The 144179-nt window shown below is 38.0% G+C and overlaps 2 protein-coding genes and 1 long non-coding RNA gene across 3 annotated transcripts; 1 reads left to right on the top strand and 2 right to left on the bottom strand.

The window, feature by feature from the left end:
- Positions 1-1008: 1008 nt before the first annotated feature.
- pim1 (Pim-1 proto-oncogene, serine/threonine kinase) lies at positions 1009-5557 on the top strand. The gene is made up of 6 exons (XM_066703609.1): positions 1009-1428; positions 1588-1694; positions 1863-1913; positions 2011-2377; positions 3355-3531; positions 3708-5557. The coding sequence occupies exons 1-6, from the start codon at positions 1353-1355 to the stop codon at positions 3878-3880; spliced, it is 951 nt and encodes a 316-aa protein (XP_066559706.1). The 5' UTR covers positions 1009-1352; the 3' UTR covers positions 3881-5557.
- A 33721-nt stretch (positions 5558-39278) lies between these two features.
- lgr6 (leucine-rich repeat containing G protein-coupled receptor 6) lies at positions 39279-131167 on the bottom strand. Its single transcript, XM_066703608.1, has 18 exons — positions 130775-131167; positions 90356-90427; positions 71820-71891; positions 67383-67454; positions 61201-61416; positions 60751-60822; positions 55909-55977; positions 55423-55494; positions 54108-54179; positions 53340-53408; positions 52184-52255; positions 50826-50891; positions 47742-47813; positions 46999-47070; positions 46538-46663; positions 45094-45266; positions 43104-43181; positions 39279-42984 (listed from the first exon to the last, which is right to left on the bottom strand). The coding sequence occupies exons 1-18, from the start codon at positions 130972-130974 to the stop codon at positions 41759-41761; spliced, it is 2871 nt and encodes a 956-aa protein (XP_066559705.1). The 5' UTR covers positions 130975-131167; the 3' UTR covers positions 39279-41758.
- A 6400-nt stretch (positions 131168-137567) lies between these two features.
- On the bottom strand, positions 137568-141170 carry LOC136750545 (uncharacterized). Its single transcript, XR_010816890.1, has 3 exons — positions 141064-141170; positions 138973-139196; positions 137568-138605 (listed from the first exon to the last, which is right to left on the bottom strand). It is a non-coding gene; the product is annotated as an uncharacterized LOC136750545 (long non-coding RNA).
- Positions 141171-144179: the final 3009 nt, after the last annotated feature.

Genomic DNA, 144179 nt, shown 5'->3' with positions numbered 1-144179 from the left:
ATTATTAATGTAACAAAACCCATATGTATTTTGAAAACCCACCTGACTCAAGCACTGCTATTCAGAAGTGCTGCAGTTCAGGTACAGCTTGAACAGGCAGACTGCGTCCTAAGCAAGGCGCTATATCACACCAGTAACACAAATACGTGGGCAGGTAAGCAAAAAAGTTGTGTCCTTAGTTTCGAGTCTGTGAACTATCTTTAACCTGAGGTCATCGGAGCAAAATGATTGGAAAATATTTAGCTACTGCAGAAAAGCGAAATACACGTGGCTGTTCCTAAGACAATGGAGCACCCCCCCCCCCCCCCCCGATCAAAAGACCTTTATCTCACTGTTTGGTGTCTCGCAATAGAATAAAAGCGTCTTGTTTGACGTGGGTGTGTTAACTTTCTCCACAAGTTGTAATACAGTTTCCAACCCAATGACAAGAACAATCATACTAATCAGACCCAGAGCATGCTACACACAGGGATCTTGCTGCAGAAACAAAAGCCCTGTCTCCTAAATCTCCCGCCAACAACGTGATCCCGTTTTAAATCAAACTCGGGTCCCATCCCGCCGCATTGCAAAGTTAACACAAGGACACCAGCAGCCAGACTGGGAGGGGGTGACTACTTTTATTCCGTATTTGCATTAAAGTCTCCCTTTCTGCAGGAGCATCCCTGCATGAGGAGTTTGTTATGGTGTGTAACAAACAGTGGCGCCTTTCAGCTAAGAGAAGTGTATAATCAAATCCGTAGTGTTGTCAACTTCAAGGTCAAAGCATATGCACGTTACGGCATTATTGTCTGGGTTTTTATATATATAATATTTTGGCGCGTTTTAATTCCCGCCACGTCGTGTCTAGCCGAGCTCATTCTCCTTTTTTTTCTCTTTATTTGTATATATGATTGATGTGGAACTTGAAAGCGAAGGACTAATCCGGATTGGCTGGGGGCGGAAAGGGGCGGCGCAATCGCAGGGAGACCGCCATAGCCTCTCCCTTTTTACTATGGGTATATTAGTGTGTTGCCAGAGCATTGCAAACAGCGGAGAAAGCCGGTGGTATCGTGATTGCAGCACGACGGCAATACACGCATTATTATTGTTCATATTGTTATTTATTTTTGATTACGCTCAAATTTATTTTCCATTGGCGTTGGACTTGTGCTACCTGACTTTCTCCCGGACCCTCCGCTGCAGGACCTCTGAAAGCAGAAAAAGCACGGATCCGCCTCGCCGCATGCCGAGGGATTTACTGTGCGTCGGCTCCGACAACGTGGATCTTCTGTAGCCGAGGCGCCCGGATCCGAGAGCGGTGTCTGTTCGGGGGGGAAGACCCATTTGGATTTAATCGGTTGGGAAGAAAAGGCATGCTGCTGTCCAAGTTCAACTCTTTCGCACACATCTCCACCGTGGATATGCCGGCTAAGATCCAGCTCCAGCAAGGTGAGCGGGCGACTGCGGGCTTTGCAGGGCGAGAGGACCAGTGCGCCGATGCAATCCTATCTGTGTGGCGGCGGGGGCGCGGAAAACACCGCACGATTTAAACGGATAAAAACATGTCTAAGGCATGCTCTAAATGGGTCTCTTTGGTTGAATTTACAGTGAAAGAGAGGGAACCCTTCGAGAAGGCGTACCAGGTCGGCTCGGTGCTGGGCAGTGGCGGCTTCGGGACGGTCTATGCCGGCTTCAGGACCGCTGACGGGGCGCCGGTAGGTTTTTCTTTTACCCCCGTTTATGAACTGCGACTTATCCTATTCTTGTCCGTTTAACTTTTCTAGTTTGTCTCAGTCAGTCTGTATGTGTGGTTCTGTCTATCTGCGTTATTTATTTTGATTTAGACCATATACTAACGGATTACATTGTGTTCACCTTCACAGGTTGCTATTAAACATGTGGCGAAGGACCGGGTCTCCGACTGGGGCGAACTGGTAAGCGAATTAAGCAATTGCAACCTAATAATTATATATTAAATGAAATGCATGCGTTCATTAACTAATGCATGTGTTTTTTTGTATGTGTGTGCAGCCTAACGGATCCCGGGTACCCATGGAAGTGGTGCTATTGAAGAAGGTGGGCACTGGGTTTCGGGGGGTCATCAAGATGCTGGACTGGTACGAGCGGACGGACAGCTTCATCATCGTGATGGAGCGGCCGGAGCACGTCAAGGACCTGTTCGACTTCATCACGGAGAAGGGCGCCCTGCCCGAGGAGCTGGCCAGGAACTTTTTCCGCCAGGTGCTGGAGGCGGTGCGGCACTGCCACAGCTGCGGCGTGGTGCACCGGGACATCAAGGACGAGAACCTGCTGATCGACCTCCGGAACGGCGAGATGAAGCTCATCGACTTCGGCTCCGGGGCGCTGCTCAAGGACACGGTGTACACGGACTTCGACGGTAAGAGCCGCTGCGGGGGTTCAAATCGGGGGATGGGTGCTGACGCGGGAATTGGCGATGCCGTTGGGTGGCGGGGGGTCGGTGTTTGGTGGTTTGTTGTGACCGGGGTCGAGTGGGTTTATCAGGGGAAGGTTACTAAGGCGGTTGTTGGGAGTGTGCGCCGCTGGGGGCGCTGCGGCGGCGGCGCGGTGTTTGTTTGAGTCGGCCGCTCGGTGCGGGTCCTGCGAGACGCGTGATCGGATGCGTAACGTCTGTTTGAAAACAAAGGAACCCCCCCTAGTAACGGACATGTGGCCGGTGCTGGGCTCGCACTGGGCCGAGGCTGATACCCGATATGGCGGTATTGTGTCTTGTCTTTTCGCTGCGGAGCACAATGGCTATTTTTAGACCCGGGGATTGAGGAAGGGGGGGAATCGGCAAACCCAGGTGCCGGATAGGATTCACCCGGATAGCGCCTGATTCCGACATGAGTGTTTTGAAATCGGAGCTGCTAGGCCGGGTCATGCGCCCAGTCTCGGGGTTTCGGGTTTCCTTTTATGCTCTGGTATCGGGTGACTCATAGTTAGCCTGTGTTTTGTTTATTTGCATTTTGTATTTACCTAATATGACTACCTATTTAAAAGTGCCGCTTTTTAACTTCTTCGTATTAGTTCTAACATTACTCTGATATACATTTGGTTTTCAAACGCGCCACACGGCTTTTCAACCCGAACAGAGAGGCCTTGTCGACGCTGTGTCCGCTGGGGCGCCGCTCGGCGGGTCGCGCCGGCTCTACAACTCTGTTTGTAAACATCGTCACATGGCAACAGAGCTGCGTGCGCCTGCGCAGGAGGAACGCGCATTCGTGTCCCGGATTTAGTAAACCGCGCGGGTTTAAAATCCTGCAGTGTGCTTTTACTATAGAACCGTTTGATTTTCTAAAGCTTTACATTCGGAGTGTTCTAGAAACTAATGACCTTTTCATTTCTTTTTATCAGGAACCCGAGTGTACAGTCCTCCGGAATGGATCAAGTACCACAGATATCACGGCAGGTCAGCGACAGTCTGGTCACTGGGGGTCCTCCTGTACGACATGGTTTGTGGAGACATCCCCTTCGAGCAGGACGAAGAGATCCTGAGGGGACAGGTCCTCTTCAGGCGGAGAATATCAACAGGTGAGCGACTCATTTTCTCCATCCCTTCTGCCTGGATAGACTAGCAACCTGTTTGGTTCATTTTTTTCCCTTGAATGAATCCATTCAATTCTTAAATGTAGACGTTATAACTAAACTACATTGCATTGTGTTGTGAAATGCCTTCGTAACCAAGCTTTGTTTTTGTGTCCCTGCAGAGTGTCAACAGCTCATCAAGCTCTGTCTGTCTCTGCGGCCCTCAGAACGGCCCTCGTTTGAGGACATTATTAACCACCCCTGGATGCAGGGGACTGCAGTGTCTACAGACTTCACAGAGATCATCCTGCACAGCCTGAGCCATGAGCCCACAGCCTTCACTGCCAGCAATTAACTAAGAAACAAAGGACTTGCATATATAGTAATAGATAACTATTTATATATTTCTATTAAACACAAACTGACAATGGAAGAGATGCTTGCCAAGGCAATACAAGCAGAACTGTGCTGACGGAGGCAGGGGGCAGGGTGTGGCCTAAAGCATGCCACCTCTCTCCTCCTCTTTTCTTTATTTATTTTTTTTCCTGTGGGAGGAGAATTAAGGAGAACCAAATCACCCAAGCCTCTATTGATGATGGAAATACGGTGAGGAGGGAGGCTAACAACTGCAGCCCTCCCCCATCCTCCCTCCTCTTTGAGTCTATGCACCGCATAGCTGTTTACTACGGCTGCTTCAGGGCTCCTGAGTACAGCTACAGGCTCCAGATGTCACAATCCTTACTGTACAACAAGGGCATACATCCTCTTAACTAAACCGCTCAACAGTGGACCAGGACTGTACGAGTAGTACTGCTGTAACGAATGCCAAACTACAGCTACGGCTGCAGCTACTACAGAATGAACCTGCACGTGAACAAACACTTGAGCACCGTGCATACAACAAAAAGCCAGACTTTCATGAATAAAATAATTTAATAAATTAGTGCCTTCTTTGCAAGTTAGATCGTCTGGGACTGTGAAAAATACTTGAAATTGTTATACCACTTTGTTCCTTAACTGGACTCTTGCTTCCGTCTCTTGCTCTTTGGCGGATCCAATCTGGTCTGCCCCTGCACTCATCATCAAATCGCAACCGGGTGACCTCATCGACCTCTGCAAACTCAACAGAAAGACTGACCTCACTTGACTCTTTACTCTACCCTTCATTCTAGCCTCCTCTAATCGCCCTGAAAGCCACGGCACGCTGGGACAAAGTCATGAATGCACAAGCAATGCAACCACAATTTTGTTATTTTTTTGTAAATGTGTGTATATATGTACATTTGTTTTGCGTTTAAATTCCGATATGGAATATTGTAAAACAGTTTATTTTAATGTATTGTTTTTTTTATTTTTCTTCCTAAACGCAACTTGTGGGATTATTTATTTATTTATAGAGAAATGTTTCCTTCCCAGCACAGCTGGTTTCATTCCACAATGTTTTTGAAGGGCCCACAATTTGTTTTAATGTTCTCTTTATTTATTATATATATTTTTTACCATATTTATGGTTTGAAATGTAAAATTCAGTTTTGAACAATTTCAATATATATTTTCTCTGTGTAAATAACCTCCTAAGCACTTCTTATTTTTCAATGCATGGTGTATTGAATGTGTACTGAAATGGTAAAAAAACAACTGTTGGGTTTTGCTTACCTTTTTGTTTTTGTTATGTCTGCCGTGCATTTGTTTGGGTTGAAAGTATCCCTTTTTTTTTTTTTTTTTTTTTTTTGGTCTATTTGGTTTTGTACATATTTTTTTTTTTTTTTCTCTAAACTAGCAGTTGCATGTATGCAGCTTGAATTTCTCATGAGTTAGAATTGTAAATTATACTAGAATAAAAATTATTTTTATACAATTTCAATAAATATTTTTTTTTTTTTTTGCCTTACATTTTGACTTGTGCATTTATTTGGTTTTGGTATTTAACCAAAACCATTCTCTTACAGGTGTTTATCATTAAAATGTGTGAATGCAAGAAGCCTTTCATAAACATTTCACCTCTATGAATAAAATATTATTCAGACCTTTATATTTATTAATTTTCTCACTTCAGAATAACAAACATAAATGCTCAGTACGTCCTGTTTTGTCGACCTTCAATACAAGCTTTATAATTTGTCTTGTGATGGGAGCACTCGCATAAACCTGAAGTGTTCATGCAAGTGTTATGTTCAGAGCACAGGGTAAGAATTAATGCAGTTTATTTAAGTAAGACCACTTGTAATGAATCACTTAATACTGTTGCTGCTTCACTTCCAGCTAGAATGCTATTAAATAGTAATTTTTGTAATAATCTCAGATGAATAGTTAGGATGAACTGTACGTGGGGGGCTGAGGGCCGTAGGGGTTAGAACAGACAATTACCATATGCCAGAGTGGAGAGGTAGACATGCCGCAGATTGAGTTGTCTGTTGTTAAATCCATTTACCAAAACTTTGATTATGTTCTTATCTGCTTATCTGGATAAACCTGTATAAGTTTAATCAAAGAAGATTAAATTGGGTGGCTTTGGTGGCTACATGGCACCGGGTGCTCTGCAATGTATAGATGTGTATCTGCAATCTTCAAATGGTGATTCACATGAATTAATAAGGAGGATAACATCACTGGAATTATTTCCTTGATTATATATATATATATATATATATATAAATCTTTGTGTATTTCATATTAACCTTATGAAAGCAAGGAAGAGACTTTGTTTTAAGATGTTGGGCAGGAGAAAGCAGGTGAGTGGCAGTTTAGACTGTGGGTAGGTTGTTAAGAGTTGTTGTAGTACACACTAGAAAGATATGGAGCCGGGGTGTTACATTCCTGTCCCAGTTATAATTAAAGCAGTTGTAAAAGCCCATTGTCATTCCTTTCTATTGTGCAACATAGGGGTCTCAAACCCAATGCCTGGAGGGCTGCAGTCTTCTAGTGTTTCTTACATAACTTTTCTCTGCATATAAATCATATTGCAGAAATTCACTGTACACCGTGCCTAACAGCATATATAAGTGTAGAATCTAATAAAAAGGTGCTTGTTGAACATTTTGCATTAGTATCTGCTTCCATCTGATTTTTTAATGGATTTACCCATACTAATTATTGCAAAAGTGCAAAGTGTTTATAGTATCCAATGGTAAGCGTATAGCATCCCCTGGAACTGTAGGGGCTTTCAAATTCAAGATCAAAGTTCAGGACATACTGGTACCCATTTGAGCCCAGGCAGCCACCATACTGGAACAGCTGTAAGTTCCAAAGAGTTAAGACTATTTTAAATGTGAGAAAGCAATCGATACTGCTTGATGATTAACATGTTGGGGTTTTGTCTACTGCTGCATGTAAACAACATTTCATATAGTCATGTACCACACAAAACAATATGATTTCCCTGTTACAGATGGATTCTAAACTGGGGTTGCTTATTTACATTCATACTGCTGAATTTCCAACTACTGCATGTGGATGTGGAGGCATCTTTTGTATTATCTCATTTCCTCACCATACATCTGGCATTGCACACCGCCCCTCCCAATTGTGACCTACATTTAAAATCAGCAAGAGGACCAACACCATGTGATCTGTTTCATCAGTTTCTTAATTCCTCATTTTTAAAAAAGAAACTAAGTTTAAAATAGCAATGGAAGGCCGGATGGAGATCTTTTGATCGAAACTTTGCTATTTTAAACCCTATTTGTTTTTAAACCATGAGGAAACATGAATTGATAAATTTAATTACATGAGGCGGAACCTTTCATTGACTGTATTAGCTAATTCACACTGGCTTGATAAGACTTCCCCATGACATTTTATTGCCTGTAATCTACTGGTCATATATCCTGGATGCTGGGCAACAGGGAAAATCCATAGACTAGGACTAAAACAGCAAGCGGCTTTGTGAATCCCATGCCCCACTGCTCTGCCAGTCTGTGCCACGGCTGGCCAGGATACACAAGAGCAGCTGGGTGTTTGTGTGTGTGCATGGGGCAGGCGTTTAGTGTTGAAGTCTCAGAAATCTTCTTCATGTGACTAGATGGAGATATGTAGCCGCTCTGGGCAAAAACAAACCAAAACAAGTCTTAGAGCTCAGCTGTCTGTGTCAGGCAGTGTTTCCTCAGAGAAACAACCTCTGTGTTTTGCCAGGTCCATGTGTATTTGTAGTGTTATCAGTGTTTTAACCCCAAGGGCCAATCCAGTCTTGTAGGTCAATCAGGTTACTGAATTCTTCCAGGTACACGTACAATTCGTCTGCGATAAACTTTCTTGATACACAAAGCACAATTTTATATGTAAACATCGCATCCAGATCTTCACCTTATTTAACCTCTTCTGGATAGGGCTCTAAATCTCAATTTCAGCCTGAAATTACATTCCCAAATCTAACTGCTTGTAGCTCAAGACCTGAAGCAAGGAGATGCATATGCTTGATACCACTTAAAAGGAAACAATCTGAACTTTGAACACTTCTATTTACTGTCAGACATGAATGTATCATTTGGTTATACCATCTATAGTTATTAATTTAGAATATATTAAACATGTTGAATGTTAAAAAAAAATGTACTTATAATCATGGTCTTTGTAGCCATTGTAGACAATTAATGCATTCCGTTAAACCCCTTCCAGTTAATTAGTTTGGCAAAATTGTTTGAAAACACGTAAGTCAAAATATTCCACGTGACAGGCTTTACATCACTTCCCCAAATTGCTACCAAAATAGAAATTTGAAAAAAAGCTTTTTTTTTTTCAACCCAACCAATATTTGCTTATTTTATCAAACTTACTTAAAACTCAAATGTTAATTAAGGGCAATGGTGAAAAGGCAAACTTAGACACAGTCCTTGTGAGAAAATAATGTTAAAGATGCCTGTATTTTAATGTATCCTGCATTCTAGCCAATACTAATACATTGCAAAGCAATATAGTTTTTATACAATGATTAACTCAAGATGATTTACCCTGTCTTCTAAACATCTCTTTATGATGTCTTACTAGTATTTTGTTTTATTGTCAGGAGGGCAGTGTAAGGCTGTTATACCAGATATTCGATCATACAAAAGGGTAGTATTTTGTGGCTGATTGCACAGATTGCTGGTCTTGAAGCCAACAGTACCTGGGTTTAAATCCAAGGGAATTTGCTGGTGATTGAGGTATGTACATTAAGGGAGTATTGTTCTAAAAGTAAGCACAGCATCAATTCAAGTCTTGTCATGGTTTCTGCTGTTTTAGTGTGAGAGAGAGCAGTGTGAGGTTCATATACAAGATATTCAAGCAAGCAAGCAAGAAAGCATCTAGTCTTATATGGCTCACTGCATGAAGTGTTGTCCTGAAACCTAGCAAGACGTCTGTTCAGATCCTGATGCGGTATCTTTCTTCCATAAGTCTGTTTTGGTACCATAGGATTCACTGTGAGGTGGAAATAGCAGATCTTTAAGCAATTGTTGTGGAGATTCTTGTGGAGATTCTTGTGGCTCACCATGCAGAGTGCTAAATGACAAGTCTTGAGTTCAAGTCCTAATAGAGCCCATATATTCTTAATATATATTGGTTCTCTTCAGTTTTTGTCCCAAATGGATAGTGTAAAGTTGATATGCCAGAACGATGATAAATTTATAGGAGAGTCTTTGTGGCTTACTGCATGGAGTGCTGGTTTAAAACCTTGCAGGACGTGGGTTCAAATCCTGTTGCAATGTACCCCTTTGGTAAATCTTTTAGATATGCTGTGTTTTGGTGCCAGAGGAGGCACAGTACAGTGGATATACCAAATCTCCAAACACCAACCTACAGTTATTTATCGCTCACCATACAGAGTGCTAGTCTAAAAGCTTGAAAATCCTGAATTCAAATCCTGTTTAAATCCCTTTCTTCCGCAAATGTATTGGTTATCTTCAGTTATTGTGCCAGAGGGGGACGAGTAAGGTTGATATAGAAACTTTGAAACATAAGAAACATAAGAAGAAACACAAGAAAGTTTACAAACAAGAGGAGGCCATTTGACCCATCATGCTCGTTTTGGTGTCCTATCCAGTCTGATTTTAAATGTTCACAAATTTTCAGCTTTCATGATTTTGAAGACTTGAATCAAGTCCCCCCGTAGTCTCCTCTGTTCCAGGGTGAAAAGGTTCAGTTCCTCAGTCTCTCAGTAGGACATTCCCTTCAGACCTGGAATAAGTCTGGTTGCTCTCCTCTGAACTGCCTCTAGAGCAGCGATATCTTTCTTGAAGTGTGGAGGCCAGAACTGTCCACAGTATCCAGATGAGCTCTAACTAGTGCATTGCACAGTCTGAACATTACTGCCCTTGTTCTCAATTCTACACTTTTGACAATATACCCTAGCATCCTGTTTGCCTTTTTTATTGCTTCCCCACCATATTTGGCTGGAGAAAGTGAGGAGTCCACATAGACTCCTAGATCTTTCTCATGCGTTACTTCATCTAGATCTGTTCCTCCCATAGTGTAATTATAGTGGACATTTTTCTTACCTGCATGTATTACCTTGCACTTGTCCACATTGAATTTCATCTGCCAGGTGTCGGCCCACAACTGAATATTATCTAAGTCCTTTTGAATAATCTGTGCTGCCGAGATTGTATCTGCTGAGCCACCTATTTTAGTATCATCTGCAAATTTGACAAGTTTGCTAACTATCCCGGAGTCCAGATCATGAATATAGATTAGAAAAAGCAAAGGCCCTAGTACTGATCCCTGTGGAACTCCACTAACAACCTCACTCCAGTTAGAAGCAACTCCTCTAATCGACACCCTCTGTTTCCTATATATCAACCAGTTCATAATCCATCTACTTACATTACCCTGAATGCCTACAGCTTCCAACTTGAGGATCAGTCTTTGGTGTAGAACCTTATCAAAAGCTTTTTGAAAATCTAAGTATATCATATCATATGCTTTCACGTGATCTACAGCTGCAGTTGCATGTTCACAAAATTCGAATACATTAGTAAGACATGATCTGCCTCATCTAAACCCATGCTGACTATCTCCAAGAATATGGTTTTCATTAAGATGCTCCTCTACTTTCTGTCTAATACTTTTTTTCCCAACATTTTACAGATGGTGCAGGTGAGACTGATTGGTCTGTAATTTCCTGGCTCAGTTTTGTCTGCTTTCTTGTGGATTGGCATGACATTTGCCGTCTTCCGGTCAGTTGGCACATCCCCTGACTGGAAGACAGCAAAGACGCCTTACAGCTCACTGCATTGAGTGCCTGCCTTAAGCTTACAAGGACTTGGGTTCAAAGTCTGGTGTAGTATCTTCCTCCCCCTGTCAGATGATTCACTGTGGGGTGAATTTAGCAGACTTTTGAACAAATGCTTGGAAGTCCCTTGTGGCTCACCATGCAGCGAGCTAGACTTAAAGCTGGCAAATCCTGAGTTCAAATCCTCGTAAAGCCCCAGTCTTCTGAAAATGAATTGTTTGTGCTGTATTTCAGTGTCAGTGTCTTGAACTGAATGCATGCTGGTATAGGGAGTGGAGCAGTGGAGTAGTGTGCCCGAATCGGGGCAGAGAGACACTGGATGAGCTGGAGCGGCAGGTAGTAGTTGCAGGCAGGCCGGCCAGGAGGGAGTTGCAGTAGGCCAGGCAGGAGAGGACCAGCGACTGGACAAGCAGCTGAGTCGAGCAGTCGGTGAGGAAGGGATGGATTCGGTGTATGTTGCTCAGGAAGAATCTACATTTGTGTGTCAGTGTGATGATGTGCTGGGGGTAGGAGAGCACAGGATCGAGGGTGACTGATTTTTAGTGGAAGAAAGAGAGAGTGTTGTGGATTCCAAGGGGATCGAGATGGGGAGGTCAACAGAAGGTGAGGAAGAGTGGGGGAAAAACAGGATATCCGATTTGGAGAGGTTGAGCTTAAGGTGGTGTGAGTGCATCCAGGCGGAGATAGCAGGCAAGCAGACAAGCAGGAAGAGATGCGAGAGGGGATGAGAGGGTTCGGAAGAGGGACCCTATATCCTATACCCTATACCCTATATCAACCTCACACTGCCCTCCTGACACTAAAACAAAGTACTAGCTCTTGATCAAGTGATTTTCAAAAGACAGGTGTTCCACCAGGATTTGAAACCAGTTCCTGGTAGCTTTTACACAAACATAAAGTGAAATTGTCGCATTAAACTAAACACAATCAGGTTTTCAGTGAGTCTTGTAGTTTTGCTGGGTTTCCCCTATAATTCTTAAATAGTGAAATATCTTTAAAAACTTGTTATTTTGAAATACTAATCGCTTATTTGGTCATTTGGACTGAACCTGCAGCTAAGATGGGTTGCGTAGTTCCACTGAATCTGGGCCAGCTTCACTTAATATGTGTGATTGCTACATGGACTTGCCAGCTGCAAAATTAGTCTGGGCCGGAGTCCATCTGTTATATAGGTTACTATATCAGATATAGTTATATAATTAACTTCATTCTAAACTGACTGATGCCTTCTTTAAAGTGAAAAAACCCAGCAAAAGTTATAAGGATCTAAAGGCTTCATCTGTCAATGTCTTTACTGATATTATTTAAAGTTTAATATATTTTATTAATTCTTAGATACTGCAATATTAACTTTATTATTTATCTTTATTCCCTCAAGAAAATACTTGGTTCCTGGAGAGCAATTTTGTACACATTATCGTACTTACCCCTATACACCAGAACATATCTTTATACATCTGCAGTGATATGATGTTATGAATGCTTAATTCTCTCTCCCAAAAATAAAATTGAAAGTCCTTCTAAGACAAAACACATCAGCCCGTAATGTTTGTGTGATGGTAACACTGTGTTGTTATCAAGCAGATAACACTAGCGCTCCAACTTTATCATCCAACCAGCGTGAAATAATCTTCCTTTCATAATTTTTACACACGTATTTTACACATGCACATTCTAGGGTGTAAATTGACAGTGTGCGACTATTGTTAGCAAAAAATGTTATTATTATTAACAAAGTTTTTTAAGGTACATTGACTTTATTCCATGTGCCTTTCCTTTATATGGATCTCAATTTTAGATTGAATTCAATCTTAATTGAGTGTTAAATCAATTTGGCGTGGAAAATGATCATTTTTGTCCTCAAAGCTAATTAAAGCAGGATTATCAAGGTGAAAATAATAAATATATTCAGATTTTCAAATATATATTCTGAGCTGATTGATCCATGCGTATTTATGTGACATTGCTGAAATGTTATGTCTACCAACAACAAACCATAACCTTAAAGTAACTTCCTGTAATTTAAGAACCAAATTGTGTGAGCTGAGTCAGATAGCAGATGAGAGTCAGGATTCATTCCGTATTCTGTATTTTCTACTTGTAATTCAAGCAAAGTTAACACCACAGAGCAAATTTCAGTGCCCTTTGACTTTGCTGTGTTATATGTAACAGGGCTCAGTTGACTTAAAGGACATGCAAATTGTAGTATCTAGTAATAGATGTCATGTGGAGGCCAAATGACATTTCCTGGTATTCAGATACTGATACTTGGAATGGGAGGAAAGATTTCAAATATGATTTGAATACTCTGTAGCTTTTCCATGTGGATGGCCAAGCTATCGTTCTAGGTTTCAGAGCACTCTTTCATTTATTATTAATCTACAACCCTTATCTCTTCTGTATCATTCTATAATTGCATTGGTGGGGTCTTAAAATACAACCCTGGGCTAATTCAAATTTTTTCTTCAGAATTCATTTGCCTGTTGGGTTGTCAATACAACCTAGTTTCTGAGCATTGATAATAAAGGAATGCTCTGTAAGGGTAATATAATTAAACAGTTCCACAGCAGGACCCAGAATGCATCAGTTTTTTAGTATCCTGTTCTAGTAGTATGCTTTTCAAAAGTTATGCTATCCCTCTCTCAGTCAGGACTGACTCTGGTCATCCCTGTAGAATCAGATGGTCCCATTCTCTGACAGCAGTTCTGACATACTAGTCAAGAAACTTGCATTTCCTTTGTCCATTTCCTTTTGCAATTTTACTAATTCGATTAAAACCACCTCTCTGTGCAAATTCTATTCCTTCCAAGGTCATTGCCCTCTAGGTTAAGTTTGCCTTGCTTGCAATGCCGTTTTTACCAGGCTTTGAAGAACTTAATTATCTCTGACTAACCTCCGTAGTATTTTATTCTGCAGGTATGCTCTTTGGGTAGGTCTGGTACAAGTACAAATTAGATACCTGCAAAGAGCCAGAACATTAGATTTTTCACCAAATTACAAAAATAAAACTATCAAGACATGTACAGTATTGTCTAGACAGTTTATAGAGAAAACACATCTTATTAAAGCTTACATTTATTATGTTCTGAGGAGGAGGTTTATTCTGCAGAACCCACTCACTAGGGTTCTGGGAAGTGCGTACATAGAAGAATTTCTCCAGTCTATCAGCCAGCTTTATTGCATGACACACAAGGCCAAGCTCCATTTTCTTCCTAGTACTGTGCTGGATACGTACCATCAGTGCTGTGTGTTTAATTATACCTCATTGTGGTTTTGAAATAAAGCAAGAGGAGAATTTCCATAGGGGCCACATTTAGAACCTCTCCAAATAACCCACGACTGCATAGTTATACTGCATCAATGCCTCCTCTACTGCCAGGTCTATTATCTCATTTCCTGTATTTTAAAAGTTGTTATCAGCTTCAGCCAATGAGTCACAGATTAAAAGTATGCAAACAAATTTTTAAGTAAGAGTCAAATTGGGGCTCATGGATTTGCATGGCTGGTCATTGGTTCTCATTTAAGGAATGTCTAATTTGAATGGCGATACATAACGACAGCCTGTCAGTGGACATTTCAGAATACTCTCATTTGAAAACAAGCACAACATTTAAAAAGAAGAATAATGGAAGGTTTGCTTTCAACTATTTCAACTATATAGCCCCACATCTGACACTTAACGTGTGAATGAATGCATGCAATGAATCTCTATTATTGTCAATAATAATAATAATAATAATAATAATAATAATAATAATAATAATAATAATAATAATAATAATAATAATAATAATAATAATACAATGAATCAATGAGAGTTAGTCCAAAAATAGAGTATTCTACCCTATGCAAGAATTCTGAGCTTTGCACAAACCAACAGTATCTGGATCAACATGAACTGAATTGGAAATAATATAAATAATTGATGGTAATCTGTATGGTTGTCTTGAAATGTTCTATAAACCCTTAAATTTGAATTCCTGATGGAGATTAATTAATTCAAAAGCAGAACCATTGTCATGCACTCCTGCAATTCAAATTAGAGATTTGATCAGAAAATTGTTAAGCCTTGTAACATTCAAACCATAAATTCATTGGATTGCTAATAGTTCCCCCTAGACAATGGGAACTGCTAATCAGAATTATTATTTTTTGCGTTATGTGTAGAAATGTAGTGGATAGCAATCAGTTAAATTAAGATTTATTCACATTTAATACAGGCAGTTTCATCCTCTCTAATACAAGGGCACAGTACTTTTATGCATTGTGAAGATATTACTAATTAGATTCCATTTTTTTTTCCTTCTTTGCTCTTGGAACTTAATGTAGTCAGATAATTAAAATCACTTGATCATTTTATTCATTGTGTCATGAGAATATTCCATAATTATTCAAATTATAGCCCATTAGTGCAGGCATATGGTTAAAGGACAGTTTATTAGCATTAACTTGTGGAGTTAGTTGGATCACCACCAATTTCACACAAAAATAAGAATAATGTAATGCATATTTATGTTAGTGTATGCATTTATGCTCTTCTAAATTCTTATGAAGTCCTGGTAAAGCATAGCCTGTAGATTTATTATTGCCAGATAAGATGTAGTTTACACAATAAGTCATGTCTGCCTATGTGTTTTACTAGGGCCCGTATTTAACTATGAGACCATAGCTTTGAGAATGTATAACTCCAATTTTGCACCCCCAGTTTTCCCATAGTTCTCAACTCAAAACAGAAGGATTTCTCCATCCTGCTCTTAGAGCCCCATATGCCTGCTGGTTTTCCTTCTAACTCAGATGTTAATTATGTAGGCTTATTAAAACCTTAATTGAGCTATTTCCTTAATTCGTTTTTAACTTTCTTTTGTTTCTCCTCTCTCTGTACTTTCTAAACTTTGCTTTAAGTATATCATTGCTACAACTTTTAGTATGAAGCCATGTTTCCCAGATCTGGTCCCAAGGAACCACCGTGTCTTCAAGTCTTTATTCCACATGAGTCACTAATCTAATCAAACACTTCAATTGAACATTTAATCTCCTTAATAAGACCACTTTTAGAACTAATGCCATTTAATATGATCATTTGGCATTAGACAGCAATGTCTGTTATTTAACACTGAATCCATTTATAATGATTATTAAAGGAGCATTTGATACAATCGAATTAACAATTGTGTCTGTGCATCATTAATTGATAACCTACTGAGAATTGTTTAGGTTTTAGAGAGCAGTTAATAATTATTTTTGTAATGAAAAAAGTGGAGGTCAGAACTCAACAATAAAACCCTGAGACAACCAATGACTGAGAGCAGCAAATATATATATATATATATATATATATATATATATATATATATATATATATATACTAAAATAAATATATATAAACTAAATAATAAAATAGTGAAAAGGGGCTCTATATGTAAGCAAGAAAAGAGTTTGATTGAAACAAGAAACAGAAAAGTGCATGAAAAGGTACAGAGTAGGGAGTACTGAGGGACACCTTAGTTCATGCAGAATTAAAATGAAATGGAAATAAATGCAGATTTATACCACAGATAGAAATGTCTCAGCTATCTCTAAAGACAGGAAAAGTGAAGCCATGAAGCCAGTTAACAAGCAAGGGGCAAAGTGGGGTATGAGACCCGGGAAGGTGGGTTTTGCAGAAAGACTAAAAAGATTAGGTGGAGATTAACTTCAAAAAACCATTACATAGCAGACTGATTTATCTCAAGTAGCTTATAATACCTGTAAATGGGCCAAACTCAGTCTCATTCTGAGTCATGTTTTCAATTACTCCTTTTTTCAAACATACATTCAAACATAAATAAATAATCAGAAACAAACACACACACAAACAAATAAATAATATAAAACCATTGAACCTGCACAGATGACCTGCAATTAGCAGATGTATAATGAACTGAACAATAACTAGGCAACAAAACCCCTGAGATCAATTAGTGTGGTTTTGGCATATGTGTTTTCCTGAGGAATACATCTCTGTTCTGTTTATTTGTTGCTTTGTTTTCCTGTGTGTTTTTAAAGCTTTTGTTGAGTAGATATCACATGTGGTGCTACACATGCTAAATGATGCTCTGTAATGAAGCTGTTGTGCTGATTGCCGTTTGAAGTCGTCTTCGTCTGATGGTTGTTTTTCCATGTGTATTGTTCATTGTTTGGTCAAAACCTGAATCTTTCTTACTTACTTTTAGTATCATCTTTAATAAAGGTGTCTGCTAAATAACTTAATTGTATATTGCTTGATTCTCTGTCACAGGTTTAACATTTCCTGGTTATTTGTAATTACACAGATTCCCATTGATAACAGCTATTTAGTAATTCAATTAAAATGTTCCTTTTATGAGGAGCTAGAAAAATACTTTCCTTTAAATAATAGTTCAGTAATTCCATTTTATTCTTTCTCTCTCTCTCTCTCTCTCTCTCCACATCTCTCGTTTCTTTGCGAAAGGGTCTTGCATAACAGTGCAATTGTTGGGATACTGTTCTTCAAAGCAATAACGGAATGCAATTTCAGTCCCTCCCTATTGTTTATCATGGTGTAATCTTACTCTACTAAAATGTGTTTCATTTGCAGCAAGTCCTGAGGCAGAGGGAAGAAAGTTGAGGTGAGGTGATGAGTTGGAGAGAGACCGAAAGGTGAAATCTCGAGAAACACCACTTGATTATGAGTGTTCAGAAACACTGCAACAAAATAATAGTTTCAACAATATCAAAACACGTCTCATTATGAATCAATCAATCAATAAAATTAATAAAATGTTGCTCACAGGGCAACTGGCAGGTTTCCAACAACCCTGGCTGTGAACAAACAATAACAACAGCCGGTGATCTTTTCTATAAGAACTAGGTGTTCTCTGTGTTCTGTGCAACATGTTCTTCTAAATTAGAGCAGTGTCAAGGAGTGCACAGAGCAGACCTCCAAATAATTTAGCTCTGGGCATCAATACCTGGCATTCCTGGTGTTTGAATGGTCTGTTAACAATGCCAAACTCTGTTTTTTAACTGCTGAAGACAACATTCCCACAGCCTCACATTACCAGCTAGAACAATGCCAGCACAGAGTGAAACTCTCTTCAATGGCTTGTGGTGTATGGATTATTCTAGAATAATTAATTTTCCATGCTGGCCCATCTCGACCATTTTTTAACCTGTGAGGGGATACCTTTCACAATACCAAATAAACGCTAACTAACCAATGGTTTATATAGGTGGTTGGTGGAAATATAAAATACTATCACCTTCTTGTAAGAAGTGTAGTCCATCCATTCTCAAGAAACATAGCGGTTCATGGGTCACGGTGAGTCTGACCTTACCGGGCAGACAGGGGAGGCAAGCAGGGAACACAATGGACAGGACACTATTCCATCACAGAGCTTGGTTTAATATCTATTTTAAAAAGCATTCTGGAGCTCAGTTTTTAATAATTATTCATAAAAACATATTGTAGCTCATGCTCGGATGCAAATCAGTACCAGTACAAAATACATAATGTCCTGTACTGGAAACATTCCTTCAGAGTTGGATTTGAAGATAAGGGCATTGGCCAATACATAAATACATACAGAATTTGCCTTTTGAACCATGTTGAAAACCTTTCTGTTTTATTTATTATCATTATAATTATTTACTTTACAGTTCTTACGTTCTTTAACTGCTATTAAGTGTGTTTATTGTGTAAAATAACCATTGTTTGATTGATCAAATGTTTCAGCTCTTGGAAAGCAAATGGCTTCATGTCCTCCATCCCCACATTGTCCTTTTCATTAATTATTGATATACACCAATCAGCAATAACATTATGACCACTGACAGGTGAAGTGAATAACACCGATAATCTTGTTATCATGGCACCTGTCAGTGGGTGGGATATATTAGGCAGCAAGTGAACATTTTGTCCTCAAAGTTGATGTGTTAGAAACAGGAAAAATGGGCAAGCATAAGGATCTGAGCGACTTTGATAAGGGCCAAATTGTGATGGCTAGACGACTGGGTCAGAGCATCTCCAAACCTGCAGCTCTTGTGGGGTGTTCCCGGTCTGCAGTGGTCAGTACCTATCAAAAGTGGTCCAAGGAAAGAAAAGCGGTGAACCGGCGACAGGGTCATGGGCGGCCAAGGCTCATTGATGCACGTGGGGAGCGAAGGCTGGCCCGTGTGCTCCGATCCAACAGACGAGCTACTGTAGCTCAAATTGCTGAAAAAGTGAATGCTGCTTCTGATAGAAAGGTGTCAGAACACACAGTGCATCACAGTTTGTTGCGTATGGGGCTGCGTAGCCGCAGACCAGTCAGGGTGCCCATGCTGACCCCTGTCCACTGCCGAAAGCGCCTACAATGGGCACGTGAGCATCAGAACTGGACCATGGAGCGATGGAGGAAGGTGGCCTGGTCTGATGAATCACGACTTCAAGGTGTTGACTTGGCCTCCAAATTCCCCAGATCTCAATCCAATCGAGCATCTGTGGGATGTGCTGGACAAACAAGTCTGATCCATGGAGGCTCCACCTCACAACTTACAGGACTTAAAGGATCTGCTGCTAATGTCTTGGTGCCAGATACCACAGCACACCTTCAGAGGTCATGTGGAGTCCATGCCTCACAATATTGGGCAGGTGGTCATAATGTTATGGCTGATCGGTGTATATATATATATATATATATATATATATATATATACAGTGAGAGAAAAAAGTATTTGATCCCCTGCTGATTTTGTATGTTTGCCCACTGACAAAGAAATGATCTATAACGGTCTATAATTTTAATGGTAGGTGTATTTTAACAGTGAGAGACAGAATAACAACAAAAAAATCCAGAAAAACGCATTTCAAAAAAGTTATAAATTGATTTGCATGTTAATGAGGGAAATAAGTATTTGATCCCCTATCAATCAGCAAGATTTCTGGCTCCCAGGTGTCTTTTATACAGGTAACGAGCTGAGATTAGGGGCACTCTCTTAAAGGGACTGCTCCTAATCTCAGCTTGTTACCTGTATAAAAGACACCTGTCCACAGAAGCAATCAATCAATCAGATTCCAAACTCTCCACCATGGTCAAGACCAAAGAGCTGTCCAAGGATGTCAGGGACAAGATTGTAGACCTACACAAGGCTGGAATGGGCTACAAGACCATCGCCAGCAGCTTGGTGAGAAGGTGACAACAGTTGGTGCGATTATTCGCAAATGGAAGAAACACAAAATAACTGTCAGTCTCCCTCGGTCTGGGGCTCCATGCAAGATCTCACCTCGTGGAGTTTCAATGATCATGAGAATGGTGAGGAATCAGCCCAGAACTACACGGGAGGATCTTGTTAATGATCTCAAGGCAGTTGGGACCATAGTCAGCAAGAAAACAATTGGTAACACACTACGCCGTGAGGGACTGAAATCCTGCAGCGCCCGCAAGGTCCCCCTGCTCAAGAAAGCACATGTACAGGCCCATCTGAAGTTTGCCAATGAACATATGAATGATTCAGAGGAGAACTGGGTGAAAGTGTTGTGGTCAGATGAGACCAAAATTGAGCTCTTTAGCATCAACTCAACTCGTCGTGTTTGGAGGAGGAGGAATGACCCAAGAACACCATCCCCACCGTCAATTTATAACTTTTTTGAAATGCGTTTTTCTTAATTTTTTTGTTGTTATTCTGTCTCTCACTGTTAAAATACACCTACCATTAAAATTATAGACTGATCATTTCTTTGTCAGTGGGCAACCGTACAAAATCAGCAGAGGATCAAATACTTTTTTCCCTCACTGTGTATATATATATATATATATATATATATATATATATATACATATATATATATATATATTTTATTTTTTTTCAGTGTTTTCTCCTAACTCTTCTCTTCAGTCTCTTCCTTCTTGCACTGCACATCAGGTAATGTTGTTGAATAGCTGGCTTGTTCTTTATTATTATTCCCTGTTAGTTTATTTTTCTAACTGTTTTATTTTCTATTTTTGTATTAATTCACAGGAAAATACATATACACACACACTGACACATCTACACAGACACACATCTAGAATATGTCAAAACACGTTTTTCTATGTGTTCAATACAGTGAATGTGCCCCCACCCCTTGCTCCCCACAGACCAAAAGAGCTCTGTAAGCCTCTCCCCCCTCCCCACACCCTGTTCCTCTCACTCTGATTTGGTCAGATTTCCAGTAAATACTCACAAACTTCTTACTTCACTTTCCCGAAACCCACCACAGAGACAGAGCAGCGATAAGCGAGCTATCTTCTCAATGGAAATTTACAGCACTACCCTTTTCGTACTTCCTCTTTCTGAGAATTCGAACCTGAACTGGTTCTCTTCTTCTGAATGTCATTGTGGCTGCTCCCCCACCTCCACTCCCCCCGGCATTAGCTCTACAATATGTTTACCCAGTTAGTCAATAAATAGTTTGAATTTCATTGAGGCCTTTAAGCACTATTGCAAAGTGCTTTAAATGGAAATGTATTAAGAAATAGTTTGGAATTGACGGCCTTGTCTTGCTGTGTCTTTTGCAGTTAGACGGAATTTGGATTTGATTTAAAACATCATAGTTTTCACAATGATTCAAAATTAAAAATACATCTTTCTGAACTTGCTTCAATACTATAATTGTTTTAGATATGGTATGTATTGATCTATCACATCATGTAATGTCATAGGAGGCATCAGTGTCATGTTCTGGGGTGCATTATAGGTAAGTTTTTACACTGCACAGCAAAAAACGGTAGAGATGATTATTTCTGGGAGGATTTATGCTGTTCTCACTGATAACAGTGCAGGATCACATGGACCTAGTAAACCACAGAAGTTGCTGTTGGCAGCAAACAAAAGAAGTTGTGGCTTGTTATTAGTTTCCTCCTCGGTGAAAACATTTCCCAGCCCCTCTTCTATAATAAATCCATTTGTACTTCGCAGATACTTCTCCCTCAACTTCCATGCTATTTTGAAAAATCCCATTGCAATAGTTTTGGCCCACGTGGTGATATTTATTTTTATTTTGCTCTTTGACCCGTGTTTGAAACGCTAAGTAGTTTATTTTTTCCTCCGTCTTTTCAACCGTTTGGGCTCCCATTTTGTAGCCTTTGTCTCACTTAATTTTAGGACACATTTCTTCTGTGACTTTAAGAATACAGCTTAGAAATGTAACCTTGCATTCTGCACCTCTTCCATTTCTAATTTACCCAGATGTGTTTTTCTTAAACTCTGCCTTGATCCCATTAAGTTTGCAATTTTTTCATTTTTTTTTACTTTGTCTGCAGGGTTCTGCAGAGTATTTCAAACATAATCACAATGGGGTGACTTCTCAAAGGAATTACATGTGGGTATTTACACTACTGTAGGGGGATTTACACATTTTCTGAGCTCTTATTTGCATTCTGGAACGAGATTTGGAAAAACACCTGCTGTGACACCGGTACATTCAGGCATGTAAGGTAGAAAACGAGCACGGTTTAGCAAAATCAGTGGAAGTTCCTGCAGGTAAGCATCTGCTATTCATATTCTCAAACAACAAAAGTGGTGAGGCGGCCGCACTATAGGTGACTCAGGCCTCAGAGCAGAAGTCAGGAGCTGCGTATAGGAGCTGCAGCCTAGTTGCCATAAGTAATGATAACAACAAACAATCCAGATAACTTTAAAACATTAATTAATACAAGACACAACTAAATACAGATAAGCATTCTACTGGATCTTTGCTATGTAAAGTTAGCACATTAAAAAAGAAAACCGTGGCTCCCGTGTGGCATAATGGTGAAAACCTCTGTACAAGCCACATCCCTAAGGGCTAGAATGTGATGGCTTTGAACCTCACCTGTGCCACAGTTGGCTCCCAGAGGACAGCACACAATTGGCCGAGCCATGTTGAGGGAGGGTGAGCGAAAGCTGGCTGTGGATAACTTGGTTTTCCATATTCAAAGAACCGCTTGGGCTTTTTAGGTGCCTGCAGGTTCACTGTGGTGGCGGTTTCAACTGTTTTCTGACAGGCGTGACACATGAGCAGTAGGTGTTCTGAACTCAGTGTCACAACAGATGGGTTTGATGTAGCACAGAGATTGTAGCAGTGAGTCAAGCTGAGCAGAATTGGGGCAAAAGAAAGGGGAAATAATTGGAGATTTTGAATTAATGTGAAAAAGAAAAATATGATAATCGAGGGCCATCTCCTTCACCAAACAGCTGTATATGCCGCTATAACTGAGTACACTGCTCTGAGAGTGTATGTCAGGTGAGAATAATAATTTGTTCAATAAAAACCACACACACAGCAGGCTGCAGATTGAAACTAACAGTTAAATGACACTTTCATAGTGAAACGAAACCCATAGTGCAAGACACAAAACAAAACGAATTCTAGTTAAATCATTGCACAATAGGGTCTGGCATAGCTCTCAAGTTTTCAAAACGTCAATGTGTGAGCTTTGTCACATCAAAAATATGTTGGGGGGGGGGATGCAAACAAACTTTTTGGGCAAATGCATGACATTTTAGCAACAATGCATTAGAGCGTGAGATGCATGAAACTCATGCCCAATGAGTGAGACTCTGGCAGCACAGACTGTATTTGTAAATTAACTGTTATTATTTTGCTTTTTACATTCAACTATTCATTTCTGTTTCTCATAATATAATTTAATAAAAACAATTATGTTGTTCCAATTGCTTTACTTGAGGGCCTGGAAAAATAAAATTTTTGACGTAGAGTTTTCCAAGGAAGGTAGCAACTAGGTGGTTAATACGTTTTCAGGCTTTTGAGAAGCAAGGGTAGAGTGTGTTAAACTTCAGATTCAGCTTTATTCTAGTCAGTTAATTCTTATTCTGAATCTATATATATATATATATATATATATATATTAACTGTCCATAAAATGAAATCAGAGAAGAGAAAATCGCATCAAAATGTTGATCAGGCAGTATGTATGAAAAAGGCTGCTTAGGGCATGAATGTCTTAGGCATCGTCTGTTTTTTCTAACTGCATGCCTTTGCTCTCCTCATGCATGTGCAGAAAGGATCTCATTCAGATTTCCGTTTCATTTTAAATCACGTGAAGGGGAGCCCATGTCCTCACTGTTCTGTGCTGAAGCTCTGCCCTCTCTCCACAGCGAGTGAATAATGGCTGCAGAGGCAGAGGTCAGCCTTGTGACTGCCGGCCTGTCAGGTTTCAGAAACTGGGAGAGAATAACAGGAAGTCACTTCCACAAGATTACTGCTGTCCAATAAAACAGGAATGTTATTAAACAAATGAGAGAAACAATAATAACAATTACATCACCCTTTCCTTCTTTTTGCCTAAATTTTAAAAGCTTGAAAGAAAAATAAACTTTATTATACATTTAACCAGATAATGGATACATTTTTAACATAATTAATTAATTTATAGAATTAAAAACAGAATTCCACACCCCAGATATTAACGGTTCCAAAAAATATACTGTGCTTGATTATATTCTCCTACCTTCATTGCTTTCACTGAATTATAATTTTATACCCTGAAGGTTTTAACTGTTGAAAATTATAGCAAATAGAGGACGTACGTCCTGTGTTTTCTAAAATGTTATTTTTTTGGTTTGTGGTATTAAATTGCATTTTCCTCTTTTTAAAAAATAGATCACAATTAGAGATTTTAGTGAAGTTATTCATGTATGTTCTTACATGTTACCTTGCACGATGATTTATGGAGACATGTACGTAGCTGATCGCAATGATGTAGCCTACTTTAACAAAACAATATTGGGAGTATTCAATGTTCTCTAAAAGCATGGAAAAAAAGAGACATGACAAATATTTATAGCCGATATCGTATAGATGAAAACACATGAAAATATTATACAAACACATGCAATTGTTTTTAAAAAGGAAAAACAAACAACAACGGATTTAGATATAGTGTTCCAGGTGCATTGACTCACACTAAAAAAGGAAGCTTGTTCAATCTCAGTAATAGTGTCTTATTAATTCAAGTAGTGCTGCTCATGTTAGAGTTGCTGCTTTGGGTCATTGATTTTGGGTCATTTTGAGAAACAAAATCAGTAAGAATTAATTTCTGTTGTAGATGTGTTGCTTTGTATGCTCCAATAATCTTTTCTGACTCAATAGTGCAATATTTTTCTGGCGGTATTTTATTGTTAGAGGTTTTTTTTTCACTCCCAAGAGTTTTTAGTGTCCAACCTAAAGTTTTTTATTTTAACAACTTCCTCATTTATCCAAATTATGAAATACAAAACACTTTACAGAGGGTCCCTGAGACGAAAGCTGCCGACACGCTGGATGTCTGAGTTGTTGTTGAAGTCTAATGACCGTGTCCAGTGTTTGTTCTTTGATTCACTCTGTCAGTTCCCTATCCTGTTTGTGTTTGTCTCGACCCAGCAAGCTGCTAGATCAGCTGGAGTTATGAAGGAAAAAGGTCCTCCCATTGAAAACAAAGTTAATGTGGAAACTAGGCCCTGTTTGTCATGACAGTGAGCACAGAGTCAAAACAGCCTTTAGTATGACCTGTGATCTGTGATTTGAGGGTTTAATTTATCACCAGGGTGCAGCACTTTAGCTTCCAACACGTTGTCACTGGCTTTCTCCACTACATGGCTGCTAGGAAACCAGCCAATTCCTCTTAATCTGCACACTCTTCACTTTGTATCAGAACAGCATTTCCCAATCCTGCTCCTCGGGCCCAATATATCTTCTGTTTTTTGTTCCAGCCAAACTTTTTATTGAGTCCTCATTTGAACTATTAGTTCAAATCCTTTCACTTACTTTTTTTTTGGGTCTGTTTGCATCATCTTAGATGTTTCCATAACATTGAGCAAAAAACTATTTTTAGTCTGTACTCAACTATTTCTCTCTTTAACCTGCCTGAGCAATTGAATGAATGGTGCACAGGCACGGGTGGTATTTTACATTTTATGATACCTTCCCATAACAAGTACTATTACATTTGTAAGGCTTGTATGCTCATTCAAACATTTGATCTAAGTGAGAGAGGTTGTGAATTAAAACACTTGATACATGGTTTAATGTAATGTTTAATGCAGATATCTTATTAACTGCTGAAATTAGGTTAGAAACAGTTCTTGTCAAATAAACAATTCAATTCAAGATTTTTATTAGCAAGCAATCAAGTGCTCAAGTGGAACAAAAAACAAAATACACAGTGGGTTCTAAGTAGCAGTATCAGGAAACACTGTATAATGCCCCATTTCCACTGGCCAGGTTTAGGTGCACCTACGCCTTTACCCAAACTATTTTCGTTGTCATACAAAGCACCCAAACTGGTCTTGGCGGACATACTGTTACATATGGTTAAGTAACCAGAATTGAAATTACAATAATGTATAGTCGATTATGTATATGTCGATGTGATAGTAACTTTTCCCCAAAAATAATATGTGTGTTTACCCTGGGAATATGATGTAATTAGAGCACTTATTATGGTTGTAAAGTGCCACACAGGATCAATCGCTTGGAGCAGTAAGACATTTAAACGTTTTTGAAAAGTGTCGTGACTTGCATAGTAAGCAGCTGGTCCCGTTTTAAAATTCATAGTTTGAAATGGAAACATGCTTCAGTTAAATGCATATTTGTTTATCAATCGGGTTAGTGCATAAGGTTACATGGTCCCATTCACAATTTCACAAAGCATTTTACACTCAATGAATTCATAGTGCTGTCCACTATAGTAACTTCAGACTTTAATGAAAGCATTTTTTAATATTTATTAGAAGAGAAAATTCAATAGAAAATTTACCAGCTACACACTTAATTTTCATTGACCACAGAAGGTGTGAGCTAGTGAAATTCATCAGGTATGTCTGAGGACATGGCTAGATAGATATGACAAATATCTTCAGATATGTGAAGTTGTGTAAGCTTTTATGTAAAATGTGAAAGATATCAAAGTAAAATATATTAATCTTATAGGTGTACTTGAACTTAAACTATGATACTACTGATTGCATTATTTTACCTTTTGTTAACTGTATTAAAAGGGAGATGTGGATTGTTTGATAAGGAACACAATTTTGAAAACACACTGTGTTTCTATAAAGTGAAGGACATGAATTAATGTAAAATAAAAGAAACTCAATGGAATGCATGTCAGGTAGTTCCCATACCTCTAACATAGCATGTAACGTTAAAATGTATGTATGTTAATAAATAAACAAATAACAACATTAGTATTACTATTACTATTTATTGATATATGTATGCTAATAAATAATTAAACAGCAAAAATAACAATGATAATAATACATTGTGATATATAAGAAAACAGAGATACTGGTTGCTGTTTTGTTGGGTCTGGGGAAATGTAATCATGCGATTGGTTGACAAGGCCAGATTGCTTCACATATCTTCAGTGCATGTGTGGAATGTGACTCAGACACACCTTAATTAAGGCAACATCCCTGTCAAGAAGAGACAACACAAGTATATTACTCTAGTGAGTCTGAAAAAGGAAAAGATGGACTCATTTCCAATGCTTTAGAGTAAAAACCAAGCTAGATTAGTCTCTCTTTTGTCCACCTCTCCCCATTATTTAATAGTAATAATAAAACAGTGGAACTCTTGCTTTAAATCACATAGCAAAGTACATTTTATATATGTTTCTGTTTATATTTCTATAAGCAAATGGTACATGACTGAACTGCTCTCAGCTCTGAAAAGTTACTGTGAGACTCTCACAGACTTGCAAGACTAGCGATACTGGATATCTTGCTAAAATGTGGTACAAACAGTTTGTTCATTGATGTATATGTGAAAACAAATGTATGCTATGTAAGTTTTCACAAAGCATTTGAAAAATTTGTGTGAGACCTGGGCTGTCTTAATACATCCGACTGAATGCATTTTTTGTAAGCTTCTTTATAAACAAATTGATTAAATATTAATCTTGCTGAATTCACATGAAGTCACATGTGAGAGGTTTTAAATTAATATGGTTACCTTCTCATTCATAAACCTGAGAGTCTGACCCACTTTGCAGAAATGACCCACTTCTATACCCTACATAGACACCTTGGCTGTCTGACTCAAAGCATCAGTCTCTTGTTTACAAAACATGATAGCTTTACCTGTCATCTACCTGTCTTTTAAATATCCACCCTGACCCCTGCTGTGTCCCACCAGAACCTTTAAAATGTGCCCCACCACTGTCAACGTTTACACAACACGCATGTCCACAGACTGGTGGTCATTGGAAAGTGAGTGTTAAATTGTATTAATTTTCAATTGCAGCTGTTATTCACAGCTTGCTATTGCTGTTTTTCCACTGACATCGGAGCAAAAACATATGCGATCACAGAGTTCACTGACAGACTGCTGATATTAACTCTCCAAAATGCATCAAAACCTTTCCCCTGCTGAATCAATACAGAAGGCAGCAACATAAAGAATCAAAATTCATTTTAAAAGCAACAACGTAAACCATTCCAAAGTAAACACATTGTTCATCCCAGATAAAGTATGGCAGACCCAGTGGCCTTAAACAGCATTTCCTGTGTTAAATTGAAGTGTTGACACAGTAAATAATGAGTAAATGTTTGTATGATAAACTATTCAAGAATGTGCCATTATACTAATATAATAGTCAAACAAAAATAAACCCACTAGTTAGAAAATAAGATCTTAACATATCTATCAAGTCAAAAATAGTCACCAATGGCGGGGGTGGTCATCACGCATGTGGGAGGTACCCGAGACCTGTGTATCAGAGCTATAGCTAGGCCCCTTGGCCCCCTGTTCCGACTACTTCATTGCATCCAAGTACAAGTGTTCGTTCTGTCCGTGCCTGTGCGCTCTACTCACAGTGCACCTGTTTTCCTTGTGGTTGCTCCTATCTTCTGTGTTTTATAGGTTGCAGTGAAAGATTTGACCAAACAATGAGTGATTTTAAGTGACTATTGGTGGCCTTTCTTTCTGTCATTGCTTTCCCCTTTGTCAAGTGCCTAGCGGACCACATCACTCCTACAGACCATTTCACGAGCTGCATTTATGCAGTGCAGCACCCCATTTTTACTGTCCATGTTTCAGCACAGGGTGCCCTCTCTTAGAGTCAAACACTTGCAAAGCACAGCCGCTCTGTAGCCAGTACCCAGTGCCCCATTCATACAGTCCGGTCTACAAAAAATGAAAAGGAAAAATAATCTGTCTGACATTCTTTTCCCTTTCACACAACTGGCTCTTTTGAGTGCTGGCTGTAGAATTAATCTGCTTAGTGTTCTCCATATGGACCACACTTGGGGGGGTGGGGGGATAAAGTGGCTGTTTGAAGCACAGCCCCGACCTCACAGAGACACAGCGCTTATCAAAAGTGTACAGCACACAGTGCCCCTGCTCCGATGTCTCACAATCTCATTCTGACAGCGCTTCCATAATATCACTGACTGACACTAAACACTGACTTCTTTAGCCGCATCCCTGTTGCAGTGTGTATGGTTGAAATTAACTTCCCACAGTATACTCATCTTGGCTTGTGTTTATAAATAATTAAAGATGCAGAATCCTGAACACTGCATCATGCCATACTTTGGGTAAGCTCAGTTTATAGCCTCTTGTTACATGCATCGGTATGGCCTACTGTAACAGTATACTGTTGTGATGGCCTCTGTTGGATTGTGTACTGTCGAGCCCATTGTCCTAAGTGTTCTCAACTCGTATTATATTTATTTTATTATGAATACTTCTCTAAACACGACAAACTGCATTTCCCTGAGCAAGTCCCTCATGCTATCTGTATCAGTTACAGTTAACTTTTAAGGTATAAAGTCAGTAATTAAATAAGAAACAAAAATACACTATGTCTAGGCAGTGCTGTGGCTGGCGATTTGTTGACTGGGGAATGGCGGACTAATTACTTAATTCGTTATAGGAAGTTATAGGATATGTACGCAAGATCTTCTAAAATTACGTTGGCATATGCAAATTTCCATTTGAATTACGTGGACGTATGGCGTATGTCTGCATGTCCATTGTGTTTAGGTATGTTTCAGAAGAGGAATAGGAAAAAGAGTTTAGGACTTTGCACCATCCCAGCCATGAGCTTGAGGAAGACATTCTGGGCTCCTTCAAGAAACAGCTACATGACATTTACTGATTATTTACTGTATTGCTACATGAGATAATGGTAGTACAACAGTTGAGTATTGTGAGTGCTAACAGAAGTGTCAAGTCATATGATACTTTTGCCGACAATGTCGAAAATGTTAAAGCTGAGGTTACAAAGAGAGCCCAGCCATTGAAACTGAACATATCAACTGTAAAAGCTTTAACCCCAATTCTGAAAAAGTTGGGACAGTATGGAAAATGCTAATAAAAACAAAGAGGAGTGATTTGTAAATGTACTATGACTTATTTTGTATTTAAACAAAAAACGTATAAAGACAAGGTATTTGATGTTTTACCTAATCAACTGCATAGTTTTTTGAAGGTAAACGTTTATTTTGAAATTGATATATGCAACACATTCCAAACAAGTTGGGACAGGGGCAATTTAGGACTAATAGCGATGTGAGAAGTTGAAATAAGAAGGTGATGTGAAACAGGTGAGGCAATCATGTAATCATAGTATATAAGTAGCCTCCAAAAAAGGCCTAGTCCTTCAAGAGCAAGGATGGGTCGAGGCTCGCCAATCTGCCAACAAATGCGTCAGCGAATAATCCAACACTTTGAGAACAACATTCCCCAAAGACAAATCGGTAGGATTTTGGGCATTTCACCTTCTACAGTGTACAATATAGTTAAAAGATTCAAATCTCTGTGCGTAAAGGGCAAGGCCGAAAACCACTTCTGAATGAGCGTGATCTCCAATCCCTCAGACGTCACTGTCTTAAAAACAGTCATGAGTCTGTAATGGATATCCTGTCATGGGCTCGGAATACTTTGGTAAACCTTTGTCAGTCAACACCATTCGCTGCTGCATCCACAGATGCAAGTTAAGGCTTTACTATGCAAAGCAGAAGCCATACATCAACACTGTCCAGAAGCGCCGCCGACTTCTCTGGGCTCGGCCTCATCTGAGATGAACAGTAGCACAGTGGAATCATGTTTTGTGGTCCGACGAGTCAACATTTCAAATAGTTTTTGGACAAAACAGCCGTTGTGTTCTCCGGGCCATCCAAGCTGTTATCAGCGTCAAGTCCAAAAGCCAGCATCTGTCATGTTATGGGGGTGTGTCAGTGCCCATGGCATGGGTAACTTGCACATCTGTAAGGGCACCATTAATGCAGAAAGATATGTACACATTTTGGAGCAACATATGCTGCCATCCAGACATTGTCTTTTCCAGGGATGTCCCTGCATTTTCCAGCAGGACAACAAAGTATTGGAATTGGGGTTGTAAGTTACAGGATTAAATTGGATGTGTGTCCGGCATCCAGCAAACATAGTTGTAAAAGTGATGTGTGAAATCACAAAGCTTACGTTCAGTGAAATGACGTAATTTCCAGATAGGGAAATCTAAAGTTGTTGTTCTTTTTATGGTAACTCATCTCATGTAATCTGTCTCTATTATTCTTGGTTTCAGTTTAGTTCTTAATCAACATTGCAGTGTTCCTGAACCAAGGCAAGAATTTCTGTCAAATTATTCATCATATGTACAATTTCAGTGCAAACCATCATTGTTCCAGTAAGGTTAGAATCTGGCACAGGGCCATGCTTTCTTACGAGGGAACAGAAAAATAGCCATGCTGTCTCCTCTGCAGGGCTTCCTGACACATGTTTCTAGGATTTTCTTTAACACTTGACTCCAAACAAAACAAAGACGTTTCCGTATCAACACCGCCCCACATTCCAGTCATTCCTCTGTGTTTTGTTTCAGTTCAGACCTATCAGTGTTGTTTTCACCTTTGTTTACATGGAGTGACTTTGCTAAATGTTTCTAAGGATACAGACCATGTACAATATTGTTAGGCCAGTTGTTCTCAATGACCTCCTATGCCTAAAGACATCTGAAACTAAAATGTAAAAGCTGCATTTAAAGAAGCCCACCATCATTGTACACAGCATTGAATGTGATTGCATCTTTCCATACGCAACATTTCTTAAAGCCTTCAAATTTTATTGTGGCGTGTATCTGTTACCTCTATCATATCCTGTTACTGAAGAGCTAATTAACAAAAGAGTGCACACAATTCTAGATTTACCACTAAGCCAAAACTCGGATGTACACAAACCATGGGGATTTTCAATATCTTCAGATGTTTGTCTATTTTGAAGCCGAAAAGGGGAAAACCCAACAAGGCTGTCAGGTAGGATATATAATATCAATTGACTTAAGGGGATTTTTGGTATTATGTTTATTTGTGGCATTGATGCAGGAGGGTTTCCCACCATCTGGTTCACTGAGAGAGCATGTTTCTTATTCATCCATTCTTTTGCACTTGTTTTCATTTGATTGTTTTCCATGGAAGCATGTGATGAATGCTCTGGTTTGTTCTCTCTTGTAACATCATTATTCCGGGCAGGCTCCGCCCCACTGCCGTCGCGCTCGGGAATCTGGCCACGACTGCACTGCTGTGTTCTACTGCCCTCTAGTGAAACTCGTGAGGAATGGCACCTGTAGACGGTTGACCTTTTCCCTAATTTCCTTGCCTGCTATATCCAGAAGTGCACTCTGTACTTAAAAGCGAATATTTTAAATGTAAATATTTGTTTTTGACGATGCTATGAATTTGAAATGGTTCATTCGTTTTTTAAGCCTCAGACATAATACTGGCAATTCTGAATGTGTGGAAAAGGCATGTATAATTGTTTTCCATTAGAAACAATCATATGACATATCAGGTGGCATTCATTCATTCATTCATTCCATCCTAATTACCTATCTATGAATATATCTTTTGCCCCGTTTTCTATAGCCACTTTGACGTTCCAACTGGTCTGTCAGAGGGCCGTTTGCTCTATCATACTTGTACTGCTCCAGATAGAAATATCTTTACTATTTTATATATTTTATATAATTCATATTCCTTGGAACTGATGTATCTATTATCCATCTTCTTCTGCATGAATATTGTCTGATGTGACAACACCTGGGGCAGTTGTATACCTTATTGTAAGTACTGCTCAATGATGCAATGCCTCTTGGAAAGCCCGGAGCCATATTCTCCAGGGTTGTCACCTTCACACTCAGCCACACTGAGACTCCCTCAGCCCCAGGAGCATGTCATTCCCCAGCAACTGGCTGCTCTGATGATTGAGGAATGCTGCCATCTGTTGGTAGTATTACATCATGAGACAAAGCAATGCTGTGCACTACCATGTACACTTTGTGGACATGTATTGTGGGGCCAGACGTGAACTCTTAAATTAGATCAAGCACTAGTATTTTTTTAAGTGAAGTCCATGAGAGAGAGCCCTGTGTATCCCATCCACTGTGCGCCCTGTCACATGCCAAAGGTCTGACTTTTAGCTGTTGTGTCATTCTGTACTGTGTTTTTGCACTTTGTATTGCTCATATGTTTTGAAAGTCGCCCTGGATAAAGGCGTGTGCCAAGAAATAAATAATAATAATAATAATAATAATAATAATAATAATAATAATAATCTAGGGAAGGGATAGAGAGAGATGCAATAAATGAATCAAGCTCTATAAAATATCTATATGTGTAAATATATACAAGTTTGGTGACTTATTAACCAAAACATACCTCTAACAGGGATTTATTTAAGTATTCTAAAAGTTTGATCCGATTATATAGTGCAAATAAAGCATGGATCAAATATAGATTTGCTTGCAATTGTTTGCTTTGTCAAATTGAAGTGACCTTGCATGTGTATTTCATCTTGTCCTTACTTTCCTCTTTGCATTCTTACTAAATAAAATCACTGCTTTAAAGGGCTCAATATACAATCAGATATTTGGTACCTCTAAGTTGCTAGGTAACTGGTTTGTTTTGCAAAGCATTTAATAACTACAAATTGTTTTGGCATGAAAAATCCAATTTGTTGAGGATTACGCATATGGATTAAATCTGAAGTGGGGCAGAGAGAAGATGGAGTTTGTGTTTTGGGTATAAGATTTTGTAAAACAGATTGCAGGTCCTTAAAAGGCCTTAAAAAGTATTTGTGGCATTTATAAAGACAACAAGATCACAACTGCTTTTCCATTTATCAATGTATGTATATTTGACCTTATTATCTTCAGTTTCAAAAAGTGTTGGCACTCTTCTTCATTTGAACAAATGTATTTTGATTAATAAAGAAAATTAGTTTTTATTATTAGAAAAATAGTTTTTCTAGCAAGTTAATATATTTTGGGTGAAATATTGATTTTCAGTTTATTCATTTATATGCCAGTTTGGATAATCTGGGTGTTCTACAATGTTGCCAAAAACAAATAAGTACCCTTGTCTCTGATCCCCTACATTTACCTTCAAAACAATTCTCAGTTTGGGTACATCTTCCTTCAGTGACTTAAACAGCTCTGAGAGAACTAAGTTGAGAAAGTTGTCCGTTTTCCACATCTTTTGTTGACTATGACTCCATTTGCTCAGAATAGCTGTTTTTGGCACAAAGGAGCACTTCTGTGTGCATTCCTAGGGGCTGCAGAGAGGGGCCTGGCAAATGGAAATTAACTTTCTAACCCCTAGATAAAAAAAACATAGTTATTTGAATTCTTGACCAACCTTTACTGCAATAGCACTGGTACTGTCAGAGTTATTTATTTATTTAGATGTTTGAGTTTAAGCAATGGATGCCAGTGGAAGAGGCAGCAGAGGTTTACAATTGCCCATTTAGAAGAATTTGGAAAGACACTGGAGTCTGCCATTCGGCGCGGGATAAGCATCCTTTTGGAGACAAGAGCAAGGAAACTGGAGCACAGGCACAAAGATACCCCAAATTACATTAAAAAATGAAAGTATCAGAAATATATTCCCAAGCTTTTATGAAGATTGTGAATTATAGCACTGAATTATAACGTATAGAGTGATACAATCTGTAAGGATCTACTATTTGTCATTAAAATATAACTAATCATTCCTAGGTCTCATTTATTAATTTGATAATGACACACTATAAATCAATCTATGCCAAGTTATAATGCACAAAATATAATGTGTTTCCCAAATAAAATATAATACAAGTTATTAACCATTAGTAGATATATTATTAACAGGTTAACAACACTTTGTGTCAATTTGCATTTTTGAATTGACAAGTAACAGGAAGAACAGAACATCTTACTGATCCATGTCCTGGGTATTACTGCTGGAACTGTCTCCCCAGTATGGCACCTTTTATCTCTGCTGAAGATGCACCTCCATTGATGATGTCATACTAATCATGCAGGAACCAAGGATATACAGGTTGCCAGCATCCTTCCAAATGATTTCCTTCCTGTTAATTCTCATCTTACTTTCTGAGTAAGCTTTGCTTTTAAAGACAAATCAATGGAGAGATTTAGCGAACGTGGGGGAATAAATGGTGATTGGTGGAGATGCTGGCAGATGAAGTTGTTTATGGTCTTCACTTGCATCCCGCAGTTGTTCTCCTCTTCTTCCTAGGGAGCCTAGCATAGATTGCAAAATGGCTAACCTCCTCGACTCCTATCCTTTTCAAGATCTGTGCCACCCTTCACAGACCCCCCTTCACTACAGGAAATATATATGTATCTCCTTTCTGTTCTTTGGAAGTGCCTGACTGAATATCCACTCAGTGTTAGCAGCCGTAGCCATTCGATAAAGGCATCAGCGAAATGCCAATACAAATATGAATAGAGAGAAGTAGTGCATGATCTTGGCTCTTCCATTACACTCCTATTCAATTTAATCTATTCCAACTCATGCTCAGTTACTTCTTTGATCTTTGTAGCAGTATTGGCTGGCTAAATAAGTATGGCTCAATAAAATAAAAGGTTTTGGATCTGCAATGGAATTAAATAAACGTCCCAAGTGCAATGAAATTGGCCTACAAGAAGAGATTGTCTCCTTCTCTTAAGAGCCTTAAGATCTGTATGTCTGAAACATTGTAAAGGTAAATGGATGAAAATAAAATAAAATGTTCAGGAGTCCCTCTCTGTATAGCATGACATTTGAGCTGTGGTTGGCTCGTAACTATGGTGTTGTGTTTGCATTACTTTTTTTTCTTTCTTTAATGCTGTATTTCAATCCTCTGACCCCAAGAGACCAACATCACTTCTCATTAAGACACCTAGGGCGATCATCAACAATCATCCCATTGCCGTGCTTTAACGACCTCAATTAATCATTCTATTACTCCAGAAGTCCCCACATTAGCTCTCTGAATAATAGAACAGAGTAAATGCCTACCATTAATTACATTTAATCAAAAGTATTCATTATTATTCAGACAATTTGTAAATAATTTATTTGCCAGGAACTTATATGTATCTTGCCAACAGAAGAGATTTGATAAGGGATTTGACCTTTCAAGCACTGATCCCTGAACATTTTATATGTAAAATACTGAAAGTCATTAAAGCATATACTTATAATAGAAGATTTTATGTAAGCAGCACATAAAAGTCTAGCTCATTATATTTTATGAATACATTTAAGTATATGTAATGACTTTTTCCTACCCTGTCTTCACCATATGAAGAAACACTTTTTTCAGCATCCATATTATCATTGTATATTTTATCTTAAATGGAGGAATTACATTTTCATGAGGGATGTTAATTTCAAAATATGAGGGATTGCTTGTTTATTATTTTGTAACATTTTGTATCTTCGATTCGATTGTCATTAGCTGTTTGAGTTCTGTAAAAAAAATTGCTGTAGATTTTTTGGGATTCATGGATTTCATACCAACCAGAAGAGGGCAGTATCCATCTGCTTTACATTCTCTGGGGCCAGAATAAAGCACTGTGCCATTCAAGATTAGTATACATTGTAAATATTTATCGAAGTAGCTTTACAAATATACCCAGATCAGTCAGTGAACAATAAATTGAGATAAGATTCTGACATTTTTTTAATGCATCCTACTCTCTCCAAAAGCACCTAGTTATTGTTCTGAAAAAATATCCATCATGGTTTCATATATAATTCAGTCTAGTATTAGTTAGATGGCATGTTAACTAATATCAAATAAAAATACATTGTAGAAACAGTATTTCACATTTCTGTTATATATATATATATATTATTTATACCTTTTTTAATTACACCATAACTTTTGCATTTTTTACATATCACTTTTCTGGAGTATCCTCAAAAATAGTTTTCTACATTGAAATAAGTAAAAACAAATAATGGTGATGATTTATATACATATATGCCAAAGCACAAACTGCAAAAGACTACAGATGTGTTTGATAACTTGATTGTTCCATTTTAGTATTAGAGCATGTTGATCCAATGAGTGTTTATTGTTGAATAAAACCCTGTGTTGTTTCAATTGTGTTGTATGCTTATTTCTCAGTGTATACTTTGTACATACTTTGTGTTTGTACATTAACACTAGTCTGCTTTTTTTAATCAGGAACTTAAGGTATACCAGATTCAATCCTGGTTTGTGTTCAATGTAACATTCAATGTTTAAATGCATCACTGGATTTGATTAGAAACAGATCTAACTTCACCATTGCGAGTACCTAAGTGAATTCATATAATGATTTTGAGCAAGGAGTTCCTTTTATGGTTTCAGAACTGGACAGGTTAATGCTTTTCCTGACATGTGCCGTCAGTACTGTTGCATTGACATCTTTTCCTGGACTTTGTCTTCAGCAGGTTGTAGCAGTTTAATTTCTCTTAAGTGTTTGTCTAAACTTCCCTTTGAGTGGCACAGACCAAAAGGAGGCTTCCACACTGAGTAGCAGTTTAGGCAGGACAGGGATGAGTAGAGGACGTGTTCCTGGAGCAGAGCAGTTGACGATTATTGATTGTTAGTGTCACCATTTATTTGAGCTGAGATTTCCATTGACAAGACAAAACTGCTGTGACGTGTTGAAACAAAACTCAAAATCAACAGCAGTACCTTATAAGTATTTATAAGTATTGACAATTTTTCGTGAACTTTCCTATTTTCCCCCTTTTTGCGAGGAGAAATGTACAGGAATATAAAATTAAATGTTCAGTGCTCATGGATGCCAAGTGCCAATGCCTAATTCCACACCAGCTAACCCTGATTAAATGCTGCTATGGTTGGTACAGATATTTGTATAAGGTATTGGATTTTTTAAATACTCACTAATTAGCACAGCACAATACAAATGATTAAGCACACCATCATACAATATATATAATGCACAGAATAAAAAGTAAGTAGCACTCGCCATATTCCCTAGTATTCGAAGAATAATCCAAATGGATGAAAACAAAATTCCGCCAAATGTTTTTTTTTAACCATTTAATGGTTTAATGTTTGTACATTTTTATGTTTGTTTTTGTCATTTGTCAGTGATTTAACAAAAAAATAGATGATAATGAACCACAGCTTGCTCCGATATTAGGAACTGAGGACAGATAATGTTAGCCTCCTTTAACCTCCTCATTTGTGTCACCTTGTATACCTCAGCTTTTGGACACTTCAGTTGGTGTGTTTATGATATTGAGTTGCTTATGATATTGAGTGGTGCCGCTTTCTAATCGTAATCACATCCCCTGTTTACTCCTGTGGAATTCTGTGCCCTGTTTTCAGCCTGGCATTAAGTTGCAGAATTAAATAAGCAAATAATCACTATGTGGGGACACAGGTGAAAGCTATATTTTGGGATAGACAGCACATTCTCTCCAGGTTGTGGCAATTGAACAATTATTATTGCTTATTATTACTGCTGGTATGTTAATGACTTAGTGCCAAGGAGGTAGAATTTCAGCAGCAGTACCAGATACACTGCCTACTGTGCACAAGTCCTGGAGAGCCACAGTGTCTCTTCGGTTAATTAGTGAAGATTGTGTGCAAGGTATTCAGTGATTGATTTACTTTGATAAAGCATGCAGCATTGGTTTTCCAGGAACAGGTCTGACCACAACTGTATGATATTGTGAGGCATTCCACTGGTCAAGCCACCAAATCAATGGTAAAAGACGCTTTGAAACAGTATAGTACACGTTCAAAGCTTGGCACACTGCCTTCAGTATCAGTGGCAGTCTCTCAGGACATGCAAAAGGGAAAGCATTTGGTGAGTTCCACAGCTGCCGCCTGCTGCTATAACAGTGCAGTCCAAGCCCACCCGCCCAAAGTCACCCCCCTACTCCATCTTGCTGTTTTGACTCCAGACGACTTGTTCACTTTCGAGCTTTTTTGCGGCGAGAGCATTTTCCGAGACGGCCTGGGAATAATATAAATGACACTGTGGTGAGGCTGTAATTAATGCAATTAAACACATGTTGGGGTGTCTGGCAAGGTATGAAAACGGACAGTTAACTAGTTGCACATGAGTGCTGGAACCGATTTTATTTTTTTTAATTTTATTTTTTTGTCCTCAAGGATTTACAGTGGAGTTGTTAAAAAGTACAAGAGTTGAGAGTGCCTTTTTGTCTGGATGAACCGCATGTGTAGTATGTTAAAAAAAGGTTTAGTTCCCAAAAGACCCCCCACCCCAGCACACACACACACACACACACACACACACACACACACACATGTGCACACACACAATTGTAATTCTCAGTTCTGCTATGGATAAATCATTTTTTAGACAAGCACACCCAGAAACTTAAGTATGACCTGGAAAAAAGCATATGGACCAGATTGTTTCCAATGTTTAAATACCCCTGAATCTGACAATTTCTGACAATTTCTGACAGGTTAGATCCTCAGAATCTAAGATTTCTCAGTTATTTAAAAGGACTACGTTACTTTGTTGGAGCATGTAATCAATACATCAGTAAAAGTCCTTATATTCTTCAAATTAATTGTTATGAAGAAAGACACGCAAAAGACTGCTAATTTATATGAAACTAATACATTTTTATTATCATCATCATCATTATTATTATTATTGTTGTTGTTATTATAATAATTATTATTTTAACATACTTTCATACTAGTTTACAGAACTTTGGAAAATATTTACATCCAAAATAGTTACTGTTTTGTACAACTAAGAGCTTTATTTTTGTATTCAGTATAAAAAAAAAATCATATATATATATATAACTGAGAACATATTGGGGTATAATGGGATAATAGCATGCTAATTTAGAGGTAGTTACACTGTATATACACATCAGCTAGCCTACTGAAAAACTATATTTAAAAAAATATAATAAAGGTTTGTTGAATTTGCAATTTAATATATATTTTTGGTTCAGTGGATTTATTTTATAGAAACAAGAGGTGCATAACTGTAACATATAGCAACTGATATTTCAAATTGATGGATTTAAGTCCTGTCACTGGTTTCTATATGCTGGTTTCTATATTGGAACTAAAGGACTAGTGCTTACATGTGGGGCTAAAATGAGAGACTGAAATAATAATATTTCCCCAATTGCAAACATATATATATATATATTTTTAAATGCTGCATTGTTGGTTACATGATCATCTTAACGGTTTTGTGTTCTGTTGTAATTCTAAAACTCATTAGATTTGCACATTCCCATCTCGAAAGTGCTAATGCCATGAGCATTGCAGCATGACTTTCAAACAAAAGGCAAAGTAAGAAGTTGGTTGCAACGTCATTTCTTAAAAGAAAATCTCAAAATGTTCATGAACAGCTTGTTGTAGAATTGGTTTGATCAGCCAGAACCATCCCACGTCTCCAGACTGAATAAATGTTCCACAACCCGAAATATATTGGTGAGATATCATTAAATAACATTGTTTTGAATGTCGTGAATGTATACACTTTTTTCAGGTTTAAAATGAGAAAGCGCCTTGATTACACAAATCGAGCTTTAAACTTCCCTTGCTGATCAGCTTCTTATTTTGCCCTTTAGAAAATCAAGCTTTTAATGCTGCTTTTGTACAGGCCTAATGCAGACACAGTAACAGCTGTATTTTCACAGAAAACGGTGGACACATACTGCAGCTTTGAGCGTACTGGATGTAGCTCTCAACTCAGTACATATAGGTTTGGATTCCTGAATAGAGGAATTTCTAACAGTTTTACCCAATGACGACAGCAGATTATAACTAATCCTGGGTGTTTTGCACTAGGATTTTAATGGTCTTAACTCTTAAAAAAAAAAAAAGAAATACTTAACTCGCTTGTCTAAGGTCTCTAGACACCAACACAACAAGTGAAAACATGCAATAACAGATCAAAGGGATCAAAGAAAATAGCAAGAAGGTACAACCAGTTCTATGACTGTGCCTCTGTTCAAAGTGCATGCTCCCCGTTTTGTGATTCTGCCGCAGGAAATTGTTCTTCACATTGCTTTCAGAGATCCTCAGTCATGTATGAAGCTGATAACAGGGACTGAACACAAAATGTCGGAATAAGCCTGGGCTGATTTGAAGCAAGGCTAGTCATTGTGGCATTCAGCTATTGCTTTATTTAAAGCATTCTTTGTGAGAATTGTATCCTGCTGAAACACATATCATTCTTCTGGGATTTCAACTGAAATTCTGCTGTTGTTTTTGTTGAGACTGTCCTTTTGTCACAGTTATTGTCCATTTCAAACTGAGTGTTGAATATGTTAAAGAAAAAACAAACAAATTTTAGAAACTTAAGGTGTTCCTTCAGTTTTGAACTAAAGAGGAATTAATCACCCAAATCAGTATGCCATCTATATTCATGATCGCAAGCTAAAGCCTATTAATGTACTTCTGTATCAGCTTTATAAAAGCATAGTGATGAAAATCTCTCTATCAAAAATGTCTATTATATACATAACAGCTGACAGTAATCCAGAATTGCCACTTTACCAAATGAAATCAAGTTTGTTTCCAATCTCTTCATTACTGTACAGGTCTCACGTTTGTCTGTAACAATAGTTAGTTGCAGGTGTGGATATGGAACATTAAGTGTCATTCTGAAAGGTGGGGTTTGATATCCATCATTTTGACAATTATGCAAGTACTTGATTCCCTAAGTGGTTGTTTTGGTGAATTCCATTGAGAAATTCAACTCTTAGATTTCTGTATATTCCTTATGTATTAAATTATAAATTAGATGATAAGGGTGAGCAAGTGTAGGATCCACTTGCAATGTTACCATTATTACTGTTGACCAGGAGGTTGTCACTTTTTAAAAGTTCCTCTTTCTTGAGGCAGGGGCCTGGGCCAGAGAACGTAGTGCCCTCTTTCCTTGCTTGCTGCTGGCAGGGGATGAGAGGGACCGAAGGAGAGGTGGGGTAACGAACAGGCTCCAGCCTGGGCAGGACTGTCCCCTCAAAGAGCAGCTCCATGTCGGAGAAGGAGACCAGAGCCTGTGTGGAGTCGTAGGAACTCTTCTCCGTCTCTTCCGAAATGTACGAATCCAGGGTATCGTTCACTGAGGGCTTGGTTCTCCTCCAGAGAAGACGCAGGTCCTCTTTGAAGTGAGGGTTGAACAGGAGGTAGAGAAGGGGGTTCAGGCTGGAGGGGAGGGGCAGCAGAACCAGCAGCACGGATTTGATGACCTCCTCTCCAATGGGGAAGAGGCTGAGGAGGGAGGAGAAAGTGAGGAAGGCCACGGGGCAGTAGAGCAGGCAGTTGGTGAAGATCAGCCAAGCCACATGTTTGATCATGGCGCAGTCCCATATACTGTCAAACTCCCCCTTCATCAGGTCCCAGTACAGCTTGATGTAGGTGCCGGTGATCACCAGGAAGCAAAGGGTGTTCATCATGATCAAAGACACCATGAAGCCCAAGGTGGATGGCTGGCCTTCTGGGAGAGGAGAGGGCAGGCAAAGGGGAGAGGAGCCGTACTCCCCCACCTTGAAGAGGGGAAGTGCTGCCACTGCCAGGGAGAGTCCCACACAACATACGGCGGCTGCTTTCACACTACTGAAAGAGGGGGACTTGCCGTAGGCCCGGACGCAAGACACTGAGATGCTGCACTGAACTGCGGCCAGCGTCAGGAAGAGGATGGAAGCCTCGGAGGCAAAGACGGACAGGAAGCCACTTGCTTGGCATCCTGGGCCTGTCTCCCAGCGAGCACCATGCCGGGAGAACTCCCCGAAGGTCAGGGCATCTACAAGGGCCAGAATCCCCACACACATCCCCGTGAGCAGGTTGGCGCCCCCAATGGAACCAATGACGAACTTGACCGGGGAGAGGTAGCTGGGTGAGGCAAAGACGGTGTAGATCAGAAGGCTGTTGCCGAACAGGGAGATGAGAGCAATGGTCCACACACCCAACCGGATCACCCAACTGTCAAAGAGGTAGTCGCACGGTTTAAAAGGGCCTTCAAAAAAAAAAAAAGAATGGGGGGGTTGATAATGAAAAGACAGACACATTTGAATACACATACTGTTAGATTCTGTTCAAGGCATCTGTGTCAGAGTTGACTTCAGTTTTCCTTACCTGGGGTGGGCGTACATTGGATACTGGGCTGAAGTTTGGAATCAACTTCCAACTGGAATTCTTCCATGTCCAAGTCATCTAGAATAAAGGATTACAGTTGGAATAACTACAGGTAAGGATAGCCAGAGTGAAGATGTGAAGATACCTTTTGTTATGAAAATCTGAATGGTCTTCATTAATTCTGTCAATATACAATGCTCTTCAGAACAAAATACTGCTAAGACAAATGCACATTTACAACCTCAGAAGTACAGAATTTGTGTTGGCTTTACTAGTACAAAAGCTATGCTGTTTTACTTCCATCAGGAATATTTTTGTAAATCCGATGTTAAACTGGGTAATTCAATATCCTGCTTAGGTTTATCATATTTGAAGTTTTATATTCCTAAATGTAATACCTATGTAAACACCACAAACCACCTACTGAACCTGACACAGCTGACAATTTGATTTGACTTAAGTGGACTTAAGACCTGGAGTGAAAAATAGCATTACATAACTAACATAAAACAATTTATTCATGAGAACATGAATTCTGCTTTTTGTCAGTTTTAAAAGGTAAAAAGGCACAGTTAGGGGTGAATCAATACTAAAGTGCTGAGACTTTTGCCAGAAGCATGATTAAAACTGAATACCAACAGCTACTACCTACAGCAACGCAAGCAAGTGTCTGAAAATGTTTCTGGTTCATAGTGGTTAGGCCTTTTTGAAAATTGTTTGGACGGTCTCCTAATAGAAAATACAAAGTGATAAAAAAAATCAGCTGCTTGTAGATTGAAAACAGCTCTCTGGGAGACGCTACGCCAGCAAGCGGTATGAAGAAAGATTTCAATACATTTTAATGGAAGACACATGGACCACTGTGAATGGAGACAGAGGGTGAGCTGTTCATCTCTAGACTGTTGGAAGTTCAGAGTAAGATATTAACAGCCCAAGCATTTCATCAAACCATCGTGAAAAGTAGAACAATGAGTAATGTGAAAAATGATCTGAAAACCCGGAGCAAGTAAATTATGTAAAATGTGCTGGATAGAAAGGGTCTACATTTTGAAAATAGTAGTTTTTAGTGATTACAGAGGTCGAATAAAAGAGAAAATACCACTTAGAATAGTACAATAAATCAAACTATTTCACTTCGATAGTAGAAATTTAGCTATTGCTCCCTTTCTAATAGTAGAAGGGTATTCAAAGTCTCAACGTCTAGAAAGTATCACTGTCCCTATGATTGTACATTATATTAAAAAGTAAAATAAAGATGTGGGAAACTCACCCTTTATGTGAAGGAATTAGATAATTTTGTGATTATAAATTTGACTTGTTTGTTGTTTCATTAGTCAAGTTGCATTGTGGCAACAGTGAAGAGATCAATTTACTTTAGAGAATGGATAGCCCACCCCCATTTTTTTGCTGATTTTACCATTGTCAGAATCAAGGAATGTAATTAAGGAATGGATGTGTCTTTAGAGAAATCATTTATTGATGGGTACAGGGAATCTACTGCCCTGAATATAATCAATTTCTACGTCCAGTACAAATGCAACACATCTGCCGAATGCATCAGAGTGCGCTGGAGTGTTTCTGACCCCGATTCCTATGATTGTGCTATGACAGAAGCGCAGCTGTTTTTCATACCCCATTTTGCATCCAGATTCTAAGGCAGGAGTGGAAACGCAAGGCCTCAGTGCGTCCAAACTGGCTGCTTTATGGAGAAATTTATGGGGACAGAAAGTACAACTCTCCAAGCTGGGGATGCAAGAGCTACATAAAAGATGAACTTGCAAAAAATCTCTCATAAAACTTTACTGCCAAACATCACCGGGGGAAACGTTATGATTTATGGAGGAGCAAGTCAAAACTGGTGAAACCAAATTAGGAGTGTGTACCCTTTGATACACTTGGAGGATGCTGGGTTGCGATACCCTGCTTTACATTAGCTATAGGTCTTCCTTTGGTTTTTACAATATAGCGCTAAACTCTTCTCTCCACTTACAGTTAGTGTCACCATGGCTGGGAAAGGTGGCTAAGGTCCTCTTGGGTATGTCCTCCTCATCATTTTCTGTTTGCTCAGCTTCCCACTGGCTCCCTGGTTTGTAGACATTGTTGTTCTTGTTGTTGCAGGCTCCATACACACAACACTGATATGCGTACGGCATCTCTATCACTCTGTGGAGACAACAACGATGAGAACAAGGTAACCCTTTAGACTAGGACTGTTGGTTTGATGTTAGGGGGTGGGTCAAAGTTTTGATTTACTCCAGCCCTAGGTCACATAATTTTGCATTTATTAATTTCTTAGAATCTGAAAAAATATATGTATGTAACAGAATATTAATAGAGATTTGATTATCTAAATTCAATTGCCCTTTACTAATGATAAAGTGTATGTTATTAAGACAGTCAATTGTTCTTGTGTATAAACCTTTCCAAGTTTTGAATGTAGTGTTAATAGCTGTGTTATTACACGTGTAATAAACACCCATTGTGTACCTTAAACTAAAGTGGAACATAGATCAATAGATTGTAACATAGGACAATAATTTGACACTACATTTTGACAAAGAGCAAAGTTTTATCATTATATATGTTTCCAGTGCACTTGATATTGGTTGAATCTAGGTACATCTTATTATAATGGTCCATCATATCAGCCTTTGTACTATGGAAATACATCCTCATCAGAAGAGACTTTTATTGTGAATGTGCAACATGTGAAATCAAAGTTAAGAACAGTGATCTAGTAGAGGCAATGATGCATGAGACACAAAGAAAGAGGTGGTGGGGGAGAAGGCAAACCGCATCATAGAGCTTCTTCCATTTCATGGTTAAACGAGGGCTTTGGCTAGAGTGACTCCTAATGAATGTCTTTTGTGGCGAATCTGTTGCCCTCTGTGGGAATCCCTCTGCACCTTTAAAGCTCTCTGCCACTCATTATATAACTGTACCGGGGGAACAATACACCCATGCTTGTGAAAGAGGCCAGACTTGTGATGCAGTTATGTTTAGGTTAGTATTTAAATTGGACACAGTGGAAACAACATTTTCCCAGTTTATGGAGGAGGATTATCCATTAAAGTTAAAGAGGATGGATTGTGGAAGATCTTTTTCAATAACTAACTGGGTCAAAGATCAGATGGTTAGAGAATTTTTTACATGATCGTGTAATAACTTTGTGAAAAAAGTTTGTTTTATGCAAAGAGAAAAACGTGTTATTTATGGGCCAAAAAGTGTTGAAAGACTATTTTTTTCAGTGGCTTTGAATATGACATGAGCTGATTGGGAAAAAGGTCTGAGAGAATGGGGAAATTCAGAATGCCAGTTTGTATGTGGTTGCTATGTCGTAGGCTTTTAGAGACTCTACTTGCAACTGTAAAGCCTTACAACCTTACAAAGAACTACACACATTTCAGTCAGTTTCAGTTTGCTGCGAGTCTTACCTCATTTTGGGAAAGTCCTCTTCAGTGAAAGACTTGGACAGGTCAAGGTTTCCTTTCAATTTGAGGTGAGTAAGTCCACTAAGGCCATCCAGAGGTAGAGTGGCTAAGAGGTTATCAGTCAGATCTCTGTCAAGGCAATGGGAAGGAGTTGGGTATGTAAGAATATATCCTTTATGAGAAATCAGACGCTTAATAATATCTAATGTTAAAATGGAAGCTTATTTCAATTTTTATTGTTTTAGGATTATGTGTGTGTGTAATATATTCTACTTTAATTACTATATTATACTATAACCACAATATAATTAAGGGTTAAATGTGACATTTGTCTCCTATTTATCACATAAATTCAATTTTCTTAATATATTGACTGGATCCTATCTTGTATGCTGAGGTACTTTTGTGGAACAAATGTGAAACAAAACCTGAGATTTATTTGCTTTGGTTAACATCAGACTTACAGTTTGAGCAGGGAGTGGAGAAAAACAAAGGAATCAGGGTGAATGGTTTCAATCCTATTCCAGCTAAGGTCTCTAGAGGAGAAAGAGAAACCTTGTGATTTTCACATAATACCCATCATCTATCCATCCATCCACCCACCCACTATATTTATGTTTCTTACTAGATCTTCTTTTGTTTCTTAATACAATTTGACCACAAGGTGGGAGTGTTTTGCACTCAACCTTGATCAACTCAATTCATCTAATAAATAAGCAGCAGACTTTACCTTTATTAATTCCTGCACATAGCTTGTTAAGGATCTACCACTACTACCAATAAAACATACAATCTAACAATAAGCAGAAATCACTGCTTTCTTTAAATATATTTCCTTAATCTTATATTTTCCTCTAGAAGATATTTTGGGGGTTCATTTCAAAATCATATTGCAAGTTCATCTAATACATTCAATGCAAACAGTATTCTTAAATTATTCAATGTAATTATACCCTTGCTTACTTTTCCTGATTCCCAAATTATTAAATATGACTAAAATGTTTTCAAAAAACTGTATTCCAGAGGACAATACTGACCTCTAGCACAGACGTAACCATTTAGGATTATACAGACATTCAAGCAATGTGCGATTCTGACAAGGAAGCAATGGTATTTAATATTATATTTACAGGTGTATATGAACCCTTTAAGTGATGTGCAATGCAGAATGATCATTACTCAGGCAGGGTATAGGGAATCTACTCACAGTGAACGGAGGGATTTAAGCTGCTGGAAAGTGTTTGTTTGGACCTCTCTGATCTGATTGTGCTGAAGCCCTCTGAAATAAAATAAATCTCATGAATAAGTTATATTTCAAAATTAAATGAACACAACATGCATACAAAAAAAGACAAGAACTGTTATACTTCCTACACATATAATACATTTTGAGATGTTTAGTAAAACTGACATCTGCTTTGTTTTGCTCATATATGGCAAATTGCATGATGTATTTGCTCTATTTTTATTTTTCCTTTATATTGTATATCTAAACCATTTTATTGACTGTAGGCCACTCTGGTTGCCCAGGATAAGGGGATGTCTGCCAAGTGAATACATAACCATAATTCCCCTCACATTGCTAGTCATTTGTAGGTCAGATTGGACTGAATAAGAATTACATGGAGTCCTAATATATTTTTAGTCGTTGGATCTCATCTGTCAATTCCTGGACCTTTATCATAAATATTGTAAAAAGTACAAAGCTTAGATTATGTATTTTAATTATGCTTTAAAATCATACTTCTTTAGGTAACTTTTAATAGATCGGGAGAATTGCTTTAAGAAGTAGAAGATTCCCTGTGATTTTTCAAAGGTCAATGATCGGTCTTATTGTAATCAGTTCTAGGCACCACTGCCAGCCTAAAAATATTATTTTCATTATGAGGAAAGGAAAACCTAAAAATAAGTTTGGTAACAGTACAAAAATTATTATTGAAATGATCTGGCTCATTTCTCTCTATCAGAGCAAAATGATAGAAAGTCTTATTTATATAGACGAAATCAGATCCCTGTGTAGAGAATTGCATGTGATTTATTAAGGGATGGAAACAGTGTGTGTACAATGTTGAAACAATCTAACAAAGAATAACTATCAAAGAGCAAAGGTTATTTTATTTTATTTTATTTTTTATGAGCACGCATTGGGAGTCTGGAGAAAATAGATCATAATGCAAATCATAGTCAACCAACAAAATTCCACAAGTCAGTTTTCATTAACTGAGAACTTGTATGGTTTGCTGGAAATTATCTGCAGTTTACATTGGATGTGTTGTGCCAGTATTGATCTTTGTTGATTCTGACAAAATATCTTCTTAAATAGGCTCATGACTGGCACATCCAGTAAAAGCCTCTGCTGGAGTGTGCTTTGGATCAAGCTGCTCTCTGATCCTGGATGTACTTTTGCCAGCTTTAGCCAGGATTTCCCAGGAGGGCAGTGAACAATTGGCCCACCAAGTCGGGCTGGGTAGAGTTGACTAGGCAATCCGCAGCCATCACATACCAACGCTATATGGTTTCTCAGACTGTTAGCACTTCCAACTGCATCATATTCAATTGCTATGATAGCTGGGCTTCCAGTGAGAAATATAGCAGATGGTTTTGACAGCATGCATTTGTCAAATCTCCTGAAGAAACACGAGGTGATCGGTGGGCAGAGTTGACTCTTTAGTGATTCAAAAGTGCAGTGAAAAAGGGGAAAAGTATATGGAGATTCTAAGTTATCGCTGTGAAAAAAATAATCTTCCGAAATAACCTGAAAGTGATGTGATCAGTCAAGATCACCAAAGACATGATGGTACCATAAAGAGGTGATTCAGACAGATGGTGACTTGAAATTGAAATGGTCACCAGTATCACATTCTGCTTTCTCCTTGGATAATGAATGTGGTAGGAAAAGGTTCAAGAATATTTCCCGAGCTTGCTCCTAATTGCGAAACATTAAACCGAACATTAAACACGAGATTTCCCTCAATGCAGATGTCTTTTAACCATGAAAATCTGGTGTAGACAGAATTATTCAGCATGGAAATCCTCCATTTATCCTAATGGCATCTCAGGATAAAGTAATTACTGATGGGTCTTTGCCTGTCATGATTCTTTGGAATTGTTCAGAAAATTATAGTGATACACAGTTTTTTAAACTCTGCAGAACTTCTCTGGAGATTTCCACAATTCAGTTTCTCCCAAGTAAGCTTTGTGAGTTGCTTCAACCATGGACTGAGGGGTTGGTATAGGCACATCACTGAAGCTTTTATGGATGGCAGTTGAGTACCTTTGACATGATAAAGCACGACTCTCAGACTGTGTATGTGAGCAGAGGACTTCATACTGAAGGCAATCCACACCGCATAACAGAACTAAGTAAAATGGCAACTAAAAAGGTAAAAAGTACATTTGGGGCAGGGTTGGGAGGTGGATGAATTTAACAACCATACAATTGTCAAGTCAACAACTGTGCTACGGTTACAAAATGGTTAATTGAATGTAGTGGGAACATTTGTTCATAATCGAACGTCACTCTTAGAACAAATCATTTAAGCAAACAATTTGATTGAGGGTAAAGAATTCCTTTAAAAGAAAATGGGAAGGTTATCAAGGATACATGGATCATAGTAGCCTGTGGTGTGTAGTTTCAATAAACCACTGAGACGAAAGAGCCAAGAAACACCATAATGCACGTTTTATCCTTTAGTTCACCCTTTTAGTCCACCTCAATTACTAATAATGAGATTCTGGCACCACTAGGTTGCCCTGGTGTCATCCAGGGTGGTCCTCTTTGTCTAAGAGGACCATTAGTGGGGAAACTCATACCAGAGAGATTCTCTTATCTTTGTTGGGTTCATCACTCAGTCTAATCTCAGCCTTAAAGAGAGGAGTCTTGGAGAATATCCCCTTTACATCTCAGCAGTGATAAGAGTCCTATTTATAAAGAAGATTTTATACATTTTGTTTAGGTTAGGGAACTGTATATAATATATATGTATAATTCTTGTTCTGAGTCTTCTTTTTCTTCATATTTCCCACAAGCGAGCCTGTTTCTACCATTACATTAATGTAATTCTAAGTTATAGAACTACACGAGGGAAGTAATGGAGGGGAGGGAGTGAATGGGGTTTGACTGCCGTTGTGGTAAATTACTTCCTTTCCTCTTTGTACTGTAACTGAATGGTAATGATAATGTGAAACGGGAGCAATTGTTGTATCAGAGTCCCAGATTGGATTAAATTACAATAATCAAAAAACAAGCACACACACACGCATACACACACCAAAAAAGAAGTACACTCACATTTCCTCGAGACGCTGACAGTGGTAGAAGCTGGGTAGCTCTTCTATCTGGTTGTGGGACAGCTCTCTGTAACAAAAGAAAAGCATAAGTAAGAGTAAGTCTGAGGCTTCCACTGTATGTTTGTCCAGAAGAAGGGATCGGTGGCAAGAGGAGAGATGAAGCCAGTATATTTGTTTCCTTTCAAATGGGTGCTGAACTGGGCAAACCCGGTTCTTTTCATGCAGCCAATCCAGAGTGTAAACCACAGACCTATAGCATTGTGAGGAGGACTTCCTCAGGGGTTGCTGTAGTAGCTGAAGTCCATTCAGCCACAGAAGTGCTAGACTACTTACGTGCTGCCCAATGGGGGGTCATGTTCACCATCAGCTATGATTTAGTCTGAATTCAGCACTGTCTGAACTACACTCTAAAAAGTTAAGGTTCTTAAACGGTCCTATTGAGAACCTTTGGGTTCTTCATGAATTTATTTTCATTAAAAGGTTCGATTAAGAACTGCAAAGTCCGTCATAACACAAAGGATCATTTCAGAACCCTTTTTCATCATGATCACGGTTGATTTAAGATACATCTAAGGTTCTTTAAGCATCTTTGTTAGCAAGGAACCTTGGTAAAATGTTCTAATAAGAACTTTTAAGGGTTCCTCCACAGTATCAACCTCAGGAACCATAAAAAGTTTGTATTAGAACCTTTACTTTTTAGAGTGTATAGGGCCCAAAAGCCATATAGGAGTGTATTTCACGAGTATAGATATCAGTGGGTTTAAATGTCACCATAAATGAAAACAACAGCAATACTTCAAAGCTCAGGGCTAATGCTTGATATGTGTTTGGATTGTGTTTGGATTATGTCCTTTAACTCAGCCCCATGATACATCACATCTTGGTAAGCAAGTACCAGTTTTGGCAAGCATGAAGGCAAAAGACTAAATTTCAAAGAAATTGATCAAATTAGGCTGTAAGCTCTGTATGAAAGTGATCTGCTGTTGTTACAAAGTATGTATTGATGTGTTTCATTGTAAAATAAGCAAGGGGTGCCAAACATCATGCAACATGGTAACCACAAATCATGGAAAACCCAAACCATAATAAGAGAAATAAACACACACATACACAAAAACAGCTTCTCTGTTAAACATATGCATTTAAAAAAAAATCTATTCCGCAGTGTATACAGACAGGATTATTTCCAAAACGCTCTGCAGCACATTATGCAAACCTAAATCTAGCAGAAAATCTAGAAACACAGAGAAACACACTGCCTTTTTGTACCACACTAAATACAAAGTAACACAGCTTTTCTGTTGTTGTTTTTTCCTGCTGCGGGAGTGAATGCTAGTGCAGGGAGTAAAGGAAACTCACAGCACTCGGAGATTAGGAAGTTGCTGGCATAGAGTCCGAGGGAGAGAGGTGAGTCCGGCTCTTGTCAGGGTCCTGGAAGAAACCAGCAACAGGAGAGAGTGAGGAGAGTGAGTCGCTGCCCCATTGTCCAAGCCCAGAGAAGCGAGAATCTCCACTTCTATGACACTAACAACTCAGGACAGATGCCACAATGGAGCCACACTGAGTAGTCCTAGAGCAGGATGCCATCTCCTACTCTGGCACGTCTCTATGCCAGCAGATAATTACAAATGTCCAAACGAAGCGTACTGTTTCCAAAGTGTCCTTCAAACCCCCGCCCCCCACCCCCCCACTTCATACACACACTTCTGGCCACCACGGTTGTATAAACAAAGTGGCTAACTGTAGATTAATTTAAGAGCCACTGGATTTTTTTTTAAAGCTACCACTGCCAATTTATAGCTAAACAATGGTGTGTGGACCAAATTGAAACTTCAGTATGAAGAGGATATCCTTCCACTGAGGTCTTCATATTCATTCATATGAAAATGAAACCCAAGGTAAAGATTTTCCTAATTCAGTTGGTTGAGTAGTTTTTGATTGAGTCTGAAGCAGAGTGAAATAAATCTGCAATATGTACCACACCTAAAGATGAAGGATATATTAACATATATCAGTATCATCATCGTGTTTTTTTACTTGTGCAATTATTTTACAGTGCATAGCAAAATGCTTCACTGGCCTATTTATGTTCCACTAATTACTGTTGTTTTAGCAGAATTTTCATCAGTTGCACTAATAAAACAAATGTAAAAACATCCCATAAACAACTATGTAAAAACATCCCATAAAATATTTCAGAGGTTATGAGAAACAATAGGAGATATCCACATGGCCAGCTGGCATTTTGCATGTTTTTCATTGTTGAGAATATATTTTACGTTTGGTGCATTTTAAAAAGGATTTTGCATTCCAGGTCAAATGGCAATCTAATGACAGAGAGGTTGTTCTTGAAGTTGAAGATTTCCTGCAGCTTCAAAGAGCCAATAAGTTCTCTAGGACCCTCGAAAGCTCAGGTGTTTTTCCGAATTCTTACTTTTTATTTAGTTTGAATGTGGAGAAGAGGCCTTTATGTGAGAAGAAGTGGGAGAGAGAAAAGCAACAACAACAAACTTACAGAATTTCCAGACTAGTGGTTCCTTTGAGATCAGGGAATTCTTTTATTTCCGTCGCTCCATTCAGGGACCTGAAATGGGCAGTGGAAACTCATTAGTGACTCCTATCCCCATTATGTTAGGACAGAAATAGGCCCACAAGCATGCTGTAAACAGACGAGAGGCCTAGAGCCATTGTTCATAACCCTGAAGGCGTAGAGCTTGAAAAAGGGACTCATAACCACTGATTTCAACTTACTGGACTTTGTAGCCTTTTCTCAGTCCTTCCCTAAAACAACAGAATGGCATGCAAAACAAGCCTCGTTCTTTTGTTGGACCACAACTTGTATTTTCAACAGGGGCAAGATTTACCCACCGTCCAACTTGTCCCACTTGTATGAAGCATCAAGAAGATTAAATAAGGCGATCTAGAGAAGCTACATTTGACTACACTATATTTTATTTTAGTTTATATCACAAAACAGATTACTGGCTTTTCAGACAAAGCTGCTGAAGGTGATGTTGATTGATAAGCAGTCCCAATGGAGACAAACCTATGCCATTGAATCATGTCAAAGCCACACATCCCAAATCTGCATTGAGTACAGCGGCTAATGATAGCTAAGCCTGAATTATCCTTTCACTCACACTTGCTGCTTTCCAGCTGAAGGGTCATATACATCGCCAACATTTCAACACATAATCTTTTTTATTCAAAATGAAGGATTGAAGTGAGGATTTGTCTGGCATGTTGTCTTTCTCCCCCCAGTCAAGTATGCGCAGTTACTTACAGTGTGTGCAGTTTGGGTAAGTACTGGAAAGCTGATCTCCCCACAAACTGGATGGGATTCTCGTAAAAATGGCTGGGGAATAAAAAAAAGAAAATCTAAAAATGCAGAACTTAGTCCATCACATAAGAGAGGTTGTTTTCCACAGTGGGCAATAAATGTTCCCTGATTAAACTGCCGCTGGAATAATTGTAGAACTTGGGAGTTGAATGAACTGTGAAGTGATGTTTGGGACTTCTCTCATCAGAGGTGCAATAATATGGGTGTTGTGTGAAAGCAGCTTTCATTTATCCACTAGGTTCATTTACAGTTACACAAATAATTTGAAGGAAACACAATCTGGTGGTTCATATAAACATATAATGATTTTTCTGATGCACACACAGGCAGGTCAATGTCCTACAAATACTTAATGTGAATGAAGTCATGATTCTGGCCTGCATCAGTGCTCAAAAAGCTGTGAAAAGATATAACTGTCAAAATATATATATATTATGTATTAAACTTAATGAACCAGCAAATAGCAAAAGAGTGTGGATTACATTTATCAATCTATCTACTCTTCTGCAGTGTTGTATTGCAAACTTTACTCTAAATATTATGTGACTGTTTATAACGTTGTTTGGTTCTGAATTTGCTTTATATTCCAATGAATTCCATCACTAAGGCCAGTTCTAAGCAGGGAACATTTTAAGTCACACTTCGGTGTAACCCAATATGATTGTTTTGCTTATTTGGCAACATTTTCTACTCTTTTGTCCAGTAAATTTGAAAGTAACAAAGTTGGTTATAAGAATATGGACACAAGCTATACATCATCAGTGTCAGATGTGTAGATAATTAATATGTACAGAATAAAAATTATTTATACTTGTACATTTTCTGCTTCATTTCAGAAAACTCTATACAAGATTTCGGGCTGTTATCTGTTGGTCTAGCAATTTGAAACTTTTTGTTGTTCCCTGTTGACTGTGAGTTGTTTTGGACACAAATAAAAGAAAACAAGAATATACGTAGATACCAGCCAAAAGAGGCTTCCACTTAGGAGTTACAGAAACTGATTGAAGAAGTGGGTAGTTTTTGACTTAACGAGTCTCAGACGGGAACATAAGGATGCAAGGTGAGGTATGTGTCTGTACTACAATAATGAAGCCAATCAGTCAATTAATCTTTTCAGAGGAATTTGGCGAGATCGAACGCCAACAGAAACCACCTCCAGCAGGGCTCTCCGCAGGAAAAGAATCCTGTTCGGCGCGGGAACAGCGTGGTGAGATGGGCTTGTTTCAAGATGGACTCACTGACCCGCGGGCACACTCACATGGTCTGTAGAAGTGGATTCCCCACAAAAGCCCTCTCCGGGATAGCCTTGATGTTGTTGTTATGAAATCCCCTGTTAAGAAAACCCAACACAAAACTGAAACCTTGCCTACAACACAAGTCCTCTATGTCAGGGGTTTTCAACCTTTATAACCTGACCACCCACCATTGAACACTTTAACTTTGACTAATGTTGGGACACTAATCTGTCCACGTCAATACTCAAAGCAACATATCGGAAAAACAACCTGTCTGTCTCTTTCTCACTTTGACATGCATAAAGTGTTGCAAGGCTATGGCAGCTTTAGAAGGGAAACTTTAATTCAGAACAGTCAATTAAATAAGCTGCTGGTCCCTCCCTGGGCACAATTATATAATTCAAATGTTAATTCAACAGGTGTTGGGTGCGAAATATACTTTTTTTCACCCTTTCTTTCACTGAAGTGCCCACTACACATCCTCCACATCAGCAGAAGATTATACTCACAGCTCTTGGAGTTTGGCTAGTGTTCGGATGGCCACTGGGAACTCCTGAAGGTCATTGTAGTTCAGATCTCTGAAGTGAAACACAACCTAAACATTAGGCAATTTTCCAACAGAGAAAAGAGGAAAAAAAGATACAGCATCGTATGACATGTCTGTTAATAGTTTGTAAGTGTTTGAAAAAAGCATTAGTAACTAAAATCTTGTCAGCGCTTAGCTTTCACCGTCTAGGATGTAGGAAGTCTCTTACTGTACTTGTGTAAATTGTAAATTGAAATCTGTAAAATGTATTTTGAATTGTTATGTTTTAGCTAAGTTGAACTTGTAATGATTGATGCCTTGTACTTCTCTGTATTTTTGCACTTATGTTGTAAGTTGCTCTGGATAAGGGCGTCTGCCAAGAAATAATAATAATAATAATAATAATAATAATAATAATAATAATAATAATAATAATAATAATAATAAAATTGTCCGTTAAAATCTGGGTAAGAAATTTAATTATTTGTATTTTCGTGGTAGATAAGGGTCATTTTAGCATGCCAGCTAACCTTTGATTCATATGTTACAGAAAGAAGATATATGAGTTATCAACTATGTTAAATCATTATTTATGACACTCAGTTAAGCATGATCTATGTAGAGTTCCATATATAGTGTTCTTCAGCTGGCAATATAACTTCTGTTAAATATAGCAGATTAAGTACATGATCTGTCCTGCATAAATAAGTAAAGTTTTCTCTGTTCAGGGAAGGTTTGTGTGAAGGTTCAGATTGCAGATTCTTTTGTGGTGTGTGGGAGGGCCTCACTACTGTTCTTTTGTCTAACTTCACACATCCTACCTTGGTATTGTAAAGTGCTTTTAATTGCATTGGTAAGCAACCCAATAAGTCAAGATATTTAGCCTGAAAACACTCCAAGAACAACCATTTAAATATATAGAAGAGTGATTGTCATGATTGAGAAACCTTGTCTCCCCCAGGTGTTACAGCATTCTGCTCTGTGGGCATGACATCAGTGGTTTCAAAAAAGATCCCATTGTTTTACTCCTAAATGAGTGATTTTTATCTATCTTTTCATCTGATGCGGCAATCCATCCCTCAAATAAAAAAAAATAATAATTAAAAAATTGTAAAAACCTTCAGTTGCACAAGTCCTTATTGTTACGGTAGGTTAAGATTGTGAAATGAGGGAACTTTAAGAAAAGGAGCGAGAGAGAGAAGGAAAGAGAGAAAATAAATAATAATAAAAATAATAATAATTCAAAAATGGGCCTTGATTTTGCCTTGGGCCTCTCCTGAGCCCTACCCAGTCATTGGGATGGCTTCACTACAGACTATCAAAATACACAGCTGAATATGCCTCATTATCCATATAATTATAAGCCTTATCCCTCAATGTTAAGTGTAAGCTTTCAAAACAGTCTAAATGTTTATATTTTCTGAAAAGGTTTTTGGCAAGCTGCCACTCCTTTTGAAATAAGGCAGAGAATTAGAATCGGGACCTGTCTTGGCAGCCAGCCCAGGTGGGGTTAAACACTTGCTTGCCTGATAAAGTTTTCTATTAGGGTTTAGCACTTATGGGTAATTTGCTGAGCTTCGTTTCCCGCTTTCTCTTGCTCTCTCTCTTGCTGCCACCTGTTTGGATGGCACACCTGTTGAGGTACGCCACACTTGTGGGGCAGCTGTGTAGTTGGCTACCGACACTTTTTCTGTTTGCGCGAGCAGTGTGGATTTACACAGTGCAAATGGTCTGATTCAGGGCAGCAGAAAAAACTCCTGAAGTTTGTATTTGTTATTGTTCAAGTTATTGTTCATGGTTTTGATTTATTTATTTGGTTCATTATTTATTTTTATGTTTCTGTTTGCAAGAGCTCACCTTACAAGTTGAGTAACATTTTCCTTTTTTTCTACAACGAAAAGTTTGTTCCACCTGATGGAACTTCATGTTTGGTGAAAATATTAGAATTAGACAGAGAGACATGAAAAAGAACTAACAAATCAAATCAGACGGTGCCATTTATATAAAACCAGGGATTCAGTTTTGGTATGTGTGTAAGAATTTTACTCTGGCTTCCTCTGAATGCCAATGGATCTTTTAGTACAAAGTGCGACAAAAAAAGAGGGATTAAGTCTTTTCAGATGAAAACAAATAGCGGCAGGCGTGCCTATCGAAAGAGTTGACGTCTGGTTTTGCTCTTAGTTTGTTTAGAACATCAATCAGTCTGCGCACCAATGTTTGGAAATGTTGCTTTGATATGGTCCAGGAGAATAATGCTTTTAATTTCCTGAACCATCATCATTGTTTGGAACACAGAGTTATCCTACACTTCAGCCTCCCCAGTAACGTGCCCAACAATAACACGAAGCAACCCACCCATGCTATCGGCTGGTTACTTACACAAACAACCAAAAATCAACTGAATGGAGAAATGCAAACCACAGTGGGTTACGCAGATGGCACTAGTTTGCCTGCCACCTCTCATTCTCTGTCTGCAATACTGTTCCTGTGGCTAAAACTACCTTTAATTTCAATGACAACAGGAATTATAGCAGTAATCAGATAGAAAGTACCAGTAATATTCATATTTAATAACTCAATGTAAAAAAGTGGTGCATATTACTGAACTGAACTTTGTACAAACTTTTTTGCTTGAAATGGCCTCAAGTTCACTCTCTGACATTTTGACTATGCAAGGAAAACTAAGCTGGATAAAATTTCTCAGGGTTGTGTTAGTGTTTAGAATAGTCTTAGCATGTTTACCAATATAATTAATAATTACATAGAGCTTCAAATGCAAATTAAGTGTTCTTTTTTGTTTGCATTAGCTTTTGTTTATTCCTGCGCAGGAACCTTCTGATTTACAGAAGGTTGTGTTTTTACTATGAAAGAGCAGATTGGGAAATAAATAGATAGCTATCAAGGTATTACACTATTGTGATTGCATGACATAATTTGAAGCAGAAATGGGAGAAGGCAAGCAGTATGCTCTTCAGAAAATGTTATTAAATAATATAACTCTCTAAATTGTCAGGTAAACAAATAGTCATCTTTATTTTTACTGAGTCAATTACACCTTGATGTCTGCGGTGTTTAAAAATATAAGATAAAGATTCAATCAAAAGATGAAAACCGCATAATCATGTTTAAACACTATTGCTTTATTAAAACTGCATATAGCCACAGAAAGAAAATAAATAAATCTGGAAGCATTTTCTGGAATGAGAGCCAGATCTGCAGGTATGATTTTCATTTGAAAGTGAATGCTAGCTCTTTAGCCTGAAGCTGTTGTGAGAACTGTAATGCATTAATAACAATAATACAAAAATGTAATTCATTGTTGTACTCTGCTAAGGTCATAGCATAGGCATGATATTGGTCTTCTTATTTCAACATGTTTTCTTATTTAAATTATTATTTGTGGTGTCTTATATGTCGAAAGGAGACAGTGCGAACACATCAGCTCTGGTGCAAATTTAACTGTTTTTTCATTCAATCAAAAATGCAAAATCGTCCGTGTCCGAGCGGCTGCGCATTAACTTGAATAAAGGGACGCCGACAAACAACCTATACAAACAAACGGTTCAAAACAAGCAAACAAACACACAAACAAACAAACAAACAACCTGCACAAAGTCTTTGCCAGGAAGATGTGCACCTAGTTCCTGACAACGAACTTCTAGCAGGACTGTGCAGACACAGAGGTACAATGCTTGCACAGAAATACACCATAAAACCCGCGGCGTCCAACCCCAACACCCCCTCTCTCAGGTATGTTATTTTCATTTTACAATATATGTATGTAGATTGTTCTGTATTTGTAACTCTTATTATCATACATTTAATAACTGTCCTCTTCGGGTGTAGGTCTCTGGTTAACCTTCACTTTCATTACTTAGGTCTAATTACAACATGTATTAGAAAATAAATAAATACATAAATAAATAAAACATATATGTTGAAATTAGACTTTTGGAATCATGTGCTGAAAAAGCAATATCTTGCGTAATAAACGCTGGGAGGGAGGAAATGTTTAAAAAAACAACATTATTCTGATAGAATCAAAAATATTTTCCTTCAGATTTATATGTAATATGTACATTTAAGCAGTAGCCTATATTGTAGTGAATTGAGATCATGAAAGCTATTAGAAAGATTTTCTAACAAATTGCAGGGAATGAAAAAAAGCTGACACAATAATGCAACATTTTCAGCAAACCAGCCAACTTAGGATGTTCAAGTTTGCACTGTATTGCTGTACTTACAACAGTTTTAGACCTGATTGCTGTCGCAGCATGCAGAGTGATAAGGGTATTAAACCCCTTGATATTTCTGTAGCAGTGTGAAGACTAGAATTATGTCACCTGCTTGACAGTGTCTCAGAATCTATGTAATAAATGTCATGTGTGACCAGGTGTTGTTTGGGTTAAAATAATATTCCAGTTTCCCATGGTTTGGTAAATTTAAACTGTGTAAATCTCTGAAAGATGCTGAAAATGCAAAATGTCCAAATCATATTTCGTGCTGTGCATACTTGATGTATATAAGAAAAGAAGTTCTTGGAATACCCTAGGGAAGATGGACTTGAAATGCTTTTGTTAAACTTGCCAAACCAGAGTCTGTGTACTTTCTTTCCTGTTATATGGCTGGTAGTTTGCCGAGAAATTATCTTCTATTACTATTTTTATCCATCTCAAAAAACTATAATTCTGCTCAATGGTTTATGACTACATACTAAATTGGAAAATGCACCATGGGGGTCAGAGAGCCTTAAAGCAAAGTTAGAAGCACTTCTAATGTATCTCTAGCTATGGAAAACATGTCCCTTATTACTCAGAGTACTTACAGTGTCTCCAGACTCTGTAGCCCTTCAAAGCAGTTCTGTCCAAGGCTCTGGATCCTGTTGTTATGAAGGTGGCTGGAAGAGCATAATTCAGCTGTCACTAGAAGCATTAATGCCGATCACCAAACTTTCAATTACATTGTATAAGTCCTGATTTACTTCAGTCCTGTGGGAGGTTGTAACCAAGTTGAATGTCTGCCTTGTGCCGCAAGGCCTGTTTGCATCCTAACTCATGAGTCAACAGATACAATTCGGTAAACCAACACGGACCGCTTAATTGAGAGTTCGTTGGGACTTCCTGAACTCAAACCACACGCTATCTGTTGTGGTGTTGAATATAATCTTGAAAGTATTTGCAAAGGCATGTGGGTGAACTCAAGCCCAATGGGGAGAGATTCTACATGACCCTCCTGTACTCTACATTGAGGAAGGGTACGGGGCGTCCATACTTACAGCACCACGAGGCTGGAGAGGTTGCGAAAGGCCCCATCTGGAATGTGGCCAATGCGGTTGAGGGCCAGCGTCATGGCCTGCAGGGTGGGGAGATTGTTGAGGGCACGCACGGGGATCTCTGTCAAGGCGTTGTCATCCAACCACAGGTGCCTCAGTGAGCGCAGCCCCACAAATGCGTCCTCCAGCACCTCTGAGATCAGGTTGGCGTCCAGACGGCTAGGAGATACAAACACCCACACAAAAGGTCACCAGTAAGAAGAGTTTCCTATTTTTGATGTGTTTTTTTTGGTTTGTCTTTTAATCTTAGGGCAGCAATTTGGCAAAGTGGACAACTGATCAGGAATTTGGACCTGTAACCGGAGCGTGGTAGGTTCAATTACTTAGTGAGACATTACTGTTTTGTCCTTAAGTACAAGTACTGACATTGCTCCAGTAAAATGTAAAATGGGAAACCCACTTTTAGCCCACATTAGCCAAATAAATTGGCTGTACTAAATCACACACAGCACACATTCACATTTTGAGATTATTATTAATTATGAACTAGAGTGTCTTTACAATATGTGGTTGTTGGGGGATTTGTGGGGAAGGGAGACATGTGACACTCCTAAATGTAGATGTTTTACTTATCCTTAAAAAAGTGGTCTAATTTTTTGGCCTCAGTTGATTGTGAAATAAAAATCTGTTTTGTCAATGTGGAAACGCCATGTACAACAAAAGGAGAGTAGCAACACCAAACAAATCTGTCTGTTTATCATAAGCAATTCTAATGTGTGCTTAGAAATGTTAGAAATGGTCACAGCCGACTACTTTACTGCTGAACTTTCTTTGAATGCAGGAAGAACACGGGGAATGTAAGAGGCTCGCTTAATTTGCTTAGACCGGTTCTAGTGATTTCAAAAACATTTCACCTCAAAACCATTAATTTGGCTTTAAAGACTTCTCCCTATCCCTCACAGTCTTCCACAGGCCTATGTTTCACACAAAGGGTTTGGAACTGTACCCACAACTATGTTAGCAGCTTGTGGATTGGAAGGAGGTTGAAATCCCCATTGTGGCCACAGAATTGCTCTATTTTACGAGCATGAAATTCTTCATTAGTAGGAAGAAAAATAAAGAAAGAAAATGACATATAAAGAGGGCAAGCACTGGTGAAAAGCACATTCTTCACACAACCCTCTGTTGTGTCTGGTTGATTGAACGTTTTGGCACCAGGCAGACGGTTATTATGTCAATTAAACATCTTTTTTTTTCTTCTCTTTCTGCTGCCGCTTTTTTCTTATTTATTTGTGGTCTTACTGAAAGTGTTCACGGCTTCCCAAGTATTCTGCGGCAGTGATTTATACCTGTTCTAATTAAACTATCTTTAGCACTGCTGGAACAGGCATGTCTGAGTCAGGTGGCGGCACGCACTGTAGTGTAGTGGTGGAGAGAGGCCATAAGTGTACCTGTGCAGGTGTGCCCTCCCCATGGTACGAAGAAAAAGACTGGGCTTGCCAATATGAACAGAGTTTTAATTACAGTTGTACTCGGTAGAAATATTTGAAGAATATAATCAGGGCTTTCAAAGTTGCTCTATATAGATTTAGATACATATATGACAGAAACTCAAAGCCCCTGACCCACATAGAGGCCTGAGGACAATTAATCTCTACAGATGTCTTAGCTAACATCTAATTGCTATGTTCTAACCCACGTTGTGCTTTGATAGACTATGTTAATATATTTTTTTAATGTCCTGAATTTCCAGGTGTTTTAAAGTACAGACTTCCAAAGCACAGACACACTTTTGGGCACAATTTGACGTAGCAAGTTGGGGATGCAGAGTAAAAGCCTTGAGGATGGTGAGGAGACAAGAAAAAGAAAAAAATCTACAAAAGTTAAAAGTGGTAAGTAATGGTCCACAGCATCTGGAAATGATTATGGGTGCAGGAAAGGGGAATTCATTTTTAAAATTTGTTATTTATTTATTGCAAAAAACGGTCTTGGGTCAGAGCAGAACCGCTTCCTCTGTCCTTGGGTTGGCAGTTAACAGACCTCGACATTTCCACAACCAAGACAAATGCACCCCTTATGTCAACAAACAGGGCTTTGATCTAATGTATGTGTCCTTTGGAGTCAGGGCGTACGTCTCCTGACCCCTTTGACCGGGCTCCTCCTGGTGATCCGTTATAGCAACGGGCACCTGGTGAGAGCCTGTGCCCACATCCTCCTGCCATAACCTCAGCCTCCTGTCTATGCTTAAGACTTGACAGTTTTTAGTATTCCTCTGTGAGGGAGTAGAAAGGAGGGCCACGTATTCAACTGTCTGTGGGAACAAAACCATGATCTCATTCAGACAGCTACGTTTACATCAGGCAAAGCAGTAGATCCATGACACACAGGGTCACCACCTGGCCCCATAATCACAGGACACTTTGAGACAGAACAGGGTTTTCAAGCTGCCCTTAGATTGAGATGAAGTAACAGGGTGTTAAATCATTCAAATTGATATCAATTAATGGCTGTGCAGAGCATGAAAATACAACCTCTTTGTACATATTTTAAGTAATGGAAAGCAGATTCAATATTCCGGGTCCTTCTATCATTGTCAGTCTTGAGTTTGGAAAGGATTTGCTTGCTTGTGTGTAGTAAGCCTGTGTATTGTTTTATTAAATCTTGAAGACAGACAGATCCTACAAGCTCTTTAATACTCATGAAAACAAATCTAGGACTGAATACTGCCCTTATTTCTCTTATTCTATGAACACCATATTTCCTCTTATGTCAATGAGGTTCTTGCACACAATGTATTTTGGTTTTGCTTTTCCCGGCATTTGCAATATTTTTGTATATAGGACCAAAAAAACCAAACTTGGCCACTTTTGAGGATTAGATGCCTTTTTACTGGCAGCGTCTGAAGGCTTTGTTTGATGTTGTGAATGAGATCAAATTTGCATGCAAAATAATAACCTAAATAATAGCAAGAAAAACAAACATTTTATGCAACATTCTTTCCCAGAATTAACTCACACATGTTTCTGCTTTCATAAAGGAGAATGAGGGAGTAAGAATCAACTGTAATCAAGGGCACATTAGCAACACGAGACTGCCTACCTGGGCCATTCAAATACAATAGAGATATTAACACGTCAGAATTGTATCTGGATTGCAGACATCCTTCCAGCATAAACAGACTCCATTTAAGAGAATTCACAGGGAAGAGGAAATAATCAGCTATGGTTGTTTCTTTTTTAAAACCTTTCTGTTAAGCCATCAAAGTCACATTCAAGCTGCAGTTGAGATGAACGAAGGCCTAATTTCTCTGATTAAAAGGTCAGGTATTCAAAATGGCATTATAGATTAACCCAAAGACTCTCCACCCCACTCTGCTTTTGCTTAAGTTTAGATTAATACACTGCACCAAAGTACTCCCTTTAATCTTGTAGAAAGCAGGCATAAATTAGATAAGAATAAGCAGCTAAAATGTAGTCAGACAATCCAACATGACAGCGACAAAGTGTAGACGACACTTTCATAGAAGCAGTTTTTTTCTTCCATTTCATTTGGTGAGATGCCTACAGGAGCAATCAAAAACAAAAAATAACAAAAACAAACACGGAACTTCTTTCTTGTACAGAGGAGTGGTTATTCTGTACACATACCTGCCAGAGCAGAGTTCTCACTGTCCCTCAGCACTCCCAAGTCAATATGTTTCATCCCTGCGAAAAATACCGAAGGATCAAAGAGCCGTGCCTCAGCATAGAGACGCTTGTACTGTGTGTATTAAAATGAAATCTCATGCCTTTGGGCTAATCCACGGGCTTCTTATACGCAGAGAAGGTATGCACCATGGAAATTTCCTCACCAACTTCAAAGATCTCTCTCTCTCTCTCTGTTTTTAATATGGATAGAAAAATTGTTAGATTGCTGAAAATGTATATGCATTTCTTAAGATGTACTAAAGGGATCTGACCGTGCCCTTGAGGCTAAAACTCTCTCTCCCAGCACCCCCAACACAAACACACACACACACACACACACACGTTTCACTCTCATTCTCCCCTTAACAGTGCCATTCATCTAAATACTGCAGAAAAAAAACGTTTGTTTTAACTGATGTTCAGCATCAGGACTTTCCATCAGTAGATTTCATTTCGCTTGTGAAGAGCAGTGCTGTCTTAGAAATGAACATTAGTGACAGGGTGATAGATTGAAAATGTCCCAGTGAAAACCCTGTTTTGCTGTACAAATACAGTTCTCAGTGGAGGTCCTCTACCATTGATTACTTAAAAATGCATTTCAAGGTAATAAGCTTATCTTTTTTACCTCAAGTTCCCCAAATAAAATTAAAGAGAAGTATTAAACAGTCACCATTGTTGTTGTAAGCCAGAGTGGCACAGTCTTTAATTGAACTCAGATCTAACAATGCCTTGGGGGTGGGTGAAGAAGACCAGCTCACGATCTGGGAATGAGGAATAGCGCAGCCTCTGCAAGATTGGGGTGCTTGGCTCTGTGGTGATATCTTTAGGGAGGCAGCGTCGGCCTGACTGTCAGACAGCTGCAAGCTGAGAAGAGGCAGAATGAAGACAAACGATTGGAAAATTGGTCCTTTCACAGCTCATTGAGTAGGACTGTGTTCAAGTGGAACAGGTATAGAGTTTCTGGTGTCAACCTCATGGATTCCAGATGCAGCACAACAGCAGAGCTTGACATGAATTAAGACCCCTGGAAAAGAGTACCACCTTTTTCAAGACCCTTATTCTCAAGACAATAACGTAGAGATCAGTGCAGATTTAATTTTGATTATTCTGCTTCTGCCTATTTCTACGTGTAAGTAAATACTAATAAGATATAATACATGTACATGTGTATTAATCTATGTATCAATCTGCTTTATCTACATCTATTTATTTATTTATTTATTTATTTATTTATTTCCTCTCCATTAATTAACACAATTTCTCAATGGATTAACCCTCAATAGCAATATATTAAAAGGTTCAAAAAGGTTTATATTTTGTTTATTTTGAAACTGTTGTTCTAGTCTAAAGCTGTCGTTTTATGATTAGGAATGTAGAAACATGGTGAGAGAACTGACAAACAGAAGACAACTCTGATGAACATGAAATACTGTCACCAAGCAGAAATCCAAAGATATACCAGAGAGGGGTGGCAAGAGAGAGAGAGACCATCTTGCCATTTCATCAGACAGAAAAGTTCTAACTTTGCCCCAAACTGTCTTTCCCCCCCATATATTTGCCTTTACTTTAGAATGTGCAGGATTCCTATAGGTTTCAATTTCATTTATTAAATCATCTGGGGGAATCATGAGGCCTGAGTCTCCCGTAGAAAGCAAGCTAAACACAATTCCATACTTGACACTTGTATTGCTATGTAACACCTGTTTTATTATCAGCCTGTGTGCCATAAATTCAAAAACCTGATCCTTTGCAATGGAAGGAGCTTAATAAAGGTCTTAATAGCCCTAATAGGCATATAAATAACCCAGTTTTCCTGTCTCAGCATTGTGAGAGGGGCCTGCCAAAAATGACCTCATTGCCGGCTTAAATTAATAGGCAATTTTATCCTTTCCTTATATTATTAGATTGTGATATCAGAGTGCTAAACGACTTATTATGTTACTCAGTGATTCACGGCTCGCTTTAATGTTAAGAAAGGAATGGTTCTTTTTTTCTTCTTCCTTGTATTGTTTTGAGACTTTTTCCCTCCCTCTCTCTTTCACTCTTTTTTAAATAAACAGTCCCTTTGGCATTGAACGCCAATATAAGGATCTCTCTCTCACTATAGAAAGAGATGAGGTTACCGAGACGGGGTATGGAGAGCGGTTATTGCAGAGGTCTGTTGTTCAGATCGGGCGTCAATGTGTTATTTCCTTACCGAAAACAACACCATGCTCTCCATTGCAGTTAAATTACAGAAACAACGCAAAAATGGAAAGCTTTGCAAAAGTGGCCAGCTTTTTATTTTTGTTCCCCAAAGTCAAGGCCTTCAGTTTAAATGTGTGGCGTCAAATACAGAGGGGGAAAAAAAAAATTGAACGAGTAAATTGATGTGTTCAATAATAGTGTGCTCATTACATTGGGCCCAAAGTTGATTTTTGTATTATTATTTTCAAGTGGACTGTGAATATGAATGTGATTGCCTCAGCAGCTGACAGCTATTACACGGTCATTACTTACAGCGACAGTAGGTTTGGCAGGCCCCAGAGAGCGTCCCTTGGCAATCGCTGAAGCTGGTTGTTCTGTAACATCCTGAAAGTGAGAGATCACAAAGAAATTCCATTAGCATTCATGGAGAAACTGTTTCTCAAACGTAATGTGGTAACCGTAAAAACAATGCCTTGAATATACTATCCATTTAAAAATCTTAAAATACCTCTCTGTGATGGAAAGAAAGAGTATGTCATCAAGACCCAATTAAGCAAAAAGGTGTTATGGATTGACTGTGATTTTTGAAAGGGTCACTGCACAATTCTGTAATAGCACAGCACTGTGATCCACTTCACACTTTGGGGCTTTTGGATGCGTATTACTTTATTTAGTATACCTTTGTTTAAGCATGAGTTGCTTCTCTTCTTCATCAGCAGTAGTTGTACAGGAGGCTGCAGCTTATGCAAACCCACTGCAAGGCATTGGAAGTGATTTAATTACTTGTAAGGGAGAAATGTTGGAACTTGTATGTGTTTGTGTGAGCTATACTCATCTAAATTTACTGAGCATGCATTATGCCCATATTTAACAAGAGTTTGAAAGTTGTTTTTGCCATTTCCGGTGTATATTTCAAGCAATGCATCCTTCTGTCAACAGATCCTGTAACAAGAGAGCAATCCAGCACTTTTTTTAAATTTTTCACCCCTAACAATGAAATTGAAATAGCGCACAATTTTGAAATGCCGAGCACTAATTAGACAAAGCTCGCCCTGGCAAGAGAGGAATGCAATCTGGGGGGTGCCTCCTTTGATGAAATAATTTGGAGATGGCCGCTGTTTACACAGTCAAGAGGAAATTGCAATAAACTTAGTTCCAAAATTCAATCAGCTAAGAGGTGTCATTGCAAGAGAGCGTAGAGAGAGAAGGCTCCTTGGGTGGTCTTTTGATGTCATACTCATGGAAATAGCAAGCCAAGAATAGAAAAAGGGACATACAGCTCTTTGAACGATGAAAATAATTACAACTTGTCATAGACTTAGATGACAGGAATTAATTACACGGCAGACAGCTTTATAATTAACAATCTGAGCTTCTGGTACTGAAAAACCTGGAACCAAAGCAAACTGTAATTATTAGGACAAATGCATAATTTTGATCAAATCTTTATTGATCTTTTGAGTGGATTGAAAGTTATTTCTGTTGTTGACTCATTTTTCTGAATTAACCCCAAAAGCAAACTAATACATGCAAGAAAAAGGCGAATTTTGACTTTTACACTCAACTCGGTCAACTCAAATGAGAAAATTATAGGTTTCAGTGCAACCCTGGTTCTCTGAAAGGGAAAACAGTTATTAAGTTAGAGAAATGTGTCACATTTGCTTCTGAGGACCTTATAGGCCCTTCTGTGGGGTGACGGAGAAGCCGTTAGCATCCAATCTGTCTCAAAGACGGAGGATGAGCTGGCACATTGGCACACAAGAACAATATTTCTGAAGAATTGCCTTAATTTGAAATCATTGCTGATGTCGGAAAGTAAAAAAAAGGTTTGTTCGGAGTTCTTCTCAGCAGTATGAAGTAGTATTAGACAATGTTTTTTTTGTTATGTAAATAAAATAACATTCTCTGTGGAATATGGAAGAGAGGAAGTAAACCCTATAAGTTACACTGTTTGTAAAATGAATCTGGATTCTTGAGTTTGTCTGAAGAATGTTCCAAGTTTTGCTTCATTGACAAATACAAATAACTTGTTTAACTTTTTTTTAAACACTCTGAAGAGAGATAACACTGATCAGGGAATATATATATATATCCCTTTGGCCTGAAGGCAGCTGGCTTTTGTGTACAGTGGGGAAGATTATAATTCAATCTCCGGTAATGTAATACTAAGTCAGGGACTCTTTTTTTTTACACCACATCTGCCATTTGTCACTAAAGGACAAGTCTGACTTCACACTTTTGTCAACAAGATAAAAAAAACAGACATTTCCTTTTAATGTACGATATCACAATGAAATGTATGAAATGTGTATATTTGTCCAAATTAAATGGATTACAGTGTTTTCAACTGATGTAATATCTGTTTTGGTACAAGGTTGCTGTGCAAATTGGAGTTATTGGCCACAGAATAAAAGGAAATCTCAGGGGTAGGAAAAATGAGACCACCCAGTATATCCGTGAGGATCGTTAATTGACTCAACACAATGTGAGATAATGATATAGTGGGCTTTAAAACATTTGAGTTAAGACTCTGAGTGTGATTACACAGTATAGTGAATTATGTTGATGAAGAAGTCAGTGTTTGTAGTACTTATTATATAATTAATAAATGGGAAATGTATGAGGTTAACAATGGTAAGGGTGTCTAAGTATATGCTTGAAGCTTGAGTGGAAATATATATATAATTTGAACTGCCACTTTTTCTATGATACATTTCCAATCTGGAATCATCAGTTGTAAATCAACTAGGCACACTGCTACAACACTTGTACTAACACTTCAGAGGTGTAGACAGACACACATGCATCCTCTGACGGGTGCTGTCAGTCTGCCAGTCCACAGTGCAGACAGCAGAGCTATAGCATCATAAGGAAGACCAGTGCAGTACTTTCTGATAACACTGCTCATAGGTGCACCCCATAAGCTTGAAGTATTACAGTTACAGTTGTGCAACACCCAGGGGAACCCTCAATTACTTTGGTAACACCCAGACCTGGATTTGTCATATTTTGTGCTACCTCGTCAGTTTTAACACATCCCAGACTGGAACCAACTGTCTGGGTTATTACAATCCGTGCCACTCATGAACCCCCAAAAACTTCCAGTGAAATGTGTGAGATTTCATTATTCTGTCTAATATGTGGTTTCGATAGAGAGGGCTAGGAAAAATCCCCAGAGCTCAAAAGAGTGTCAGTGTTGTAACGGTTCCACTCGGTTGGGCGCCAGGTGTGGAAAGAGCACACCAGAAAAACAACAATAAAAGTCCAAGTCACACACTGAGCACTTTCCCTTCCTTTTGGTAATCTAATTGTCTGATTCATACTGTACTTTTTATAGGTTGAGTTAAGGTGTGGATCAAATTAGTGATTTATGGTTTCAAGGACAGAATCATAAGGGTGAAAAACTTAATTTATATTATTTTAGAACATCTGAAAGGAAAAGATTTAGAATTTTGATATTGCCAAATGTGTTATCAAACATTTTGTTTTTAATTTGCGATGTGTGGTTAAAAAAAACAACACACATAATGTTCAAGTATGGGAATAGTAAATAATAACATTCCTAAAGTATACACATTTACTCCAGAGACTTATAAATAGATTGCAGAGCAAATTTCATTTCTCCTCTCTAGAGAACAGACCACCGTTGTCTGTCTCTCTAATAACAGCCGAACCTTCCTTCCGTTATTTTGTCATGTTTTGCTTTGTTTTCGTTCCTGCCTGGTCTGCGAACATCCGCTACAAACAGTCGTAAAAAGATACTTCTTTTAGTTGTGATTCCCTCAGTGAATAAGCTGACAACCCAAGTATGATGAATGGGATGGGAGTAATTGTGTCCCACAGCCCCACTCCCTAGGGCCAAAGGGAGAGACAGTGGAGATTATGTATCTTTCACTTCAAGGCCAGAGATGGGAGACTGACTGAATTTAAAACCGAGTGCACGCTCTCTTTGCATTGCTACTGTCCGCCCCCAAGGACTGCTTTTAAATAGGACATATTTATCAACTTTGAGACCACAAATCTTCAACCATTTCAGGTTTTGGATGAAGTTTTGGAAATTATTTGGTAGCCTGTCACCCTCTGTTTAACTTTTCTTCAGTCTCTGTTGCCCTGGCTGAGACCCACAGATCGCTGGCACGGTTTAATTAGAGTTCTTTCCAAAGTATGAGTCAAAACTGAAGGGGCAACAGCTGCTGGTGTGCCACACTGAAGTCAATGCACTAGTTCCTTACCTTTTTAAATACAAATTAAAAAAAAGTATCTACAAACATTCTCAGTTCCATAGTACTGCATGCAATTGCTTTCTCTTTGCTACAATTTAAAAGCATGGCAAATAAGGCTACAGTGGGATAGGTAGGCCTACATATCAGAAAACAATGCATTTACTGTATGGAAATTGGCAAGATCTGTTGTAAGCAGAAAAAGGATTCTTATTGGTGCACATAGATGGTCTGCAGCCTTGGTCCTGGAGATCTCCCAATCAATCCCCCTTAATTGCCATTTTCACATGTGTTCTTAATCAATTAATTTAGTGAATCACTTGTTCAATTAAGGGAATTAATCTCCTTTCTTTGTTACTTCCCAGTGAATGTCTGAATTTAATAAAACTGATCAGCATTAAAGCTTTCCAAGTGGGCATAAACTCATGGTTTTAAAAGTGACCTATCAGTTCTGCTGGATCAGCGCTCCAGCCCCTGGTACTGTGGCACCACGCCTTCTCTGAGTCTGTCAGTACGGTCAAACACTTACAGGACTTTGAGGTTGAAGAGGCCTGTGAATACCAGCCCAGGGATGTGTCTCAGATGATTGCCAGACAGTCGCCTGTAGGGAGATAAAAGATCCGGTTTAGGAGGCCGAAGCCTTGATGAGGGGGTCTCTTGCAATCGGTGATGATTTTAACAGAAGGTCTTTGGCAGATTCATGGGACCGAATCTTTTGAAAGCCGAGGTGGGAATGCTCGGTTGTCTCTGTGTTTCCCTCATCTGGGATCGTGGAAGGCCACTGTGAAACCTTCACTAGCTCAAATTATTTTGCAGCTGTGGCTTTATTCCCTTCCCCAGTGTCTTGCATAGCCTGATTTACAGTACAATCCTTGGTAATGCATTGGTCTTGTTTTTGTTTTTTGTTTTCTTTCCATTCACTTGTCAATCTGTCCCTGCGCCAAGATCAAGGTTATTATTGCTAAAGAAGACTTGGTAAAGGACATTACATATCTTATGATTAAACAAACAAAACTTTAAGACGAACCAAATCCACAATACCATGACCTGTAAAGATTAAAAAAGGGTTCACCCAGATTCTGCATATCTCTTGAATGGATGTAGTTGTCTTTTAGTCAGTCTTTCTGGAGTCATTACCTACTATTTAGAATTTTGAAAAAAATAGAATATCGCAGCAATAAAACAATAATAGCTGTATGATCAGTATAATATGTACTGTGAACTACAACATTTTCAAGCTAGAACTCAGCTGGCTTCAGACTGAAAATAATATTAATATTAATAATAATAATTACTACCCAAATTGTCAAATTGTTGGCACTTTTTTTGGGTGATAATCACAGCAGAAATGCATTTTTCACTTCTCTCTGTATTTCTAGGTATAGACACGATGGAATTGAAGACTTTTAAAACACATTTCGTGGAGAGGAGAGACTGTAGCCAGAGTACTGTGGTTAACACCACTGCAGTTTCTCAAATCTGTAGAAAAAAAGCCTTAAATTGTTTTAACCTCAAATGACAGCCAAGGCCCACATCTTGGTGAACAGCGCTGGCAGTTCAGACTGCAGAGTGACATTTCATGGAGGGATGATGTATGAAAACAAATGTCTTGTTGCGTTTCCAATTGCTCATTTTGCACTTCTCAATTTGTTTGCATATCAACTCATTATCATCTGTAAGCTATTTGTAACATACAGACCTTTCCAACTACCTTTTTGTTTGGCTTCTGGGTGCAGGACTTAGTCCTAACTAAAGTTCTGGCCTTGCTTTTGTGAAGACCACCCATATTATAAGCACACTTTAATCTATAAGTCCTTTTTTTAAGAAAATATGTGAAAATGTACATTTTAAAACCAAATGTGGTAAAATGTACAAAAGGGCAAGCTGAATACTTTTTGGTGGCCTACTAATGGGTTTTGGGGTGAAGTGATTGATACATCAGCCATGGCCAAAGTAAACTAGCTGTATGACCAAAGAAGAAATGTCTCCGAAATGTGCCTGGCACGCCAGGAAACCGTGTTTTTTTTTTTTTCATGAATGTCAATTAGCACAGACAAGTCATGTGAAATAAGACATTACAGAGCTAGACACAGCTAGTGCTGCCAGGTTGGAATCCATACACTTCTGTATCTAGCACAAACTGAGCCCTAGCTCTCTAAAAATACATTTGCCATCTAAAGAAACGATTGTTCCAAAATGTAATTTGTGGAAGAACTGGTTCTCAGTGTCACCCTAGGGCACACTGGTGGGTATATGTACAGGATTTGTGTTGACTATTTTTATCAGGCTATGCTCTCTCCTAGTTTTGATGGCAAATTGATAGTTGATTACTTGCCTGAATGAGGCAAGATGGCAGAAGATGGCAACCCTAGTTAGGCAACAATAGGGGGCACACATTAATAATTCTCAGCAGTAGGTCTTGGCTGCTCCTGAGATTGGAGTTGTGCTTTAAATTTTAGTGATGACTGGTTTATTTCATCGTCCATTTCAATGTAAACTAGTCAGTTAATTAACTCCCCCTGCCACCTCTAATCAGACTCACAAGGGTATTGTTGATGCAGTCCCTTCTTCTTCATTTTTATCTTTTTTTTCATTTGTAATTTCTCAATTTGGAATTGTCCATTGTCAGTCAACTCATGACATCCCTGCAATGTTAGGATGAAGGCAGCTCATTATTAATAATTTATTTGTAGACTCCTTTATCTGAGTGACTTCCTGTTGTCTCAGAATATGCACATTCCACAGAGCATATGACAATACATAGAAAAAAAATATATATGTAAAAGAAATAAACAGTAGAACTATAGCATCACTGGGTGGACTTCTACAGCTTTCATTGACACAATTGTGGAGTAACAGGGGTCAACCACCTGAGGAAAGGACTCTACAGGAGCCAATTCAACCCGGTACTGCTTGAACAATTTGCGTGCGGCCCAGTAGGTATTGTAGCTTACCCACACTGATTTAAAGACGTTCCACCTTGGTGAGTTCAGGTCTTCTGTTTCAGAAAAATGTCACAGTTCATCAAAAAGGTTCCAGCCAACATACTGGGAATGGAAAGAACATACCTTGGAAAGTCATGGTAAAACAATTTACCTTCTCTGGTACGGCACAGAAATGCCTATCATTAAATTTCTGGATTTATTTTCCATTAGTTACGACCTAAATATGCGAGAGATGGTTCGACCCAGTTAACAATCAAAGCAAATTCTGTTTTCCTGTCAGCAATCAAATATGTTTAGCCATGATGTTCAGCTCACAAGAATAAATCATTTGAACTCATTGTTTTGAAGCTCTTCTTTGATTCAGTAACCACATTATTATTTCTTTTGATTTCCTTCAAATTCTTCCCCTTCCCCATTTCCTTTCCCCACTTTCCAAAACTGATGTGATTTAATTTGATGTACTTTAAATGGCTTGGTACAGAATTTTTGAAAATTAGAAAAGCATGGTAACAATGGCAACCATTTTTAAAATTTAAAACTAAATGGGAAATTGAAGAGCCCTGATTGTTGTTAATTCCCCAGTTTGGCTGCAAGAGAAGAAAACAACAACAAAAGATGGATGTGATTTTCCACAGGTTTTTGTTTCTTTTTTCAACCACATAAATCACACATCTTTTGAAGTGATATGGGAAAACAAATTCCAAATAAGAAATAACAAGTTTGGCCAATTAACAACGTGTTATTCCCTCTAGCTGCTTTCAATTCTGAAGAATGTAAAATGAACGAAAGCCAGTCTGTGATTTAATCCTCATTAGAAATGCATATATAAATAACATTGAATTAGTTCCTGCAAAGTGCAATTTTTTTATGTATTTGTCCAAAATATATTGAAATTTAATTTCAGAAATCTTTACTTGTTGTGTGTCACAGTACAAACAGTAGTCTGTTTGTAAAATGTACTAAATCTGTGTTGTAAATACAGATGACAACGATTCACTTGTTTATTATTATGGTTATGCTTGTATACAGTGCATTTTGTAGTAAATATCTCAAAGATAAATGTCTACAGTTAAACACTAAAATGATTTTTCACAAAGGGTCTAAAATGCGTACCTACTGAGGGCCATTCAAATTAAAAAAATGTTATAATGATAGACTCACACTTGCATTTCTTATTTGTCTGAATAAATCACCACACTGTAGGAGCCATAGTCAGGCTCTACGGACAATTCTGTTTCTACCTCTGGGGATCTGAGTGTTAAATCTAAGTGCTATTGCTTTCAGTGAGGATTTACATGGAAAAACACACAGTATCATTTCTTTCCTTTTTTCGAGCAAACATTTGTCTTTCAAAATGGTAAAGGGTTGAATTAGAGGTGATGATGTTTGGTGCTTTTGTAACCTGAGGGGCAGTTGATGTGGACTGTGGGGGTTACCTCTGAGCTGAGCTTCCGGACAAACGGACTTCAGAGCAGATGAGGCCTTGACTTTGCCTCCTTCTGGAGATGGCTGTCTTCTCTGATTACAGAGGACAGGGCAGTTTAATAAGAAGAGCTGCAGCGCCAAGCACCTTGTTTTTATTAACTGCATCATTGGGAGCCAAAATACCGTAAAGTTTAATCATACATTTTTAATTTTAGTTTGTTTGTGGAGAAATAATTGCAGTTTTAACTGCAGAAAGAGTAGGATGGAGGGGGGAGGGGCAGTATCCTTGAAATGCAGTACATCACAGGGCAACATCATCTGAAATTCACCTGCGATTGTCTGCTTTGGCTATTAATAATTTGCACAAAGATTGTATTTATTTATGTACTCTGTATGTATGCATGTATTTGTGTGTGTATGTATGTATGCATGCATGTATTTATTTCCCATTTCCCATCACATTCCACAGCCTTCACACATTGCCTTTGCTGTTCGGTTTGCTTTTGTTTTAAATACATTGCGTATAAGCTGATTGCAGAAACCATCCAGTGTAATATTCACTGTGTTCCATATAGTCACGGCATCATTAGTATATGTTTCTGACAAATGTTTAATGTAGAAATTGTAGTGAGAATCATAGACATTTGATCAAATTATATTTCCTAATAGCAGAATTAGGCCATACCAAAACAGAATTAAATCATAGTTTCATATGGACATAATTCACACATGCACATAACATATAATGTTATCCTTTGCGAGTAAACCTGTGCTTGGAGAGGGTTAATATGCCATTGTAATAAATGAATCAGTTACACCAAACAGAAAGCAATAAGAAGACCTATAATGTATGATTTATATAAAATTAAAAATTCTGAATTCAAATCAATCAAATTCTGCATGGCTTGCATTACAGAAACTGGAAAGAGTAATGCCATCCATCTAATTCAAATTGCAACCAGGCTTGATGATGTTTTTACAATCCACTGTACAAATGACAGTTATCTGCATGAAACTTGATATTTGTTGGCGTGATCTGAGCCCAAGAAGCTCAGTCTACTGCAGAACCCAAACATCATTTTAGATGACATGAGCTCGAACGAAGCGCATCCTTCTCAATGAAACGGCAGCTGTAGCTTTTGTTTTGTTTCATGAATCGTCATTCAACCAAATCAACAATTTGCAAAAGCACATTCTAGGCTTTAATTCAGACCTTTAATCAAATCATGTATCTGTTTCGTGTCCTGTGAATAAGGGCCCTATGCTGCTATTGAGTGTCTGTTCCAGACCAGACCCTCGTTCTGTGTGAACAAAATCCAGTCGTGTTTTTTTCAGTACACATTGAGCTATTGAAAACGATTACCATGCAACTGATGAAAAAGTATCAGAATTAAAATGAGAAAAGAGGTGTTCTTTTAGAAGATCCCATTGTAAAATTGATATATGCTTCTGGAATTCAAAGGAAACTGGCAAGAACACCTTTTCTCATTTCCAAAGGTTTCCAAAGTCTTCTGACCTGTGTGAGGGACTCTGGATGACTGAATCCATGGAAAAGTAGAGAAGAAATGAAGCGCATAAACAGCAGTTGATTACAACACATGTTTTCTCTTAGCACAAAAAAAAGAAAAAAGAAAATGAAATCGAGCGAGTGGTGGATAAAATCAAACAGGTGGGGGGGGGAGGTCTGGCTGTTGAAATGCGCAGTGCCATATTGTACAGACCTTCATTCTAAAGCTTTTGGTTTACTTTATCTGAGATTTTGGAATGATGAAAGGCCCTCACAGCAAATGCAGATTAAAAAAACATCTGTGACAAACAGCAGGTTGTCGAATACATGTAGGCTCTTATCTTGTTCATTGTGAGGATGCATTTCAACACAGACAGAGACCGGCACTTGCCTCTCATATATGATTAAATACTATTCTAAGGGATTTAACAGTAAGGACACAGAACTTGGGCAATTGGCTGCAATTAAGACAATGCTTAACGAAGAAAAACAAATGTACTTTTATGTTTGTTACCACGATTAATAATGAGTGTATGTAAATTATTCAGTTAGGATTTATATATATATATATATATATATATATATATATATATATATAAAATATACATTGTAAATAGCTAATAATAGAGACCCATCTTTTGAATGTCAATCACATACTGTTTGCTCATTCTACGTGTTTTCTGTGTTGTAGAAAGCAAACCTCCTTTTGTGTAGCCAAACAATCGGGCTACAACTGCCAAACTGCACCTTTTTGTTAAGGCTTTTACTTTATCATGATTTTATTGCACATGGGGAATGTTAGTGGTTATACAGTTGATTTCAAATCAAGCTTAGGTGCAGGACTAGAGAGAACATGCCAAGGACAAGGTAGTGCTTTTTAGGCTACCCAAACTTAAATGAATGCCACATGGAGGAATTTGTTTTTTTAGTTATCCAGCTTTAAAAAACTAAAACAAAAAACATTTAACCATTTAATACTTATTTTTGAATAATCTTCTAGAGACGTTTTACTGATATACAAATATAAGGCAGATAAGTATTTCCTCTGGAGGTTTTTAAAGATAATTTGCATTACCTTTTACTTCCATTTTATGTATGTGTTTAAATGTTATAGTTTCACATTATATCTTTAGTCAGCAATTTTGTCCAAGTAAAAGTAAATAATTAAGGAAGAAAGGAATGAAAGAAAGAAAAAAAAAAGTATTAGTCTTTTAAGCCTTAGAAATGTTCACTTTAGGATAAGTACGAAGTAATTATACCTTTGAACCTTTGAAAAAAATAGCCAGAAGCAGGAGACTGACAGCACCAATTGTGTACACATCTGATTTGAAAGCTGATCGAGTGCTTTTAAAAATGCTTATAAATTAGGGATATCTTTGATATCTGTTTTTAGCACAGACATGCACATAAATTCAGGTGTTTGGTGATAGAAGCTTGACGCCAATCAAAGAAAAACGTTCATTACCCTTTCATTAAAGTGTTTGCCACAATGGAGACACGCACACATCACACAACCTTTTTTATTTTGGGATTTAAATCTCCAAGAATTCAATTTTAAATCAACTAAGTTTATCACTACAACCCCTTGTTTTTAATGCAGAGGGGATACAGGCAACTAACACCACCTCACAAACAAAATCACAAACAGCAGAGCTATTGTATCATCGAGAACAACCGCTCAATCTCTTCCTAATAAGGCTGCAGAGCTGAAAGGTAGCAAGTGAGCTACAGGAGTCGCTAGTGCATCAAGTGGGGAAACCCTGGCCCAACTCAAGCTTACCCAAACACTGCAATGTTGGGCTACTAACACGCCACACTGTGTAGAATCACAGATCACAGTTGGTAATGGATTGGTGCAGGTTTACCAGGTTTACGGCTTTTATCAAAGGAACAACTCTAGGGAGGCCCATAGTTGTATATATATATATATATATATATATATATATATATATATTTTGTCACAAATCATTCCAAATTCGTATTGCATTTTTACATATTTCAGCACTAATACTATTATATTTCAGTTTGAGTTAGTTAGGGATGCACAAGAAGAAGCTTATTCATCAGAGATGCACATTATGACAGTGATTCATGTAAGGGCACATAGACACACGGTGGGGCAGAAGGACCATGGACAGGAACAAACACTGAGTTTCAGGGAATGGCAGATAGAAGATTTAAAGACGTTGACATATATCTCATGCATTAAAAAAAATGTGAGTGAGGGAGAGTGAAGGGGGTTGACAATCATTTCCTCTTTTAGAAATCCGACTGCTCTCTCCAAGGGAACGTATCCAAAGGCCAGATAAGCCCTTTCAACAGGGACTCTGCACCTATCAAAGTGACAGAGAGCCAAGCTGAGCTCAGACAGGACCTGCAGTTCCACACTGCTTGGTGATAGCAGCCAACTTGGCACCGGCTTCAAAGGGCTGCATTAATAATAACCAGCAGTTGGGCCCAAATTAAATTACCATTGAGACTCAGATGAGAACTACGTTTGTGGAGATAGTTCAGGGCTGTTCCTGAATTCCTGGAGAAGAAAGAGGCTCGTCTACTGTAAAACCAAACAACCCCCCCCCCGTATCCCAAATAAAAGAGAAGTAGAACAGAGGCCACGTGCTTACACTTTATAATAAGTGTGATTCATTCCAATTGTTAAATACAAAGCCCACAGATTCCACTGTGTGTGTGTGGTGTACTGTACTTCAGAGACCCCCTAAGGTTGTGCAACAACATCACAAAGCCAAATCTGAAGCATGGTGGTTTATTTAAATTAGAATCTTTTTTTTTTTTTCATTTTTGCACAACATCCCCCAATAAACTCTACTCATATTAGCTCCAGTGTCTGACACTCAGCCAAAATTGTAACATTTTATAATGCTGCCAAAGCATGGTGTGTTTATCTAGTTGGTGTATAGACCAAAGTAGTGCTTTTTTCTCTTTTTCTTTTTCTTTTTCTTTCTTTCTTTGTCTTTCTTGAAATGTTGGTTTGTTTGATGTGATTTCTCAACACAAAGGTTACTGCCGTTCATTCACCTTAGCCTTTGGCATTGCTCGAATCTGCCTCATTATGGTTTCAGTGCTTTTAAATTGCATGTAAAGAAGACCATTATAATACAAATGTGTCTTTGCTGTTATAAACCTGACATAACATGAATAGTGGCTCACATTCCAGAAATGAATCCCTGTGATAAACTGATGCTAATGCACTGACCATGACAGCATTTTCCAAATTCAATTAAATATAATGGATCCTATGGATGTGTACTAGAAATGGTTTAGGAGATGCTCTTGTAGTCTGCATGCCATGTATATGGTTACTGTTGCTTTCCTTGTGTGTTTGGAGCTGGAGTGAAGACAGTTATTTGTTATCTAACCTGCCCAGTGTAACTATTACAATGTTGATGGGTCAGAAAATCTGGCGAGACTTTATCTCGGCAGAGACAGACATGACTGAGCTTTTGATAAGAAAGCAGAATGAAAAAAATAATATTAAGGAGGTTAACAATTCACAGCCAAGAATTTACTGAGAGATGGCATCATAAAACATTGATCTTGTGTCTAAACAGCCTTGGCCCTGATTATGAGTCATTATAATCTTGTTAAAAAAGAAGAAAAGGACATAACATTGCCCTGTTATAACTGCAGCAGGTTAGTTTGAATCATTATGCTGCAATTGTGTCTTCCTTTTGTTAATTACACCATTATTGAGTTGATTATTTATTTATTTGAAATATTATACAAATAACAATGAACAAAAAGTAAGTTAAGTAATGAAGGAAACTTCAGGCAGGAACCTCACTTAATCACACTCACTTAATGTTCTGAAAAATAATAATCATAATCATAATAATTCTAAAAATGAATAATAATCTCAATTTTAAAACTATTTTATACTTGGAATTTAGTATTCCCAAGCTGGAGATAATTATATGTTAATCTAAACTGCGTTCTGCTTACTGATCTATATATATATATATATATATATATATATATATATATATATATATCTATATATATATATATATATATTTTAACTTGTCTGTACTAAGAGGTAATGACTGATGGTTTGCAGAATGTGTTCTGTAAAGACCGATCTAAATTGAATCCTTTGTCTGATATGTAAGTTGTGTTGTGAATGTATATGTCTGTGTGATCTGTTTTCAGATAACATATTGGAAAATTCCAAAAAATTACTTATTGAAAAACCCTGCCTGGAATATTTGTGTTATACAAGTGACGTATATTTTCTGCAATATTTCTGATGAACTTGGACCTGACACAAGTTTGCTCAGTCGTGTAGTAGAAGCTTACTCTCTGGGTTACTCCAAAGCAAAGGGTTGCTGACATTTTAGGGTTGAAGCTTAGTTTAGCTTCTAATAAACTAAAGATGTGCTCAATGGTCCCCTCTCCTTTGTAACATTTCTCACGTTCTGAATTTCCTTAACATAACCTGGATCCATCCCTATTAGTGAAGTGTTGGAATTTAGTGTATTAGGAGGGTTTAGGTTCCTTGGTGTTGTGCGTTAAAGATGCCATATGGTTGCTCCACAGCTGATCTGAGGACTGTCTCATTGAACACGACATGTTACAAATTACCAAGCAAGCCCAGCCCAGCTAATGGCAACTACAAGCTGAGGCAGCCTAATTCATTCCATACGCCCCGCTGAATTCCACGGCGAGTGAGTTTATTTTTTAATGGGGAATTTCTGCAGACCTCCGGGGCTGTGTGGTAGGACAGGCCTGTGTACCAGTGCCAATCTCCTCTTGGTCAACTGCTGTCAATCAAAATGCTAATCGCAGAGCCAATTTTCAGTTTCTGGGTGTTGAGTTGTTTTTCTTTTTAAATTCCTCAATGACATGCATCAAGTCAGTTCAACTAAAGTGTACAGTGGTGTTCATTTCTTCATTTCAGTAGTAACTTCTGTTTGAGATCGAATTAGATGCCACTGCAACTAGATTTATACAGGTGATTTTGAAGGCCAGTATGCTAATAGCAGAGTGGTTACTTGCTATTGGTAATGTAGTACGTAGGTGTTTTCCAAAATGTCCTGGAGAGTCCCCAATCCACTTACTTTCACAGGTCAAACTAAATCACATTTTTTTAAGACCAGGAACACATTTTTTTAAATAAGCAAGTCAGTTGTTCAATTATAGGAAATGTCCCCAACAGCTGAGGGGTATTTGAGTGTTTGTTTCAAATCCTCTATAAATGCCAGTATCTAAACGGCATATAATTGTAAGATTAGTCAGCTGAATGTAGTTGTTTATTTCACCCTTGATTATTTTATTTTATTTTAGCTTTTGTCTCACACATCATCTACGTTGCTATATATTGTACTGTGTTTTGTTTCTGTGTGTGACTCCAAAAATAACCCTAGTACAATGCAACTTTTTATTGTTCCTTATTGTATATGAGTTTTCTTGGGCAAAGTCATGAGCCAAAATAGTAATAATAATAATCATCGCTGCTTGAGCAATATAATTTATAAATCAATCAGAAATACGATGCCTATTCTGAAAAATAACAAATTATATAAGGATTTAAATGTCACAATTATTGAGCTAAGTAATGTTTTTTTCATAAAACAGTCATATCCTTTTTGGAGTGCTTACAAAGAAACTAATCCTGCACTTAAAACGTTTACGACATTGTAGTACACTGTGGAGCTAGCAGTAATTTATATATATATATTATTTTATTTATTTATTTATTTATTTATTTATTTTTTAAGAGAAAGTTTTCCATTTCCAAGTCAGGATTCACAACAGACACAAGTATTTGTGTTTGTTTTTGGAAAATAATCATAAAACAATGCACTTGAGAAACTGCCCTAAATTAATATTAAAACCTAATTTTCTGCTTCGATATGTCTTTAACTTAACACCAGTACCTATATAAGGGGTGCAATGCAGAAATTGTACCAAATCTTTCAACTTTCATCACTCCCAAATCACTTCCTCTTTCCTAAAAGTTCTGTACTCCAAACGAACCTTGTCTTTATGTACTTTGAGAGGTCAAGAACACAGAAGTTTCAATCTTCTGAAATTTACCACCACACCCAAGGTAATAATGCACCATTACCCCTCCCCCCAATTGGCAATGAATTGGCAGCATCCCCCTCCCCCCATCGACAAATTGGCAGCATGAGTTGACAGGTTGACATGATTGAAGTTCCAAAACGGCACAAATACAGCATAGAGGTGGAAAACCTGTAATGATTATTTGGGTTTCCCAGTCTCGAATGCAGAATGCATGAAGGGGAATACTTCTAAGCCCTTACAAATTACCCCGGGAAGTGCACTTCTGTGTGTCACAGTAAAACAGTAGTGAATTCCAAATGCGGACCTTACACTGAAGCCCACACTGCCATTGCTGATGTTGATCTGATAGTCAAAGTGAGAGATGTACAGCCTGCCAGCAAAGAGAAACTCAGTTATTTTAATTAAGACCCCTGTGTAAAAATATGTAAGACGTTCCCACGGAGAGAGAAAAAAATCAACAAGAAAAACACTATTAGCAAAAACAAACATGGGATGGTAATTCATGTGAAACAATGAAATCGGAGGCCAGGAATGGCTATACAGCTGTCAGAGCAGCTGATTAATGGAGGATAAACACAGAGGTAAGCGTTCTCAAATGCGGGGCAATGCACTGCCCATTAACTCCCATCCGCAAATTAAGCCCCCGTCACCAAGACTGCTGGAAAGCCTGTACCTTCGGCCCCCTAACAGCCGCATCATCCTGAAATAATAAATTGAGGCCGAGGGCTCAGCTGCTTTTGTTGATCTTATCGTGGAGAGTTTCATACGCTTCACATTTACAGCTGAAAGCCATTAAGATGCGCTTGCCACTGAGACAGAGAGAAAGAGAAGAGAAGATTACCAAATTATATATTTTTTCCATTGACCAAAGCAAGTTATTCACAATGCTGTTCACACAAGGAAGCCCTCAGTAGATGTATGTGGGATCTCAACAAATCTGATAATACCTAAAATTCTGTCTTATTTGATACTCCCTAAGTGGCATGTATGGTCTCTTCTAAATATTTTTTCCATGGTATTCACATTAAAGTGTATTGTTATTTTGCTACTTCTCTCTCTTTCATTATAAGAGATCTGTGAGTCAAACAAAATGGGTACATCATTTCAAAAGCAATGCTATACAGTTTTTACTTCTTGGATTTCCCATTCTTATGGCTATTAGAATGAATCATGACTTCAGAAATAAATGGCCTTTACAAAGCACACTTGGGTTTTCTGCTCGTCTGAATCTGTCAGCCAGGGTTCTCCCCCTCCAAACCTGGAGGAACGCAATCCATCCGCTTTTATAGGTCTACCTTAAATCATCAATTTATAAAGACTTGGAAGCGCTTCATTCTGATCCATTAAGCAGCCATTCTGGTAAATACAGATATTTAGGGATCATTTAGAACAAGCACCTGAAAACCCTTTAGCCCTCAAGGAACAGAGTTCCGTAGTCTTAGGTGAACTTAACTGAACTTACGTAATTGGCCAATAACTAACATGTGTTTCCAGTCTTTAGAAAGTGGTGATTTAGGGAGACCTATGAAACTGACTGGATCGGGGCTCTCATGGGTCAGGGTTTGGAAGCCACCGCTATAAATCTATAAGGCGAAATAGCTACAGAGCTAGTAGGGTAACTGGACAGCACCCAAAACTCCCATACTGGACGAGTGTACAGAAAACTTCAGGAATGGTTATAGGATCTCAATGGGAAAAGGGTGGTAAGAAACAAAGGGGATAATATTCTGGACAACATTCCTCTGATATCTTGCTTAATCTCACTCTCATTTTTGATCAGGCTACTTTTGCACTGAACTATGAGAAAATGCACAAATATATGTTATCCCTCACACTGAGATCAGCCTATATGAATTCACCACCCTGCTCTCCCAAAACCAAAAAAACTAAAAATGTGGTTAATCTCATTTTGTTGGCATCACATTTCATGTAACTTTGACCTCAACAAATTGTTTTACAGGGGCCTCCTCTGGTCATGTCAGTTGTATTTAGACATATTTCTCACAGTCTTAATGGAGCAGAAGGTATATGGCTAGGGGGTATGTTAGGAAAGATGAAATGGCGCATCTTCCCAGCTTTCCTAAATCACAAGAGTCAATATCAAGCATGATTGCAGAGAAATAAATCAACCTACCATGCTTAGCGCACATTGGGCCTACATCTCTGTATAGTGTTTCAGGAGTCTTCAATAGAGCAAAAGATGACAAATTAGCTTGAAAACCATGACAGGTTGTTTATCAAAGGCCTTCCCAAAAGAGATACAGATATTCTCTGTGTGAAGATATAATGTACAATTCTTCATTTTGAGAAAGTCGAAGAATAGCAACTTGAGTGGTTACAAAGGAAGACTGAGAGAGGGAGAATTGTTTTCTTTCATTTTATTTGAACTGTATATCCTGGTAGCCCAAGAGAGTGTCAGGTAATGGAATGTTACTGACAAAATGGCACATGTTTTACTTGGTTTCCTTAATGGCATTATTAGCATAAGGCACAGGGGAAATGTGTAAATAAATACATGCCGGAACTACTTATCCTGAGACTCGAAGTTGGAATAGGCTTCATGAATAAGGATGTAGTCAAAGTTGTTAAAACGCACCCTCACAGCAATGATAGTGTATATTAGGTAGCCAATACTACTCTGATGTCAGCTGTTATATAGCTACAAGGTGACTAAACTGTGCAACAACCTACCACCTTAAATTAAAGAAGCTCCATCTGTCTCAGCTTTTAAATCCAGACACATTTCCTTAATGTTTCTGATGGCTGAATATGTTTATCTTGAACCTGAGATTTGTATCCTCACTAAACATTTTAAAATTACTGGAAAGAAAATAATTAAAGAAAATATAACAGCAGAGCAACTTTCTTAAGCATCTTTCAGACAGCCAGAGTTGGACACTGAAGACAATGTTTAGTTGTAAGTGTGGAAAAAAGCAAAACAATGCAAAAAGCTTACTTCACTGCTCATGTCATGTGCAGTTAAAAAAAAAACCAACAAGAAATAATCCAGGTTGGATTTATGGATTGTATCTCTTAATGAAGCATTGAGTTCAAGCAGAAGTTACTCATGAATGTGCTGGCATGATTTCAACATTGAGTCGATTATGAAAACCGACCTCTCTCCTGATTAATCTGCCTTGACTTAAATGAATTCATTATAGAATTAAATCATATCCAGAATATCCAAAGGATGTTTGAAAGCCAGATAATTATGTCTGTGGTCAAAATGCATGGGGCTAAAGCAAGCACACTAACAAATTTAGGAAAGTTTTGGACTATTCAGCCTCAGGCACGTGAGTGGAGAAGGGTTATGATTTGAGTGTATGTGCATTGGACTACTGTAGCCTGTCATTATGTGTAGTGCAATTTTGAACCAGCAATTACTGTGCTGTAAGATTATATGTTTGACCGACTGTGATGAAAGTCTCTTGAAGTAACTGCCTTGGATTGCACTTCGGGACCAAAAGGCATGATAGTCCCAATCTGGCCATCCTGTTCCTTTTTGAAGGGGACTCTTATTGTCATGAACTCAGAATGAAATAAGAACATCACACACAGATAGAACCTCCCTTTTCTTATAGACTCAATGTATCATGTTTGTTTATACTGTCAAAAACACACTGATTACTTATAAGAACATAAACATGATAAAAAGTTACAAATTTGAGCCTTCTTTGTTCGTTAAGTAGCTTATAGTTCCAAGGATCTGGATTTTCATGAAGGATCCATAACTACATTAATTAACTTCAGCACTAGTAGATGGCAAATTTGATTTGAAGCATTTTTACTAATACTGTACTGTACTTATTGTAATAACACTGAGTACCCATATCTGCACACATTTTACACACCCACACACTATTTATACACAGCTGCTCCTGCTTTACCTAAAGTATCAGGGAAATGTCAGAAACCTGAAAGAAACCTTGTGGGATTTCAAGATTTGCATCTAATAAATTATTCCTTTATGTATTTTTTTATTTTCGTTTTTTTCTGAAGCAGCAACTCAGAAGGCTGGGAAACATTAAAGTATTTTTTCTAATATATGTTAGGATCATTAAATAAACACCTGTGCTGTGCAGAGAGAACTCCAGAAGCTGTCGCTGCAGCTGTAATGTGAAGGGCAAAGGCCTGGCTCCTAGTCTGACAGCTACAAAGATGGTAACTTGCTTTATTTCACAAAGATGGATTAGCCAGCTGACTTGGCCAGTATCTGCTGCTGAAAACCAAGAAAAATACATGTCTGTTTCGTGCTTGTCTATTGAAATGAACTACTATGCAAAAAAGTAGATATAGTCCATGCAAGGCTGTATGCTTTGAATGTAAGCAAATGTGGTTTTACTACTTTTTTTGGTTAAACCACTGCACAGGGAATTGTTTGATATCATATTATATGAAGAAAAGGCAGTGCTGTCCAAAGATTCTCTTCTCATCTTGAATCAAGTTTTGCTTCTCTTATTAATGTTTTTAATGTTTCTTACTTTTCTTTATCCAGCACCTTTACAAGACCTCTGCTTTCTTTTGAATCAGTTGAATGCTGGCTAATATGTTTAAATTCAGAATTTCTTTTAGTTTTACAAATGGGTGAATGGTGTGGGGGGTGGGGAATCGGCGGGGGGGTTGGTATAAGGCAAGTTTTGATTTTAGCCTTAGAAACTGGGGTTTGCGCTGAAAGACGTGGTATAAATATCGATTCCCCCCTGAAGATTACATTTTTCGTTGCCCTGGCCTAGCCCTGCCTACATGTGCACTGCGTTCACAACACCAAGTGACAGTGCCAAGGTTTTTCAGTCTGCAAGCTGTTAGAGAGCTTGTCTTCTTGATGGATTGCAAGATACATCTGCTCTGTAGTATTCCTGTCACTCAGAGAAAGGGACACAGTCCAGGTGCTTTGAATTTAACACTTGATACTTTCCACCTCCCTGCTCAGCTAGGTTAAGCTGGGTCTCACCTGAACAAATTGCCCCCTTGGGCGAATGAAGAGGGGAATGAAATCTGAGTTTTCCCCAGCTCTGGGGTTCTGTTTATACAGCCCACTACTTTTGCTTAGTACATTCAGCATGATGGGGCCCCATCTTGCTCATTTTTGTTTAAACTAGTTTATCCATCTCAGAATTATATCCCACTGTTTCTTGAAGGACTTTAGCTTCAGCTACATGGGTAGGTAGCTTGTTCCCTACCCCCTAAAACTGTTTGTGTAGAGTGTTTCCTATTTTCAATGTCAAACTGACCTCATCTTAATTTCTTGTTTCATTTGTTGTAAAGTAGTACTTGGGGTTTAGAATACCTGAATCAAATCCTTTGGTAGTCATATGCCACAGACCGACTGACGCCTTGTGTGGCTGAACACATTCAAAAACTCCACATCTCACTTGACTGTTTAATTCCACACCATGGCTTTACTAATCAGGAGTTTCTGCGTCCCTCTGTTGGCAAAGACAATCTGCATGATCTGTTTATTGCTGTTTATTTTTCAAGAACACTGTCTCCGTTCTAGATAAACCCCGTCACTCGGCAGGCTTCTACTGTTAGAAAACAAACTGGAATTATTTTTACTTTTATTTCACATGATTTGCAGTTGCCAATCAGTCAGAGATATGACTTGGTGCCTCTGCCTCTATCTATCTTGTGCACTGCAAGACAAGAATGCCCACAGCCCAGCTTCTACACCAATCAGGAGATTTGATGCAGCTGCTAACAATCTGAGCCTGCAGGCTCCCAAGAAATATAGTGAGTAACTTGTATGCTGTGAACTGAGGACTCACCCAGCCAACTTCCCAACCTCTGCTGTGCCTTGTTGCCACTTGTGAACTCTTAGCTGTAGCAGGCAATACCATTGGCTCGATACAAGCTTTGGACATATCATGTGTGACAGGAGGAAGCTTTTACTAGATAACACACTGTGTCCACATTCCTGCCCAACTTGGTCCTACTTTCTGTAAAATATCAGGTGAGCTTGTTCTTTAAAGGCCAGTCACAGGTTGATGCACAATTGATTTCATATACGTCAGTGAAAATTATGAACCCACAACGAGTATAATGAGATTGAATTTCAGTGTTGGATAAATAAATGTTATGGAGTGGTAATACGTGACACAATTACAACAAAATTGATGTTACATATTTAATAACTAATTGAATTTGGACTTGATCTTTCTCTTTCCTGTCATAAATCTTGAAGGCTGTATTTAATGGCATCTCGGAGACTAAGAAAGCTCTTGTCTAATTCTTTAAGGGCAATTTCCACCATCTGTTGCCCAGCGTATTGTTGTGTTTGAGTTCCAGCTAATGTCAGTAATTCAGGTGGGATGTTATTGTGACATCCTGTGATCGTTGTAAGGTATGACAACAGCCTACAAGCATCCAATTTCAAACCATTAACGGGAGGTAACAGCCTGCCACATTTTTAAGCTCTTATTAAACCATTGCTTATCTGGTGCCCTGGATCTGTCCTGTCTCAGAGAGTTTTAATAGCCTTCTTTGGAAGACCTGTTATTATACTGTACTGGATTGAGCCTGTCCAGGCCCTATTTCAAATGCCAACTCAGATTAGTTTCCTCAGTCTCACTTTCCATCTTGTGCAAAGTGGCCAGTGCTTCCGTATGACTGCTTATACAAAGTGTTTTATGATAATGGTAACGCGGCCACCAGTGCAAGGCACTCTGCCCAGGCACAGAGAAGCCAGTCTGGCTGGACTATGTTAATCAAGCTCAGGCAGCCGTTTTCAGTTACAGTTATAGCAGGTTGGGAGATTGTTTCAGTATATATTAGGCTAGGCAAAGGTTCCTTTGCAATGTCCATACCTGGGCTCATCATAAAGTTAAAAACTAAAAAACCTAAAACTAAAAATATGTATTTTACTGATTTTTAACTTATCCATGTGTTTAAAATACAGGCAAATCTGAGTTAACCTTTCAATTGTGGAAATAACTGTTAAATAAAAATGTGAAATCATTAACTGAATGTTAAGAAGAAAATAAAAACTTGAAACCTTATTTAAAGCTTATTGAGAGGAAGGGAGTAATATAATAATATTTATTTAAAACTATATATTTGGCTTCAATATCTGCTATTTTATACACTGGTTGTGCAAAGTGTTGTAAACAAATATGCGTTAATGAGAGAACAATATGAATTACTTACAGTTCTCCTAAGAAGTGCAGGTTGTGGAAGGCATTTGGCTGGAGTACGCTGATATTGTTCATACTGAGATCCCTGAGGATAAAAACAAAAGACAGGCAAAAAATGGTTAAAATGTACATTATATATATATATATATATATATATATATATATATATATATATATATATATTTTTTTTTATGCTATCTAACCTGTGTGTATACTGTAAATCAGTAGTTTAATATTTTAGTAAAGGTATGGTATCATTTTTGTAATCCCATTGGATTTTCCCCAAACCCATACGTAAGTCACTTCAAGATGTGTTTCAACTCACATTCCCCGTCATCACATAACCCTGAAGTATGCCCAGCTCAGATCAGATGTGAAGATCATCAACTATATCTTTACACTCTGTTTAATCTGGGCCTATCCAAGACTGGACAGGTTGCACATCACAAATTGCTTATCTCTGCTATCTTCAAGGTCAAACAAGGTCATTGACAGTAAAAGCATTATCACACGATTTTACTGGGCAAAGAATTAGGATTTAAGTAGGCCAATTATCTTACACCAAAGACCATTTCTCATCCACAAAGCAGGTATTTGATCTTGATATTGGGAATCACTTAAAAGCAAGAGTATCTCTGAAGAAATAATTTCCAATGGTATAAACTACTGTAAAAGCTCATCAATACTTTGTTTGTATTACATTTTTAGGAATTTTATGAACCCTGAGGGCTTATTGCCTCCTTAAAAAAGGCCAATAATACATTTTTATGATATAGCCATTTAAAATTACTGGAATGGCCATTGCATAGTAAATGGTCATTTCTTTTTTCTTTTTTCATCCGTCATTATTCTTTGTTTATGCAAGAAAGAGACTAAGTACAATATACATTTACACATGAGCTTAATGTCTTTCACAGTTCCCATACCATATTTATTTATGTTTTTATTCATTGTTGGAAACCAGTAAGATCATGTTCTATATTATGAATCATATTTAATCTCCACTTTGCTAAAGTTCCTGTAACACCAACAAATGATCCCAGTAGAAAACACAACGTGGGTATAAAGAACAGAGGGTGAGAGGGAGAGAGAAAGAGGATCCTTCAGTCTGAGTCATCCAATGCTGATGAAAAGCAGTAAGGTCTACCTCTCTAGTCTGGATTATCTACAGTGTCAGAGGTGTCAAGGCTTCGATTCAAAGCTCTGGCAAATGTGATGCATGTATAGCAGTCCTTGCAGTCGTCCTGCCTGCTGATGAGTACTGGGCTTTATGAAGCAGGTCTCCACATTGACTATCCAAGACATTTAAATGAAACATATGGTTTCTGATATCAAAGCCACTCCACACCTGCCTTTTACCATCCATCAGAGAGGGGAAGAAAATTTCCACTGAGTCATTGTACCGCATCTGTAATTTCCTCCCATTTCCATTTTCTTATTTTTTTAGAGGACCCCTGTTCCAGATCTCTCATCTGATGTAGTGCATGCTCTCTTCAATGCAATTTGTTTAACTTGAGTTGTCCCGAGGTAAAGAATGGTGCCCTATTACTCCTAACTGCAGCATTTTATAATAGATTAATTTCACGTTTCCATGGCTCTGCTTGGTGTAAACGTTAACTGCATCTCAAATTTAGCCTTTTCTGATTGTACCACTTGATTAAACCTAGCGGAATGAGAAACTTTCAAAGCATATCAATGTCTGTGATACTGGAGTGTTGGTAGGGGTAGCTATGGGCTTTATTTATATTTTTGGGGGATTGAAGTAAACCCAACTCTTGGACGACTTATGGTAAATTGCTGCTATGATATGATATGAAATGCATGATCAATTAACTCTGCAAGCATATTGTACAATTAACTCTGTAATCTTGATTTTTACATGATCAATAAAATACTTATCTTGACATATAATGTATTACTTTGAGCACTTCCAGGTCTAATATATGTGCCATGTGGAGCTGTTTCTAGGGTCCAACATCTAACTGAAATTATTTTAGGTCTATTACTGCTAAGCTGAGGGCTTTACCTGCCATTTAAGTCTCATTATACTCAAGTTTGAAGGCTCTGTCAGAAATCCTTTCAGTCATCCATTTATAGGCTTTGATCTTCACTCATTGCATTTTATATATTTCTAGTTAATCATTTGCATGTAGGGAAGAGTTTGCATATTTAAAAAGAACCCATGTAATTGCTATTTGATTTTGATTTGATATTAAGATTTGTGTTTCTGCCCAATGTTGTTAGTATAGTCTTCTGGTGTAATCTGAAGGCAATGTGTAGAATAATGCTAACTAAAGTTGTATTTGAGGAATCAAAGGCATTTGATTTATTTGGTACAGTAATTCAGAAAACAACCTTTGTTTGGAAGAGCAGACTTAAGTGTTAATGAAGGCAATTTATAAAGAAGAGTTAATCAATGTGCAGACCAAAAACAAAGTACACTGTATCATATTTTTGGGGGGTTCTTGATTATTTTGAGATCCTCTCTCTAATTTTGCACGTTTTGTAGATGGCATATTTTGATCATGGTCATATTCTGCTTCACTAATAATTTAATCTCCTCTGCTTCTGCTGTCATCTTTGATATGTCCTCAATTTAGTACTCGGGTATTCATTTGTATTCGTGCAGGGTTCTCTATACATTTCATGTGTTTCATTCTTCCTTGCATTACCAATGATCCAGGAGCAGAGTTGCCATAAGAACGGCTTGTTTTTCTTGTGCTCCTTTGTTATTTCTGAAAATGTTCCAGTTTTCTAATCAGTGATTCTTTTCAATTTAGCTTGCTTGCACAGTCCTTGAAGCATAACACAATTTCCAGTTAAAGCAGTTTTTTCAAACAAAATGAAAGTTTTATATATGCTAGTGTTGTCGATAACTATGCATATACATGTATGCATATACTTGATTCTATACCCTCTGTATCACATATCAATAACTTTTGAATTGTTTTGTGCCAGTGTATAGTTGTATCTCTCTACCACCCTCTTTATAATATCAAAAGTGCAAACCAAAAGCCAAAATATATATTTAGCTCTTCTCTGAATAGACAGAAAAAATTCTGCCAAGTTAGTATAGTACTGAATATCCCTGTAAGGTAAATTAACAGCTGAGAATAAATTGATGATAATGACACCTATAAATTATTAAAATACATATAATAAAAAAAAAGGTTTTTGAATGATTCTATTTTGTTCCTTTGCCTCAGTGCACTTGGACCCTGTTCTAATCCAACATATTTTGCAAGTGCCTAGAGCTTGAATCATACAGGGGAACTATTCACCTCTTCCAAACGTTGTAGTTTTCACTTTTTGATCTTATGACATCAAGAGCACCAAGTGGCCCGTGCATGTCTCATGGAAGGAAGAAATTGCCCCCAAGTGTGTGTTATTAATAGACTATTGGTGAGGTTAACAATAAAATAAATTGATTGAAAGAGTTGGCTTCTACAATTAGTAAATGTTAATTAAATTTAAAGAAATAAAAGCAGGATTGTCTCAGCATGTTCTAGGATTAAGAATCCAAGTCAAAACCTTATCTGGAAGACGGTTTTTGCCTTTGAAGAACTAATACATTTGTATCAATGGTACAACAACTGTTAAAACATTAAAACAACCTTTACAAAAAATTGACATGGTAATTGCAAATTCCAGGGGAAAATATACATATAAAAAAAAACACTGTGCAGTGCCAGATTCAACAACGATAAGGTACTTGCAGCATTCAGCTTGTTGTCCCAAAGAATTCCAAAAAAATAAACAAAAAATGAAAATGCATAATTATTTATTCAGTTTTGACTTCCCTTTTGCTTAAGCTGTGTTCCAAAATGAAAGCTTAATTGGTCATAAAATAAGACCACCGGGAAGGAAAAAGTAAATTGAAATCTCTGAAAATATTCCTTCGCAAGTGCAAACACTTTGACTTCAGCGCGTTTCTATTTATTTGTTGTGTCAGTCTCTCTAACATGACGAGACGAATAGCTGATTTGTTCTGGAAAACGTTACGGAGACGGAAATTGGCCAAGGACTGGAAAGAAATGACCTTGTGTGTTTCCGTTTTATGGTGGTTCTCATTTTTAGGAGGAGAATATTTTAGTTGCACACATTATAAAAGTGGTTTAATTCTGAATCTTCATTTTGCTTATAATATTATTATCCAATGTGATGAGCATGGTTTTATAATCATTATTATATACAGCGGTCTACATATGCACAACCTTAGAGCTGAATCAAAATTACTGTACAATGATTTATAAATTAAATTGAATATAGGTACACTAGAAGATCAAAATAGTCTACAGGTGTATTGAAATTTGGGAAGATACAGGGTAGTCCTTATGATCATTCATTCCATTCATTCCATTTACTGTAACAGTAAATCTCAAGAAACACTATGCAAATATTGGGTTTCACTGAAATTGTTTTGTCAGCATGTGTATTTTGCTGACTGAAGAATAAGTCTGATTTATTCAAATGGTGGTGCCACCCACTAATTGAAAATTACAACCTGATACTTAACAGCCTTTTTATGGAAGAGAAAAGACACCTATGACAGAAATAAGTAAATAAATGCATAAATGCATACATACACCGATCAGCCATAACATTATGACCACCTGCCTAATATTGTGTAGGTCCCAAAACAGCCCTGACCCGTCGAGGCATGGACTGCACTAGACCTCTGAAGGTGTGCTGTGGTATCTGGCACCAAGACGTTAGCAGCAGATCCTTTAAGTCCTGTAAGTTGCCAGGTGGGGCCTCCATGGATCGGACTTGTTTGTCCAGCACATCCCACAGATGCTCAATTGGATTGAGATCTGGGGAATTTGGAGGCCAAGTCAACACCTTGAACTCATGATTCATCAGACCAGGCCACCTCCTTCCATTGCTCCGTGGTCCAGTTCTGATGCTCACGTGCCCATTGTAGGCGCTTTCGGCAGTGGACAGGGGTCAGCATGGGTACCCTGACTGGTCAGCGGCTACGCAGCCCCATACGCAACAAACTGTGATGCACTGTGTGATCTGACACCTTTCTATCAGAACCAGCATTAACTTTTTCAGCAGTTTGAGCTACAGTAGCTCATCTGTTGGATCGGACCACACAGGCCAGCCTTCGCTCCCCACGTGCATCAATGAGCCTTGGCCGCCCATGACCCTGTTGCCGGTTCACCGCTTTTCCTTCCTTGGACCACTTTTGATAGGTACTGACCACTGCAGACCGGGAACACCCCACAAGAGCTGCAGTTTTGGAGATGCTCTGACCCAGTCGTCTAGCCATCACAATTTGGCCCTTGTCAAAGTCGCTCAGATCCTTACGCTTGCCCATTTTTCCTGCTTCTAACACATCAAATTTGAGGACAAAATGTTCACTTGCTGCCTAATATATCCCACCCACTGACAGGTGCCATGATAACGATTAGTATTATAATATAATTATCAGTGTTATTCACTTCACCTGTCAGTGGTCATAATGAAATACATTGACTTTTTTATTAGCAGTAGGTGAAAGTTTTGACTAAAGTCCAGCCACACACTATAAATTGAATCCCTATTATGCACCGTAAAATACAGTTAACTAAGTAATAAGCTTAAAAGGAGTAATGTTCTTGTAAGGTTTTGAACAGGAAACCCAAATCCTGCAGGGTCATTAACTCTATGGAACATCAATTGACCTTTAAAATTATTGATTTTATCTTAATAACAGTATATGGTCCTATTGACATTACATTGAGTTATATGTTGTCAACTTTTCTATTTTTCCCATTGAAGGATAAGACACAATCCCAACAGATCATCCCAGAACGTTTAAGTAATGTTCTTCTAACGATTTGAACTAGAAATGAAAGTCATCGCATTCGGCAGCTGCAGGAAGGTCAGTAATTCTGTCGAACAACAACGGAACATTAAAATCATTTTTACGAGAGTCAGATTTAGGTTTTAATATTAAAGTGTTTGATGTCCGTATTCTGCCGAGGACTGTGTTTCCTGATGGTCGTCTTCTCGTCCTCCGCTTCCTCTTTTAAAACACTTGTGTTGGACGCTCAGTCTAGGCAGCTGTTTCAAAGAGGTGCTGGATTTAATTTAGTAAAAATGAATGGGAAATACATCACAAGAAATGAAGGAATGACTTGGCCATGAAGTAGATGAAAATAAAACTACTATGGGGGTGGCGGAAGCATGGAACACGATCCCAGTCGTTTGAAGAGTGATTCGGATGCAGGTGAAATCTAGCTTCTGCTTTTTACACACTCAGACCAGTGGCATTAAAGTGAAGCTTATGTCTAGAAGAACATCCAAACTACATCTCTGCTTTGCTTAGGAGCCATTCTGCATCCTCCAGTCCTGCTGCCTTTGTTAGAAAAAAGGGATGGATGAATTTCAAATATATTTTAGCCTATGAACCTGTCAAAAGGACTTTTCAGGACAATAACAATGCAAAGACTCCTATTAGTAAGACTATGACCAAAGAGTTAAAGGAGTCCAACATCAATGTTCTTGATTGGCCACCACAATCTCCATCAGTAGTAAAAACTCTGGTATGAGAATTCCAAATATTTAACTTCCTGAGCTCCTGCTGTTGTCGTGTGTGTGACTCAAAAGATTACATCTCATCTGCAACCTTTAATTCTATGCTGGTGGTATTCAAGTCTTTGAGAGACCCAATTTTGTCAGTTTTACTACATATCACCCATTTGAAAAGACTAGGAACAGATGCAAGTTATTCCACACATGACAAGTTCAGTTAATGTAACACCTCTCTCTTCTGAAGGTCATTCAGGAGTAGGTTGACATTTTGTAATTTGTTTCAACTACATGCTTGACATTCAAATATTCTAATCTACTTCACTTCCTGTTGAACCTCTCTAATATCACTTAAAAATATATAAAAATATGAATAGTAGTAATTAATGAAAGCCACATTTGACTGACAACATCAAGAACTTCGTGTAAAAACAACAAGAAAGAAAGACATAAAAATTGATTACTGCTTGTAGCCATATGTTGTGATGTGGTATTGACTGATTTTCACAGGATGTCATCTAGAAATGGTTAGAAGCCCACAATCACTCAGTTTCTTCATAAAACTGACTCAATATGTGACTAGCGTTAGGTTTATAGTAAACAAGATCACCCACGACTGTTGTGTTTTATAGTTAAATGTGATCTTCTGTCTCATAAGGCAGCAAGGGTGTGTGTGTGCTTGCATAGCATTTATTGTAAACAGGGTCCCCAATGTGGATGTTCGCTGTCCTGGTTAATAGTGTTATCTGAGTAACAGGTAAGATTCATAGAAAACAACAAAGCTGTATAGTTTGATGTTTTCTATATTAAGTCTGGTGTCACTGCCCAGGTGATGGTTAACCGTGGTTTATTACTTCCATGTGGGATATGGGACTGAGAAGCTATTTTAGAAACTAAACCTTTTTGTGTTTCAGTAAATTAAATGTCACTTTTTAAGTCAACCCTGAAACAGTATGGTAACTTTATCTACTGTACATACAGTAGATATTTGCTGGAATGGTCATAGATGGATGGAGGCTACAAATCCACGGCATTTTAAAAGACCAGTATAGATGCTACAATATAAAACCTTGACACCTTAAAAATGGCTTAGACAGCCCATTCCCTGAGGGCAGATTGGTTGCTTAGTTTTGTCCGACTGCCCTAGTTATGTCAGCCTATATATTATGCTTTAGATCTCCAGCAGTTTTATTTTATGATTCCAATAGTCATAATCTTATAAGAGTAAATGCACTCTCATTCATTTCATGTGATGACAGTGCCTCTGGGAACTAACAAAAAACTAAAAAAATCTGTATCTGGACAAGAGAAACAGGAAGCAAGGTATTGTCTGAGGCAGAGAGATTACATAATTCCATATGAGGTAATCTGACAAATCAACCAGTCTTGTGTAAGAGGGTGAAATTGAGGTTAAAAAGGTCTAATTATTAAAAAGGTCACAGAGTGCATGGGGCACAATTTATTCTACAGACCGCAATAGACTTAATAAACAAAATTAACACCAGCATTTTATTTCCCCAAAACTCTTTCAGACTTATCTATAACTCCATTAAGCATTCAGTAATCATTACACTACCAGTTGAAGTACAAATCCCCATCTGTAGACTTGTGTGTCATGTAATGTCTGCTACAGGAATCAGAATGACAGTGAGAAAACTACTCTTTTGGAAAGTTCATTATATTGGGCCAGGGCTCAATACTACATGAATTATAACAGCATGTTCATATTTTATATTTATTAACAGACAACCTAACCCAGGGCAATTTACAGATGTGATTAAAAAGTAATCTTCTCAAAACACAATTTACAAATACATACAGCATACAACATACCATAGAATAGATATATTGATACTATGTGCAATGGGATCAGAGCAGCCATAATTACTAATAGTATAGAAGTAGTTACATTAAGGCAATTCAATGTGCAAGAATAAGTACATAATAAATAATAATAGGGTGTAGCAAGGTATGGAGAACATCAGTAGAAAGTGCCTTGTGCAAAGTATTAGTGTTGTGATGTCCAGGAAGAGTGGGCTAAGCTATTATAGGTAAAGTCTGAACAGGTGTCTCTTGAGCACAAACCATAAGGAGGTCTTGACCTTGTGCCTAGGATATTCCACTTGGGGAAATAAATAGAGTAACTGTGGGCTCTGAAGGAAGGGGAGGAAAGAGGGTGTAAAGGAAGTCCGGAGGGGTCTGGAAGGGAGTGTAAGAAGAGATGAGAGACTAGAGGTAGCTGGGCACAGTCTAATCAAAACAAGCAGCATTTTATATCCCATCATTGTATAGTTAGGTTGTTTTCTGGTGTTTTTAACTGTACTAGTTATTTTACCGTTGGGAAAAATATCAGTAGTTGACCGAATCCTATTTGCAGAAAGTCCATCCTTCTTGTTCTTCTACACAATTCTTGTTTGACCTGATGTTCTGAAATTAGGCTTCTCATGCCTGAGGCACAGAACTTAGTGTCAGTGGGATTTCAGGAAAATACTTAATAAGAAACAGAGAAGGCTTTTCAATTGCGTGTCTTAATAAGGTATACCAAGCTTTTCAGATAGGATAACAAGGAAATTAATCAAAAGCGTGCCACATTAACAAAATTGAGCCAACATGTGGCAAAATAAATGGCAAATGAGTTATTTCAAATTAATTTGTATCTTTCCACGGTGCACAACCTAATTTTAAAGTTTGCAAATGTTTTATTCCCATTTTAAGATCCTGACCCGTCCCAGAGTAAACCTTTTTTACTGCCATGCCCAAATGTAGAGGTGAGCTCAGTTAAAAGTTAGCCTCCAGATTTAAAGGAAATTTGGTAGGAACAAGATTAGACTCTGCCCTGTTCAAGTTGAGGCATGGGGGTGGGAAAAGAAGCTACATAATACCCCATCTTTGAAGTGAATGTCAAGGGCCTTGTCTTCCTATGAATCTTGGCAAAGGTATACTTTAATCTCTCACTGTAGTTTCATCATCAAAGGTAGGGGGGGAGCTTTTACCCTGTGGGGTTATTGGCCTGACAGCGGGTAGGAGCAAGTGTGCCAGAAGAACATTACCCAGGCAGATCTTCAACATAGCTAGAGGAGGGGAGATCGAGGGAAGGAGAAATGTACACCCGTGCTTTGATTCTGAAATCGTGCCATCAGGCAAAGTGTGTTGTATTTTCTATCGTTTCATTTTGCTTTACTTTTACAGCACCATCCCCCCTTCTCCCAATTTTAAATTAGTAAATCACTACAACCCCAAACTTGCGCAGAAGAGACAATATACATCCATCAAGACCAAGCAGTACTGATTGTTGCAGCTCTTACTGATACCAATTCAAGCTTACGGGCACCACCAATCCCTTCACCACCAATGCTGAGACCCACTCCACGTTCAAAGACACCCAACTAGTGGCATTTGGTCAACAGTGCACAATCCTTTAGATATTAGCAGTCACGGTTCACAACTGACATAGACCAGATTGTAGAATGGGGCTATGATTCTTTGAGGGCTATGTTTTTTAAGACAACTACTTTGTGGTAGAGGACCCGGTACTGGAAACACAGCTTGTGGAGAAGGCTGTGCAAGCAATTAGCAGAACCAAGAAAGTATCTCAAGGATGCCAAGAAGTCATAGCCACATAAAATGTAGCGCAGGGAAAAGCAGCCGTGAATATGATTTTGATGTGGCTTGTATAGCATTGCAGTGGCTTACCTCCGGTGATGTCAATTAAATGTCCTTTAAAGCGGTTACAGCTAACGTCAATAACAACCACTGTTCACTTTCTAAATCTGTAGTAAACATGGCTCGCTTTTTTTAAACCTATAATAATGTTTAAAAGCACTTCTCATTGTGTGAAGGTGGCGAAGCGGGAGATGCAATTTAGTCTCTCTCTGTTCACATTGCTAGTAATTTGTTAAAAGTGGTGCCCTGTTGTTTACATTCATAAACAAGAGGTGAGAAATGCCTGAAGTTGAAATCGAGTGATTCTTAATGCCAAAGCAGTCTTTAAAGCAATGTGACCAACACACAATGTTCTGCTAAGCACGACACATGGCAGCTACACAGCATAGCATTGTGTGTGCTCACTTGGTCCAGTTTATGAGTATTTTAAAGCAGATATGTTGACAGGTTTAAGACTTTTTAATGAACCAAAAATAGTTTAGGATTTCTGGACTTTTTTTTAAATAAGACTTGGAAAAAACAGTATGGAAGTGATGTGTGGAAATCACAGTGCACCGTAGACCTCGTAGTCTAGCTGGTAGTTTCATAACCACCTAATTTTGATGGAAAAGTGATGCTTAGATAACCTTGGAAAAATATACCACATTTTATATATATAGTTTTCATTTCTCAGTGAAAGAATTTGAGTATTTAGTGTTCCTTTACATGCCCTTGTCAAACATGATGAAGCATGAGAGAGAGGCTTCCTAAATCCACAAATCAAACCGAAGACTGGCTTCGGGGAACCAATCACAACAGGCACGCAGCTTCAAACACAAGCTTGGGTGAGACCTCGAGCACGTTTACCATAAGAGGAACCCGGGCCTTGGCTCGCGCATGAAAGAGTGTTTGTTTTGCGACGCCGAAATGAATTTTGACAATGCTGAAAAAAGCACGCTGGAAGGCAAATAAGGCAGGAAACAAAGACGCCGAAACTCCTAACAAGGCAGAGCAGCAGAAGAGATTAGGCCTCTGTTGTGAGAAACTGAATCGCTCGCTGCAAGGGAAATACTTAAGGGTTTTAAGATTTTCAGGGTGGCCAGATTGGATTTAGTTTTTGTACTATGTTTTCAAACCCCTCTCTCAGCAAGTCCATGACAGCATGTTTTCTGTGTTGCATTACAAGATCTATTTTACAAACAAAACAACACATCAAAAATATGCTACTATAGTTTTATGTATATATATATATATATATATATATATATATAGTATGACAAGTAAGAACAGTCAAATTTTTGGAAAAATGCTAAAGGTTTACACAATCATACCACCAAATAATTTAAAGAAATAATAATGATGATAATAATCAGCTTTCAGGAAGGAAAATAACATATTATAGGAGTGCTTTGCCTCAACCACACAAGTTTCCAGTACATTGTAGGAATAACTTGGAAGTAATATATTCCATCTTTTTCAGTAAGCAAGGAAAACGGGGTGGAAGGCAATTATGACTTATTAATTATTATGATGATGATTATAATAAATACATAAATGATCATGCAATACAACCTGCTCAATGAACAACAACAAATAAAGCCCAAGTGAATGTAATCTTTTGAGGAGATACCAAATAATGAATAAAACATATAAATAATTATTTAAATTATATAACAGACCAAACTGTTTTTTAATCATGAATACAAAGTATATTTAAGAACTAGGGTCATATTTGAAATACATTTATAAATAAATACAATATGTATTGATATTAGTACCATAAACAAGGCAGTGCTAATGCATCAGCACACAAAATGTTTCCTTTATGCCACTTATTCAGTATGGTAATGAGACATTTAAGCTGTCCTGGTTGTTTTATGATCCAGAGCATGTTAAAACTAATATCCATTATCCAGTATTGCAATTATTTGGGCAAATGTACTGCTTCAACACGTCCGTCACGTGAGACAGTTACGTTGGGGAGCTTTCTGGCTGGGAAAGCAATGTTGTGCATCTCTTAATCGAATTCTCTGTTTATCACTGTCACCCCTATGTTTTAAAATATATAGCCTCTCCTTTTGTCCATCTTTAGAAACAATATAGCACACGTTTCTGCAACATGGGAACATCTTTCTTTTGCTAGAAATAATTTAACAGGCAATTATTAGCAGAACTGACAATGAGGTAATTCCGCCCACCGCTACCCCTTCAGCGGTGATGGGACAAAGCACGTGTCCTGTGAAATGCAGGCTGTCAAATCCATGTGCTCCACAATGCAAGCCCACATCAAAGGAAATTAGTGGTGTGTGAGGAACTGAGGACTGACCATCGTCTGTCTACTCAGCTGCTCTTATCCAGTGTTTTATTGCAGTAAAACTGTGCATCTAAAAAATAAACATCGATAAGCCAACCTACATGTACAGTATTTATCTAATTAGTCACAATTTCACTTTGGAATACAACTTTTAGCCAAAAAAAGCCAAAGGGATCACAGTGATTTTGATTGAATTGGAGCTGAGACTTTTCTATTAGACTTTGGATGCTCAGTGTAATTTTCTCTCCTCCCAAAGTCCCAGCGCTTCACTTTGCATCCACACTCCTCTCCTTTGGAAGGAGGATCATCAGTCACGTTCAGCTGATCAGTGTCTGAGAGCCAGTGGCCCGGGAGAGGGAAATTAAGACTTAAACCACCTGTCTGTGAAAGACACACTCCATCACTCTCCAGACATTTAATGTGACATGTTTGGATAAACATTACACAGGGTTATGAATCCCAAGCCACCTCCTAAACCCACAAGATGAACAAAGAGACCTCAGGTGTTTTCAGGCTCTTCAAAGTGCAGCATCCATTTCATGCATCCCTGGATTACCACCTCCGCCAACCTCCCCCCCCCCCACCCATGCCTAAACCGCCTTAATAGGCACAGTCACTCAGACAGGAGAGAAAACAACTCCAGGCCCTTTCTGCTTGTCTCCGACAGTCTTTGATTAGGAATCTTAAACCTTTCAAATCCTGCCCCCCTCACGTCTGCCTTCAAATTTTTCCTGTTTCCTTTTACTGTGTTTGAAGGTCAAATTCATCAAAGGAATACCAATGTGAAATAGTTCAGAATAATTCTTGTAAAACAGTTAGGAGACTTGTATTTTGCCCTGTAACTGCTTTGTGTGGTTTAATTTTATTTTTGGTGTGGTTTTACCAGGCTACTCTAAAGTCTGTATTGACATGTGTATGGTATGTTCTTCAGCACAAATAAAACACCTATTTTTTCAAGGCTGAACCTCTTTAAGTCAAGATAGCGCTGGCATGAATCTGGACATTGAATATAGCCAACTGTGACTAGGCTTAGGACAATACATTTAAATGAGTGCTTCAATCAGCTTTTCATATGACAGTGATTCTCTCTGTGATGCTATACTATAGTTCTGCTGCAGGTTACGCCTGAGAAAACTGCTTCTTGTCAAATCTAACTCCGGGTTGAATTTTCTAAGCCTCTAACGGGAGACAAAACGATTTAAAGAAGAGGTGATGATTGATAGGGAGGTGCTGAAAGGTCTTCATCAGCAAATAAAGAGTTAACACCGCCCTGAAAGAAAGCATGTATTTCACGGCACACAAAAAAGCCAGGCTGCAGGGCATCTAAACTATGCCACAGTTCAAACTCGACCAGTGAGAGAAAATAATAAATGTTTGTCGTTCTGCTGCTGCCTCTGAAAAAGGGCTTTCTACTTTGGCGCGCACAAAGCACACAATGCAACAGGAAGAGAGCAACAATACAGTTTTTTGCTTTCTGATTTTAAACTTCCTGAGCCTGATGATATTCTGTCTTTAAAGGACTGAGCTGCCCCCTTTTCTTTAGCTCACAATGACACACACACACAAAGAACACTCTTTCACCTGAGAAGAACCTTATGAGAATAGAAGAAAAATAGACTGTCTGCTTTATTGTTGGGCTCATCTCTTGCAATAAAAGGTTTGGCCTAGGACACTATATGGGAAGTGCTCTGTTTTTGTTGTTATTGTTGTTGTTGCTGTTTTTGCTAGACTAGAAATGTAAGAGATGTCATCTAGCTTTGTGCTACAGTTTAGTTTTTTATTTTTGAATACAGTTGGTTACATCCCCAGAACTTCTACAGGCCGAAAAAAGAAATCAAAGTTTCGGCTTGCTTTCTGAAAGATACCCCGTACTTTCTTTTATTTATTATCAAGTTTAAGTTTGCATTCTTTTAAACGGCTTTGTGGCATTGTCGGTGGGGTAGGCCCTGTCTTATGTGGGACGGAACTGTATTCTAAGGTGTAAGGAAATAAATTAATCAAGGTAGCAGCACTAGTAACAAGTACAATAAAGGACATACAAGGCATGTCATATAATGATAGGAGTGATGATTTCAGAGGCAGGTAGATGCTGCTTTACAATGAAATCACAACAAAACAGAAAGAAAAGAAACTGGATGGGAGTGACATGACTGTGACATACAAGTATAAAATTGCTGTCAACAATGTAATTAAACTTGGCACTGTAGACTCACAAGTGGAACATGATTTGGGGCTCAGAACATAAACCCATATTTTCCTATCAGGGATCATTTCAGAAACAGTTGTCATTATTGGTCTCCCAAGCTGATAAACATAACCCTGAAATGTGTTGTATGACTATTTTTGTTTGGCTTTACCCAAAAAGAGCACAGGTGAGCTTGAGGATTTGGAAGGTTGGGTGGGCCATTCACATTATTAAATATCGCTCTTTTGAAAATTCACCATCAACATGCAAAATGTCTTTTATTTGCTTAGCGTAAGAACTGGCACAACACTGGCGAACCATTTTTGCATCTGGACTATGTCAAGAATATGTTTTCTGCATGGACTATTCTGTATGGACCGAAAGCAATGTGTAAGTCAAAACCTTTTCACCGCAGGCTCAACTGACCTCTGCTTGAGTTCAATGTACCCGATCAAAAGTGTGCTGAAAGTTAACATCAACGGTGAGAGGAAATGAGTCACAACAGGTCTGAATACCGCAACTGAAAAGGAACACAATGTCCCAGCATGTAAGACTGAGTGTATTGGGGAGAGTCTACCCTACACAAAAGGTGTAATTACTGCTCCTTTGACTGTCTGTGATGTTAATTAGCTGTTGTGATCAGTCGGGTAGGCAGTGACAAGTGACCAGGCCTTACTGCCGCGGTCGCCAATGAGACAAGACAGCTTTGTTCCCCTCTTCTTTGCCATTCTCAATCAGCCTTTGGACATATTGGGCAAGGTGGGGACCGAAGGACAGGACACAGGTCACACACACACTGACAATAACCACAGGAAGTGGAAAGTGGGGGCAGATTCCTGAAGGTAGTGGAAGCTCCCTTCCTATTTGACATTCCTCTGCAGTGTATTGTCTGTCGCTAATGACCGCGGTCACCCAATGAAACGTCTAGCCAGCCCAGTCAATGGCAGGGGTTCAGCTAATCTTATCAGGCAATAATATAGAGAAAATCTGTAGATTTATTTACATTAATTTACGGTATCTATCGTTCTATTTATATAAGTCTGCTATATGATTAATTATCTTTTCAATTACTGCCTAACGAAGTCCCCACTTGGCTGTTGTAGCCTTTTTACTTTACATGAAATCATTAAGGCATCATTGACTTGTCTAGGTATTGTTGATCTACAGGGGAGAAAAAAAGTATGTGTATAAGTGTGTGTGTGTGACAACAAATAATTGCTGGCACAGCCCTTGCAAAGTGGATATTTTCCTAAAACAACAAACCGGTGTTTAAAGTGCCAGTTAGTATTTCAAATTAACAGGAATGACCCAGGTTTGTTGTCAGAGAATCAACCTTCAGGGCATGACATAATAGGTTTAATTTATCTCTAAGCTTTCTGAAGTGTAAATGACATATAAGGTTACATGCAACCTGTAGACAAGCTTCAGAACAATACAGGGTTGTTCTGTTCCCTCCTTGATATTGTTGACAGTCGAATGCACAAAAAGGTGATGGCAGGTTGGAGAGTAGGATTCAAACCACCACTTCTCTGTGCGTTGGTCATGTAACACTAAAACAACAAGTGCGTTACAAATGACTGAAGGTGAGTTATTGCTGGGCCTCGGTTGGTGTGAGTGTCTATTTCATTTTGAGACAAAAGTGGATTATAGATTACAGCAAGACAGGGGGTTAGTCGTATACCGATGAATATTACGTTGCATTACAGAACTAGTGCCATTCAACAAGTAGGACACCCAAGCCTGCAATCCACACTGATGCTCTACATACATTTCCTCCACCATTATTTTATTTTCTCAGTCGATGGACCATACAAACAACAATAACAGTGCTATCAGTATTTCTGTCATCTGGATTTAGGTTTTAAAATAATACACAAAACACATTTCCTGCCTTGAAATCCTGTGTTTAAACTTCAATTACTAATCTACAAGGAGCATTTCTTGGCTATCTGCCATTGTTGTAAAACTTCCAGATGATTTCCCCCCCCCCTGCTCTCCCTCTCCCTCTCCCTCTCTCTCTCTCTCTCTCTCTCTCTCTCTCTCTTTCTCTCTCTGTTTCTTTAGTATAGAAGGTCATTCTCTCTGCAGAGGATTTCATACTACGTGGACATTTTAATTGCACTTTTGCTTTACAGGGACTGAAAAAATATAACAGAGCATAAATGGCTCTCATTGTAAAACTTTTTTGGAAAGATTTTAATAATAATAATAATAATAATAATAATAATAATAATAATAATAATAATAATAATACAAGAGTGAATTTATCATCTGCTCATTACTTGCAACATACTTCAACCCCTGGGGGAAAATATAGGGGTATAGATTTTAAGAAAACTTCAGTGTCTTTACTTTCAGCCTAATTTATAAGACTCAAGGAAACCAAAATCATGCCACTTTTTCAATTTGCAGTTATTTATCAAGATCAGTGTGCCCACTGGGAGACATGTGTTGTCCTTCTCTATAATTTCAATAAAGCCATTCAGTCCCCGATCCACCTCCCCCTGGAAAAATGCATTCCTGCACGTTTTGTAGCTTTGTTGGCGCTAAGTGTCGCTGTGATCGCCGCTTTATCACCGCCCGCTGCATCCAGTGCAAACCCCTTTCTCTTCTGTGTAATCCCTCGCAAAGAGCAGCATTATCATCGGGGGCTCTTTAACATCTTTGATGCTACTGAAGGGATTTTCGGAGGCATTAAGTATCATTAACGCATAGCCATTAATCACCTGCCTGCCAGGGAAGTCTGGATCCTGCCAGACCGGCACTTTAAACATCTCTATCTACCACGCTTGGCTGGAGATCTGAGCAGAGCAACGCGAGGAGCTGGAAAGTTCCTGTACAGTAGTTCCGCACCCAGTGCTGCAAAAAATAAAAAATATAAAGCCCAGAGCTCACTATAGTGAGATGTGCAGTAAATAGACAGAATGGTGTGAAGTAAGGGCTGGATTTCTTTGCTTTGCAAAGTAAAACAAATAATTAATAAGAAAGTAATAAAAGCAACACCTCTGTACTGACATGGTTCTTAGTGTAGACTTCACGTTCTTCTTTTCTCCATCTTTTCTTTCTTATTATTTATCAGATGTACTTTATATGGGTAACAACATAATTATTACACATGTATGCACTAATGAGTGTGAATAACATTTACAACAAGTATAAGAGCAGATCAGAGCATGTAATTTAAACGCAGGGGTGGGATTTTACACTTTTAAAATCCTGTTAAATATATGAAGCTGCATTCATGGAAAAATTAAGAAAGGGAGAAGTGAAGTCAGCATTGGTGTTCTTGAAATCCTGCTTGTTCATATAAAGCATGGTCATAAAAGTATGAGACTACAGTGTGAAATTAATCTTCCCAAATCCAGATGATATACCTGTTTCATGAAATCTGCAGATATAAATGTATAGAAACTAGCATATTTTCATTGCTCATGTCATTGCAACTTCTCATTTCTCCTGCTCATTTTTGTGTGGCGATATGACTTTCGATTAAGGATGTTGTCTTTTGCAGAAAAGGTGAAATTCTCAAAGTGAGCAGATGGTCCCAAAATAGTCCTTACTTCCATTGAGAGACAGCTAAACATTTAAAAAAGCCATTGCCTAGGGCCACTGTCTGAGGTGTAAAAAATCAAAATCTGAATGACCTGTTGTTGTTTTTTCTTCTTGCAAACCAATACTTTTTTTTTTAACTTACTGCATTGAATACATTTAGAAGTAACACATAATAATAATTATATTTTTTTCTGTTTTGAGGATGAGAATCTAAAGAGGTGTACACTGTCCAAACAATATGAACCGTCACGCCTCTTGAAGAGTCAGATCCTGACGTACTTTTGAAAGCCTTTGATGGCAGGGAACCAGGAAAGTTATAAGCCTTATGCAATCTTCAGCAAAGCTATGGGATTGTCACTCAAAAGACTCTTGAGAGCATTTCCAAATTACATTGCACTGCTTAGAACAGTAAAGAGAAAATGATGCGCCAACCTGTATCCCACTTATTCTTATTAATTTAAAAATCAGCAACTGATGTCTAATCACTGCCAATCCCATAGCACTAATAGCACTCACTTCACCCGGACAAGATTTGTATGAGGACAATTTGGCTGAGCACGCTTCGCACAAAGCAGCCATTGTGAACGCAGTCTGCTCCCTGGCCGGGGTTACAGATTCCCAGGGATAGAGAGGAATCCGGGCAATGTGAACATGCCCTGTCGACAGAGACATTTTCCCATCACGCAGCTCTCCTGTGCAGGCCAGAGAGGGCTGCTTACAGCACAGCATTTGCCAGTGGCTTTCATTCAAAAGCAGATTTGCAGAATGAAGTGTAGTGTTTGAGATTTCCCAGCGTGCCTTATTTATGCAGTATGCCTTATTTTTGACCTCTGTGATTTCAGTCCTCACACAGTCTGTTTATTACAGATCTGGGAATGCTATTTTTCTATTTTGATTATATATAACTTTTTTATTTGGTGATTTTTAAATAATTTTTCAAGTGCATCATCATACAACAAATTAAGCAGACAATTTATATATTATAATTTATTGATGTATGTATTAATTGCCACCCCCAAGTAATTGGTGGCTGCAAAATGTATGCAAGATGAGATTGTGAAGATTGTTTAAATCTATGGAAGGCAAGGTGCATCCACATATATGAGCAATATTCAGAAAGGTCCGCAATTGATTGAATTTGTCATTTATAAAGTGAATGGCCAACAAATCAAACCTCTAATCAAATCAAATCAATATCCCAATGAGGTGTGACATTTGACGCTTATATACAGTATATATAAACGGATGATCAATCAATAATTAAACGGATAGATTAAATAATTTCCTTCCTGTCAGTGAAACAGGGAACTAACTACCTAAACTGGTGCGTTATAACACCTGAGGGTGATAGTGATCTCTAGTCTCATTCTTTTTGGTAACAATTGCAGCAAAGAATACATTTTCTATTTGTTCCAGACGAGAGTATACTATCCCCTTTCTTCTTGTGCTCCAGTGCTACCGTTATTGTTATCATTCTGCCCAGCAGTTGATTTGTCCTGGAGCTCTGGTTTTAGGTGGGGTGCACTAATCCCCCGAGTCCCCTCCCAGGATAAATAAGCCATTGTTCATTGCGGAAACAACTTTTGTTAGCCTGTCTATAGGGGGAGGGATAGCAGCAGGTAAAGAAACCAAACCTTTCCCGTCAGGCCCCTCTCTGACTGCCAAGTGTCTCCTAACTTGAAAAAAAAAACATTTCAAAAAGGTCTGGGATTGCCTTTCTCTTCATAGGAAACACGGACAAAACAAGAAAAGGCAACAGAAAAAGAAAAAGCGGAACTCAGTTTAGAATTTCATCTCCTGAGTCGTCTCTGAAACCTGTTACCTCATAGATCTTCTGAAGGCACCGACTTTGACGAATTGCAGATAAATAGTTTTGTGTCTTTTCCTCGTCTTGTCACAATAATTAGGAAAATTGGCAGCAGCAAACTTAAAAGGTTTCTGATTTAACTCCAGACAAACACCTTTAGCAATAATTAAATTAGGTTTGTACTAGTGCTAGCTTGAAGTACTAGCTATATAGTGTTTTAAATAATGGTCATAAATAGGTATTATATTACTAAAACATTGATAAGTTTTGTCAGCTGTCTTTTTACAATTGAGATGTTTTCAATCCAATAACATGGTACAGAATTGAGTGCACTTTTGAGTGGGAAAGCTGTGGAAGTGAATCTGAAATCCCAGTTCCCAGTCATTCTGAGTAAGAAACTGAACATAGAAGCTGGTAATTCTTCTCCTGACTGACTTTGAGCAAACCTGGACAGTGCCCAGACTCCATTTTGGTTTGGACCCGTTGGAAACTGGCACCTCCAGGCTACCCACAGACTGTGCCAGATATCATCAGTTTGCCACTTCAAATGTTGTGGGGTCAATTTTGTGGAACGTGTCTTGCAGTATAAATACAATTTTCCACCGTGGCGAGGGGATAATGTTACAAAAGAATGCTGATGAGCGATGTTTCTCTATTTCAAAGGGGGGTGGGGTGTTCATTTCAAAATCAAATTGTTATTGTTTAGTCTTAACTGACGCCATTAGCACTTCAAGCCGCCACAGATTATCATAAGCTTTGGAGGGTTTAGACTTTAGACAGAATCATGGTAATACAATTTAATTTAAAGAAAATTACTTGATGTTTTGGGAATTTAAATAAAGCCCTTTTTTACATTCTAGGTTCCCCTCCTTCCTCACACCCTTTCCGTAAATTCAAAATATTATCGTTTGACACTGTTAAAATATATAGTATAGAAAGTATAGCAGTATAGAAAGAGATTAACTTAAAATGTAATTTTGTTTCACAGACAGTGTTTATGTAGTTTATCTAGTACAGTTTCCTTTGAAGTGTCCAAACAGTAAAATGTCAAAGCCTTTCTGTATATTGTCAAATGTGTATGACACGGCAGCCTTTTTAATGTATTTTTATATGACAGTAGTGTGTTTTGGGAAGAATATTCAAATACAAACACACAAACAAGTAACAAGTTAGCAATAAAATAGATGTCAAGGGGAAAGACTGCAGCTTATGAATAAAAACAGATCATGCTTTCACATTGTGTTATTCAGGCCGAAGTCAAATTGAATTTTCTGCAGATTAAAGAATTATGACTGGGCATTCTCCAATATATGCTGGGCTGCCAGCAGCAACAATGGCAGGGAATTTTCATAGACCTTGTTTAAGTTTATTCATTTCGCAGGTTTATTTACCAAGGTCTATGATTTTACGATTTCATACCCGGCAAGATTTCATTTGACATCTGTTGTGCTGCTCAAAAAGCTGGGACTCCATATTTTGGTGGGTTTGCATTACTAGCCTTTTTCTAGGTGGCCTGGGTTTATAAGTCTGACTACCCACTGTCGTAGGGGACAAGTCTGGAGCCAAAGGACTGATCTAAGACTTGATAACCGAGCCTGGTCTGCAACATATACCCGCCTTATGCTCAAGTTCACAAAGCTTGACTGCGCTGAGAAACAGTGTCAAAGTTTTTATTTAGATAAATGTTTATTTTGCCTTCTGGCCCCAGCTTAGCTTAATAAACATGACTCCACTGAAACAGAGGAATCACTGAGATCTTCACAACAGTGCTTCTGGAAAAGATAGAGACATGGGAAACACAGCAAAACACAGCACTGTCCTCAGCCTTGAGCTGGCTGTGATCGGAGAGAGGCAGCTTAAAGAACATACAAAGGCACACACAAAGGTACGCGTCAAACTGAAATACAGTCAACAATATTCTGTTGTATTTAATCAGTAACACCATTAAAGTAAGAATAATACAACAACAGGAAATTACAACCAAACTACGAATAATAAATACCAACTTCAGTATGTAATCATAAGACTAAAAAAATATATATTAAAAGCAGGACACAAGATTAACATTAAAAAAATAATGGTTTCAGCTTTGTCTTAGATGAATGAATGAATGAATACATAGATGTGTCCACTAGAGTGTAGACTTCCAAATATGTGATGCAACAATTCGAGCAAAAAGCATTTATTCACAGAATGTACACATGCTGCCTTATCAACTAATTTGATATGAACACAAGGAGTAGTGATAGATCGACATGGACCGCAGAGTTGCAGCATTTGACCTCACTGTATACGGTAATGCACTATCTGGAATCTTTTTTTTTAATCTATTGAGATGTCGCTGGAGAGTAGCGTTAATACCAACAAAGCATGATTTCCGAGGCTTGAAGGGCTGGGGTAACTGCAGGGGTGACTAAGTTTAGTCTAGCGGTGAGAACTTGTGACGAGCACTTGTCAGAAGCACAACGTGTCAATGTGCAAGAAGACCGATGGAGTCTAACATAAATCCTCCTTTTTTTTTCTTTCATTCTGCTTTTACAGAGGCAAGAGAGCCCGCTCTGCGTGGCTTTCCTTGTGGTTTTTTCTGGATTGCGAATCTAGTGGGTGGTCCAGGCTAGTCAAGCGCTTATTTTCCTAGCTCCTAATTCTCTTGTCGCGGTTTCTTCCCCTTGGCCCAAATCTTGTAACCCACCACCAGTGTGGTGCGTCATGTTTAGAACAACAGTTTGTGTGGTTTTCATTGAGCGGGCGAGAGAGAGAGCTCTGCCCTTTATGGGAAATGCAGATTGCGGCAGTCGGCAATTAGAAAGTCTGTGAGGAAATTAATCAGGAGTCTAGCTCTACTCCCAGTGACGAAAAGCCTGTAAAATAAAGGCCCTGTTACCTTAGATCTTGGCCAACATCTCCCAACTTTTAACCTCCTTGCAGAAAACATTCCTGAATGATCCTCTGGAGATTTGGCCTAGACATACACGCAAGTGACCTCAAAATTATGCCATCTTGTCTTTCGTCTCCCTGCCAAAACTGTCCATCCACATTTTGGACAATGTACAGAAGAAGCCTCTATAGTCATTTGACCTCTTTTGTCAGTTGTTTCGTACCGAGACATGGGAAAGTACAGGCAAATAAAGCAGTGCCAGACCTTTGGAAGTTAGGGTATAATTTGACCAAATAAAGGAATACATTTCTCCTGAAACAAACTGTATTTCAGTGTAAGCATATTGTGTGATGCTCTTTCATTACAATCTATCACAATTTTGTTCTGTTGGAGTGATGCTAGGTAGCATTGATAGGAGCAAAGCAATTGTTTGTATGGTTACAGTGCCAGTGAAACACAAAGACTATATATCATCTTCAGCTCAGTGTTAGGGGTTGTGAGCTTTGTATAGGATGAAGCCCAAACAACTGATATACCTCAGAAAGCATCAGTCTTCATCACTGATTCTGCCTGCACTAACGTCCTCTAAAGTGAGTCAACCCCTGCTTTCCTTTCTAAAACAACAAACGCTACTGTTGAGAAAGCCACCAAGACCCTGGGCTTTCTCATGAGCTGTCTCTGCCTAGCTTGGAATTTGATTTATTTATTTGAAGATCATTCTCCCAGAGAGAAAGTCTGCTCTTTCTTATGAAGGTCCACAAGAAAGCCGGGATTGAATCACACTGCCAAGCCAATTACCCCTGTCTTGTCTAATCCTGGTGTAAAATAAAATAAAACAGAAGGCGGCCGTAAAGACATGGATGACAAATGGTATAAATTACAGTACAATATCATAATTAAAAATAAACTACTTTTTGTTTTCTGCGTAATTTAGATTCCTTCTAACCACAATCCCTTCCACCATTAGAATGCTTCTCAAATTGAAACAGTCTTCGGCTATGCACACACGCTTCAGAAGGACTTTAGGATCTAGCATGGAGCTCAGGCTTGCCCTTAACCGTATACTGAGTAGTTGGCTGGGAAGGGAGAACTTGGGTATGTTTGGAAATTGATAGGCATTCATGACTGGCAGGTAGCCAAAATCCATCTTTAGGAGACCTCAACTTAAGCCACGGCCTGTGCTTCACATGAATCCAATTTGAATACAACACGTTCCCAATAACAAGCTGGCTATGCAACCAGATCTCAGTATGGCTTTGAGAAACAAATTGATTATGATGCTAATTTGTTAAGAGATCCATTTCACCTAGACACACCTGTTCACAACCCCCCATTGTTACAACGGGGAACAAACCATAAGTTCCCCAGGAGTGGATGAGACTGATGAACAGGAAGTAAGAAAACAAACAACAATCCATCAATCCAACCCCGGTACATTTTATAGTTCTGTATCAAGATCAGCATTGTAATTACTTGAAATCCCCCCTTTCTGTGTTGTAAAAAGAGGTCAGTGTTCGAGGTCTTGAATAAATACAGCATGCTGTCTTTGTGAAGCCTTTGGGGTTATCTCCACAAAAGAGGTTAGGATAATTAACTGTTAATTAACTGTGTAATTATGACTGTTACACCTCAGCAGACAGCAGACATGGGATGTGAACCTTAAAGTGATAGTTTGAGACAAGAGGAAAGGTTTTGAAGATGCTTACTTAAAACAGCATAGGAGACAGGGAAGACTATACTGGACTGTATCTCTCTCCCTCTCTGTCTTTCTCAGTCTGCCAGTCTTCTGACTTTCAGTTTTAAACCAATATGCAGAAAAGCACTTCTGTTTCTTTTGAACTGGAAAACTAAACTGTGGAAAATATATATAATAAAATGTGCTGTATATTTAATCAGTTCTCTGACATGTCTGGTCATATTAATTTTGTACATTGTCTCTAAACTGGAGAAGTTGTAAAGTTATGCTTTTGTTCTTCCAGATTGAAGTATATCTGTACTGGTAAAAATTTAATAAAACTTTTTAAAGTTTTAATAAGAAGCCCAAACTGAGAATCAATTATGGGTGATTGCTCATCATTTTTCCCCTTTTGTAGATGTGTGTCAAATAAGGATGAACAATCAACTCTTAAATAAACAAATTTGGGTAACACTTTATATTACAGTGTCATTATTATTTGTAAATAATTAAATGTATTAATTATCAGTAAACCTTTATAATATATGATGTATCTAATTTGTATTTAATCTGCATTATAAATGATAAATACTATCTTATAAAGGCTTATTGATCATTATTATTAATGGTCCGTATCTGTTTTATAAACTATTTACCAATCATTTATTAATGACAGTGTAATATAAAGTGTTACCCCTAATTTGCCTTCATTAATTCAATTTGAGACAGATGCTGAAATTATTCTTGTAACAGAATGAGAATAATCTGACCACTCCAGACAACCAATGCCCCAGGTTGGAGTTAGAGTGTCTTGATCGATGGACCATTTCAAATAACAAGACAAATCGAAAGTCTGTGTCAAGCTACTTAACTTAAGAATTTTTTCAAACGAGTATTTATTGATGTGTAAACATTAGGGGATTACTTTCTCCTGCTTCCAATCAGATGTACTCAAGTGGTGTATCGTTTCTTTCTTTAAACAACAGATACCAGTTCAGGTTACACATATGGAACTCCCCTTTTGGTACCTTAGAATGGCTTCTGACAAGAGTTATATGATTTTCTTGTGAACATTCACCCACAAACACATTGACATCCAATGCGAAATTCCAGCCTACTCCCTATCTCTTCTCTAATCAACTATCAAAGAGAAAGTCTCAAAAGCCATTCAAAGCGGTGAACATATTTAATGTGTTGCCTAAGGGGTAAAGATGATTGACATTTTTTTTTATGCTTCCCCAGCGGCAGGGCGGTAATAAAAAAAAACAAAAAACAGGTTGACCGTGAGTTTGGTTAACTCCCTTTCCCTGTGCTCAAAGCCGAAGCCACAATCACAATCACTCTGGCACAATAAATGCTTTTGTGGCTACACACACGGACCACATTACAAAACATGGATTTCAGCCCAGATCACCCAATCCACTCTGGAGAATCAGAAAGTTAATGGATCAGGCACTTCTTTTCAAATATCTGAGGGAGAAAGGACTTGTTTCTAGGTTTCCCAGATATTCATCCACCTGTGTTGATGTAATGCTGTTTGTATGTTTGTGTTTTATTGATTTGGTTTGGAGGACTGGTGCATTGACTCCAGTTCTCTGTAATGTGTAGTTTGATATTTGTAATAATGTTGTCTTTTTGTCTATATGTAGAACATTGAGTTTGCACTGTCCTCTGTGGTTCTCGCTACACAAATTCAACAGTCCTCTTGGTGTCTACATGGTCTACATGGTTTCATACTGCAGGCAGGATTTTCAGTCCTGGTACCTGTGTGAAGGTCATGACCCTATTTCTTGGCCAATAGCATTCATATTGCAATTTCTACCAGAGCTGTTGCATGCAGGCATGTCTGCATCCATACTTAAGGTCTACCTGCATGCCATGCCAGAAACGACGATGTGTCGCCTGGATCTCATTTCTTGGTGTCACAATTTCTGAAAGGGGTGTGGCGTCCTTGATAGACTCCCTGAGCCCAAAGCCTCTGTGTCCTGTACCCCTTATTAAAATGTTTTGGTAATCTATGGAGCCATCTGGTTACTTTAATCATTGGCATAAATTAATTAAAATTGTATCATCATACTTAAGGCCAACTTAAATGAAACAACCACTGCCTATAATACCAGGGGCTTGCGTTTTAGAAAGCGAAGAAACAAATTCAAACAGTCAATCATTGTGGGTCTGGGAGGGTTTTTAGGTGTGGTTTTGGCTGCAGGTGTTGTGGTAAGCTAAGACACTTCTTGCCACAAATCGACACAATCTGCGAGCTAGGATCTCAATGTAGGAGTGAAAGGAGTTTCTTGTGAACTTGCTACTCTCAAGTCGGGTTTAGGAGAGACATCTTACCAAGCCACAGAGTGGTTCCCTCCACACTGAGAGGGTGGGATATAAAACTAACAACTTACGACATTTAAGAAACAGGCCTATTCACTCACAGACAACTAAAGACATGGCCTGAGAACGTTGCTGGAGATAATGGCCCATTCTGCAATATTAATATAAGGGTTTTTATTAAGGAGGGCTTCTGTGACTCATGCGGAACTATTATTAGGTGGCAAATTCCATTACCCGAGTAACAATTGATTTGTCAAATAGATCTCACGACCCTATGTTTATACATAAGTACAGCATTGCGTGCTCTCTTTAATGTTAAGGACTTTTGTTTGGTATTAGTGCTGCAAAGTGCATTCATAATCCCTGCCATATAATCAGGGAATATTTATAGCAATAAAATGTTAATAACTAACTCTTAAAAGCATAAGGTGAGTCGAACCAGTTTTGTAGCTAAGTCTTTTATTTATCAATCAAGCAATCAGCATTTTCAGTTCCTAATGTCATTGTTTTTCCTTGGCCACGTAGCCATACGTGATATGCTGTGATTAAGAATATGAAAATGTGTCCATAAACAAAACTGTTAGGATAATAAGAACATAATAAACATTACAAATGAGTGGAGGTTAAGTAAGGGATGGTTACTCGAAGCTCACACGTACACCTGCACAAATACACACACACCCTTTTGTCTGTTTTCTATATATTATTATTATTATTATTATTATTATTATTATTATTATTGTCTATTTGTTCTATTGGGTGTGGTTATAATATAAGCCCTTCTGGGTTTCAAACCTTGCCCAAACCTTGCCTGCACTTTTATCCTGTTTTTTTTATTTGCCTTATTTTGTTTTTCCACTTCAGTTTTTTGTGTGAATGAATAGAAAATAAAGAAATAAAGATTATTGGTTTGAAGATCACATCTAGACATTTCATCAAGGCTTCCAAGGCTTAAATGTACTTTCCTCCTAATTTGCACTTGGTCCTTGATTCCTCTCTAATGCTATTGTAGTCCTCTTGGATTGTCAGTGCCTTTCAAGATTGTTTTAATATCCAATGTGTCCCTAAAGATATTCAGTCATTTTACCCTGTCTGTGTAACACATGACTACGAAGCCAGGCACGATCTTGAATACAGATCTTTTGAATCCGTCTAGTGCAGCAATGCACATTACTATTGTGAAGAGCAACGCTGTACACATTTGTCTAAATCAGGGTTTACCAGTAAATTGTATAATTGCATGTAAACACTGCTCACTACACTGTGGTTTGAAAGCATGCCTGTGTGAACCAGAAGCCCTGAACTGAACATAAAAAGCCTTATTTGTCCTATAATGTAAATATGGTACATTATTGAAAACTAATCATAGTTTGCTTTCGTTACATATTAGAAGGCTCCCAACCTCTTCTGGCCAGCACCTGTGGTTCTGAATTTGAAAGCTGTCAACAAAACAACAACTTTACCGTGAATCAGGAGGAATGAGGCCTTAGTAGAATATACCTTTGTTTTCCCAGCTATTGGTGGAAGGAGCAGATTGCAGAGACAGTTCATGAATTATGAGTCTTAGCTGACGACTGGTATGCTTTTGGCCTGTGATAGAAGTTCGTCTGGTCTGTTGAGTGATGAGGCCAGATATGAGGTGCAGATGGCTGGGCTTAACTGGTGGTGAGGTGTCAGAGCCCAGAACTTGTGTTCACATTATTCACCAGCCCCCATATACCACCCTCTTGTCTTTGTCAACAGAGGTCTAACACCAGTCATAAATAACAGAGAGGAGCCGATAATGTCCAAACACTGCCAAAGTTTTTTTTTCTCTGAATACCCACAGATCTGCTCTGGTTCTGGCACATTGAATGCCCTGAATCCGCATCTCCAGCTAATTCTAGAAGAAATGTAGGTGCATTACCAGCAAGCGTTAATGCCCACAGATAGGTCACATTCTTAGAAGAAATATATCAAATAATTCAGTAAGAATTGGGAAAGCTGCATTGCCAGGAAAAAAGAAAAAAGAAAAATGGGTTTTGGAACTGTTTTATACATTCTCTGAGCTCATTATTGGAAACTATGCGATATCTGATAGTTTAGAGCAATCAGCGTTTTGAAAGTTATGACCTAATATGGGTGAGGGTTAACAATATCCACCGAGCAGTGTTTCAATTTTAAAATCAATTTTAACTTTAGCTTATTAGTAATACGATTATGTCAGGATAGATTTCTATAACGCATCCTGCAGCCCAGATTTTATTGATTAAGAATCATAAAGTGTAGCGGTCTCAACCAGGTGGGTTCCAGTTGTCTAAGCGAGGGGTTTCTGTGACATACTTCCCAGCAGGAACCCCACCCCATTTAACCCCTTACTTCATAACTATTAGCTAAGAGAGTGTGTTGTTTTGGGGGAAGGGGTGTGAGCTGTCGAGAGTAACATCATGAAATACTCTCATAACGATGGTAATAGTAATAATTTTAAATCAAAAACAATGGCTGAATTTTCCATCCATTATTATACTCCAATCATTATTATTCCAGACCCAACAAACCAGGATAAAACTATTGCATTCCTATGCTTTTGTAAAAATGTCCATAGCTCTTATATTATGACTATGGTAACAATTTCTAAGAACAAGCTGAATTAAATGAATATGTGTTCACCCAAACTTACGAGCAGATAAACACCCCAGGCTGATTCATATCTTCTAAGAGTAACACTGGACTATTTAATAAATGAATCCCTTAACCCCCTACCTCTGGGGGTTGATATATTTGCTGTGAGGGGATGTGTGTGGCACCTATCGCACGCTCCACAGCATCTGTCACTTTCAAAGGCTTCCGAGAGAAATACCATCAACGACTTAATCACAGGTTAAGAGTCTGCATTCGAATCTCTGCAGTCAAACATGATAAACTGTGAAGCGGCCCTGGGCTGATTTGTGACTATTGACGCGTAAGGGGCTTGTGTGCATGGCGTTCATTCTGTTTCTTTTCCCCTGATGGATTACTCTTTAAAAAAGTTGTATTTAAAAAGAGCACAAGATTAGACCATTATTTTAACATCCCAGTTTATGGCAGGCAGTGTTACAAATCTCCTAGTTCAACAGGCCACAGTTACTCGTTCATAATCTTTTGACATTATCCAACAGGGTTGTTTTGATATTCTTCTTGCATAGTGTAATAACTTGTATAAAATAAGTTCCATAACCCTTACGGATCAAAGGAAGAAACCTTACAGATCCCACTGTAGGGCGCAATAGAGTGACAATGCATTTGGTCTTTAAGTGGTACTTTATAACTAGACCCATAGAGTAATTGTGGTGGCTAGGCCTGTCTGACAGACTGGTTTCCCTGTGCAGAGTTTAAAGATGTTTCATGATGGGACAGTGTGCGGTAGGTCCAGAAGAGTTTATTTATCCTAAAGTAACTCATGCTGTTTTAAAGCTGGCTCAAGAGACACTAATTGTTCCCGTTTCCCTGTTAGGTAACTAAAGGAAATGAGCAATTACTCCTATATTTGTTGAATGCTGTTTTTTTTTTTTTTTGCCTTCTTTGGCAGTGACTTGGAAAAGTCTGGGCTCTTCCTCCATTCCAGCCACACTCCTACCAGCACCCTAATGTCCACTTATTACTGGGAATGTGCTATAAGTCGGAAATAATTACATTGGTATAACAGTGTTATTGTGTGTATATATATGTATGTGTGTGTATATTTTTTTCCAGAGGTTTCTTTGTATTGTTTTAAAATTATGAATAATCACAGAGTTAAACTGAGTTAAACATATGGTTCGTAATGGCCTGCATTCCTCATAGATGGAATATTGTCAGATTGCGTCTCATTATGAGTCATCTGGATACTTCCTCTACTATTAAAGGAATTTACAAAGAAAACAACAACAATAAAACAGAGCCGATTCACTGGATTTGAATTTGATCCCACTGTTTCACTGACAGACACCGATATCCACTCATGACCATTCCACAGTATTGCAAATTAAAGGGAGGACAGGGACACTTTAGTAGTAACTGACAGAAGCTGTGGTAGTCATTGAATGCATCGTTGAATTAATTCCAGTCTGGGTTGCTGGGGATTATGGGTAGGAGCTTGGGGAAACTTCCACTTTAGGCCCAAGTTCATACTTATTGTATGGTAACCTGAGCAAATTCCTTAATATTAAACCTTAATTGTAAGTTATAAATGTAGAGTCTTGTTGTAAGTAAATAAGCAGCAACAGATTTTGTCTAGCTAATCCCAAATCACTTGGCTAATTATATGTGCTAAATTGAATTATTATTCAGTTATTCACGGAAATGAGGAAGCCAAGGTTTTCCTTGGAGGGGCATTTGCATGAAAGGGTTCAAAGTATTACCGTAAGATATACATATTTGGGGAATTAACAAAGAATAAAATACTTACTGAGGTCTGGCAATTAAGAACTCAAGACATAATTAGAGAAAAGAGACAATTTGTTCCATTGTGTTTTTGTTTATTTCCTTCAGGTTTTAATAGCATGTGATGTAAGATGACGATGTGATGGATTCCAGAATCTGTAACAATTACACGTTTTTTTCTTGTCATTAAACACACTTTGCCGTATTTAAAATAAATGACAGACAAAAATCGAAAGCAGCTTCTCAATATAATTCAGCAATGGTGATTGCCAGTTTGAAGCTGGCATTGCCCTCTAGAAACTTACTTTCCTTCTGTAAACTAAACGAATTTCCCGAAACTCCTTCAGCGTGTACACATGCTTTTGAAGGTGCTACTCAACCACAGACCTATCTGTTGATGGAATTCGCCATAGGGTTCTTTTAGTTCTAGATGTTGTCCAGCATCTGTTCTTGGGTCTATTCTGGCAAAGCAGACGTGGAGCTGCCTTGAGCAATGGATCATTATTAAGGTTTTGTAAGTTTGGCTTATGTATAATCAGGTCTGTGTGTATATATTTGTGTGTCTGTGTATATGTTTGCATATAGCCCAGATTTTTGCTGTGCTCCATCACCCAACCACTACATTGCACATATGTGTGCTGAATTCCAGAACAGCTTTTGGAATTTGGAGCCTCGAGGGTATTTCTATAAATCCTGTGATCTTTGCTTCACCTAAGGGAGCAACTACATTGAAACAAGCTCTTGGGGAGAAGAAATACCAACAACTTGCATATTAAAAGTTAAAGATAAGATAAAATGATAAAGAATTTAGATTGAATTGCTTTATAATTCGTTTGTATTTCAAAAGCTGGGTGTCTTTGTGTTTTAAAGCACATACACTGTGGGTGCAACAATGTTTCTAAAACTTAATCTGGCCAACGTCTTTAAAATAATTAACCTGCAGATTTAAAATATAAACTAAGTGATTTGTTTACATAAATCAGACTTTAAAAATAACAAAAATACAACGCAGCTTTTGGAAATCATGTTGATATTGCACAGATGTTGTGTCTATTTAAATGTAGTCACTAATAAATAGGTTTCTTGCAGCACTGTCAAATACATTATTTAATATATTATAAGCATATAATACAGTGTTTGTTTTTGTTTCCTACATGTAAGGGAGCAATTGTGGAAAACATTATTGATAGTGCATTGCATTCATGCTGAACAGTATTTACTTTGAGCCTATTATCATTAAAAATAATGTTTTTATCTACGTCTACAGAAGACTGTTTCATATTTGTTCATATTCCATATTCATTTCCAAGTATGACACAACTGTTTGTTTTTGGCTTTGTAGTTTGAATGTTAGTCTGTAATTTCTGTTGATCTGTGACAGCATAATGATACATTTGATGGTTCCAAATTTTTCCCCTAAGAGATCAACTGTTTCAATGTTTTGGAATCATAAATAATTATATAGGAATGTTGAATGTCTTGTCACTTGCATGTAAACATGTAAGCTACTTCAGCTGTAATGATTCTTGCCTTTGAAGACATCATGCCATTAGCAATTAATATTAAAATATAAATAATCATTTAAATATAACATATTATTACAAAAGCAAACAAACAAGACAGTTGTATTTATCTCCCTCAGAAAATAAGGGAGGGAATTGTAATTGAAGATATATCAACTGTACAAATTCCCTTTTGAGAGACCACCACCCGTATCACCTGGTTCTAGTTAAGTTGGAGACCCTAGATGAAGAGCTGTCAGTCTAAAATTGTTTATCTCTATAAGCTGTCTATTAATGTTTCAGTTGGAAAGTGTATTACAACTCCCATGCCAAATACACCATTGACATTTGGAATCTCATTTGAGGTCTTCTTTGGTTAGTGATCAGGAAGCACAGCCCTGCCAAATATATACATATGTTTCATATATTTGTTAACTTCTTGTATTCTTCCTTGGTGATTCCATGCCTTTGTACTGGACAGGTTGACTCTATAACCAGAGACTAATAAGAAACCCTGTAAAACATATCGGCTGCATTGTATGTTTTGAAGTCACTGCTACTTTTCCAGATTGCTGTACAGTCCACAGACCATATTTATTTTAGTTCATCTTGAAATCATTCCCCCATGGGCTCAGACTTGTTTTTTCTAAAGATTTAAACCAATGATTTAAAGATTTAAAGACCAATGAGACCACTATCTTTTTTTTTTCTCTCTGCAATGGGACATCAGTGCTAAAGTAATAAAATTTGTATAAATGTGAATGTTTCTCTTCAGGATTTAAACCATTTAACAGTACCTACCAGACTTATGAAATATAACAAATGTCATTATCTGTGTCATTAAGTACAGATCAAATATTGAAACTAAAAAAGCTGTTATTAATTAATTGTTTTATATTTGTATTTATGAATATAACTTAATTGAGCTCTGCATGTCTTTGATACAAAAAACACACAGAAAAGTACAATAGTTTTGATGTGTATATCCACTTAAACAACATTCTTTGAGTTTGTGGGTATCACATATTTGTCTGCACTGAATATATATGGCACACAAAGGTGCTGATTGATTATATTCAAAATAAGATGAAGGTATTTGCTGATGTGCACGTTATGGTTCTCTATGTGCGAGATAAATCTATTTTTATATGGTTCTATATAAACCAGCAGCGATATTATTTGTGATAGCCTTCAATATAAAACCAAACACAAAGAAAGAAAGAAAGAAAGAAAGAAAGAAAGAAAGAAAGAAAAGAACAAATAAACCCGGCACTATGCAGGTACCTGTTCTATAGAGAACTATGCACTCAATTCCTTGGATCTTATCACTCCTCTCAACTAAAGTATGCCTGAATCTGTATTTTAATGTATCGTTGTCTCTTTGGGTGCTGCTAACTAAATGGAACATTTCAACTGCAGAGTTCAAATATTGCAAGAATGTAAATAAAATCCGATTTTGAATCAAAGGGATATGTTGTTAAAATAGTAATAACAAAAAAATAAATATATATATATATATATAAAAATATCCCTCCTTTCTCTTGTGATCTCTGCAGCTTGTTTATCCAGTAAGTAAAGAAAAAATGAGTTGTTTATAGCCGATTGTGGACAAGACGGGACAGAACGTAGAAGCTGTGTGGCTCTAAACGATTTTCTGAGATCAAGGATATTTTTATGTTGTTAAAGATTTTTGTGACTATGTGACACTCATTTTCAACAGCCAAAACATAGCTATTGGAGATAAGAGAGTAGAGTTTAAAATATTTTGTGGATGCTAAGTTACCTTGACATAGAAACTGGACAGAAAAATAAGAATAAATCTGTCTTGCAGCTTTTTGAGGAATTCTCATAAATTCAATATTCCTAGAAAATGAAGAGAGGGATGGGTGTGGGGGTTGGGGGGGGCTACAGACCATCTCTTCAATAATTAGAGTCCTTTTGTTGTTAACCACGAAGAGTAAAGGCTTTTGCTCTGGGCGTAAAAGACAACTGATCATTTACTTGTGAGGCTCGCAATAAGATTTATGACTCTCCGCTCACCGGCAGATAACACACAAAAGCAACGTCAAGCCCTGACTTCAAAAACAATCCACGGCGTCTCTCTGAAGGCCTTGATAACAGGTTCCTGGCCCCGAGCTGCGGAAATTGGAGCTGTACAGTAACTGGAAACATGTGCCTGCAATCCTCAACCTCAACTCAACATTAATTTGTGTTTATTTAGAAAATTACCGCACTTCCCCAGGAGAACCGCTCCGAGAGGCGACGTCTTCATTTTTTGAAGTGGGAGGTCCCTCAACAGATTTACAGCCAGGTTGGCAGGCCAAAGTACTGGAAGGTCACTGTTAGGTGCAGTCCCAGCCCGCCTCTCCAAAGTCCACATGACTCAGGGGCTGAAAGGGAGTTCCTGTGTTCTCCTGTCCATTTCATGCTGTACAATCACCTCTGACAACACACCTCTAACCTGCCAAAAACCTGGGGTGAACATTTTCATTTGTTCTTGGACAAATGAAATAAATAAATACATTCACGATGAAAGTATAAAGCTTGGTTATTGGACTTACTGAATAACACAAGATTTTCAGGCCTATTCATTATGAGTCAAATCTTCCGTTCCATTACACAACAAGTTTTGAACATTGTGCAATGGTTCCCAACATAACCAATTCCAACAGATTACAAGTTTACTGCAGGTTACCGTGGTTAAACCACAGTAAAGTCCACAAGTTAAGTGGTTGGGTAAACCATAATCCAAACTGAAATATTCATAAGATAAAATAAATCATTGTTATCAGCTTTTCCTTAGGATGCAACATCAGCTCTTTCAACATGGTTTAATTTTTTTGTCCAATGGACTAGTTAAAAGAGAGGTTTGGTGTGGTTTGGTCATTTTCAGTAATACCTTCAGAATAATGGTAAGACCATTTAGCTACCAAATCTGCAGATTCTGCAAATATTTATTGGTCTGGGGTTCATCAGTTATAGATGATTAAACACCTAAAGAGAAATGGAAATATAATTATAATTTTAAGAAAGCAGCAGAAGAAAATAAAAACTTCAGGCGTTTTTTAGATTAAAAAAACTCAACCCATATACCAGGAAGTCTTTCAGATCCCTCCAAAGTTTGGTGGCTCTAGTACTGATCCCTAACCACAGTCCTTCTCTGAACCTGGAGACACCTAAGGCTGTTTTTGAGTGAAACGTGGATATTATTCTTTGCTTCAGTGAGTCTGAAGTGTCAAATGGGCTTTACTTGTTACATGAAATGGTCACTAAGTAATATTATGCAGGAGCTTAAACAATAGCATAAACTGGAGAATTCATAGAGATTGTCACTCAGTACTTTACAGAAACCATATTTGGCCAATTATCAATGTAAATACTAAACACTACCACATGAGCATGATAGGTCAAATTCACTTTTCTTTTGGACTTGAATTTTGAATTACCATCAGTAGTATGTGTTTGTGAATGCGTCTTACTTGCAGAGAGGGCAATCCTACACAGTTAAGGAGTTAGGGTTTTGGTTTTGGTTTTAGTTGTTTTCCATTCAATCTCCACCCTGTAAAAAAATCACCTGTGTTTGTACCATATCCCTGCCTCATCATGTGTCTGTTTTGAGAAACCCTGCCTATATTCAGGGCCCAATGTCATGGTAACACCCCATACTGTTACAATATTTTTTATATGATTCTAATAGCAGAGTTGCTTTTTTTCCACTCATAAGGAAACACTGTACAAAACAACAGTCTTTTCAAATTATCAGCTGCTCCAACTGCAGTAGGTCAAAAGGTATTCTTGTGACTGCAATTTCAAATTTAGAACCACTTATTTTTCTCTTCTCTTTTACCAACTCTGTAGGTTAAACTTAAGCCAACCGTGTAATGTCATGGTCACAGTTACTGGTTTCCTCTTCAAATAAATAATCTCCTCTGTACTTTAGTACAGTCAAACTCCCAGGTGAGAATTTAGCAGAGTTTATCATGTTGTGATGAACACAATAACAATGGCTGAAGTAATTACCTCAGTCATAACAATGGCTGAGGTAATTACCTGGCATCCCAACAGACTAGCTCTAATTCAGTCCCCAAGGAATAGGCATTGGCCAAGCCTTGACCAAAACAAAAAAGAAATATCTGACATCACCAGTCATTCCTGGGTTTTACAGTAATAAATCTAACTGAACAGCTCCACCTAACAGTTCAGCTCAACAAGTGTTGGACAGGAATACAGTTCCTGACACTTCCAAGCCTTGGGACTAAGTTAAACTATTCATTTATTCGGTATTCAAGAGCAGAAACTTTTTTGCTTTAAGTAGAAGAAAAGAAAGTGTACTTTATTGCTGTGAATAAAATCAAACTGATTTGATCTTGGCAGGAAAGTATGCATCACCAAAAAAAAGAAAACTCACAAAAGCTTATCATTCTCATTGTTATTTTATTGACTATAAACTTTTAAGGTAATTTTAAAATTAAATACAAGCAAATAACAATCAAGCCACAACATATGACAAAAATACCTATTTACTTTTTACATATTATCAGCCACATAATTTTGCATAAGTAGGTCTCCTTTGATCCTTAAAGAAAGAAAATCCTCTAAATTTCCAACAAAAAGTCTTTCTTTTTCACCTTTCACACTCAAATCATTTGCAGCAAGACTTCCATAATAGCAAGCTGTTCAGTAAACACTGACTCACTGGCTACATTATAGTAAACTTATATTTATCCATGTTTTTATATTTCTGCAAGATCTGTCACCACTTCTGTAATTTGCTTCACTGGCTTATGTTGCAACTTGCTGATTCTTTGCCTCAGGTTTTCTAGGATAAAATATGGTACTATGATGTAATGAGCAAAGCCATTTATGTATATATGTATTTATGCATTTTACATGGCCACTCTATACACACATGGTGTATACTAATGTGCATAAGGCACTTTTTATTGCAGCTGTATTTCAGTGAGATATGACATTTTGGACTCCTTTTCTAGTTTAGAAAAGTAACAATCATTAGATTTCCCCCCCCCCACACACACCATTGATTCAATACTGCCAGACCACTGATTTGTTAAAGGGGGGGATAAACAATGAATGATTGTTTGGAAACATGAAACACCTTACACACAGTTCCAGAGGGTCGACTGAATAAGAGTCCCTGAAGAGTCAAGCATTGCATGAAATGAATGTACATTCTCAGAGTCCATTCCGTGGTGTAGTTTAAAAATATTATAGTTCCCAAAAGCCATATTTTACCAATGCAGAAGCAGACCAAATCCTGATCTATTTGAAGTGGAATATAACCTGCATTAACCACACCTGTGTACTCCTTTCTCTATTTTTACTTTAACTTGTTGCATTGTCCCATCTGTCTTATTTGTTCACTGACAGCTTTCATAAAGGATCCCAGGGAATCAAGTTCAACAATGTGGATGGGTAGGCTATTCCAGTCTTCCATGATCCTTTGTGTATCGAATATGATCCATCTTAAATCAATAACTGTTGTAATGAATCTCATTAATAAGGCAGTACAGACAGTTCACGTGAAATCATATGCCCAGGTCACACATTACAGACCACCTCTCTTCAACTGAAGGGCCATTTTACAGCTTTCAGGTGATCTGTTCTGCCATGTCATTTCATAGCTACCTTTTGGCCAAACACCAGCTTCCCCTTATCAACGTGCAATGCAGTGTATCATGGTAAAACCACAGTAAAGTATATGACAGTGAAGTGAAATCATTGTAAAGCATAGAGGTGTATTGTAAATCATAATACAAAGCTTGGAAAACCATGGGAAACCAAAGTAAATTCTTTATGTAACAAAGTCATAATGAGTCTGACAGTCAGCAGAAATGCACAGTATCAAGAAATGATCAAATTTTAGCAGTGTAAAAAGTACAGATGCATCATATCTTCCAGTTTCTGCAGTATTGACCGGTATACAATTCCACAAACAATGTTGGGGGAATTGTATGTAGGTTACAGTTATACATTTCAGAACTAGAAGCTTGCTAAGAACCATTTTGGATTCATTTTTAATATTACTATTTAAACATTTATGTTTTTCTAGGAGTTTATTTTCCCATAATTTTCTGACCATAAAGATATTAATGGGTTTGAACCTATATTGCAAATCATTTTTTTCTCCTGGTTCAGAATTCTGAAACATTTATATCACTGCAAGACTTGCATTTAATCGGAAAATATTTCAACCTTCAGTCCAGATTTTTGTCCCTGACAAAAACGACTGTCTGGAGTATTTTTTGCATGAAATATTTGGTTCTGACACACGTTTCAATCTATTTTTTATATGAGATTGTGTAGCAGTAATGCACACAAAACCATGTATCACAATAAATCTTATTAACTATAAGATTATCTTCATAGTGAAAGACTGAAAACTGTAGATGCACGTGATTGACACTAATGCATCGGGGACATCTACTAGAGACACAATTGTTCAAAGAAATAGCCATTTTGGTTAAATAATTTCTTACCTATGTAGAATTCCAAGATCTTAAGGCCAGCAATGTGAAGTATGCAATGTTAACAACTGTCTTTCCATAACCTGACTTGCTAATTGTAATGTTTCCAACTAATTATCCTCTCATTCACATAATTGTAGGTTAAGCACAGGTGCTGTAGCAAATAATAGACACTCGGAACAACACTGTAATCTAGTGGTTTATGTAAATGCACGTTGCATTCATTAAAAAATAAAGTGCAGTGTGTTTGGCATTTATTAGATTTAAGTTCTGCTTCTTTATCTTCTTTTCATTACTATTATTTTTATTAATTGCTAATGCTGATAATACCTTTTATATCAATGCTGTGATTTAGCATCATGAATTAGCATCCTTTATTTTAATTTCCTTTATTTTAATGTCTTTAAAGTCAGAGTATGAAAAATGAAGGCTATCCCTTTCCACTGGTCATTTAATTATAACGAAGGTGCAATCTCTCCTTTACAAATACCACATTCATACTACTATGTAATTAGTAATTGGCATGCACTAAATGGCTTGGATTGCTTTTAATAATAGTGTATTAAAGAAAACAGTCAGTTGTATATTCAGTTAAGATCCTAATTTGCCGAACTGTCTATTTCTGCCTGCATTTTGTGTTTTTTTAACTTGCAGTCCTAACCAAAATCTGGGTATAGTTCACGTGTAGCACTTGCTACTTACTGAAACACAATGATATATATGCACAAACTCCTTTGCTATGGGAATCCCAATACTATCCCTTATAAACATCAAAGTTGTAGCTTTCAAAGACTTCCCAATATCTCTGCAGAGGCTCATAAAAGTGACTCTTCAAAGCTGTCTTATTTTGAAGTCATAAATCAGACTCTCTTGGAATACTTATTGTAAAACCTTTTGTTTCATTTTAATTTTCATTTTAAGATATATTTAAAAAAACATGTAATTCCTATAGCACTTCAATTACTGCATACACGTACAGGTTACTCTGATATATACTCTAATAAATATATTACATAGACACATTATTATCTATAAGACTTTTCCAGCAAAAACTCTCCATTGGTCTTTGTGAAATTGGAGCAGATCCACTTAGTGACCCTAGAGATTGAAATGATGAGTTGCCTCAGAGCAGAGCAACATGTGGAAGAAATGTCAATGTACTCACAGATAGGATGTTAGTGGACTGAGGCTGCTGGGCACCGCAGAAAGTCCAAGCTCTGAGCAATCCACTAGTACCAGGATGCCATCTGCCTCACATTGGCACAGAGGTGGGCACAAATTGGGCACAGTAGGGACATTCTCTTGAAGTCCAAAGCCTGTTGAGACCCTGCTGGCAATCTGAAGAAGTAGGATTACAAGTAACATGTTGCTTTCCCCCTTGTCGCTGAGATGTACTACTGTGTGAGTGAGTCTCTCCCTCTCCTTCTCTCCTTCTCTCTCTCTCTCTCTCACTCTCTCTCTCTGTATCTTTCTATCAGTTGGGAGATCCCATGAGTCAGTCAGTCAGTCAATCTGTCAGAGTTTCAGAGTTCCTCCTTGTGCCTGCCTCCTCTCACTCCCCTCCCTCTCACTCTCTGTTGGCCTTTTTCTTTTTCTCCCCCCCTCCACCCCAACCCCTCACTTTGTAGACATTTACCTATTGTAAGGGAAAGCCTCTGTATTGGCAGAGATTGGCTGTTCATTGGAGCAGCCAGTGTAGGGATGGGCTTATGAATGGGAGGAGTCACCCCCTTCAGGGACAAGAAATTATCATTCAAGGGAAAAAAGGGGGGAGAGAGACTATGTAGGACCCAAAAGAGTTACACACATGTGCGTTACTGTGCTGGTGTGATAGGGCAGTGAGGTGCCCAAATTAGTGCTCACCAAGAATGTGATTGTCACGGTAGTCTCAAAACACTGTGCCAAAAGTATCCTGTTACAGACAGTGTGACAAAAGGATTTTTCTAAAGGTGAATCATAAATTCTAGCTACAAGTTGGATGCATTTGTTCACTTAAAAGTGGGCTTTCTTTCATTATTTTCTTTTTTCTATTTTGCTTGTCATTGGTACATCTTTCATGTATATGCAGAGGATGTGCATTAAAAAAAATAAAGCTAATTAAGCCAAAACAATAAATACAAATTTAATTAAACAACCCCGCATACAAGACCCCCTGCCTCTCCCATTGCAAACGGGCTGACAAATTTAATCTGCCCGATCTATCTCAAGACCTCATTATTTACAGTCTATTTGCTTTTTCAGGTTCTGATTATGTTTCTTTTATTAAATGCATGTGGTAATTATCTAGGACTGCCCCCCCCACCCAACACCAAGCTTTGGGGGTGCCTTGTTAAATAACTCTGACCTCCAAGTAAAATAAATAAATAACACCTTGACTTATGCAAAGCTCTCTCTTGCTTTCACTAACGCATAACCACAAAAAATCAATGGTTTTGCCCACCAATTTGTGCTGTAGGCGCTGGCGGGTGTGCTGCATAGTGGAAGTAGGCTTAATGACTAAGGTTAAATGTCATACTTAGAACTTGACCTACTAATTGATTGTGTGTTACTTTGACCATTTCCCATCAGACCTGTGTCAGAGCATATGTTAGATAATATTGTGTGGCGATATTTTGAGTTTCATTTATGAGTTCATGCAAAAGCAGTAAATACTTAATATTCCTATCCCCAGCAATAATAAAATCCAACATTAATGGATATAATGATATGAAGAAGATAATGATGATGAAATACATTAATAACTACCACTAGTAATAATAATAATAATAACAAATTGGATATGAGTCAGATGCTTTTTCCAGGTTGGGGTATGGGAGAAAAACATAACAAATATTTTTCTAGTGAATACTCATGTAACCATACATTTATTTATATATATATATATATATATATATATATAAATCAGCAACAGCAGTCTATATTGATCCACTGCTGGATGAAGGCCTCCCCAAGATGTTTCCACTTGCAACGATCTTCGATCACTTGCTAAAGCCTCCCTTTTCCATGTTATATATTTTATATTTAAAACAAATTGCAGAGAAGAGACCCATATCCTTGGTCTCGCCCTTCTTTCTTTCCCAAGCAAGCAACTTGAAGAACTCACAGAACATCTTTACCCATCTGCAGAGATCGGCTTTTGGGAAAAAAGCTTTCCCAACTGGTTGTCCCAGTTCTGGGACAATCAGCACCACAATGTGATAAACTAATACCAGTCCAATGACAATGCCTAGGTACAGCTTAAGGAGGCTGTGACCACATTAGTTTTTGCTGTAGTGCAAGTCCATCACCCAAGGACTGCATTTCTAGCTGCTTTCTGAAGGTGTCCATTGTTAAGAGTCGAATAAAGACCTTCCTATTGAGACAACCAATTTGCTGTCTATAGATTTAAAATATCTCAGTAGCTGTAAGTGCTTCCTAATCTTCTACTGTATCCATGCACATCTTAATAAACCAGGCAATCTGTCACATTGAGGTTACAAAGGAGATGAGTCTGATATAGAAATGAAATGATTCGTTTCAGCAGAATTGGTGTCTATCAACCTTAACAATATATTATCTATATACAAGTGAAATTAATAACTTTATTAAACTAAACAAATTACATTGTTTCTCATGAAGGGTGTGAATACTTCAATCCCGCTGTGTATCTATATTAACTATTACTATTTCAGTGTAAGGTATAGCACAGTATATATGCATGCCACAATTTGTGATATTTTCCTTGTTATTTATGCATTGAGTATTTTATTACTTCGACAACAGGCAGATGACAAGTACAGTATTAGGGAGCACCTGCTGTCTTCTATATTTGACACTGTCCTAACGTACACTATAAACAACAAAGAAAATAAATGTGTTAATTCCTGCTGAAGAATGTCTCATTGATTAATTACAATTCCTTCAGATTAGAATATTCCCTATAGAGTCTTATTGGAAATCCTACGCAAGAAAAAAAAAAAAAAACATATATGAAAACTACATAGGCAACCAAATACTTTTGTTTTAATGCCAATCAGACATTTACATTTGTTAATATTATTTCAGTTCGACTGTGCTGGACTTAGTAATGTACTATAATTGAATGCTTTTGAGAAAATGTGTAGTAGATAGCTTTCTTCTATTATTTTTATTGAAAGTGGTTCAGTTCCCATCACAATCCCATTAGTGCAAACACTATGAACGCGAATTGGCAACGAATACCTATATTCCAGCTCCAGAAAGTACTCCTACACAACACCTGCAGATGGCACATCTCATGTACTCATCTCGTTTAAATACTTTTTTAATTGTCTCTCCCTGGGAGCCCCTTAAAACTAAGTCCAAAATGAGATGCATGTCTGGTCTCCTCTTATTTAAAAAAAAAAAAAAAAAAGAAAGAAAGAAAAAAAGAAAAACACACAAAAAAGAAGGAGAAATGAATGAAGCGTGATGTTGGTGCCAGAAGAACTTTGGCTCGGGAGCTAAAGGAGCCGCCACAGCTTAAGTTGAGGGTATGAGGGGAACTGGAAGGCTTTGCTGCAGAACAAAGGTGGATTTCTGTGCTGTTACCAAACACAGCTTGAAAAACACATTCACAAACCAGAGCACCTGTTTATTTTTTATTTTTTTCTCCCCCAACAATTGGCAAAGTGCTGGGTTTCCAATTCCTCTTGCAACTACAGGGCTCCATTGAAAAGGTTCCCCTGTAACTCTGATCAAAGGACGCACTTCCTTCCCGTGTTACCCCCTTCAAAACAAGCAACAGAGATCCCTTAAGAAACAATGGACTTCACCAGTACCTGAAACTCACCTGAGCTCTAATTTACTAAAGGCTATTTGAGCTGCTTCGAGAAGGAGCTCCATTGAACTGAGCTGGGCACAAGAAAACAATTAAAGGTATTGTTACTTCTCATCACCGAAGCTAGTAAAGCGTAAGTAACTGTCGGGAGAAACTCTTTTAGGTGTAGGGAAATCGTCAGCAATATTTTCAAGGATCTAGTTGTGGCAGTACCCTACATACAATCATGTACAGGTTCATTAAACCCACACCCAGGATCTCCCCCTTTCCTCTTTTTGCATCAGAATCATGCGTTTCTGATAATTATTCAGAGGAGTCCAAATCAAAATGAGAAAGCAGAATCAAAATGTCACACACCAATACAAAGTGTACAGTGTACTTTATTAAGTGCCTGAAGTAGAAATACACAGGTTTGTTTTTTTAACATTTAACATTTCAAATTATGCAATCAAATTGCAGAGAACTTTATTTGTTTTGGGGTGGTGTCTGAATGAAATATACATTCCATCGATTACCTATTTGTTTTGACATTTTTACTGATGTACTGTATTTTTAACATTTTTTAGATGTTTTTTAACATGTGTGGATGGGTCTTATTTGAGCCCAATATTACTGGAATCAGCATTGTAGGCTGATAGCGTCAATGATTTCATCCAGTTAGAGAAAAGATCCCCTTTTCACATTCCCAACTTGAAACAAATCATCGGTGGCATATTATTTTAGGTGCCCATTCAGCATTCCAATTCACACTTGATTTAAAACAATTCAATAAAAATAAATGATTGTCAATGGATCTCATTTTTTCATGATCGGTTGACATGAACTCTATGAACGAGTCTAAATCCGCCCCTGAAAAGGTAGTGGTAGATGTCAGTGAATGCTCTGTTGTGCTCTGTGATTTGTTTCTGTTTTTCCTTTTCTTTTATGTCTAGGGGTGAACTCCCTTGCTGAACCTTCTTTGCCAGCTGTACGCATTTCAGCACAAAATAAGTCTTCCTCTCAGACAGATCTCCTGGATTTTTTAGATTTTTTGTTGTAGTCACGGCCCGTGTAACACCATTTAGCCGATTGTGATTGCATCTAGCATGCAAGCATTTGATTACAGTTCAGGTGGAATGTTAACACTGGCTGATAATATTTTACTGTCTCCATTTATGCTTAGCCGACCAGAACCTTCTGATAAATGCAAGACAGAAGAGATGTTGCCAGACTTTTATCAGCACAGACAGCTACGGTGAAAGATTTTACTATAGAAAGGCTGATGTCAAAGAGAAACATTTTCTATTTTGATTCTTTTGAGTTCAGAAAGTTACACCTGACCATTTAGATAATTAGAAATATGCTCTTTCTTCAGTTTCTTTCTTTCTTTGGTAAATATGTTCTCTCCAGGTGCAAAACTGAGGATTTAGCCGATGTAAAACTATATTTACCACAATAAACAAATGGGTTGAATAATCTGTTCTCATTGTAGACTAGCAGAAATAATCTTTAAATAAAAAACTGAATTACAAAGACTGATTTTAAGGTTTATGTTTTATGTTTAAATTGGCCAAAATTTGTAAAATATTTATATATTTTATAAACTAATATTATACAAATATTTTAGAAGGCATGATAATTGCTTACTTTTGTAGAGCTACTGCTAATACTTCTACAAAAAATAAATACATCAATTGCCAATAATTAGTGGTGATTAATGGTTTGCTGTACTTTTATGCCGTCTTGTGGAGAACTTTGGAATCTGCTGTGGATTGAACCACTTAAAGTTTCCAAAGTTAGTCTGTACAAATGTGTGTTTGTTTGCACAATTTACTGACTGAATAAAGATTCAGAACATGATTCAGTTACTTGGCTAAATAATTGTTATCCCTGTCTTAACTGCCAATTTTGATGTTTAAACAAAATTGTAGAAAAACAAACAAAACTGAAAACCAATGGAAAATCCTAAATTAGAAAATAATGTATCTGGATTTAGGTTTAGATTTAGTAAGGGATACAGGCCACGTTGGGATAGATTTTGCAGATACATTCAGTTTGTTTATATACTGACTATTTTGTGCACTAGAAATTAGTTCAGGGGTCAAATTAGGGTTACAGTTTGGTTTGAGGTAGATGTCCTTTGAGTTAACTAAGACGGGTGTTGCCAATTGGGCGTAGCTTCAGTTTCTGGATTTATGGTAGAACAAAGGTGCAGAACATCAAGTCCTTCTGTCTGACACAGTGCAGCACAGTTCGGAGTAAAGGGTTCAACCATGTCTTTTGTTAGACTTATTATCAAATGCTGATTTTACTTGATAATTTTGATGTTTTTGTTAATGAACAAACAAACTCTGCTATTACTACTACTACTACCAATAATAATAATACATTTAAAATGCATTTCTAAATATTAAAGGTTTCCAGATTACCTGTGTCAGACACAAGTGTTTTATTTATACCTCTTTTTTCATTTTTCATTAAATTTTTCATTACAAATTGCACACTGACTTGTACATTGCAGCACCATTAGCCAGTTTGTGCTTTGTTCTGAAAATCCGTTGAATGTACAATAAATATTTTCTATCTTGATAGGTTTGTGCAAGTGTGAAATTACACATAAGAAAAAAAAATGCTTTTTTTTAATAGAGATCCATCACAATTAATGTTTTTAAAATATTTTGTGTTTAGTTCCTAAAGATCTCCCCCAAGATTCAGGCGGTCCACAAACATATATTTTTAACAACCTTATTAAATGCATAGTAAACTGCTGTTTAGTAGCTTGTATTTTGACCATTATCCAAATATTTTCAGGTGCATATATACAGTGCATATTAAGTAGGTCCAGTAAAACAATTTCTGCAAAAAAGGAAGTCCATAGGGTTTGTTTGTTTTTATTGATTCTACAAAAACTGTGGTAAGCAAAGTGTTTGGGGGTATGTGGTTTTCAGAAGAGGAGTATAGTTATGGCCCATAAAGGTTATTAATCCTCCTTTGTTTCAAATACACAAGATAATTTAAAGAAAAACTTGTTTCGCAATGGAAACGAAAACAAGAATGGAAAATTCTCTCAGGCCCCAAGCAAAAATGCTTGCCTGATATGAAATGAATCTTGACCATTTCAAATGGGAACAGAAAAACAACCAGTTTTTGTTTATTTGTTTGTTTACCATGGCTGGCCTGCTTTCTTTAAAAACACACACATAAAAACAGGGTCACAGCAAAGTTAAACAAATGCTAATCTATGTATTTGTTGTATTTCACCACACATGGGCACCAGTTTATTTAAACAAAACAAACAAAAACGACTTTCTTTACACAAAGAGTATAGCAGAAAAATGTGATTCTTGACAAGCTATTGTTAATTTCCTCTGTTTGGTGTAAAGAATCTAATAAACAGAAACATAGACAGGGTCCAACGTTAATTTTTTTCTCACTTGCCCTATTGGTCCAGTTGGTCTGAAATCTACTGGCCCGGACTGAATTTTTACTGGCCCGAACTGAATTAAAAAAACAATACAATTGTGTGTTTCTTTACATAAAAGCATGGTTTATTGTTGTGTGTTTGTGTGTGTGTGTGTGCGTGTGTGTGTTTGTCTGGAACCAACAACAAAATACTATAATAGAACAGAAAACATGTATAAACAAATAGAACACATTGAACATGGCAATCTCTACCCTTCTCTCTTGCTCAAAGTTGCCGGGACCTCTCTCCTGCGTTGAGTCAATGTTCCACGACCCTCTGTGCATTAAACTCTTTGACTGGAGGCCCCTGTATGCTCACAAACAGCATTGTTTTGAGCATGTCTACTGTGAGGTTGCTGCTCCAATCTGTCTTAATTCACTTAATTGCACTGAAGCCTCTCTCCACAGTGGCAGTGGACATGGGCAGAATCAGGATGACCTTGATGTCCATCAAGAGGTTCTTAAATCTTGTCTTCCTCTCTTAAAGAAGCTCCCCCACGACCTGGACTGCTGGGACTGTGGCAGCTCCTTAATCAGGACCTTAGCATTAGGCCACTCTTTGTGCCGGACTGCATTGATGTCGCAGCCCATGCGGCCCAGGACCTCTTTAAAGTGGTTGGTCACTGCTTTGAGGTGGTCCATTCCATAGGCTGCAAGATCTCCTTCTTCTGTAGGCCACTCCCTGGGGTCCAAATAGCTTGGCAGCAGCCTGCAAAACTTTGTCTGTATCCACAGTTCTGAACCAGGTCCTCAAGGCCTCCATCACTCCCTCCAGCAGCTGGAACGTAACAGTAGAATTGAATAAGCTTAAGTCTTTTCATTAATGACAGGTGTTTATATATAGCCTACCTGTTTCATGCTTTCATGGTCATTTATGACATCCATGGCTGCCAGCTCCAGCCCATGACCCAGGGACTGGATATTGATTAAGTGAGGAATCTCCTCTCGCAGGAGTGTGGAAACCCCACAACGATGCCCAACCATTACAGCTGCTACATCTGAGCCAAACAGTTTTATCCATCCAGTTCTGGATGCCAGAATGATGTAAAGCTTAAAATCAAACAAAAATAGACAATTTGTATACAAAATACGAAATTGTTTAGTAACTTAACAAAAGCTTAATTGACAGGTTGTTAAAATCTCACCATCTTTGATGGCCTGAAGGTGACCAACTGCTGTGCAGTGTAGCTCCTCCACTGCCACAAAGGTGTTTACTGGCTCACCGTCCTGCGGTTACCTGACGTACACCCCCTCTAGGTCCCGAACACTGATATCGGTTGATGCGTCAGCAAGGATGCTGATGCAATCGGCATCTTGGATAGCCTTCAGGCACAGCTCCCAGAGGTCCTCATAAATGACCTGGGCAAACCTTAAAAATGTACAGAAGTATTGTATGTAAATATTGATTTATACCACAGTTTTGCATGTGATGTGAGACATGAGAGCTGTTACAAGCAATTGTTGTTTACATAAATATGATGCAACATACATCATTACTTTTTAATAAATAGTTATCAAAATATTAATATCAATGTCATTGTCATCTTTTCATGAAGATACTTGCATTTGATGTGACATAAAAGCTTGCTAAAATAATTGAGTTAATACATTGATGGTTACATAAATATGGCGCAATACACATTCAATCCAACAGGTGGTAGTTACACTAGTTGGTTTGCGGGTTTCTTTTGTGTGTCACTGCTAGTCAGCGCTTAGGCAAGCATAGTTAACATTGCACTTACAGTCGACAAGCCATGTGTGTATAGTACTTGGTGCCCAGGTCCACGCCATTCCTTTCTTGAATCTCAATGACATGGACGTAGTCTTTGAATGGTTTCTCCCTCTTCACAACATGGTAGTCAGTCGCAATTAGTTTTTCAATTTGGCTACTTACTTAGCATGGCTGTCAAGAGCATGTTTTCGGTAGTTGTACGTTCCCTTGAAAAACGACCCTGCATTATCGGCTTCGTCGGGAACGCACAACATGTGTACAGTGGCAGTACATGTGTCCCTTGCCACTATCATTTTTAACCCACGGAAACTGTTCGCTTTGCCTCGTACAATGCCATGTTTGGGTCCTGCTCTAGAACGCATTATTAACTATTTTTGGTCAAAACAGATGAGCCGTCGAATATTATTGGTCAAGAAAAGGACACCGCTATTGTCACACATGAAGGGGGGAAAAGGAGGGGGTACAGACATATTTTAATGCAAGAAAAAGCGAAAATTGAAGCGAGAAGAGTGACAAAGATGACAAGCAAACATTTTAATATGACACTATGAATTTAAATGGGGAAATTGAGCACTGGCCCGTACGGCCTGTTTGATGGCCTGACGTTAGGTTTTACTGAACCTTGCTAGAAATCTGTGTTACAATATGCATAGCCTGAAACACTTTTGATCTGTATTACATGTAATAATGGAAATTACCAGGTTGTGTGTTCTTTGAAAGAGTGTTTCAAGGCAGAACAACTGTGAAGTATTCTTTATCAAGGCTTTAAACAAATGCTATGTGTCTACATGAAAAAATGCTATCTTTCCGAGTTAAGTTTTTTCTACAGTCTACAGGCGCCGAGGAGCTATATATAGATAATATTGGGAAATGATTGCAGATCTCTAATATCCATCTCTTAATAATTGAATTCCCTTGATTGATATAGTTCATCCCTTAATCATGTAATTCCCTAATTTGAACTTGCTCCAATAATAATTAAGCAACTAGCAACAAAACAAACAAGATGCAGTAACAGGCTGTATAACGATCAGTTATACTGTATGTAGTATGGTACCTTACATTATAATACAGTTTATATAACAGAACAATACAAAACTACACAATAATATGGGTACATTTTGGTTGTCCTCTGCAACACTTTTTATTGTCTCCTAGGACACTTTTTTTATAACCATATGACATTTTTGGTATGCATTTTGTTTTAGTCGTATATTATATTTCTTTAGTCTTGTAAGACATTTTATAGTCCAGTAAGACATTCTTTGCTCCCATATAGCATTTTTTGGTCATGTAACACATCTTATGTTCTTGTATGACACTGTTGACTGTTCTGTATCACACTGAGTCTGTCATTTCCTTATTGAGCTCGTATTTGCAAAGGATTATTATTTTAAAACAGCTTAATTCCTCTGGGGGATATTTCCAGTGTATGATCAGTAATTATGATTCGTTAATAATACAACTACTAATCATATTTTTGTTGTTCTTGGTATGTTCTTACCCTTCCTTCCTCGTTTCTGGTTCTTTTGAATTTGTTCCATAAAACAAGTCTGGTAAACCTTCCAACAACTTGCAATGTACCAGCGCATGCCACACTCACTCCACAATATGCCTACAGGCACTGGCTAAAGCATGAATTATCACTAACAATGATCAATTCACTCCACTAGCAACCACAACACAAACTGACATTCCCACTGTAATATGATTCTGTGCTTGGAGAGTGTAATAGCTCCCCAAACGTCAGTTGGAAAGAGTCCACTGCTTTCATTTTCTGTAGGACGCTTCGTATTCCTTAGAATTGAAAAAAACCCTATAGTTTCTTAAATTTGCATTTGAATGCATGACTACAGGTTGGAAAGTTTAGACTGATTTCTTAGATATAATTAGATATAAGTCCTTGTAATCCTTCGTCTCATTTTTTGCAGCTGTGGTGTCTTGTCTTGCTGTTACTATATTGCATTCTGAAAGTTTACAAGGCACTTGCTTTTCCTTGGATAATCCCAATTAAATATATTCACTGAAGCTACGCCTATTAACCTGAGCCTAAAATTAATGGGTCTTTTCCGAAATGAATCGTTTTCCCATGGTATACTCTACACTGAAAGTTGATAATTCAGTTTTGAAAGGTATGCTTTATCAGTTTTGCTTAATTTTTGTCCCTACCCTCGACCCTATCCCAGTGAGCAATGGTTTGTGCAGAAAACATGCATTTTCCTCACACACTAGTCACCACTGCATGTTAAATCTGACATGACCGAAGGTAGCAAGCAATAACTCTTTTTTTGGAAGAAAACATTTTGTGGCAGGCCTCAGAGCAACAACATTAACACAACAGCTCCCTCCACTGGCTCTTTTGAAATTTAAAATAGTAGGGGAAACTAGTGAATGTATAGTGTGTTTGCAGAAATAAAAAATGACATACTTTTAACTGTGAAAAGAGAGAAAGAAGCAGACAATTAGCCATGAATGCAAAAAGCGATTACCCTTCTTCCTGGAATTAAACATTATTAATGTTTTACTGGGGGGAAGTGGAGAACAATTACACATACGTGAGCAAGGTTTATCTGTTAAGCTTTGACTTAGTGAATGTCTGAAGGGAAATATTAGCATGCAATTAGACTGTGATGTTCTATAAAGAGGAAGTCATATCTTTTTTCATTTTGGCTAGCTTTTGCAACAGGACATGAACTAGTGACTCACCTCACACCTGCAGCCTGAATACAATGGAAAATAAGTGAAACCACAAACATATTAACATAGTCACCTGCACCTGAAGTAAAACAATAATGTTATTCTTGTGAGTTTTTGTGCCATTAAAAAAAGAGAGGGGGGGCGGGAGTTGAATAATTCTTCAAATCTTTTAAATCTTGTGATTACCAGTCTTGATTACACTATATTTAACAATTTCATTTGTGCTTCCTAATAATTCAATGCAAATAATTGGATTCCTGTTTGAATAGACAAACATAGATAATAAATAAAATCATCAGTAAAATGCAGATTATTTAAAATACTCTCCATGAATGTTTGCTTGTTCTTAGGAAATATGGTTAATTATGTTTTACAGATGGTGCCCATATTTCAAGTCTTTCTCCATTTTAATGAGGATCCAAATCACCAGTGTGGCTGAAAATGGTTTTGAAGAAGTACTGTGTTTTAGTGAATGGCTCACTCTCAACATGAAACTGCAGTACTCAATACAGCAATTACCCGGCGAGCACTCAAGTACTGAATATACAAGCCACATCCCCAGGATTCAGGCTTTACCTTTGAGAAAGTCCAGCCATGTGTTGAGTAGTGAACAATTTGGCAGCTGACCCACGTTTGTTGCAAGTATCTCCACTAAATAAGGCACCCAAGTTGAACGAGCAATTGGCACAAGGTTCGTGCGCTCTGAGAATGGTCTGTTTGAAGCCAGCTGTGGAGAAGAAGCCATTCTCATCTGAATCCACATGTAAGAAAACCAAATGTCAGCGAGGGCAAAATGGTCTCTAGAGAGCAGTGTTCTTCAAATCCAGTCCCTGAAGGCCAGAGCAGTTTCTGTTTTTCATTCCCCTTGAGCTCCTAAGTAGTTAATTGAACTATTTATTCTTTTAAATGAACTCATTTAACACTTTTCTGACTGAATGTAGGAAGTGATTTAAAGAGGTCTACTGGACCTCAATGATTGGAATTACACACTGCCATGGAGATATAATAAAAAGAGCATCTACAAGCGGCCAAGTTTCCAGTTAAATAAATGGAGTGTAAAGTTTACATCCAGGTGTCTTAATTGAGTTCAATCCACTGGAATCTTAACTGTTTTTCTAAGCTGTTCAACAAACTCTGAAATATAGATTTAAAAATGTAGATTTTGTTAAGGAGGAATTGTGGCACGTGTGGTCTGAGTCTGATCTACATAGCCCCAAACAAGTAACAACCCCACTACACCAAACGAGCCATACCCTGATGTGTGGAGTTTGAACAGACTTCCAAGACTGATGTCTGATGTCATCACAGCACACAATGTGTCCTGTTACACAATATTTACTAAACTACAGGAATCTCAAACAACATTGATTAAAATTAAGTGTGTGAATACTTTACAACTATGTCTATGTATGTATATGTGTATTTGGATATATAGAAAAAAAAATAGTTTATTCATTTTCTTGCCATGTCCTTCTATGTATTTTGACTCCTATTTCCATTTGGTTTCAGAGAGATCTCACTGAAGCAATGCAGATAACAAAGCAAAACTATGTGGTTTCAAAATTGAAACATTTCGGGCAGATTTTCATAACCATAGTCTTAATGTTCCGAATGAATTTGAAGAGGAAATTAAAACAGTTGAAAAAGTAACTGAAAGCCATTGGAATGTCTTTTACATCTTAGTTTTGTAAGGGAAGTAAAGAGTTTGACACAGAAAAGACATATTTCTAACCAAATAATGTTAAGTAAGCTCTTAAATGCCACAGTTAAAAAAACACAAACAAAAAAATTATGCTTTGAATGGGGAGTTGCCTTCCTTTGGGGAAGAAAAGTAAAATCGTCCAGTTAATCAAACGAATCTGTGTAATTATTTATATGTAGCCCTACAGGAATTGTTTCTGATACCTTTGATCACCTTGTTAC

Source organism: Amia ocellicauda, chromosome 5 (genome assembly GCF_036373705.1).
Source record: "Amia ocellicauda isolate fAmiCal2 chromosome 5, fAmiCal2.hap1, whole genome shotgun sequence".
NCBI classification, from domain to species: domain Eukaryota; kingdom Metazoa; phylum Chordata; class Actinopteri; order Amiiformes; family Amiidae; genus Amia; species Amia ocellicauda.
Note: the sequence above shows the minus strand (reverse complement) of the source record. Positions and strands in the feature narration are given on the sequence as shown.

Excerpts from the sequence above, each read along its gene's own strand:
- pim1 (XM_066703609.1), top strand. The coding sequence starts at position 1,353 with ATGCTGCTGTCCAAGTTCAACTCTTTCGCACACATCTCCACCGTGGAT. Across the intron at positions 1,914-2,010 it reads TCTCCGACTGGGGCGAACTG|CCTAACGGATCCCGGGTACC; the intron begins GTAAGCGAATTA and ends ATGTGTGTGCAG. Across the intron at positions 3,532-3,707 it reads CAGGCGGAGAATATCAACAG|AGTGTCAACAGCTCATCAAG; the intron begins GTGAGCGACTCA and ends GTGTCCCTGCAG.
- lgr6 (XM_066703608.1), bottom strand. The coding sequence starts at position 130,974 with ATGTTACTTGTAATCCTACTTCTTCAGATTGCCAGCAGGGTCTCAACA. Across the intron at positions 47,071-47,741 it reads CTTAAATCCCTCCGTTCACT|AGACCTTAGCTGGAATAGGA; the intron begins GTGAGTAGATTC and ends TTTCTCCTCTAG. Across the intron at positions 42,985-43,103 it reads CCAATGTACGCCCACCCCAG|GCCCTTTTAAACCGTGCGAC; the intron begins GTAAGGAAAACT and ends TTTTTTTTGAAG.